This window comes from Delphinus delphis, chromosome 14, assembly GCF_949987515.2.
Source record: "Delphinus delphis chromosome 14, mDelDel1.2, whole genome shotgun sequence".
Taxonomy (NCBI): Eukaryota; Metazoa; Chordata; class Mammalia; order Artiodactyla; family Delphinidae; genus Delphinus; species Delphinus delphis.
In genome coordinates, this window is record NC_082696.1 from 58,296,877 (window position 1) to 58,441,055 (window position 144,179).

Here is a 144,179-nt window from a genome sequence, read left to right on the forward strand (position 1 = left end):
ATATTCCTTCCTCTCCTGCTGAGTCTATTCTCTTCAAGTGTCTCCTCTCTGACCCTTACTCTCCATTCTCCCTGCCCCTTCCCTAGACCCCTAATGTCACCCACCTGGCACGAGCCCTCCAGCCTCAGATAAGGCTCTCTTATCTGAGATCGTCGGGGCCAATGGCTTTCAATGTCGTTTTTCAGTCTGTTTAAGCAGGGAATTGTAAAAATAATGACACTCAGATACCTTGTGAACATATAAATATACACTCACTCACTCACCTTTTGATATAGCCATAACATTTTCCTGACTGTTGATCCATTTATTGCTATTCTTTTTTTTTGTTTTTGTGGTACGCGGGCCTCTCACTGTTGTGGCCTCTCCCGTTGCGGAGCACAGGCTCCGGACGCGCAGGCTCAGTGGCCATGGCTCACGCGCCCAGCCGCTCCGCGGCATGTGGGATCTTCCCGGACCGGGGCACGAACCCGTGTGCCCTGCATCGGCAGGCGGACTCTCAACCACTGCGCCACCAGGGAAGCCCCTCGTCCCATAATTTTGAGTTAGAAATGGTTGGAGAAACCCCTCTCTCTGAGGACTACTTGCTCAATGTTTTTATCCCCAACTCCTACTGCCCTTTACTACCGGGTTCCACTGGAGTATGAGGTGGAACTGGGGGCCTGGACTTGCAGTCTCAGCCAACAGCGCCTCAGCCCAGGGGCCTCCAGTGCCTCCCCCCGCCATCTTCCCTGTGCTCCGATTTTGTCAGATGGCTGCCAGCACGGTATCGCTGGATGATTCTTTTTTCCTTCTGCGAACTCCTTAAGCTCTTGCTTAAGGAGTATTAACGTTGACTTTGTCAGTTAATGCCAACCTCAGTTATCTCAGGCCATCAGAAGAAGTGAAATGATAGTGTATGTGCTCCCTAGAAAATCACTTCTGCTTTAGAATTTCTTCACATACCAATCTGTGTTCAATAACAATATTTTCACAACATTGATCAAAAGGGGGCAAAATGATCACAGTATGCTGTGGATAAAAAAAGGGTTGGCGATATTTCGCTACTCTTGGCAGCTCTCTCCTATCACTAGTCCCCAAAAACTCTTCCTGCCTCTTTTCCCCCTGCAGGCTCTTCTTCATGTCCTGGCCTTTGCCTGGAGATCCCCGGAATTTTACCTATCTTTTTTAGCTCAGTTCAACACGCCAACTCCTTTAAGTAGCCATGCTTGGTGGCATCTTATCCAACTTTATGCTCCTTCAGAATTTTGTTTATAATGCTTTTAAATCCTCTTCTTGTGATTAACGTATCTGTACATATGGATTATGTCTTTGGCTAGGTAGTGAGGTCTTTGTTAGTGTTTATGTCCTCTGCGCTTAGCAGAATACCTTTCACATAAGAGATCCACAACACAAATTTGTTGAGTTAAATTTCTGAGTTAAATTTCTGAATGACAAGGAATGGTGAAATATTATACTGAGGTTATAATAGTATAATAAGGTTTATATGATATGTATTTATTATATATGATTATAAGCTTCAGAAATTTAAATCTGATTAGAGTCTTTGAGTCTGGTGTGTATGTGTACGTGTGTATATAGATATATACGTAAGTATAAAATGTATATATATATTTACATGCAATGTAAATTAGTGTCTCATTTACTTCACATTTCTATAAATTATTGTTCCCACTATTTGGGCTTAACTTTGTATTTAATTTCAGAAAAGGCTTCAAGGGACTTACTTGGGAGAACCAAGGAATTTTAGTGATGGCAAGTTATCATACACACCTAGTGTTTAATCGGGATAGTTGGTAGAAGTGTACCCTAATTATTTGGTTCTGATTAAGAATTAATAAACCCTTACAGCAGCTGAATGTGAAAATTTGAACATGAAAAGTGATAAAAAATATGACAAGAAGGAGCAAGAAAAAAATGTTACTTTTTAAAAATATTAATTAATTTATTTTTGGCTGCGTTGGGTCTTCATTGCTGCACGCCGGCTTTCTCTAGTTGCGGTGAGCGGGGGCTACTCTTCGTTGTGGTGAGCGGACTTCTCACTGCGGTGGCTTCTCTTGTTGCAGAGCACGGGGTCTAGGCGCGCGAGCTTCAGTAGTTGTGGCTCGCGGGCTCTAGAGCGCAGGCTCAGTAGTCATGGTGCATGACTCAGGGATCGAACTCGTGTTCCCTGCATTGGCCGGTGGATTCTTAACCACTGCATCACCAAAGAAGCCCAATGTTAATGTTTTAACATAGCTTTTACTTTAAGTTAAAAAGTGTTATTAGCATATTTCTATTTCAAAATATTTGCTAGACTGAATAGCTTCTACTTTGGAAGTGAGATAAACTACATAAAATAATTGTTTAGAAAAAGTACACATGAATGAATTGTTCCTTATTAACAATATGATATACATCTTCCATTCAAAGATATTAATATCAATCCTTTCTTTATGCAAAACTTTTTCCAGCTACAGCATTTCAATTAACATACCCATCTATTTCCATATGAACAGGATCTGTGCTAATTTTACACTAATTCTTAAGATGAATAATTGAGATATTGGATGCAATGCCTCAAAAAACTGAATCTTGTTTGGTGCTTGAAGTAACAATTCCTGAGCCATGAGTTAATCAAGAAAACTATAGATAGGTCTTCATTAACATACCAAGAATCAGCCCACCAATAACGAAATCACTGAACATGCACATTTAATGGTGCCAAATTCAATCACATTTAACTCAGCCTGAAAATATCAGTATCTTAATAATTCCTTGTGTTTATGTAGACGAGAAACTTTCCTGTGGAGAGAGCAAAGTTCTTTTGCATATCTTGATTAACCATATTTAAGAGCAAGTGCCACTATCCGCACTTGACAAAATATCAAAAAGGTGAAGTAACTTAGCCAAGGTCACACTGACAGAGAGACATCTAAATCAGCTTAGACATCTTGGCTGCAATTAACACTCTCCTGAATCCAGAAATAAACAAGACAAAATATATTTCTATACTTGGATGCTTCCAACATATTATAAGGTGTCGAATGGTACTGTCACCCACCTGTGCCTCCCTCCCAGTGCTATATGCAATGAGAGAGGAAGTGTGGAAAGCAAAGGAGGCACCTGCCAGCAGTTTTGAAGCCTTGATTCTGGAAAAGGATGTAAATGGAAACCAGAGACACATCTATGTACCCAACTATTTTGAGCTGTGGCTTGGTCATAAACATTCTATAGTATGGTTCAAGGGTGCTGTAACGTGATTCTTTGTGACCATGGAATCAGGCACAAAGCACCCAGTCATAATATGGACCCCGTTAAAAATGCTAGAGGATGAAGCTTGCCATGTATGTGGTACTGGGGAGCCCCAAATGCTGGTCAATCATGGAATAAGGGGTAGAGGAAATCTGAAAGGGAGGTGAAATTGGCAGAGTTGTCCTAGGCTCTTGGTATGTCCCCAGTCCTTCCTCAGATGTAATTTTGCAGCCTGGTTGGTACTTGTGTTAAATAGTTTAAAAAAAAAAAAAAGAGAAGGAAAGAAAAGAAAAACTCAGATTAGAAGTTAAGGTTGATACTAGATCTGGATTGGAAAATAAAAGGTACATCTGTCCTCGTTCCTCTGTCCTGCGGCACTGGAAGTGAAACTCATTTGTCACCCTGGACTAGAAGCTCTTTAGAAATCCTTCTAGTTATATCATTTTCGTATCCTGCTTAAGTAAAGAGCTTTTGAAAATTACAGAACAAAAAAACTTTTTCCCAAATGCTCTAGTCTGTTAATTGCTCTCTCTGAATGCATGAAAGTGTGATTGTTTTCTTAAAGGTATAACTTAATGCGGATACAGCACTACAAGGTCATCTCAAGCGGAACAGGTAAAAGAGCAAGATGTCCTCTGTTTAGATACAGCAATATCTAAAAAAAGCTCACAGAGGGCTTCCCTGGTGGCGCAGTGGTTGAGTCCGCCTGTCGATGCAGGGGACACAGGTTTGTGCCCCGGTCCGGGAAGATCCCATATGCCGCGGAGCGGCTGCGCCCGTGTGCCGTGGCAGCTGAGCCTGCGAGTCCGGAGCCTGGGCTCCGCTACGGGGGAGGCCACAACAGTGAGAGGCCCGCGTACCGCAAAAAAAAAAAAAAAAAAAAAAAAAAAAAAAAAAAAAAGCTCACAGAGAATGTCAACTGACTGATTCAACACATTTCCAGAAGATGAAGGTATATTAGAATCCTGAAGAAAACAAGGCAGAGAAAACTTTGCTCATTAATCAGCAATTACTGGTAGCTAGTGAATATCACAGGTTTGATAAAGTGCTAGAGCCCACTAATGGTATGAGAGCATTAAGTCTTTGGTCACAAAGTCACAGCAAGACCTTGTTCAGATTTACTTTGCAGCTGTCTGGGCTTGGAGCTGTTGCTGTGAATAACAAATCTGATATTTTTCTTATGCCCCCGTTTCTGTGCTGCACTTGCACTTGGTGAAAACAAAAGCAGGCCAGAGCAGAATAGCAGCTAGAGATTGGCATTACTGGTTGAGAACTTTGACACAGAGAAAGCTAAACTCATCCAGCTCATGTAGTCTTGGCACATGCCAGAATTCGGTCTCCAAAACTCTGCTAATACTGGCTGCTGGCTTCCTCAATTACCTTGAAAGATGGGCCAGCTACAGTCTTCTGAGACTAAAGGGATACCCACTTGGGCTATCGCCTCATAGATTTTTCTCTTGAATTGGCCTTTTCAGTAAAATGAAAATAGAATCTAGATTACCTCCCCCTATTCCCAAGGAAATGTAAAACCATCTAAAGGAGCGGTACACATATCTAACAAGATTCTATCCACTTACTACCTTATTCAAGACTCCAGTTAAAGTTGAGATATTGCTCTGTAATATTGGTGTTTGGTCATGCTAACTAAATCTTCATAGGTCAGATACAATATTCGCAAGTGAAATGGCCTAAAGCTTTCTATTCAAAGTGTAGTTCAAGGCTTAGTAGCATCCACATAGCCTGGGAATTGTTATAAGTTCAGAACTCAAGCTCCACCCAAAATCAGAATCTGTATTTTAACGTGATTCCCGGGAGACCCAGATTCACATTAAAGTACTGGCATATATGACTTTTACTATTTTTACAACAAATGGTATTTGTCAGGCATTCCTTGTGAAAGAATGCCTACTTAGATTCCTACTTGCAGTCAGAAGCACAGACAGAACTGGAATAGAATAAACCACCAAACACAATTTGTATGTAAGGTCCAACTCTGTCTAAATGAACATAAATTCTTATTAATGGGAGAATAAATAGTGATATTGTCCTTACCAAAAACGGCCCCTCCCATCTTCAGAATATGACCTTCACAGAAAGTAGCTCAAAAACCCACTCTTCTGAATTTCAAATACTTGTGTTGTTTCCCTAAAGAGGTACTTTTCAGTGATTGCATTAAGCTTGCTTCCTAGCTGCACTAAAGGCTATGGAAAAATATTCATTATTAGGGAAATAGGACATACAAATATGAAATTAGCTCAGGACCTCTCATCCTATAAAATAGTCCAACATTATATGAATAGCAATCTACTTAGGAAATAGTAAATAAAGTGCTCGGTTCCATAACTGATTGATCCAAGCTGACCATTGTTAAATCTCGTCTGGCCCGTCTCCAAGACATTTATGTGGTCCTGGCAGCCGCAGGCGTTCTCAGGGGGCAGGAGACCAAGAAGCGAGCGGAAGGGGGAATGCTGCCAGCAACCCATCCTGGATTCTCACCCTCTTCTTTTAGTGACTTGCTTTGTGAGTCATTTGATTTGGAGGAAAGACCCCCTACTCTAAAGCAATCAGATCTGTCACCATTAAAGGCTGAAATGATAAGCAAGAAAAAAAATAGCAGAAGGATAGTGTATAATAGGAACTTTATCCTTGGTAACGTTTTGAGGAACCCATTAAAGGGGAAAGTCAATTTCTCCTCAAAACTTGGAAAACTTCTACCAATTTATAACCAGAAGAAAGAGAGAGAAAAAAAGAAAGCTACTTTTAAATTTATTTTCTATGTTTCTTTGACATAGAGGAATTTTTCCCAATAAGGCACTGAGGATTCTAACCAAGAAATCCCAAACAGTTATAGTACCACAAAGGATGATACTTACAGATACACTTTTAGGGTGCTTCTTGCCAGATGATCTTTGTCTGCTCACACACTATCCAGAAGAGATAATGCTGGATGAAGGAAATAGGTCGTCAATGGGTACTGGGTTTGGGGGAAGCTTTAAAATAAAGGTTCACCAATTAGTGTAAAGATTTCATTTTAAATTATGCATAATAAATTATTCTTGGTTCATTTGTATTTACTATATAGGTGATATTATTTTTATAAATAAATTTATTTTATTTATTTATTTTTGGCTGCATTGGGTCTTTGTTGCGGTGTGCGGGCTTCTCATTGTGGTGGCTTCTCTTGTTGCGGAGCACAGGCTCTAGGTGCACAGGCTTCAGTAGTTGTAGTGCGCAGGCTTCAGTAGTTTTGGCTCGCAGGCTCTAGAGTGCAGGCTCAGTAGTTGTGGTGCACGGGCTTAGTTGCTCTGCAGCATGTGGGATATTCCCGGACCAGGGCTTGGACCCGTGTCCCCTGCATTGGCAGGCAGATTCTTAACCACTGTGCCACCAGGGAAGTCCCTGTGATATTATTTATATTAACTTGATGGGGAAAATAGTTATGGCTCAATAACAAAAAGAGGATACACTTCTTTATGTTCCAATGGATATACGTAACCTAGAAAATCATATTTTCATAATTTTCTTTTAAATAATTGCATAGATTATATTACAGTGGAGACAGGCTATTCACACTTGTGCCAGAGCACAAATAAATGAACGAATACTGAGTGTTTATCTGGATAATCCAGTCCCCTCAAATCTTCCACTGAGGACAAAATAGTTGTAAGGGATTAAAGACTTTGAATTACATGGAACATTACTACTGAAACTCTCAGTCACATATCATTTTTGCTTTACCTGTATGGACAGAGAATCTTGGCTTTTCTTCTGTGAATAGACCATAGGGATCTGCCTAATGCAGACACACAGGAGCTCTTTTAAAAGCATCTCCACTTCAAAAAGGAAAAGTAGGAAGGAGAGGGATTGTAGCCTCAAATGGGTTTAGTGGAGGTCCTGACCACAAGCTTCATTTTCACAGCTGTGTGCTCTAGCCGTCATAGAACCACAGGTGTGAAGTTACTTCAGGAAGAGATCTATTCTGTCCACTGTCTCCAGGTGGTATTTCTCCTATGTTATTCTTGACCAGTGAGAATCATTTATCAATGCTAAAATTTTAAGTAAATGATTCAAGCTACAGAAGAAAGAACAGTACAACTCAAAAAGCATGCACAGTGTGAGTTAGATAAGTTATTTTAAAAATATATTTTTAAAATATTTAAAAAAATATTTCAAGATATCCCTTTGAGGCCTGTGTAGATTGTCTAAAGTTTTATCTGGTTATTTTAAACCATCTTACTGGTTTGTAATTAGTAGTCACTCTTCAAAGATATTAGAAGTTGTAAGTTAAGAGACCTATATTCAAGTCTTGGCTTTGCCAGCAACTTACCATAAGTCTTCGGGTAAATTACTCACATTTTCTGGGCTTTTCTCACCTCTGGTGACAATGGGAAGGATTAGACTAAAATGAACTTGAAGGTTCTGTTCTGACATTTTGTACTGGAAAGACTCAATTTCTGATCTTCAACACCTTGTAATAAATATTAATAATATTCATACACTGTATAGTACTTTATAGCTCACAGATTACTTTCAAATATATGATTTCTTTTAAATCTCTCCAGTGCCTGTGAGTTAGGCACATTTCATAGACCTGAGAACAAGCTCAGAGAAGTTGTAACTTATCCAAGATCACAGAGTTACTTACATAGCAGAGCTAGATAGACAGGTCTTCCTACTCCCAAGTTCAATTTTCTTTCTATTGTATTCAGCTCTTTCAAGGTTATGGTAATATAGAAGCATGATTAGTTTAGTTTTTGTTAAATAATAACATGAAAATGTGGTATCATTAACAAACAAAAAACAAGAACCCCAAAGCCTCTGGATTTAAAGTCAGAGAACTAACTTTCATGGACAGTTCTGACACTTTGATTTGGGGAAGTCACCTAACCTCTCTGAGCCCCAGTTTCCTCATCTGTAAAAAAAGGGGTTTGGGGCTTCCCTGGTGGCACAGTGGTTGAGGGTCTGCCTGCCAATGCAGAGGACGTGGGTTCGTGCTCCTGTCCGGGAAGATCCCACATGCCGCGGAGCGGCTGGGCCCGTGAGCCATGGCCGCTGGGCCTGCGCGTCCGGAGCCTGTGCTCCGCAACGGGAGAAGCCACAACAGTGAGAGGCCCGCGTACCGCAAAAAAAAATAATAATAATAATAAATAAATTTAAAAAAAAAAGAAGGTTTGGACTACATAACTTTTGGGCTTACTTCTGGCTTAAAATTCTTATTTTCTTCTTAACGGCTGTGACGATTTCTAGACTAATTTTGTGATAGATTAATATTAAAGTGAAACTCTTTTCTAGACTGTAAGAGGTTTAAAAAAGTACACAGATAGACCACTTTCACTATTATTCATGCTCTTTGGCCACCTGCAAATTAAACACCTTGGACTAATATTACTGACTGAATGCCATTTTCCAACAAACTAGTTAACTTAAGATTTCACAGAGGGGTAAATTATTTTGGCTGAGTTATGTAGGAAATGTATGGAGTTGCATTTTCTGAGAGGTCTTGACAGAAGAACTTATTTGGGAACCAATGGCAGAACACCTAAGGGAGCTCACTATGAAGACATTTTGGGTCCTCTTGGCAGCGTATTGAATGACATCTCTGCCTCTCTGGTGTAGTATCTTATTGCCATGCTTACTCATTGCACTGAAAGTTTATAACTGGTAGAAATTTCTTTTTAAGATGAAGAAAAGGGACTTCCCTGGTGGCGCAGTGGTTAAGAATCCACCTGCCAATGCAGGGGACATGGGTTTGAGCCCTGGTCCGGGAAGATCCCACATGCCGCGGAGCAACTAAGCCCGTGCGCCACAACTACTGAGCCTGCGCTCTAGACCCCGCGAGTCACAACTACTGAGCACGTGTGCTACAACTACTGAAGCCCGCGCGCCTAGAGCCTGAGCTCCACAACAAGAGAAGCCACCGCAATGAGAAGCCCGTGCACCACAACAAAAAGTAGCTCCTGCTCGCCACAACTAGAGAAAGCCTGCGCGCAGCAACTAAGACCCAATGCAGCCAAAAAGTAAAATAAGTAAATAAAAAGATGAAGAAAAATCACTTGAAAATAGCAGAGGGTATGACGGTGAGTGTTTCAAGAGTTAGAGACAAAGAAGAGTTTTGAACCTGCTGCTTCTTTGCCCGCCTCCCCTTCTGAGCAGAACATTGTAACTTTTGAAGCTAACATAGAATGGATCATAAGCAACTTGCTGAGCTGGTGACTTTATGCACAATTAAGCTTTGTTGGGACTTTCTTTATTTGTAATAGCGCTGTTACGGCGTGGGATGCTATTCAGCTCTAAACAACATTCCATTTAATAACAAGGCATTAGTTCACCCATTAAATCAGTGCCATCATGAACTGATAAGTATCACCCTTTTCCTTGGCCTCACTTAGCTCTTCTGCCCAGCAAACAAAGCACGGCAATGGCATGACCCTTGAGATGAGAAGGATGGAGGGAGGATAGATTGAACAACGATGATCGAAATTCCATCTACTCACAGAAACGGAACTTTGCCGTGGTCTTTTCCTTTCCTTAAATAGAACCTTATATACGTTCCAAGCAGCACTTCAAGTGCCTTTAAAAACAACAGCACCAACTACTACATCTCTTACACACACACACACACACACACACACACACACGCACACAATAGGAAATGTATGGAAGGGCATGCAAAGGATGTGCACTGACAAATATGAGTAAGAATGTTCATAGCAGCATCACTTGTAATAATCAAAACTAAAAGTCCATCAGGAGTAGAATAGATAAATAACTTTTGGTATATTTGTACCACAGAAACTCGAGAAACTACCACTACACTCAATAATATGAATAACTCTCACAAACCTAATTTTGAGAGAAAGAAACCAGATTCAAAAGAGTGTACACATAATGTATGAATCCATCTACATAAAGGCAAAAGTTAGCAAAATGAATCTCTGGTATTCGAAGTCAGGATAATGGTTACTTTTTTTTTTTTTTTTTTTTTTTGCGGTACGCGGGCCTCTCACCGCTGTGGCCTCTCCCGTTGCGGAGCACAGGCTCCGCGGCAATGGCTCACGGGCCCAGCCGCTCCGCGGCATGTGGGATCTCTCCGGACCGGGGAACGAACCCGCGTCCTCTACATCGGCAGGCGGACTCTCAACCACTGCGCCACCAGGGAAGCCCAGGATAATCGTTACCTTTGAAGAGGAGTAAAGGGTAGAGATTTAGAAGAGCAAAGAGAGGCTTCTGAGTACTAGTAATTATTTTTTTTTACCTGAGTGATGAATACATGTGTATGTTCACTTTTCATCAAACTCTGCATTGTATTTTGTCTTTTTCTAAAGACATTTTTTACTTCAATGAAAAGTTTATTTAGAAATTATATGAGAAATGAGAAACTGTTTTAGTAAGACTGAGTCTGAGTGCTCTATGGACATCAGCTCAATTAAGTCTAGCTGGCAACCATAAACAGTCAGTTTCATTTACTTACAATTAATTTATTATTTGTAATCCACTCTTTATTTTAGAATAAATAGAAATTTACAGAAAAGTCGCAAAGATGATACAGAGAGTTCCCTTACATCACTCATCCATTTTCCTTTTATTGTTAATACTTTATGTTATAATAATACGTTTGTTACAACTAAGAAACCAGCACTGGCACATCGCTACTAAATTCCATTCTTTATTCTAGTAGAACTAGATTTCCCACTAATGTTCTTTTCATGTTCCAGGATCCCATTCGAAATACCATGTTACATTTAGTGGTCCTGTCTCCTAAGGGAGAGGGCTCCGGTCTGTGACAATTTCTCAGTTTTTCTTTTTTTTTGTTTTGAGGAAGACTATCACAGAGATGAAGTACCGTTTTCTTCTCACCATATCAAGGCACATGCTATCAACTTGGCTTATCACTAACCGTGTTAACTTCCATCTGGCTAAGGAAGTGTTTCCCAGCTTTCTCCACAATGAAGCTACTTTCCCCTCCTTTCCATATTCTTTGCAAGCAAGTCACCAAGTGCTGGCCACACTCAAGGAGAGTTGAGGGTGGAATGGGGATTAAGCTTCAATTCTGTTAAAAATTTTCCATTTTTATATACAATTTATACTGCACATCATGTATTAGCTCAGTTCATGTATATAATTTATAAATAAATATCCTTATTATTTTGCCTCTTTAGGAGCAATTAGATAGCAAGTAATGTGTAGGTCAACCTTTCTTCATTATTAAACGTTTTCCATCCTAATGGAAACCTTGCAATATGCAAGATAAATATGCAAACTAAAAAAAGGGTAATATTGTATCTATTCAAAACACATTAAAATGATTAAGGGAGACCGTGAGAGCATCTTCTTCGACAGAGGTAATGATCACGGCCTTCGGAATGTTGGGAGGGAGATGAGCCTGCAGGAAGGACTTGTATCTGGGACAGAAGAGGTTTGCAAACTTGGTGAATTATGCCTTTAGGAGCGCCTATAACTTTTGTTCCACTTTTCCTCTGAGAACCTTAACATCAGTAATCCCTGTGCATCCCCTAACCCAACAATTCTAGACTGGAGAAGTCCTAGCAGGCTGATGAGAAGAAGAGATTATTTACGCAGTACATTTGCAACCGCTGCCTTCTGGGGAGTTAACAGGCAATTTGTAGGGTACGACTCCGGCAAGGAAAGCGGTAGGAAGCTCCTCCCCTCGGCCTAGGAGGGCCGGTCCAGACGCCGCCGTGGCCCCGCCCCGTCCCTGGCCACGCCCCTCCGCGAAGCCTGCGCCTCTTCCTTCCGGGTCGTATTCGGCCGGGCGCGCCGCTGAGCGGAGCCTGGGAGTTGCCCCCGCGCCCCGGCCTCCCTGCGCCGGCTGGCCGCTGGTGGAGCCTACGGCGCACGCCTCTACCGGACCCTGCAGGGTACGGCCCTTCCATTACTTCTCCCTCCTGCGGGTCTCCGTCTTCCTCTTTCGGCGCTGGGGCTGGGCCGGGCCCGGGCGGAGCCGCGCTTCGGGGAGCCCGGGCGTCCGGCAGAGGTCCCCTCCCCGGCCTTACCGGCCCCGCCGCCCGCCTGCGCTTGCGGGGCTTGCTGGTGACCCTGCAAACAGCTTACTTGCCTCGGGCGCTGCTTCTCTGCTCGACTGTCTGCCGGGCGTGAGGCGTCGCCCAGTGCGCGCGGCGCAGGGTTGTTTACACCGCGGGGTTGGCGGGTAGTGCTGACCCTGCAGCCCTGAGTCGGCCACCTGCCCGCCTGTGTACTTGCTGCCTCCTGCGCGTGCTTCCTTGATTTCTTTTTGGCACCCGATGGTTTTTACCTAACCAGGCCCATGTCTTAATTCAGGACTGCCACGAGATACCCGGCAGCAGCCCAGTTTCTGTGTTTTAGGGATATCCTTAGAATACAGTGTGATGATGAACATCCACTTGGCCTCCTTGTCAGCATGTTTGCAATGGGAGTGGTTTTGGATTTCCTTGATGGTTTCCCAAATGCTCGTTGCCACAGAGCCTCGCTTGCAGTCACTAATTAAAATATACAAATAACTAGAAAGTCAAGATGCTATAAACCTGTGGTCAGGTAGTTGCGTTGGCAAGGATGCTGTGTCTGGCTTTATGCCCCGGAGGACTCACGGCAGGTGTGGGATCTTGCTTGCTTTTATCTGTTAGAGGACACAAGCTGCCTTTACTGCTTCTTGGTATTCTTAAGTTCAGAATATAAGTACAGTTTTTTCCACTTAAATCTCACTTCATTGCTTCTGTTGTCCTATATTACATATTGTACCTGTTGGTTGAGTAGAGGGAGATTTTCCTGAGACATCAATGCTTCTCTAGCCCTTTATTAGATACTAAGTTCTTGGGGGAAAGGGACATGTACTTATTTTTCTAGTGACAGTATGCATCGCCCCGTAGTAGGTGCTCTACTCGTTCATTGAATTGGATCCTTCTTTCCACACTTCCTTTCTGAGTACCATATCTTTTCTTTTCTTTCTCTCTTTTTTCTTTTTACTACTGTCCCAAATTTTGGCTTCTCTGAGTCCTGCATTTTCATACTCTTCCCTTCTGTTATGGACTTGAAAATCAGAGAGGTCATCAGCTCAATGTAAGATGGTTAATTCCTTTTTACTAGCGCCGTGATCCAGTAATGCAATTATAGTCCTCTGTACAGTGACATCGTAAAATGTTGCTGTTATCTTTTACTTCTAAATATGGCCAGTTAACAAAAACCGCCCTTTCTTTCTTTACTGGGTTAGTCTCATTGCCTCATCCTCTTAAATTTTGCTGTGATCAACATAATCGGTTTTAACTTCATAGATCTAACTCTGGTATCCTCTGAAGAAAGACCTTTTGCCACGTGAATTGTATATAAGTGTCCTCCTCTCTTTTCTTCTAGTACTTTTAATGGTCTTATTCTTCATATTGAAATCTTTAACCTACCTCAATTATATTTTAGTATAAGGATGGAATTAAGGCCCTTTATTTCCTCTCTCGTAGTTGTTAGTCATTGTCCCCATCATCATTTGTTGAATTCTGTTTTTCCCTACTGATGGCAAGTACTGTATTTATCTGAGGCCCTAATTCTTGTATATTCTTGGGACTTTTTCTGAATTAATGTTTAGCAATCTCTGGCTTCCTGTACTGATACCATACTGGTCTTATTACTTTAGCTTTATAATGTGTTTTAGTGTCTAGTGATTCAAACAGTGCCTAAATATTTTTGGAATGGACACATTTAGTGAGGGTAAGTTGATTTCCTTTTTTATCCCTTCCTCCCTACTCCACCCCCTCCTTAAAGTTTCTTGCCTCTTGTTGAAATTATTTTTTAGCTTGCCTTTCTCATGGTCAGTTGAATCATTAAATAAATCCCTTCTCTTGCTAACTCACAACTTGCCATGTTAGAGTTGCTCCTTAGAGATGTACCTAGAAAAGCAGCTTGATTCAAAATCTGCATGTCTTTTGACTTTGCATTGTGTACTAGTAAGTGGAGTGTGTCTCTCCTCATCAGCTGTGACTCAGGATGTTCTGTACCTGGTTTCAGTAGCTCTAAGGGATAAATGCCTATAGAAGTGATCCCTGGGACTGCACCATGCCCATTTGTATTTTACTATCCCAGTTGAACATCTTAAATGTAATGATTTTCAAGTGTTGCTATAATAGATACTTACAAATATTATTAGATCATAAAATAAATGTATACGTTCTTTAAAAAAAAGTCAAGTAATACAGAAATAGCCAAAGGGGAAGGTAGAAGTGTGGTGTGCCCACCTATCTGGTAACCCCATTCCCCAGAGATCATCACTGTTTAATCACTTGTTCTCTTTCCTTCCAGACATTAAAAATACATGTGTATAAGCCTATGTGTGTTTAATAACTGGCAGTATACTACGTATAATTTTCAGTAACTGCCAGTTGGTAATAATTGATGAAAATCTTTCTGTGTCAGTGCATATAACATTATCTTTTTAAAGTATTTTGGTATTTCATTGTAGGAATAACCCAAAATTTATTTAACCAATCCTCTGGTGATATTTAGGCTATTCCAAATTTATTTCTGGTAGAAACAAAGCCTCAGGGATTACTTTTATGTGCACATATTTGCACATTTACTTAGTTCCTTAGTGTGAATGTTTAGACGTGGAATTGCTGGGTCAAAGGCTGTATACGTTTTGAAATTATGATAGATTGTTCCATATTTCTCTTCAAAAGGTTGCCATAAGAGTAAATTTATACAATTTCTGAGAATGCTGCCCGCTGTTGCTGTATCATTGCCAGGAATTGTCAAGGCTGAGTTTTACCCTACTTGCAAGCTCATAGTTTCATGGTTGCTGGTAGAAGACATGAGATCCTGGGTCAGAGACAAAGCACAGTAATTACAGTAGCCAGAGGATCATCATTGTCTTGTGCCATTTCCTTGAACCCTAATTTCCACAGGGTGATGTGATGAGGGTCAGATGATTCTAGCACATGCAGTAGATTGCATTACAAGAGAGGAACCCTGAGCTTAGGGAACCTGACCCATTCATAATAGGCTGCAAGTAAACCTGCCTAACCTTTGCCCTAGAGAGAGACATTATCTTTATTATGCTGGATAGTAAAAAAAAAAAAAAAAAACCTTCCCTCTACTCCAGAGGGAGACCTCTCTTTATCTGCCAACAACGTTTGCTGTATAAATACCCTTGAAAGGATAGTTTGGAACAGATTATCAGTGACTCTGCTTATAGGATATGCAGAAATGTGAGAGACATGTGAAGAATTTTCCTGAAAAAAAAATCACTGCTAAAATGATACCATTTTTTACATTTTAGTAATTTTATGGATGAAAAGTAGTATTTTTACTGTTTCAATTTTGCATTTGTCAGCTTATTGATGAAGTCGAATATCTGTAAATGTTTTGTTACTTACCTGTTCATATTCTTTGCTTAGTTTTCTGTTGAAGTGTTCCTCTTTTTCTTACTGATTTGTAATAGCTCTTTACATGCCATGCTATCAATGACCTGGTACACCATTTCTAGTATTTTTTCATAGTTTATTCTTTAAATGCTGTTTCTGGGATCTTTTGCCATGTAGAAATCTTTAATATGTATGTTGTCAGTTCTGTGTTCTCTTCCTTTATGGCCTCCTGAGTTTCCGTTCCAAGGTTTTTAAAATACTCTTTGTACATATTCTTTTATTGGATATTTTGTATTATATATTTAGATTTTTAAAACATGGTTGCTTTGGTGCTTCCCTGGTGGCTCAGTGGTTGAGAGTCCACCTGCCGATGCAGGGGACACGGGTTCGTGCCCCGGTCGGGGAAGCTCCCACATGCTGCGGAGCGGCTGGGCCCGTGAGCCATGGCCGCTGAGCCTGTGCATCCGGAGCCTGTGCTCCGCAAAGGGAGAGGCCGCGTACCGCAAAAAAAAAAAGGTTGCTTTGATAATATAGTTGACCAGTGAATAACGTGGGTTTGAATTGCATTTGCTGGTATGACGTGGATTTTTTTCAATAGTAAATGCTCAGTACTACACAGTCCACTGTTGGTTGAATCTGCAGATGCAAAACTGAGGATGAGGAGGAACTGTGTATATGCAGGGCCAACTATAAGTTATACATGGATTTTCAACTGCACAGAGGTCCCATGCACCTAACCCCTGCGTTGTTCAAGGATCAACTGTATTCTAAATTTACTTTTCTAAATGTATGGACATTTTCCCAAAGCATTTTTGATAAGCTGTCCTTTCCCTGTTTTTGGTTTGACACATTCATTGTACTATATCCTTATTTACTGTTTTCTCAAAACTGACAAATCAGTAAGCAAAATGTATTAGTCTCTTACTGTGACTGTGAATTTGGTTGGATTCATCCTTAAAGATGTTTGTTCTTAGTGGATTTTAATCTTATAAAATATAAATTTTTTTGTTCTGTTTAATGATTTCTGATATTACTGTTGCCATCTCTGTCAGTTTTGTGTATACTGGATAGATCTTTATTGCCCATATGTTTCTTTCAGTTATTCTGCATCATTTTGCTTTACTTGCCTCTCTTTAAATGTAAAACATCATCTAGCTAGACTTTCATTTTTCCTTAAAACCTTCCCCCCTCCTAACTTGAAAATTTGTCTTTATTTATTATTTATTTTGCAATGTTAGAAAACTTTTTAAAAAGATACAGATTCACAAGCACTTAAAAGAAATTATACAGGAAGATCTTGTGTATATACTTCACCCAGTTTCTTCCTGTGGTAACATTGTGCTATAGCACAATAGTACATGCAGGAAATTGACATTGACACAATCTGCACACTTTACTCAGATTTCATCAGTTTTATCACTACAGGCATTTGTGTGTGTATGTGTGTTCTCTGACATTTTATGTAGGTCTTGTCACCACCACCATAGTCAAAATACAGAATCACTCCATTACAAGGATCGCTTGCTAAAGGGCTTACTTCTTAATAGGAAAATTTAACCTATTCATGTTTACTTTTTTTCTCCCCTGCAAGTTTGGAAATTCTAAAACCATGTAGAATTGACTTTCTGTTGCCCTCACACCTCCATTTAATAAGGTGAGACCTTGACTCCTTGCCTTCCCCACATTCTTGATTCAATTGATTTGATTTCCTTTTTAAATCACTTATCTTCTGTTTTTTTTTCCCTAACCATCCTTTTCAACTTTACCACTACTGCATCTATAATGACTTAGACTTAACTATAAGGTCACTGGTTACTTGAATATTATGTCTTCCCTTTTTAAAAATTATTTACTTTAGTTCATTTGTTTTTTGACTGGAATACTTTCTTGAGTAATGTTTTTAAGAAGAGTTATGGGAAGTATACTTGCATGTCCAGAAACAGTTTTCTGTTTGTTGTTTGTTTATCTATGTGAATAAGAGTTTGAGTCAGTTCTTTTTCCTTAAGAATTTCTAAAATATTACAGTATCTTCTAGCATTTTTTTGAATTTTCATCAGCTTCAATCTCTTCTTGAATTCACTTTATATAGATATTAGGTTGCTTGCATCTGTGTTCCAGGTTACTTATTATTTTTTTCATTTAGATTTTCAATTTATTTTGAACACCATGACTTTAATTTCCACGAACTTAAAAAAATTTTTTTTCTAAATTCGCTTGTACTTATTTTATGGATCCTATGCCCTATTAATTCACACTAAAGATACTAGTTATTATTTTAAAACTCTTCTATTTTTTGCATTAACTTTTGTTGGAGACCACTTGCTCTAATTACCCAAGTTATTTCTATGTCTTTAAGATGGCTAATTCTACTCATATATATAAATTCAGATTTGTAGTGACTGATTTGTTCCTGGTCGGGAATCTCTCAGACGTCATGAAGGTCTCTTTTCTGGGCAGGTGGTCCCCAAAGGCCAGGTGAGTGGCTGGGGCTCTGAGATCAGGCTTTGCCCTGAGCATAATGAATGGGCAGGACATGCCAACTAGTAGATATCTTTCAGGGTGTGCTGGTCAAAAACAGACTAATAAGCTAGGATGCCCATAAACAAGCTGATTCTGGGATACCAAATCTCCAACTTGACTGTCTTGGTCCACAGCAAAGACTGAAAACAGGAGCATACAGAAAGGTTTCATTGCTGTAAAAATTCTTTTGCATGGCCCCTTTGTAGTCATTGGAAGCAACCCTGTCTTCTCCCCTAACTCCCTGGTGACCACTGATCTGCTTTCCTTCCCTATAATTTTGCCTTTTCCAGAGTATCATGTACATGAAATTAAACAATTAGGTAGCCTTTGTGTGTCTTCTTTCAGTCAAAAAATGCATTTTAAGAGTCATCTCTCCTATTGCCTGAATCCGTGACTCATTCCTTGCTATTACTGAGTAGTATTTCATTGGATAGGTGTACCACTGTTTATCCATTTGCCTGTTGAAGGACATCTTGGATATTTCCAGATTGGAATAATGATGAATATATCTGCTTTAAACATTTGTGTACAGGTTTTTGTTCAAATGTAGGTTTTAATACACTTGGGTAAATACCTAAGAGTGGGATTGCTGGATGGTTTGGTAAGAGTATGTAAACTTTATAATAAACTGTCAGACTTTCCCAAAGTGGCTGTACCATTTTGTATTCCCACTGGAAGTGTTTGTAGCATCCAGTTTGATATCTTAAAATTTGAATGATCTGTATTTAACTGTTCCCAGATTTAAGATATTAAACACTATCTGTCTTAGTGTTTGAAACTTGAAACTTGAAACTGCTCTTAAGTAAAGCATTTTCTAGGACACACAAAAATATGTCATAAAAGACAAATGATAAATTGCCCTTAAAAATTGAAAACTTTTCTCTTTAAAAGATATTATCAAATAGATGAAAAGGCAAGGGCTTCCCTGGTGGCACAGTGGTTAAGAATCCGCCTGCCAATGCAGGGGACACAGGTTCAAGCCCTGCTCTGGCAAGATCCCACATGCCGTGGAGCAGCTAAGCCCATGAGCCACAACTACTGAACACGTGTGCCACAACTACTGAAGCCCACGAGCCTAGAGCCCGTGCTCCGCAATAAGAGAAGCCACCACAATGAGAAGTCTGCACACTGCAATGAAGAGTAGCCCCTGCTCGCCACAACTAGAGAAAGCCCGCTCACAGCAACAAAGACCCAATGCAGTCAAAAATAAATAAATAAAATAAATTTATAGGAAAAAAAGAAAAAAAGGAAGCACAGACTGGGAGAAACTATTTGCAAAAGATATATCTGATAAAGATTGTATCTAGAATGTATAAAGAACTCTTACAACTCAATAAATAATAAGAAAACAAAAAAACAATGAAAATGGGCAAAATAGACATTTCACTGAGAAGATACGTATGGGAAATAAGAACATGAAAAGATGCTCCACATCATTACTAGTCCATTGAGAAATGCAGACTAAAACCGTAGGGTATCGCCACCCACCCACTGGAATGTCCAAAGACTGACAATATTAACTGTTGATGAAGATGTGGAGCAGCTAGAACTCTCACTTGTTGCTGGTGGGAATGTAAAATGTTACAGCCATTTTGGAAACATTTTGGTCCTAGAAACAACCCAAATGTCTATGAGCAGGTGAATGAATATGTCTGTATAATAGATATGATTTAGCAAGAAAGGAACAAACTGTTACATGTAACAACAGGGAAAAATCTCAGTTATGCTGAGCAAAATAAATTAGACACAAAAATACATACATATTTCACTTATATGTTAACTCTAGAATAAAGGACAATATGATTTATAGTGACAGCAAGAAGATCAGTTTTTTCCTGGCACAGGGAGTGGATGGGTGATTGGGAGAATAGAGATATTCTATATCTCGGTCCTGGTGGTGGTTGCACTGGTATATGTCTTTGTCAAAACTCGTTGAACTGTACACTTAAAATGGAGTACATGTTTTGGAATGTAAGTTATACCCCAAAGTTAATTTAACAGTATTACACCATTTTAACTAATGGCTCTTTTAGCTTGAATGGCTAGCAGTGATCTTGTACTTGGATTTTTGTTAGGAAGGCCAAATAAATTCAGTATATTTTTATTAGGTAAAATGCTCTTTATTTTAATGTACAAATGTATAGTTAGTATTTGGCTAAAATAAATTCACATTTACTTTGTGGTTTTAATAGCTAGAGAGAGATTTTTTCCTCTCTTTAGTGTGTCCATTAAAATTATCTGCCACCAGATATTCCTAATTTTTAATACTGTAGGTTTTAGTTAAATATACATTGTGTGTCAGCTAGAGGTTTAGGGTTATTATAGTTCTTCCCATTCAGATGGTTTATTCTTATTCATCATTAAACAATTAAGAAACATGTAAAATGGAGATAATATAGCATTAGTGACATTTGTAAGTAAGGTACTTTATAGTGTCATACCTGTGTAATTAGAAATATGTCCCTCTTTGTCACTTGTGAGATAGTATCTTGGGTAGGAAGAGGGTTTCCAGATCTATTGTATCAGAAAATCACCATTCATTTATCCTACAGTTGTGTGTGTGTGTGTTTTTAACATTGAGTCCTTAATTCCTTTTTCGTGCTACTAAAGATTGCTTATGAAATATTTCGTAAGTTTAGATATGCTTGTTAAAGTCTAGGAAAGAAAGAGGAGAAATAAAACATTCTGTAGAACTAACCATTGTCAATTCCTAGTTTAAATTGATTCTAAACCTCCTTTGTTTTCTGACAAGTGTATTCCTAGTTTCACTGGTTAGGCACTTCCTGCTTAGTCCTGGCCATTTGCTCATTAACTCAGCAGAAATTTTGAAGAGCCCACTGTGTTCCATACTTTTTGTATTTTCAAAGCTGACCTTGATTCCTGGAAGAGAAGTGGATACTGTTTACCTCTTTGGTTTTCAAGATTTTTCCCTGGCCTTTAGGTTTTTCTTCCTGGTTGGTTCCCTTGCCTTCTCCTTCTGCTTTATATGCCTGGATTTTCAAAAAGCCTTGAAGCTGGATAGGAGGCTCTCTTCTCTCTGTTCGTCCACATGGTTCAGTTAAGAACTCAACCTGTTTATTCTATATTGGGGCCTTGTTGATTACAAACTATAGTCATAATAAAAATGTTTCAACTGGAGGAGAATTTACTTAGAGGAAGAGAGAGAAACGTGAAGTTATAATATTCAACCCCCCATAGTCTCCTTCCTGACACTGTCATATTTTTTCAATATAGTACATTGTAAGTAATTAAGGGATGCTATTGTTAAGACTTTGCTCCTCCCTATAGCATATCTAATACCTGAACAATATGAACCTGTCTTTTTACCCTTACTCTTATATTATTGCCTCTCTTGGCCTGTCTCTTTTCTTTTGCTTGAGGTTATCCCTTTTTTGTTTAAGAACTTCTTTTTCATCCACAGTTTTTCCAGTTCTCCATAATCACCGTATGGTCTTAACATAGATTTGGAGTGTTAAAAAAAATCACCATATTTGAGAGAATAGCTTTCTTTTACCTCTCTAATCATCTCTTTCATGAATCTTTCTTTAATTTCAATCAGAGTTTCTTTGTGGCCAAGGTCAGGTCTTTTTACGTATTCAAGGCTGCTTTTGTACTAATAGAATTAGTACAAAAAGTTACCACTGTTTCACATTCTCATTGAACAGTAAAATTTCAATATATATACTATTCCTTATTGGAGTGTTTCAAGGAAAGTCATACATTTGATTCTTACCTATTGTGTTTCCGTTTTCCTTATCCACTTCCCCCCTCTTTTTCTCTATATCCAGATATGGAACTTTTTTTACGTCATTTTTTGGTCTACATGTGCCTTGTATTGAAGGGTTTTATTTCTGTGTCTATTTTAAACTTATTTAATTCTCTTCTGCCATCTACTCTGCCAGTCTCCAAAAAAGATGAATAAATGTTTATTGAGTATATATTGGCATGTGCTAAGCCCTAAAGATGTAGTTCTAATTAAGACACATTCTTAGAACTTGAGGGGTTCGTAGTCTATTAAGGTAGAAAAAATATCTCAGCATGTAAGAAATGGCACACGAAATGTAAGAGCAAGGAAAAAGCGGGTAGTGGATAAGGTCTGAACCTTAAAGATGAGTAAGAGGGTGCCAAGCAGAGGAGGAGCAAGGGAATTCCAGAGCCACGCAGCCTCAGTGGGAGACTTGAAGATGCTGAGGTGTGAAAGCACAAGTGCAGCTGAGGCCGTGGTAGAGGTTCTGGTGGGTCTGCAGGAAGGGTGGGGTGTGTGGAAGTGGAAGGGACAGGGAGAAGACTGGTCCAAGGTAGGTGGGAGGTTCTCATGTATCATGTTATCAAGAAGACAGCCTTCCTTTAATGGGACCTCTGTATATTTTAGAAGAATGAGGAGGGAGAAGGCCCAGAGAGGAGACTGAGAAGTTACCAGAGGGGTGGGAGGAGATAGGAGAGCATGTGGTGGCGTAGAAGCCTACAGGAGGCAGGCCAGGGAAGGGGGCTGGTTATGTCCGCTGCTGCACCAAGTTCAAGTGTAATTCCATTCTTTTCTTGATTGATATTTTCCTCCATTCCCTCGTGTCTTGATGTCTAGACTCAACCAGAAAAGTCCTTTCCTTAAAGCAGTGTCTCTTGATCAGTTTCATCAGGATTCAGAAATGACAGCATTTAAAGTTCAGCCATTTTTTCTTGATCTGTTACCACATTACGCCTTCTGTGACATTTTGTTAACATCCTGCAAGGCTGCCGAAACCCTCGTTTTTTTCTGTCACTTCATTGACACATCTTTGTGGGCTATTTTACAAGTAAGTATTGTGTTATTTTACAAGTAAGTATTGTGTTATGACTTGCCTTCAGTGTAGAGCTCTGCCTTTTTGCCTGGCCTTTTTATCTTTCCCATATCTTTTGACTTTAATATAAGTTGAGAATCCTCTTTGGAGTTTTAAACTTGTTTTCCAGGTTATTCCATCACACCATGAACCTAGGCTTTCGAGTTCATCCCAACTGCCTCCTTTCGTTGATTTCCTGAAAAGCCCTTTTCCTTCCTCCACTTTCCTCTGCCATCTTCTCTGCAGTTCCTGCCATCCTGCTTCTCTCCGCCTCATCGACTCCCCATCTCACTTCAAATCTCAGTAGTAAACATATGTTCTCCCTTGTCTATACCTCTTAATTTCTCTTTTCCACTGTTATTGGTTTCTCTGTAATTGTATTGTTTAACTTCGTTAAGCATTTTATAATATGAAAGATGTGGTTGAAAATAAACTTGTATTAAAACGATATCATGTCGTATAAAGCAAGTTGTTTCCCAAGGTGTATGAAAGTCTCCTGATGCAGGTTAAAACGGCTGTTGTTTTGCATTCCTTGATTGTGCTAGTATAAAATTTCAGTGAGTTGTGGGGAATTTCTTACTTTGTAATCATTGTTGACAATTGATTAGATAAAATAACTTGTAAAATAAAGATCACCCTATTTCTATTTCAGACTTTTTGTTAAACGGAAAATAATATTTTTATGTATTGTGAGAATCCTTAAAATTAATGTAGCTTTTTTTTTGTTTTGCTCAAATGTTTTATTATAGTCAAAATTATTTGAAAAGCGCATTTAATATATTACAGACATTTCACTGTAAAAATGATCCTTGTATAATGTAGCTTTTTGAATGAACTGGAAAAGAAATGTATATACCTCCCAAAAGGTATATCTTATAGTCACCCTCTTGGACAAATTTAGTGTACCAGACTAATATTTGTTTCTTTGCACCAGGTGGGAAAAATCATTTTGTCTTTGAATTCCATTCTCCTCCTAAAGGGGAGTTATTGTATCTTTTGCATTTGGTTCAGTGCCCATTGGGATATTCACTGGTTATCACAAATTGCCTCAATGCCTTGGCAAAAGTCCAGATAGTACATGGACAATTTAAACTTCTGCATTGGTCGTTGCTGCCCACATGAGTCCTGAAACTGCGGCTCTCTTCCCTTTTTCAGCTTCATTTCCCAGGGAAAAGTAGAGTGAGCTATCCTTTCTTCTCCATATGTTCGTCCCCAAGCCCCCAAATACTTTGATGTATCATCTTAGTTGACTGGAAAGGAGTTTAGAATCAAGAACGATGTTAACAATGGGTTTACACATTTCCCTTTTTTACTTCCATGCCGTGTTTGTTTTCAAAAACAGGTTTTAACTTCATTACATTTTTCCAAATAGTATGGCTGGAAAAAGAATAAATATATTTGCTTTTCCAGTGCTTTATTTCCAGTGCTTTTTTTTTTTACACTGCTTTTCCTTCTTTTAAAATTTTTTGTCATTTTAGCCTTATCTTACAAAAAATTAACTCTAAAGATTATTGTTATCCATAGTTGGAAAAAATCAAGCATCCATTTACATTTCTCGCTGAGAAGTTTGAACTTCTTCATATGTAAATGTGAAAATGTAAACTTCATGTGTAAATGTAAACTTCTTTATATGTTATAAAGTTATAACTCACTTGTACATATGTTACTTCAGTGCAGAATTTTACTTAACTTTAACAACAGCTTAAAAATGATATTGCCCACACGACAGTCTTGCTGTTTTTGATATTATCCCATAATCTATGATGGTAAAAGCTAGCTGGGAAACAGTTGTAAAGTTCATGGCTTGGTAGGTCAAATAGAATTTGTCTTTCACAATTTGTCTCAACCTTTTTGCCAGGAATGATTGTGAATGTTCACACGAATGATGATATCTTATTTTGCAGGTGTTTCTTTGGTTTTATAAAACTATTACTTTCTGATAAATGCAGTTTTATAAAGAAAGTAAAAGGAGCTCGGTTGCAGCAATTTATAGACTGTGGAGAGAGAGGTGATGTCCATAGATTATACAGTCAGACCCATCCATCCACCTTGGCAGATGGGTTTCTGTCCTTCCCTTGAAGATTTCCAGGAATAAAACATCCACAATCTTCCAAATTAGCTGAGCTCCACAGTCTTCCAAATTAGCTGAGCTGTCAATTGAGTTGGATACTTGTACACTATTCTTTATTTCATAAATTTCATTTTTGCAGTTTAAATTTGTTTCATTAATTTTCTTTTAAGAAAGAGATGGGCCAAGTAACTTCTTTAGAAAATTACACTTCTTAATTTACCTGGGGGCCTATTTTGAAATAAAGTGTATGTGGTAAAAGAAAGAGCTATTTCATTTCAGGTTTTGGTGTTAAAGATTTGATATTTGTGCATTTGTAAATTTTTTAATTTGACATATTTATACTTGTGGTAGGTGAAATGTTTGAATAAAGAGGTGATATTCTAGATAATTATTTTCCCCACATTTACAACCTGTCCTATACTTCAGCTCTTGGTGTTGTATGTCCTGAGGTGAATCTGATTTGTCAACTCATGATATGTCAGCATTAGAGCATGTGCTGCAGAAACTCCTTGTTTATTTTAATACATGCTTTGTTAGTCTTTTCAGGAAAAGTCTTGTTCAGAGTGTTCTATTATTTCTTGTTTTTAGGGTGCAAGTTCTTCCATTTAGTGTGTCTGCCTGCTGACTGTCCGTCCCTGTGGTTCATTTTCTTTTGCGGTCTGCAAGTTTGTACTGTGATGCATCTTTAGTAAGGGTTTAGTCAGTCTCGTGTTGTGGAAGCATCCCTGCAAAGAGGTTCACATCTGCTCCTACCAGTTCAGGACCACTCTTTCTTTTTAGATCTTTTGGCTTAGGGATGGTGTAGGGATTCTCAGCCATGAAGACAGTGTGAATTTAGGCCCACACTCTGCGTGGTACACGCCTAACAGGGTTCTGATTTCCCTCCTGTGACTTTCCGCCACTGCCTAGGTTGATGTCAAGTGTACTTTGGCTTCCTGGCCAGTGAGCTAAGTTTTCGCGTTCCTGGCTTTACAGATAGGGTGATTTTTCCTGAATTTGGCTTTATGAAGTTTCTTCCAAATGTGACCCGTGGCTTGAAATAACCTCTCTGCATGTGTGTTAGAAAGTCCCCTTATGACAACCACTAAGACCCATAATTGGTTCCCTGACTCATACTAGCTTCAGCTCCTGCTCTCCGCCCTTTGACTTTCCTCTCTGTTTCTCACAACCGTGGGTTTTCCTCATGTGTTTCTAACTCAGCTCTTCATTTACTGTTTTGCCGGTTATATTTTTGTCAGGCGTTTCAGTGTGGATCTGGCTGGGATTGAGAGGAAGAGGATGCTGTTATCTAATTTTAAATTATTTTAGATTTGTATAATTTTTTTGTTTGCTCATCATCTTTCTGTCAACACGTGACATATTTTGTGCCTTTGTGCTATGTACTGAGTACTTTGATAAATGAAATCTTTGGCTAGATTCCTTTCTTCAAGAAACTTGGTCCTAATGTAGGCCCTTGTGGAACAAGGGTATATGTCTGATACAAAGGTGGTACCAGATAATAAGCCTACTTATGGAATAAAGTGGCTGGAAAAGGAATGTCGAGGTAGAGTTAAAGTAAAATAGGAAGGGTGTTTAGAAAGTGAAAGAGTTTACTGCATTAGACAAAAAGAAATGGGTCTAGCTTGAGGAGAGCCTTGAAATGTCAAACCAAGGGATTTAGATTCTATCTTGTACGTAAGAACAAAAAGCTGTTAGAGGTTTTGGGTTGGAGAGGCGTTTAATGTATTATAACCTTAGTGTTAACGTTTTGCTCTACTAAAGAAAAGTTGTTTTATTTTTCTTCTTTTACTTAGGAGAAATTAAACTCAAGACTTTACAGGTAGAAAAATGAGTATGCTCGATTTCCCTGTTTGTGTAGACAAGAGATTACTAGTCAGTGCAGACAGGGGCCAGGCCTGTGTTGTAAACTAGTAGAGCTGGCTGGGAACAGGAGCGGCCACCAGGCCTCTTCTCAACAGGGTTTTCTGGATTGTTAAACTCATCCAAACTCATCCAAATTTTAAAAATCACCAAATATATTTGGTCCTAATATATCTGCTGGCATGGTTTGACCCATAAGCTATGGGTTTGCAACCTCTATATAAAAAGGGTTCATTAATAATATTTTTATTACATTCTGTCATAAAATTTTAAAAATATATTAATTATTCAAAATTGTCCACACAATTCGGAAAGATGTGTTCAATTTGAACGTTCTGTATCTAGTAAGTAGCTATTTATCTATGATAATAAACTTGTTGGGATATTTGACTTCCTAAGTCAGAAATAAAAATATTTTCTAAAACTCTTGTCTTACAGGTAAAAGAATGTCGTATTTCAACATTGGTACCTGAAATCAGAGTGTAATTGCCAGGCCACATGGATGAGTGCCAACCTTTGCATTTCTGGTGTGTATCCTGTGACCATTCTATCTGGGGTGAGTGATTTCTAAGAGTAGCTGGCAACAAACCAGATGCCAGCCAGCCATGGACTACCCTCACAAATGATGCTAGGGGTTATAAATTAAACACTGTCTGGTGATCTGTGACGTGTAAGGCAGTTAATATAGTTGGTCTGGATTAACTGTCAGCTCCAGAAATCTGTACTCCCATAATGTGAAATCTGTACTTAGCATGTTCGGAAGTGAGTCATAATTAACAATAGGGAATCATTTGTTTAAATGTGAAGTTATAAAATGCCTAAGGTCCTTTTGGATTTACAGCAGTATTTTAGTGGTTCCCCATATATTTTAAATAATTTTAATTTTAAAAGTTCAAGGACTTAGTATTTCTTGAAGGATAGTTATAATTTTGCATAAAATAGGTTTTTTTTGGGTCATACATCTGCCATTGCCTTATAATGTCAGTTTTGCTTCCCATATAGCATAAAATTGTATACATTTTCAGTATTCAGTTTTCTTAAAAGTACATTAGATAAATTATACCAGAGAGTCTCATTTACGTGAATGTTGTTTTTTTCAGTTTCATTCTGGGAAATTACATTGGGTAAAAAGCCGTTTATTACCTTATCCATGCATTTTTCTGTTTATTTAAACTATTTTACTTCAACAAGCCATTCATTTTTTTAGAACATCCTTCAAAGAGTTCGCGCGTCTTACCGAGGACACCTGACCTTTTGAAGCTTCATAATTCACACCTAGATGCCACCAGTCTTTCCCATGTTAACAGTTCTGACTATGTTTTATTATATGTGCCTTCGGCGCCGAGCCAGGACAGCTACAAGAGGAGAAATGATGAACAGCCATAGAACTATAGAAGCAAACAGCCGGACTTCCCCTCTCAATGCAGAGGTGGTCCAGTATGCCAAAGAAGTAGTGGATTTCAGCTCCCATTATGGGAGTGAGAATAGCATGTCCTATACCATGTGGAACTTAGCAGGTGTACCAAATGTATTCCCGAGTTCTGGTGACTTCACTCAGACAGCTGTGTTTCGAACTTACGGAACATGGTGGGATCAGTGTCCCAGTGCTCCTGTGCCATTTAAGAGGACGCCGCCTAATTTCCAGAGCCAAGACTATGTGGAACTTGCTTTTGAACAACAGGTGTATCCTACAGCCGTTCACGTTCTAGAAACCTATCATCCTGGAGCAGTCATTAGAATTCTAGCTTGTTCTGCAAATCCCTATTCCCCAAGTCCACCAGCTGAAGTCAGGTAAGACTCATTTTTTAATGACCATGTTCTATGGCTGAAAGGTTGTGGTAGTTTTAATACTGGAGGTCTTTTTTCACTGGAAGCATTCTCTTAAGTCATTTAAACAAATTCGATTTTTAAAATTTTCCTTAGTTTTCTGATAGGGAAAGAAAGATCAGACATATGAAATGCAATGCATTCTTTATACCTATAAAACCTCACACCATAATAATCATGGATTGTGAGATTTGTGTGTGAATTTACTATAAATGAAAAGCACGATTTGAACTAATTGGGACATGGACCAATCTGAGAAGTTAGTTGGAAATATGATTTCTAACAGATTTTCAAACAGACATCATATTACTGCTTTTAAATACTTTGAGTAACTCAAAGTCGACCTATCGAGTGACACTTTAGAGGAAGTCCGTAGGGGATTAGTTTTAATCTTAGGTGGATGTTTTCGTAACAAGTATATTCATTTAAAAATAAATGCTGGGGACTTCCCTGGTGGCGCAGTGGTTAAGAATCTGCCTGCCAATGCAGGGGACACGGGTTCAAGCCCTGGTCCAGGAAGATCTCACATGCCACGGAGCAACTAAGCCTGTGCGCCACAACTACTGAGCCTGCGCTCTAGAGCCCACAAGCCACACCTGTTGAAGCCCACGTGCTACAGTTACTGAGCCCGTGTGCCGAGAGCCTGTGCTCCGCAGCAAGAGAAGCCACTGCAATGAGAAGCCCGCGCACCGCAAGGAAGAGTAGCCCCTGCTCGCCGTAACTAGAGAAAGCCCGCGTGCAGCAATGGAGACCCAGTGCAGCCAAAAATAAATAAATTAATTAATTAAAATAAATACATGTTGCCTTAAGTATTCATGCATTCTCCCTAAAGGCGCTCTCTCTCTCTCTCTCTCTTTCTCTCTCTCTCGTTTCTGTAGTTCAGCCTCCTGATTTTTTAAAATATAATTATTTGACTAGGTAATATATTCACATGGTTCAAAAATCTAAAAATTACATAATGCAGTCTTGCATGTACCCTGTTCCCCATGTGCCTAGGATCCACCCCTCCCTCAAAGAAACCACTTTTATCCACTTCTTGGCATTGTTCCAGAGTTTCTTTATGCAAATATAAGCAAATACAAATGTATTTATTTTATTTTTCTTTATACACAAAAATAAGCACACTATTTGCATTGTTCTGTACCTCACTTGTTTCACTTACTGGTGTATACTGTATCTTTTCATGTAAGTGCAAAGAGAGCTTCATTATTCTTTTCTGCAGTTGCAAGTAATGCAGTGTATGTGTACCCCAACTTATTAACAACTCCCCTATTGATGGGTTCTTAGTTGTTTCGATACTTTTGCTATTATTAATATTAATGCAGTGAATAACCTTGCCATGAGTCACTTCGCATGTGTGCAAGTATATCTGTGGGATAAGTTGCCAGAAAGATTGCTGGGCCAAGGGTCTATGTATTTGTAATTTTAATACGTAGTGCCAAACTTCCCTCCCAAGAGGCTCTCCTATTTCTGTTCCCACCAGCAATGTATATGCATGCATGTTTTCCCGAAGCCTCACCTACAGAGTGTTTTAATAAATTTTAGCATTTTTGTCAATTTGTTAGGGGAAAAATGTTATCTCATGTTAACTTTCATTTGAAATGCTTTTATCATCTCTGAGGTTGAATATCTTCTCATGTTTCAGAGCCATTTATATTTCCTTCTCCTTGAACTGTCTGTCATGTTATTTGTCCATTTTTCGAGTACTTATTGATCTTATCAGTTTTTAACCTTTATATTGCTTGATTCATTCATTAAGTATTTGAGTGTCTACTGTGTGCTAAAGCATTGTTCTGGGTATTGAGGATACATTAGTGAACAATGAACGAAATAGACAAAAATCTCTGCCCTTATGAGCGTATTCTAGCCCAAGGGCAGTCTGTGACACCTGTTAAACTGTAGGAGCCCAGCTGCCTGTGGAGGAGGAGTGAGGGCGCAGATCACATTGCACATTGCATCTAACACACTGCTTCCTTGAAGTCCCTGTCCCCTCAACTCCCAGGGAGCACCTACCAGTCTACCAGGAGGCAAATGCAGAGTACAGCTCAACTCAAGCTGGAGACTGCTGGTATAATCTTTATGTGTTCTTATCAGAACAATTTTGATAATTCATTGTGAACAATATTGTTAATGGGTCAGTTTTTTTAAAAAACAGGAAACCAGCATCCTTTAATATACAGGCTTTTTTTCCTGAGAGGAAAAAAAAGTACTTTGAGTAGGATCCTTTCTTATGTGAGAATTGTTTCGTTGGACTCTGTCATTTTTTGCCTCTTTCCTACAAAGCTATCTAGTTTTTTTTCTAAAAAGATGAACCAATATGGGGATAAAATCTATGCAACATGTAATGTCTTTCCTCTGATCTAAAACTTAATGTCTGCATAACTGATTTTGAGTATGAATCATGCTCTTGGGTTCCTAGCTGAGAGCTGTAGTGCGTGATTGTGATCAAAGTGACAGCTTTATTTATAGATGTATCTCTACTTTGCCTAACTGATTTTTAGCCTTATTCCACAGAAAATACCATTAACTTTTAAGAGAAAAAGAAGCTAACCAATATATATTATTGCAGAATAAAAAAGGGCCTTTTAAATTTTACTGATTATGAAATCAGTTTCAGTGTTTAAAAAAACTTGTTAGGAAATACCAAAAAAGAAAATATATATTAAAAAACCCCACAGTTCTTCTGCCCAGATTCAGTAACTGTTAACGTTTTGGTGAATTTCTTTAGACAATCAGAAACATTGATTGAACACCTTCTCTGCTCACTCACTGCCAGGAACAAAACAGAGCCAGACAGATGTGGGTCTTGTTCTTTGAGTTTTACAGGCAAGCCTGGAAGAGGGCCGTGAGATTGCAGGTTGCATGTGCTGGCAGAGGGGAACACCTAACCTGTGGGGCTCCGAGAAGTCCTCCCAGAGGAAGTGACTTAACTGGGACCTGAGGTTTGAGTGAAGCTTTAGTTTGGGTAGGAATGGTGGAGAGAGAGTACTACGTGCAAAGGTGAAACCATGAGGTGAGATCTTGGTGTTCTAAGAAGTGAGAAAAGCCCCGGAGTGGAGAGAACAAGCTGTTGAAGGGCCACAAGCTTTGGGATTTCATAGAGCTCTTAGATTTCTCAGAAGCAGACCTTGAGAGGACTGTTCCTCTACCAAAGGTTTGTTAAGGAAGTGCTCCTGAAGAAACTGGTAAGGAGTGGGGAAGATAAGGGAGTGGGGAACGCACTGTAGGGAAGGGAAGAAATCAGGCAAGGATGCAAAGTCCTGTGAAATCCCAGTCAGCCTGGAGGCACAGTTGCCCGGGAGCTGGGCTCTGATGTTCCTACCTGTCTGTCTTGGGCTGTGGGCTGGGGGAGTAGGAAGGGGAGATGGAAGTCTTCCAGGCACATGCCACTCTCAGGATGAAGAGGAGGCTCTGGGAGCCTATGTAGTTCTCTGTAGAAGGCTGCAGGTGGGAGCCCTTAGGAGCAAGCCCGCACAACTGGGACATGGGCACCAGACTTACCAGGAGATCTAAGCAGAGCACAGGTAGAGAAAGTCAACTCCAATAAACTGGTAAACATAATGGTATAAACATAATGGTATTGATAATAAAAGAGAACTGATATAGGGTTCTCAGATTAGTTACTTTGCTACCAACATCATTTTTCATCACTATCATTTCATAAAAGAAACCCCAGTTTATACTGAGAAATTAGCATGCTCAGAATCTCGAATAAAGAGCGGTTGGCAACTTACGTGTATATGTGTGCATATCTTTATATGTACCAATGTATTCTTTATTTTTCACATTTAATCATGGAAAGCTCTATCACACACTGTGGTTTAGGAACCACTGGACTGTACTGCCTATTACTTTAATTAATTGCATACTGTTTTATTTCTCCCTTAGGAGTTAGCAAATAAGAGAGTGTGTTGGAGTAGCTCAGGAATTTATGGGAAATGAACTTGTCCCAGAACATTTAAAATTTAAAAGCAATCTTTCTCCATTTTGTCTGATTGCATTTCTTTGTTCAGTGAGTGAGGTAGGAAAGCTACAGGTAGTTCTGTAAGATCTCAAAGTCGTCTGATTTCGGGCCTAGTGCTCTACTAGGAGAAAAGAAAAACGGTAGTATAGAGTGTCATGGTTCTGAGTATAAGATCTTAACAGATGCTTGTGTAAGAGTCAGAAAAAAGGCTAGTGCAGGGTTACACATGGGAAAGAGAGACAGAAAAGAGGAGGAAGAGAATGACAAATTGAGGTCATATTAAGGAAGCTGACTGGAATGAAGCTATTTGGGGATAAAATTTAGTGGTATGGATATTTTTTTTTTTGAGTGTTGAAAGCATTTTCACTACAGAATATTGAAGTTAAGAAGGCAGGGAGGAAGAAAGTGGCCGTCACAGAAAGAATTTTTTGCCAAAGGAAGTTGCTTAAGCAATGATTTCACGAATTGGTCATAGTCTGGTCCCCTTGACTTTGTGAGTCAAGAAGCATGATTTTTTCATTTAAGTCAGAAATGATCAGACCCTTTATCGGTTAGTTCTTTTTAAAGCAGATGCCACTTTGTTAGTTACAATTAGAGACAGGCTGGGAAGCAGGGAGTGAGTAGGTATACCTATTAGAGTACTTAATTTTATTCTAGTTTGTTTTCCTATTCTATCCCTTCACTTTCAGCAGGTAAAATGGAACAGTGTTGGCAAGAGAACTTTCTTTTTGCTGGTTACTAGTTGTGCTTACTAACCAGGAGGAATTTTGGTTATAGGGAAGCTCTTTGCATCCATGTGCCTGGCTTCCAACCTGAATATGTTAGAAAACTTGCTTTTTCCGGTTTCTATCGATGAACATCTCTCTTCCTCTCTTGTCTACCTGCTGCTTCCTGGGAGCCCTAGAGAGATGTTCTCAGTGAGTAACAACAGGTCAACAGTTACAGAGACAGAGTGCTTTGTGTCCAAGCACTGGACATATAGTAGGCATTCAGTGCAATCAACAGAAGGAGAAATAAGTGGGCTGGTAAAGAGAATGCTGGTTACTAACCCAGAATTAAGGGCTCCAAGTGCAGACAAAGTGCAGCCTGATAGGGATTCCATGCCAAATTTTGCGCATGATACTGTAGATTTAAAATACTTACAAAGGACATTAGTGTTTGTCAGATTTGTCCAGTAGATGAATACGGTGTGTGGGCATATATAGTCAGCACATAAATGTGCAGACTACAAAGGCCATGACTTAAAGCAGTTTAATCTCATCAACACTGTTCTGGGTCTAGAGGATTAAGAGTCAGGGCTATCTCATGGAAAATTGTGTGTGTGTGTGTGTGTGTACACACATGCACGCACACGTGCATTTGCTTGTATTTGCTTATTTTCACTGACTAGCTTTTTAAATTCTGGCATTAATTTTCTAGAATAAAAAGAGATTGGCATAGGAAATATAGCCATTATTTTATAATAAACTTAAGTGGAATATGTAAAAATATTGAATCACTATGTCACACACCTGAAACTATTCTAATATTGTAAATCAACCATACTATAATTAAAAAAAAAGATTGACATATTCTGTTGTTGGGTAAAGTAGATATCTTTCTCTTTCTAACTTTAAAATAATATATTCTAGTTCTATTAGAATTTTAAACAAAAACACCTAAATACAGATACCCCCAAATCAATTTGTTTTGGTCTCAGAGTTAATTTAATTCAACTGGCCACAGATCTATAAAATAATTTTTCCATCTTTTTACCACTTTTCTTTATTACTTCTTAGGCTATCAAGAAAAATCAAAATAAAATATAAATAAACTAATGATACTTGAATTTTTTTATGTTTAGACATTTAAAACTATTTTTAATAACTGATAAGGTTTGATATTTTTCAACTTTAAGTATGCTATCATATTTAAACATATATGTATAACTAAATATATAAAGTTTATGCTATATAAAGTCAGAAGCAAAAATGATGCTAACATAGCATTAAACATTTAAACATGCTAGAAATGTTAAGGAAGTCGTTTTAAAGCATCATCTTAACCTTGTCCTTTCTGCAAGGTAGAGAGAGAGAGAGGACTTTAGTGGATTAATACATTATTACGGTAGAATATTTCTGCTCTAATCAGTGCTTGGCAAGGGACCTGGCAGAGGTGATTCCTATATTACATTTTCAGTGTTTCTGTTAAGGCTCATAAAAACTTCTAATTGAAGCTAAACAATAAGATAGGCTGGTTTAGTCCACATGTGTTGTGAACCAGTACAGGCAGTTATTTCACAGGGTCCTGAGTGGTCCTTGTTTCGTGGACATGAGACATTCCTCCAGCATCATTTCATGTCATTTTCCAGCAGCAACAAAAGGATGAGTAAAACCACAGTTTGAATTTTCTAATACCTTCCACCATTTACCCCAGCATTCTTGGAAATGTACTGTCCAAAACTAGGAATGCGTTTTCCCACGAACATTGTTTTAAATGTTTCGTACTTCTGTTCCTGTATGGCTATAGCTCTATTTAACTGTGGATTTTCAGTAGAGTGTTCAAATCAATTCCATTGTTAGAAACCCTAAAGATTTTTGCATTTAGGCTTTAGGGGCACTTCTTAGGTCTAGGCTGGCATTCCAAATTTGCTTTTCTGCCTTGTCACAGAAAGTGAGAAGATGCCCAGCTAGCTTTCCTTTCCTCCTCAAATCTGCCGCAACCTGCTCTGTTCCTTAGAACTCTTCCCCTGCCTCCCAAGATTGGATGTAGAGAGGGACCAGTCTCTCCATTCCTACTTTCAGGTTGTCTCTGAATACAAATACTCACAGGTTCTTTATATGTTTGATGGGTTTTATTCCTAGTTTTCAGGAGAGAAGTAGCAAATCTAACAAATATGGGGTGACTATAAGGGTTCTGTTAACTGCAAAAGTCCTACTGTTATGGTTAATGATGTTTACTGGAATCCCGTTGAGTTTCTGCCTTATGCTTTTATTCCTAAACGTAGAAATTAACCAAACTTCCCTTCTCCTGAGAGTGGTGCTATATGCCTTTCTTGCCCCCATCTTGGCCTAAAGACCATTATGGTACTTGTATGTCGATGACTTCTATAGTCTCAGCTCAGATTTCTCCCCTGAGTTTCATACTCTTTTGTCTATTTCAGTTCCCTAAATGCCTTGCTGTAATCAGTTTTTACCTGGATCTCAATAGGCCATTGGCTTATCAAGAAAAAGAGGGAGAGGACTCAAATCAATAAAATTAGAAATGAAAATGAAGAAGTTACAATGGACACTGCAGAAATAAAAAGCATCATAAGAGACTACTACAAGCAATTGTATGCCAATCAAATGGACAACCTGAAAGAAATGGACAAATTCTTAGAAAAGTATAACCTTCCAAGACTGAACCAGGAAGAAATAGAAAATATGAACAGACCAATCACAAGTAATGAAATTGAAACTGTGATTAAAAATATTACAACAAACAAAAGATCAGGAGCAGATGGCTTCACAGGCTAATTCTATCAAACATTTAGAGAAGAGCTAACACCCATCCTTCTCAAAGTCTTCCAAAAAACTGTGGAGGAAGGAACACTCCCAAACTCATTCTATGAGGCCACCATCACCCTGATACCAAAACCAGGCAAAGATGGTACAAAAAAACAAAATTACAGACCAATATCACTGATGAATATAGATGCAAAAATCCTCAACAAATACTAACAAAGAGAATCCAACAACACATTAAAAGGATAATACACCATGATCAAGTGGGATTTATCCCAGGGATGCAAGGATTCTTCAATATACGCAAATCAGTCAATGTGATACACAATATTAACAAATTGAAGAATAAAAACCATATGATCATCTCAATAGATGCAGAAAAAGCTTTTGACAAAATTCAATACCCATTTATGACAAAAACTCTCCAGAAAGTGGGCACAGAGGGAACCTACCTCAACATAATAAAGGCCATATACGACAAACCCCCAGCAAACATCATTCTCAATGGTGAAAAACTGAAAGCTTTCCTCTAAGATCAGGATCAAGTCAAGGATGTCCACTCTCACCACTGTTATTAAACATAGTTTGGGAAGTCCTAGCCACGGCAGTCAGAGAAGAAAAAGAAATAATAGGAATACAAATTGGAAAAGAAGAAGTAAAACTGTCACTGTTTGCAGATGACATGATAGTATACACAGATAATCCTAAAGATGCCACCAGAAAACTACTAGAGCTAATAAATGAATTTGGTAAAGTAGCAGGATACAAAATTAATGCACAGAAATCTCTTGCATTCCTATACACTAACAACGAAATATCAGAAAGAGAAATGAAGGAAACAATCCCATTCACCATTGCAATGAAAAGAATAAAATACCTAGGAATAAACCTACCTAAGGAGGGAGAAGACCTGTACTCAGAAAACTATAAGACACTGATGAAAGAAATCAAAGATGACACAAATGGAGAGATATACCTTGTTCTTGGATTGGAAGAATCAGTATTGTGAAAATGACTATAGTACCCAAAGCAATCTACAGATTCAGTGCAATCCCTATCAAATTACCAATGACATTTTTTACAGAACTAGAACAAAAAAATCTTAAAATTTGTATGGAGACACAGAAGACGCTGAATAGCGAAAGCAATCTTGAGGGAAAAAAATGGAGCTGGAGGAATCAGACTCCCTGACTTCAGATTATACTACAAAGCTACAGTAATCAAGACAATATGGTACTGGCACAAAAACAGAAATATAGATCAATGGAACAGGATAGAAAGCCCAGAGATAAACCCACACAGCTATGGTCAACTAATCTATGACAAAGGAGGCAGGGATATACAATGGAGAAAAGACAGCCTCTTCAGTAAGTGGTGCTGGGAAAACTGTGGACAGCTACATGTAAAAGAATGAAATTAGAACGCTCCCTAACACCATACACAAAAATAAACTCAAAATGGATTAAAGACCTGAATGTAAGACTGGACACTATAAAACTCTTAGAGGAAAACATAGGAAGAACACTCTTTGTCATAAATCACAGCAAGATCTTTTTTGATCCACCTCCTAGAGTAATGGAAATAAAAACAAAAATAAACAAATGGGACCTGATGAAACTTAAAACTTGTAAAGCAAAGGAAACTACAAACAAGACCAAAAGACAGCCCTCAGAATGGGAGAAAATATTTGCAAAGGAATCAACAGACAAAGGATTAATCTCCAAAATATCTAAACAGCTCATGCAGCTCAATATTAAAAAAACAAACAACCCAATCCAAAAATGGGCAGAAGACCTAAATAGACATTTCTCCAAAGAAGACATACAGATGGCCAAGAAGCATATGAAAAGCTACTCAACATCATTAATTATTGGAGAAATGCAAATCAAAACTACAATGAGGTTATCACCTCACACCGATTAGTATGGGCATCATCAGAAAATCTTCAAACAACAAATGCTGGAGAGGGTGTGGAGAAAAGGGAACCCTCTTACACTGTTGGTGGGAATGTAAATTGATACAGCCACTGTGGCGAACAGTATGGAGGTTCCTTAAGAAACTGAAAACAGAATTACCATATGACTCAGCAATCCCACTATTGGGCATATACCCAGAGAAAACCATAATTCAGAAAGACCCATGCACCCCAATGTTCATTGCAGCAGTGTTTACAATAGCCAGGTCCTGGAAGCAACCTAAATGCCCATCGACAGATGAACGGATAAAGAAGATGTGTTGCATATATACAACGGAATATTACTCAGCCATAAAAAGGAATGAAATTGGGTCATTTGTAGAGACGTGGATGGACCTAGAGACTGTCATACAGAGTGAAGTAAGTTAGAAAGAGAAAAACAAATGTATATTAACGCATATATGTGGAATCTAGGAAAATGGTACAGATGAACCGGTTTGCAAGGCAGAAATAGAGACACAGACATAGAGAACAAACATATGGACACCAAGGGGGAGAAGCGGGGAGGAGAGGGGGTGGTGGTGGTGGTATGAATTGGGCGATTGGGATTGACATATATACACTAATATGTATAAAGTAGATAACTAATAAGAACCTGCTGTATCAAAAAAATAAAATTCATAAAAAGTAAATAGGCCATTCGGGCAATGAAATGAACTGACAATATATTGGAGGGGAAAAAGGTTGATATGATTAATAAGCATATGAAAACATTTTAAGTGTTATTAGTAGTCAGTGAATTATAAATTATGTCACAGAGACCTGGGTCACTGTGAAATTAGAGATTATTTTTAAAAATAAAGAGTGCTTTCAGTGGTCATTCTTATATATTGTTGGCATAAGCTTCTTTGAAAGCAGTTTGTAGTATGTATTGGGAGACTTAAAAATGTTCTTAATCTCTGACATAAAATCTTTATGTAAAAGTTCTGCTAGCTAAAGTAAATAAATAGAAATAGAAGTATTTATTGAAGTATTTTTGTCTGTGTTTTTAATTTTCTCTGTTATATTAGAAAACAATATTAGAGAAATGGTTATTTATGCCATATATTGGAGAATATTATATATCTAATGATGCTATGTTACAAAGAATCTTTAAATAATTTTGGAAACTAATTTTTTAAGAAGACCTATATAAAGACATGGAATATGCGTTAGGCCTTGAAGAAAAGATGGGCAGATAATTGTAGGTTAGGCATTTCATTGGGAGGGGAAGACAACATGAGCAAACACCTTCGTGTGGAAATAAGTTTATTATCTGGAAAGTAATGATTAACCTGGCTGAAAAGTAGAAGTTCATTTTGAAGGAATAGGAGAAAATGTTATTCACCTGTTACGTGTTAGCTACTTGCTAGGTACTGAGGATACAAGGATGACTAAAAGATGACAATAATGGAAACTTAGGAGAAGGGCATATATGAGACAATTTCATGAAAACTCTGATAAAATTTAATGACTGGATAAAAGAAAATCAAAGAAAATGATAGTTTTGGGACTTCCCTGGTGGTCCAGTGGTTAAGACTCCGCACGCTTCCAGCGCAAGGGACACGGGTTTGATCCCTGGTGGGGGGATCTAAGATTCCACATGCCGTGTGCTGTGGCCAAAGAAAAATATAATGAAAGTTTTGAATTTGTATGGCACCAGTAACAGAAACAGAGAAGGAGACCTTCGTGAGGCAAGGTGAGAAGTTTAGTTTCCACAGTTGGTTTAGGGTATGCACACAGGAGTGCTTTCTACTGTGTGCGTTAATACTTCGTGTTTATTACTTTATCTGTAAAACTGAGTGTTGTTCATGTACCGCTGACTACCTATTCCAGTTTTGAACTTACCAAAGTGAAATCTGCCAAAAACGACTTTCTAGGGAGTTGTAAAAATAATTTAAGTAGTAAAAATATCTTAAGTAATAAGGTCTATGGCATTTAGGTTTAAAATTATTTTCATGTCCTGGAAACAATTCTTGGTTTGATCCTATCCACCTTGTTGAATGCTTTTGCTTCACACTGTAACGTATTGGGCTGGGCCCCTAACGTTAAGGTAACAGTAAATCTCATTCTAAACTGTATTATAGGGAAGTTTCTTTCTTTGGCAGATGGGAGATTCTTTGGTCAGAGAAACCTACGAAGGTGAATGCTTCCCAGGCTCGCCAGTTTAAACCTTGTATTAAGCAGATAAATTTTCCCACAAATCTTATACGGCTGGAAGTAAATAGTTCTCTTCTGGATTATTACACTGAATTAGATGCCGTTGTATTACATGGTACAAAGGACAAGCCAGTGCTTTCTCTCAAGACTTCACTTATTGATATGAATGATCTAGAAGATGACTATGAAGAAAAGAATGGATGTGGAATGGACAATCTGAACAAAAAGTTTAGCAGTATTGCCCTCAGGGAAGGGACAAGTAATGGATATTTTGATAAACTACCTTATGAGGTAAGCCAAAGATATTCAGTAGCAATATTGGACCTACTATCATTTTAAAATGTTTAGATGTTAATGTTTATTTTGCTAGATGTCAGAGAAATCGGAGCATTAGCAAGGTATACATAATCTGATGTATTGTGTATCTTGATTTTGGAAAGACTAGACAAAATTGTGTTCAGTAACTTCGCCACCTTTGTTTTGGATTTGACTTTAGTGATTCTGGATAAACTATTAAATATAGGTTATTTTATCACTGATTAACAATAACCAAAATACATAAAGCAATGATAAATTACACTCCACTTTAATTCATAATTACACAGTGTTAATATGGGCAATATGTGCTTAACTTGATACTGGTTATATTAAAGATGATTTGCTATGAAAAATAAGAGTATTAAGACTGTGAGAGAAATGCTTATTCTGTTTAATAGTGCGCAGTTTCTCCAAGTGTCATATACTCTTCTATACTAACTCTATTCTATATTCTAACTAGCTATGATTTTTGGTCTAGGCAGGTATAGAGTGCCTTTCACCTAAAGTCTTGTTTTCAGTGTGTCACTGCAGGGGTGTTTCCAGGGTATATTTAGCACTCCTGGCTCCCAGGCATCGAATGCCATTAGCACACCCCCTGGGGTGGGAGTAGGGCCAGGCATTCCTTCCCCTGCTGAGAAGAGCTGTGTGTGGTTAAAAATAATATAATCAGATCTTTTAAAGAAAAATTTTATAAATTTAAACTTTAACCAGTTCAACTATCCCCCTTCCACACTGGTGGGTATTTCAGGTTTCATTGTAATAATACAAGTAGCTTAACTTGCATGGAACAATAAGGTAGCCTCTTGAGTGCCTAACAGGAGCTATAATGCCTGTTCAACATTTCACAATTCTAATGCTATGGTACATCCTGTGAAGTAGCTAAAGTTGCCACATAAAGATAAATTTAAGGATCTAAGGTAATTCAGTCAGTAAGCCATGGAACCAGGATCCAGCCCAGGCCTTCTAGGTCAAGTCTTGTGTTATGGAAGGAAGCTTCATAGGTGGACAAGACACCCTGGCCCTTAGAGGGAGGAGGGAGGAAAGATGGAGGAGCAGCTGAGCTGGGAGAGAGGAGCGTGGGATGTTGACAATGTTGTTCCCTGGGGCTTCAAGGAGGGTCTGTCCTGGCAGCAATGGCAGCAGCTCATCTGGAGAAAGCTCACTTCCTTGATTCTTACCCGTTTCCTAAAACTACAGTATAGAGATTTAAATTCAGCAAATGTATTTTAAAGAGTTTGTTGAATTTTATCCAGACCTGGTAAAATGCTTAACATGTCACATTCAAATGAATAACGGGAACTTCAGGCAAAGGGAAGAGAGTGTCCAAAGGTGAGAAGAAGTGAAACTGTGTGACCTGTTTGGGAACTCCAGTATTTCACTGTGGCTGGAATAGGATTTGATAGCAGAAGCTGCAAGAGATGAACTTGGACACAGGCTCAGGGCTGCCTCGGTGCATCACTCCATAGGCCACCATCACACAGATGACAGTGATTGGGACATCCCAGCCCTGGCAGTGCACAGCCCACCCTGCCACGTTGTAGAGGGCTCTGTGGGTTTTACCGAGAGGTTTGCATTTTCTCTCTTCAGCCAGTGGTCTTCAGGCTGCTGTGTCTCTCCTGTACACCGCAGAATCATTTGAGGGGAGTCATAGAGACCTTAGATTTTATAAATCATTTACTTTTGGTAAAAAATTAGAACAAATCCAAGATAATACCTATAATAATTTCACACTCACTTTCTTGTGTTCTCTGAATTCTTCATATGCTTTTTTTAGTGGGAGAAAAAGATGTGGAATAATAGCATTCCAGAAATTATCCATAATATGCAGGCATTTTTGCACATGCTTTGTCCCACAGTGAGAATGATTGCCCAGGTGTTTGGCCTCATGTAAAGCTTGTTTTTCGTATGTGTCATGGTATGAAGAAGATTGTGAACCTTTTCTGTAGTCAGTAGGGAAACATTGAAAGTTTTATTTACTTTAAAAGAAGAATAACAAAATGAGATTTCTTTCTTAGATTATTCTGTTGGTAAATGAAGAATAGACCAAAAGGAGGTCAAGGTGGGAAGCAGGGATACCAGTCGAGGAGCTACTGCAGAAATGTAGGCAAGAAGTTATGAAGCTCTGGGTACTGGAAAGTTTGGAAAGGAGGTAAGCCGGAGAAGTATTCTAGAGATGCAGAAGGTAGAAATCAAAGTAACTATTGAATGTGGACATGAAGCAGAGCATCACAAGGACTTTTAGGCTTCTGGTTGAAATGACCTGGTGGATGGATATGCCATTAATCATAAACCAGTGGGTGAAGGTGGAAGGGTGCATTGACTTGGAGGTGCCTGTGATTCATCAAAGCCAACTTCTCTGATTGAGAAGTTGACAGTAGGCAGTTGCTCTTTGAGTTTGAAACGCAGGAGGAAGGTCTGAGTTTACATTTGTGTGAGTCATCTCAGAAGAGGAGAGGGCTACCATGGTAGATGAAACTGACCAGGAAAACTGAGGGTGTGAATAAAGGGCCAAGAATAGAATTCTGGGATTACTAACATCTAAGAGTCCAGGAGAGGAAGACAAGTCAGAAAAGGCACTTGGGACAAGAATGAGATTGTCTTAAAAACGATAGGAAGCTAAAGAGGTATAGAGAACAGAAAATGGGTGTGGTCGGCCATACCGCTGCAGAGAGCTCAGTGACAAGTGCCCACTGGTTTTGGTCATCGGGAGATCTCTGATAATCCTTTACCAGTATCAGTTCAATGGAACTATGACCATAGGGTGAGAGATGAGAAAAACCTTACCATATCTGGTTAAGGCATCAAGGAGCGGGGAAGAAGCAGAGACAAAAAGTGCTCTCTGAGCATAAGCAGAAAAATATTTCTATTAATATCCACCAATCATGGGCAAGACTGTCCACCAATAGTGAATAATACTTGGCATCCTAACACTCCACCCCTTCGTGTCACACTCAATAAGGCATATCAAAATGAGGAAGAGTATGAAATTATTATAGATATTATTTGCTCTAATTTATCTTTTAAAAGGAGAAAAGACGAGTGGCAGAAGATGTAGCAGGGTGGGAAGGTTTCTGTTTGTGATGCAAGCTGGGAGAGATTTCACTATGCTTTTATGCTGTAGGGAAGGAGCCAATAAAGAGTAAAGGCTTCCAGTACATGCAAGGGGTTTAATCAATACAACAAAATCACATAGACGAAACCGAGAGATAGAATCAGTCGTCCTGAAGGACATTAATTAGTCATGATGAAAGCAGTACAATGCATAAAGAGTTGATGCTGCAAAACACTGAATGATCTCACAGTGAGTAAAAAGAGAAACTCTTTTTTTAAAAGTTGCCTAAATTATATAATCCAAGTTATTTAAAGGAAAAAAAAACCCCACATTTAAATATGTCAAGTGACATAATGTTTCCTTAGTTGAAAATAATTGTATTATGAGTGGAGTGTGTTTTGAGGGCAGATCAGCTGTGTTTTGAGACATACAACATCCTACATACAACATGGTGTCAAATGGTACTTTAGGCTAGGATACCCCCATATAAAAACATCTTCTGACAGACACTAGATACTAGATGAGTAATAATTAATGGGTATTATCTTGTGGGCCTAAAACCTGTTATCTTTTGCTTAATCAGAATCCAAAAGTGCTTTTTCACATGCCAATGTCATGGTCTCAATAACTTCATTATTCTTCTTCTACTTGGATATTTGCTGAAAATATAATATTAAGGATCAGAAAATGTTTTCACACAATATACATCTTTTAATAATGGTGACTTTGGAATGATGCCAGCAATTGCTGGGAGTTATTTAAATTATAAATCATCTGGAAAAAAGTAAATTATTTATCCTCTGATACATGGATATATTTAACTTTTAATGTCTCTTTGCACTAGCTGCTTAAAAATTTTACTGAAATAGCTTTTAATATTGTAGTTAAAACAACAAATTTTTAATTCATTCTACACATATTTAAGGTCCTACAGTTGCCAAGCCCAGATTCATAGGTTCTTTCAGACATTTAAGAAGTGATCAAATCCTGTATTATTTAAACTCTTTCATAGCATAAAGAAAAGGGAAAGTTTTTAACTTCTTAGTGAAGCTGTTATAATACTCTAGCATATAAAAATAAAATTACAGACCAATTTTACTTCTGCAAACAAAATATAGTGAATAGAATTATTTAAAAATATAATACAGGGGCTTCCCTGGTGGCGCAGTGGTTGAGAGTCCGCCTGCTGATGCAGGGGACACGGGTTCGTGCCCCGGTCCGGGAGGATCCCACATGCCGTGGAGCGGCTGGGCCCGTGAGCCATGGCCGCTGAGCCAGAGCGTCCGGAGCCTGTGCTCCGCAATGGGAGAGGCCACAACAGTGAGAGGCCCGCGTACCGCAAAAAAAAAGAAAAGAAAAGAAAAGAAACTCAACCTTCTCTCTCATCTAAAGATTTTTTTACCATTTAGCAAATATTTGATTTTTTTTTCTTAGTATTTCTTGGTTCAGAATAGGCTATTTAGCAGTGATTCTTTGAAAATTAGTTTAGGAGCCCCCGACTGTTCACCATTAAGAAAAAACAAATCTTGAACTAGTTCAAAGAAACTATTTTAATTAGAGATAAAAATCTTTTTGATTCCTCCTCCTTAATACTTTTTTGTATCTGTTAGCTACTCCCTAGTCACTGCCAGTTGCCTTAAGCAGGCCCCTGATTCCTCTTTCTTGGAATCTACAGTAGCTGCCAGGCGGGTTTCCCTTCCTGCCTCCAGTAGTGCCCCCTGCAATGATCTTTCTAAACCATAAATATGACTCTGTCACTCTGCAGTTACATAAATCCCTTCAAGACTCCTCATTGCTTTCAGAATAAATCCAGGCTCCTCGGTGAGGCTCTCTGTGATCCAGTCCTTACCACTAACTAATCTTTCCTCTCCCCAGTTTTGCCTCTCACTCTTTAAAGCTGAGCCTTGCTGGTCCAAGTCCGCTTTCACTGAGGTTAGGCCTGTGTCTTGTGTCAGGCTCTAGTAGCAGTCTGTGCGTCTATCCAAGCTATTAAAACATATCATCGTACTTACCAGTCCCCACTGGACTCTGGAAACCCTGAAAGTGGGAGCTCTTCTCACCAGTGTTTGACGTGTAGTCGATGTTTAGTAAATGTTAAGTATGTGGAAAATTGTATTATTCAATAGATTACCAAAATATACCTTTGCACTGTAAAAAAAAAAAAAAATAGTCGACAGGAATTGAATATACTTTGAATGCTCTTGAAATGTAATATATATAGCCTTATGTATGTATGGTTACTACTGATTTGGATAATTCTGTTGAATTATTTAGTATGTGAAAGTATTGTTATAAAATGTATGATACTGTTATTCTTTATTAGATCATATCATATGCTTCAAAAAGTGATATTGTTTTTTCAGTCTGGGTGATCTTGGTTTCTCTGTTTTATGTAGCTCATTCAACTGATTCTGAATCATCTGACACTACCAGACCTGTGTAGATTAGCACAGACTTGCAAACTACTGAACCAGCATTGCTGTGATCCTCTGCAGTACATCCACCTCAATCTGCAACCATACTGGGCAAAACTAAATGACACCTCTCTGGAATTTCTGCAGCCTCGCTGTACTCTCGTCCAGTGGCTTAATTTATCTTGGACTGGCAATAGGGGCTTCATCTCTGTTTCAGGATTTAGCAGGTCAGTGCCAAGCCTTGTTGAGGTTATTTAAATCAGCAGGCTATACTTACTATGTAGTAGTTTCGATAATAAAAGTTTGAAATTATATATCATGTACTTTAGATCATGTTCAGAGTGCTTCTGCTGACAAAAGTGGATGAGTTAGTTTCACCACCCTCTTCAGCTAGACTTCACAAGATGGAGGGAAATTATGCCCTTTACCTCATATTTTTTAAATCCCAAGGAACTTTCAACAGAGCTCCTTTTTTTCTTTCTCATATTTTCAGCACAGATGATTAACACATTCTAAAAACTATTTCCAAATCAAAATCTACCTCCCTAATGTGATTTGTCAGAAATGGAAAACAATTTATTATAGAACATTTTTAATTAAATCTTAATTACATGTGCAATACATCACCCAAATTTAGAAGCTCATTTAAACTAATTATGTTGAAAATGCAATTGCATGTTAAATAGGCGACCACACTTGCAGACCTGCCCAGGTGTTTCTGCTCCTTTCTATTTAAGCATTTAGTTTCCTTACTATTAAACGTCACCTGTTAAACATTTGAAAGCTTGCACGAGTACATATTCATTTAGTAATGCCATAGTCATTTTTCTTGTGAAACAAACAAGTGTTTTTCTCCTAACCTTGATGGTTATTCTCATTGTATGTTACAGTATAATCCGTTTCATTAACGAAGAAGTAGACGCTTTGGGGAAATTACCTGTTTGTTTGTTTGTTTGCTTGTTTTTTGCGGTACGCGGGCCTCTCACTCTCGTGGCCTCTCCCGTTGCGGAGCACAGGCTCCGGACGCGCAGGCTCAGCGGCCATGGCTCACGGGCCTAGCCACTCTGTGGCATGTGGGATCTTCCTGGACCGGGGCACGAACCCATGTCCCCTGCATCGGCAGGTGGACTCTCAACCACTGCGTCACCAGGGAAGCCCTACCTGTTATTTTTGATTAACAAATAATCTCCTATCCTGTTTTTTAGAAGCTAAAATGAACTACAGCCCTCCCTGCACATATCCCCAGTGGATACATTCCTGAACAGTGGTTTATGAATTAGAAATCTGTATTTTGAGCTTTGTTCCCCTTGACTTAAAGTATAAAAATAAAGATGCAGTTCCAGAAATAAATATTTGATACCATTAGATTCAGATGAAGTCATGTTTGAAATAGCACCAATGTGTTCAAAATGCTAATATTGATAGTTTATGCATCAAAGTAAAAAATAAACACAAGCAGTAATGGCTTATAGCACATGTTGAAACCATGGATGCACTGAGTTTCTTTCTTTTCTGCCAGAAATAGAGCCAGGGGAAGGGGTTCTTAGATAAAACATGATGGGATTGTGGGTCAGAGTCTAAAGATTTTACAACAGGCTATGTATACAAAATTCTTTTTTTATTATGTAAATTTGCTTAAAAGGGGATATATATATATTATATATATATAGTAGAAAAATTAGGCATTTCTTTTTGGCAGTGTGATTTTGGTAAATTTTTACAGAATCCACATTTTGAAAATTGCTGGATCTTTGACAGCTCTCCAGTGGAACACAAGCTTAGTCCTTTCTACTTCCTTTTGCTGCAGACACACACACTTCATTGGCTAATTTTCCTCGCTATTAATGGGACCAAGAAGAACTGAAGCTAATGATGACTGTGGGTATTGAGAGCATACACTATAGATCATAAACCAAGACTAACTGACTCTGAGAGCAGATAGAACCATTGGTATCAGTAAGCATTATTTTACATTATAAGGACTTCTGGGTGTTTTAACCCCTCATAGCTCTTTTTTCAATGTTTCCCACCATTAGGAACTTACTGTTTGTTTTCACTCTTGGTGTGTAAGGCATTATGGTGAGTGTCGTGGACCATGTAAAGAGATAGATAATATAGTTCCTGCTACAGAAAAGATAAAGATATAAGAATAAACATTTAAACATATCCTTCCTATATTTTATAAATAAAATAACAGGGAGGCAACTAATGAGTTAAAGAAAATATTGGTAATGAATGACTGAAGTCCAGCTTCTTTGCCAAAACGTTGCATATAACCATGGTATAATGAATAAAATGTAGAGATAGTATTAAATCAGTTTTTAAAAACTTTATGTAGCTTCTTCGGGTGCATGAGCAGAAACATAAGTTGTGAGAAGAAAACTTCGCGATGCTATTGTTAGCATTTTAGACATGTGATGGATAAAGATCTTCTTTTATGAGGTTAAAGCTCCAATCTACTTTCTCACCAGCAATTTCTCTTCCATTTTCAGTTCAGCCATTTAGTTGCCATGGGGCTGTTTAAATAATCACAAAAGTACATACATGAATTTAAGTTTTCCATATTTCACAGGAGTATTTCAGCCAGTAAAACCATAAATAAATCTTGATAGCATTCCTTTAAGTATAGTCATTGTTCTCATTAAGAAAATAAAAAGGTTAAATAACAGGGAGAGGGAATCTTTTCTGGGTGGGAGATACTGGAGTTTTGCCTCCTGATTGCCGTTGGCCCCCTTGACCCGACTGTTGAATTGATAGTCATTATGGCTTATAGGCAGCATTCCCAGAATAAACGATAAATATTCATGGCTTGATTATTAATGAATAATCTATGAGTAAGTGTGGTCTATTTATGCTCATTACTGTGAAGAAGACTTACTTGTAATACTTTAAAGAAAAAAAGTACATTTTTAAAATAGAGACCAATGATGATGAGCTTGCTTTTTTTTTTTTAAAGAAGATGTTAGGGGTAGGGGTTTATTAATTAATTAATCTATTTTTGGCTGTGTTGGGTCTTCGTTTCTGTGCGAGGGCTTTCTCTAGTTGTGGCAAACGGGGGCCACTCTTCATCGCGGTGCGCAGGCCCCTCACTATGGCGGCCTCTCTTGTTGCGGAGCACAGGCTCCAGACGCGCAGGCTCAGTAGTTGAGGCTCACGGGCCTAGTTGTTCCGTGGCATATGGGATCCTCCCAGACCAGGGCTCGAACCCGTGTCTCCTGCATTGGCAGGCAGATTCTCAACCACTGCGCCACCAGGGAAGCCCGAGCTTGCTTTTTGAGTAAGTCTTTGGGAAAAGTTTGATATAGTTTATTTTTGTTACCTAAAAACCTTATCTTCACAAGCTGGAATTGTTTCACTGGATCTTAAAGAACTTAGGAATTTATTTTATTCAAAATAACAGGGAAATTGGAATAATAAGAACTTAAAACTTTTAATCAGTTATTAAAATCCTATTCTATCTACAGATTTGTGATTTGTAACTTCAAGTACTGCTCGTTTATATCATTACTCATTAAAATCACATCTACTGTAATTCCACTTTTCTCTTATAATACACTTCCCTAAAGTCTTGGATATGCCTTTGCCTCCCTGCCTGTTGGTGCTCTGAGGCTTAATTATATCATTCTGATGTTCAAAAGTCTTAGGTTCTATTTATTTTTCCTCTATCGTTTTTCTTTAGGTAGTTGCTCAAAATAATCATCTTGAACTCCACCTCAGTTATGTAGAGATTCCTATCCCTCACCCTTCTACTTGTTCCCTTCAGAAAACATTATTGGATGCTTTCTAGATTTAAGAACTTGATGTTTTGACACAGAGCTACAGTTTTATGGAATAGAGAGCTTTTTGCTTATTCATATATGTGTTTATTCAGTTGCCTGCCTGTGTTTTACACTGTTGTCTCTTTTAGATGGTCAATTCCTAGAGATTAAAGACAATTTAAGACTTTCTTTTCTACTTCCTTCTACCATTGCTAGATAGTACCGTACACAGTTAAGCAAGAAGTTTTGTTTTTAATGACTTTATTTTGGATCGGCTATAGTAAATAATGCTCCAGCTATTTGGGATTAAAATTATCTTAAATATACTGTCTTATAAAACTCAAGTGAGGGTCAGCTAACAAAACATGAGATTAGCAATCAGAAGCCGTGGGTATTTATACCTAATTCTCCCCTTTACCTTGATACTTCAGGCAGCTTGTAAGGATTAGTGCCTTTTATTTTGTGATGAATAAACTCAGATTAAATCATTCATTCATGTGATGTTAATTATTTTAGGGTGCAAGTTACCATTTAGTAAATTACTTTTTATGTACTTATATTAATCTGGACAAATGAATTCACCTCATAAAGATAAGCAATTTATTTCTCTCTCCAGAGACTCCATTTCTCGTAGCAAGAGACCTCGTTTGAGATTGTTTATCTGAACTTAGGTCTTCTCTTAATACCCTCAATATCAAGAAATACTTGATGAGAATTCATAACATGGTATGAACAGGCTGCAGGAAGTATACAAGCTATAATTCTCCTTTCAAGTGACCAGTATCACAATTGAAATGAATAAATAGATGACCAAGACAAAAACATGTATGTAATTATGCGTTAAAATAAAACTTTATGAGGAGCATTAAGGAAAGAAACCAGAGTTGTGTTCAGCTAATTAATTGATTCTGCTGCTAATTCTGCCTTCTTGGAATGGAAATATGAAAAAGTAGGTACTGTAGATCTTGTAAGTTTAGGAAGAGAGACTATGGGGATATTGACCAAATAATCTCAGTAAAAATATGCAATATATAAAAAAGAAGAGAGAGAGTCATAAAGGTAGATAAGCATGATCATTATCTTTATTGTGCTTCCAAATTTTTTCATTCATTCAATCAGTTTGGGATGTTTTCTAATCTATTAACAGTTGGCTTTCTGGTGATTTACTTTCTATCTTTAGAAGGGAAAAGTTCATTAATGAGAGCAAAGAGAAAAGAAATGTCAAAGTATTCCAAGTCCAATACCAAAAAGAATTGTAGAACAAAGTGCTTTGCCAAATAATGAAGACCTTCAGGAGATAAGATGCCTCAAGATTTTAAGTTTAAGAGTTAATATACTCAGTTAACTTTTGTAATCTGCAAATAATTTTAGAAGTATCAAATCAAAATAGGATACTCCAGATCTCTGACACCCTACATTCATTTCTAGATTGCTAGCTTATAAATAGTGAAGAACTAGTCATAACTATGATGTATACTCAGAGTAAGGTAAAAATGTTAATTTTGTCATATTTCTTAGGAGTTTGACCCTCTTAAGGGAAAAATTCTCTGAGTCCATAAAACTTAGTTTGTTCCAGAGTAGAGGAAATTGAAATTCTTCAAATGAATTTTCACCATTGGAAGATTTATTCAACAAAGTCATCCAGTGTTTTTTACGTGCCTGACATCATGCTAAGTACTGGGTACACCAAGAATCTGTTTCAATTGCCGAAGGATTTGAGGCACCTTATAAAACTCAATGTAAACGAATCAGTATGTAAGGAAACTGGTTAACAGAAAAATAAATTATGGTTGAGAAATAGGTGAGCCTGAGTTCAGTTCAGTATGAAGAAGGTATGTCATAATGTGGTACACGCTGCCTCCCTTTGAAATAGATCCTGAGTCTGAATATTGAGCACAACATTCAGTGCCACCACCGGATCCAGTGCACCATCCTCTCTTCCCTGAATGTGGTCGTGGTGTCCTGAGGGTCCCCCTGTTTTTACCCCTGTTCTCTTTCAGTCTGTTCTCCACACAGAAACCGGAGTGACTCTGTTAAAAGACAAGCAGGTTGTGCCACACCTCTGCTCAGCACCCTCTGATGAGTGAGGATCCCATCTCCCTCAAAATAAAAGCCAGTCCCTATAGGACACACACTCTGAACTGCCCCTTACCTCTCTGATCTGCTCCCCATGTCCCTCTCACTTTGAGCCTCCTGACACTTCCGTACCCTAGGCATCGTCTGAGCTGTCCTGCCTCAGAGCTGTTGCGCTTGCCCCTCCCTTCGCCTGGAGTGCTGCTTCTCCAGGGAACTGCTTTGCTCACCCCCTCACTTCCTTTGGGTCTTGATTCACCTTCTCAATGGGGCTTCCCTTACCACCCTGTCTACCTTTGACACTTCCTGTTGTCCTTCTCTGCTTTTATTTTCTCTTTGGCACTTTTCACTCTCTAATATACTATTAATTTTACTCATGTAATTGATTTGTTTATGATCTACCTCTCCTACCAAAATGTAAGTAAGCCCCATGAGAGCAGGAACTTTGCTTTGCCCACTGCCATCTTCCAAGTGCCTAGAGTAATGCCTGGGTAATAGTTGGAGCTCAATAAACATTTGTTGAGTGAATGAATTAAGGTGCTTGATGCAAACTGGCAATTTAGCTACTATAATACAAAGGACACAGCAGTGAGACAGGTCGGAGGAATTTAAGGAGGGAATAGCGAGAGTACTGTCTGAGAATTTGAAGGAAGGTGAGGGCGGTTGTGTGAAATGCCACAATAAATCAGGTAATACAAGGACTGGAAAGAAAGGCCGTTTAATTTGGCATTTAAAAGGAAAGGATGAATTTAGGGAGAGCAGAACATACGCTGCAATGGATTAAGAATAAAGGGATGTTCTTGGATGTTTGGGTGTAAATAAGATGTGTGGGCTACTGAGTTATTTGCAACATTTAAAATAAATTTGTAGCAATCACATTTTTTAATTGTTGTTTGAATGTGTGTTGGCCAAGATTTCACTTTTATTTTAATGTTCGTGGGGTACTTTGGTCTTTGCAAACTGCTTTCACATTATTGTGGGATGTTCAAAACCACAGTGTGGTGAATGCTGTTAACATATTTCTAGTCTGCCTTCTACATCTGAGGAAATGCTGAGACTTGGGTAAATGCCTTTTCCAAGGTCACATGCTAGGAAATGGTGGAACAGGGCAAAATATCCATCTTTTGACTTAGAAGTCCAGTGTTACTTCCTTTACTTTCATAAGTGATTGATCGTCAGTTTTATTTTGCATGTGCATTTGTAAGCTAATAATTAAATCATGTAGCAAAAAGATGCAGCATAAATAAAATAACAGGATGTGACTGATGTGACACTGAGATGGGCAAGAAGACGTCAAGAGACCTGGACGGGGATGAGTGGTGCGCTTGTTTAAGGGATAAACAGGCGCACCGCTTGTTGATAAAGTTTCAGGGATATGAATACTTGTAGGCTCACATTTTACTTTTATTATCAGATGATGATTATGGAAAGGCCTGTTTTCCCCCATCTGTAACGTAATGAAGATAAATATTGTTATTACTACTCTGATAAAGGGTTTTGTGTCCTCCACATGAAGTTATTTCTGTGTATTTTGTGTGAAGCTGCAATTGAATATCTTGTAATAATTTCAACATCAGTCTAGGCATTAAATAGTATCAGTTACAAGGAACATATCTCAACAGTAGAGTGAAGCCAACCCAGAAATTTTCTTAGTTGAGAGGAGGCTAGTCTGATTTGTTTTCAGGTCATTTAGAGATGACACTTTGTGTGCCACATTCCAAATAAATTATCCAGTCCTGAATGGGTACTGTTAAGGGAGACATAACTTCCAAGAGTTTAGAGTTTTGTTACGTTTTGTTTATTGGCTCTCCCAGCTCAGATGTGAATTACAGGTAAGTAGACGAAAAACACCCTCTGCTTTCTTAATTTCCCACTTAGCAGTTGCTGACTTTTTATGTGATGTGAATCCATTTTATCTTCTTAGGTTGATATATGTTAGCCTACCCGTGCCTGTTTTGGCATGCAGTAAATGAGAATTTAAGTGAAACAAGTTTTTAATTTTCCCTAATAGAAATCTATTCTTCTGAAGATGACTGCTTAGAGTCGATATAATTCCAAAGTACTTGCAAAAAATATCTTTTAGTTTTATGAAGTTCACATGGAACATTGTTTTTACAGGTTTCTGAAGGTCTGTGGATCTGAATTAGTGCGTCTTGAATTATCTTGCAGCCACTTCCTTAATGAAACTTGCATGGAGATTATTTCTGAGATGTGTCTAAATCTACAGGACCTCAATCTCTCATCCTGTGATAAACTGCCGCCTCAAGCTTTCAACCACATTGCCAAATTATGTGGCCTGAAACGACTCGTTCTCTATCGAACAAAAGTAGAGGTAAGATTTACACCTCTGCTAGTGTTAATAGCCAACCGAATATTTAGTTACCTGTAATTGCTCATAATAATGTGATTTCTGATTTTCAAATAGTTTAAGTATATGATGCAACCAGACTATTCTAAAATCACTAGAGCTGGCTGATTCAGTCATTTCAGAATTAGTCTGTTGTGTTGTGGGTTTTTCTCATTTTAAGAAAACGTTATCCTCTGTGCTCTTAGAATTTTTGTCATGCTGTTCATGTTTGTAGGTAAAGAAACAAGCAATGGGCTGAGGTGAGCCGAAATGCTGGCAGGGAATGTGGGAGGAAAGTATGTAGGAGAACATTTGCTTGGAGTGGGAGGAAGCAAAGTGGAGTTTATCCAGGACCAGACTTTGGAGTTAAAAATCCCTAATACATAGTTTAGGAGTCTCATTAAAGAAAAATATTTATTGATCTGCTTGCTTTTTTTCACATAGCTCTAGGACATCTTACCAGGTCATTACATATACTACCACCTGACTGTTTTCATTTTATTTTTTTATTGGAGTATAATTGCTTTACAATGTTGTGTTAGTTTCTACTGTAGAACAAAGTGGATCAGCTATATGTATACATATTACATTTTACCATAATCTACTCAACTGTTCCCCAAATGGTCAACATGTCAGTTTTTCCAGCTGTTTTTCTTTTACAAACCATCTAACAATAACATTATTTTGCACAGAGTTTTATATGTACCGGTTACTATTGCTATTGGATAGAGTTCTGTAAGTGGTATATCTGGTCACAGTATGTGCCTGAGCCCCTGTGATAAACATCCACTTACTGCCATATATTTGTTTCCTCTACTCCAGTAATGTTGGCCTTCTTTCTATTCCTTGAACATTCTGATCCAGTCCCAGCTCACAGCTTTTTCTCCTCTGCCTGTCTGGAATATCCTTCCAGCTCATTACATGGCTGCCCTCTTCTCAACTCAATGTCCAACTTAAATTTTTTTTTTTCAGAGATGGCTTCTTAGACATTGATAAAAGGTAACCCTCCCCCCTCCTTCTAGTTTGCTTCTGTCATATCACCCACAGTGTATTTTCTTTTTAGCAACTTTATCACTATGAGATTATCTTATTGGTTTTCATACTATCACCTGTCTCCTCACATTGGGATATAAGTTTCATGAAGGTAGGACCCTTGTCTGTCTCTTTCATTGCCGTGTTCCTGGTATCTAGTATCATACTTGGTAAAGATTGGCCATTCAGTAAAGATTTAAATAGCCAAATTACTTTTCCAAAATGGTGTACCCCACTCTAGTGACCCCTTGCCTGTCTTGAATGTTGCCTTGGCCAAGTATTCAATCTCTCTGTTTCCCCATATCTAAAGTGGAGATAATAAAAATACAGATCTCACAGGGTCATTGTGAGAATTAATTACCTGTGATGTACTTAGAGGGTGCTGAACACATAGTAACCTCTCAATAAATATTAGCTACTAATAACAGTAGTAAGAGTATGGCAGTTTTGTAGTATGTTTTACTATGTGTTAGGAAAGTCTCCTCTCTATTCTTTTTAAACTTAAAAAAAATATCCTTGTGTATTATTCTTTCAGATATATCTTTCAGCAAGGATTTTATTAGCAGTGCCTTTATTATATTTCATTTTGCTCTGTAATAAGGCTTCCTATCTGTCCATATAGGTCTTGTTTTACATCCAAGAACATGTTATAGTTTTCTTCACTTAGGTTTTATATCTTTCTGGTTAAATTTAACCCTTCTATTTTTTAGTCTCAGATACTATTTTATTTAATTTTAATTGGTTATTGTTAATATAAACATAATTGGGTTTTTAAACATAATTAATATAAAAATAATTGGGTTTTTGTATATTTATCTTGTATCTGCTCACCTTACTGAATGCTTATAATTGTTCTAATAACTTATATCTTTTGGGTTTTCTAATGGTACAGTTATATAATCTGGAAATTAATATACTTTTTCTCTCTGTTCCAGTATTTAAAGTGTTGCTACATTTAGTAGAACTTCATAAATAGTGTAGAATAATAGAGTCACAATAGGTATACCAGTTGTATTTCTAATATAGAGGGAATGTTTTTTTCTTTTTTTAATATTTATGTAACAAATATTTGCATGCCTGTTACGTGCCGGGCACTGCTGTAGGCACTGGAACTTCATTAGTGAACTAAATAGAAATTCCTCATGTAGCTTACTAATTTTATATATTGTTTGATGTTTCTTTCTGATAAGTAGTCTTTATCATTCTCATTTGATTAAGAATATTTTTATCAAAAATGTATATTGTATTTAAAAATTTTAAAGCCTCCATTACCACACTGATCTTTTTTCTTCTTTTATTTATTAATATAATGACATGTTGAACAATCCTTACATTCTTGCGGTAATTCCTACATTTTTTTTTTAACATCTTTATTGCAGTATAATTGTCCTACATGTTTTTTTTTTTTTTTTTTTGCGGTACGCAGGCCTCTCACTATTGTGGCCTCTCCCGTTGCGGAGCACAGCCTCCGGATGCACAGGCTCAGCGGCCATGGCCCACGGGCCCAGCCGCTCCGCGGCATGTGGGATCTTCCCGGACCGGGGCACAAACCCGTGTCCCCTGCAGCGGCAGGCGGACTCTCAACTACTGCGCCACCAGGGAAGCCCTGTCCTACATGTTTTAACTTAATACACAGCTGGGTTATTTTCCTAATGTTTTGGAGCCAAGCTTTATCACTTAGAATCCAATATTTTGGATTCTAGCTTTATCACTTACGAATTATGTTACCTTGAGAAAGTTTCTTGACCCCTTGTGCTTCAGTAAAGTGGAGATAATGATAGTATGCCTTTCAAAGAGTTGTTATGAGGATTAACTGATTTAATATATATAAAGTGTCTACAACAGTATCTGGTTCATTGTAAATATTCTTTAAGAGTTAAGACTTATCAATAGTTTTTACATCTGCTTTCTTCAATGAAATTGAGCTGTGTTTTTCCTTTTCATGCCATTTTGTCAGGTTTGGAGCTGGGATTATGACACCTTAGCAAAATGATTTGTGACATTGACATCATTTTCTTTGATCTGGAATAACTTTAACAAATGAGAATTATCTGTTAGATAGAATTTATCTATAAAACCATCTGGGTGTGTAGCATTTTTTATTGGTAGATCAGAGTAGATATCTTTAGCTTGACGTAGTTTTTAAACTAATCTGTGGAAGTCTGAATATAGTATTCCTGGTTTGGGGCAAAATTTTTACCTAAAGTTTAACTGGTGACCTGCTTTGTTGGAAAGAAGACTTTGATTCTAGTTCTGGCCCTACCAGTGACAAACTTAACTCACATAGTCTCTCAAATTCCAAGATTCTTTCTTTGTAAAATGAGAGGACTATTGTCCCTGAATGCCAATTTAAAGATAGTGTTAGCCCATGTTTTCACTGGTCTGTGGTGAAATGACTCGTCATTTATGTGGGTGTAAAATTGTCAGCTATCTTTTCTTGGGTAGACCTATCTATTCTGAAATTATGCCACACCTGCTTTTTACTGGTGTATTTACTGTTTTATATTGCTCTGTGTGTCTGATATCCTCTGAGCAAGATGATGCCTCATTTTAAAATATTCTGATTAAATTTAACTTTAAGAAGAAATGTAACATAGTTCATTAATAAGTGAACCTTCAGGAAGAAAAATCGGGTAAAAACCAAGAAATTATATCAACTTGCTAGGCATCTTACATCTGTGATGATTTGTAAAAATGTATTCCATGTGATGCTTTTGAAATGTCATAAATTAACATGATCTAAGTGTCAGGGAATCATTACATAGTCCACAGTTTTCTTCCATTTACCCCAAGAAACTGATAGAATATGACTACATATTTTTTTAAAAGTGTGATTTATAGGAATTGAGATTTCATTTCGAGTGGAGACCTATACATATGCATCCAAGTCTAAATAGCATCAGCTCAGCTTCCCTCAGTTACTTAAACATAGATGTGAAATCACTGTATGACTGCATTAAGTAAAATTTGGTTTGTACCATATGTTACTACCTGTTAAAGTTTGTTTTTATTAGTCTATCTGCTAAAATACCATAAAATCATTTATAAACTTACCCTACACAATTTTTCTGACATTTAGTACATAGAAAAAATTATAAAATTGATTTTCATTGATCTACAGTTGACTTACAATAAAATAAAAAATAGTGTCATCTTAGTGATATAAATGGCAAAATTCAAAATTAAGAAAAACCTACCCAGGCAGTGTTTACTTTTACAGCTTCCCAGGTCTCTCTGCCTATACTTTATTCACTTCTGTTATCTTGTCATTCTTGGGATCTGCATCAGACTCCCCCACAGGCACCAAGTAACTCAGAGGAATAAAGGGAAAAGACAACACAATCAGCTGGTCTCTTTTAAAACAAACAGAAGCCACAGCATAAGCACCTCCCTTGTCACTTAGGCAAAGCATTATGTCACCCCCTTTTCCCTTCCATATGTTCACTGCTTCAGTCCTGCACTCAATGATGTTGGTGGATGGGAGAAAACAGAGTGAGAAGACAAGATTTAGGGGATTGGCTTCTCTCTAAACCTTCCACGTAATCGCTGGCAGTACATTCAGGTGTTATAAACTGTCTTGGAAAGAAGGAATAGCAGTTGACTTCAGATGCCTGTGATGGCTCTAAGGAAATATATGAGGAGAAAAAGAAGATATGAATTTGAACTTCCTGGGAGAGGTTTTTTTTTTTAAAGGAATACATATTATCCAGTGCCACTTTTACCCTTGTTTTTCTAAACACTACATAATTATAAAATAAGAAAAAATTAGTATTTCAAAATATTGACTCTATTATAGTGTATAATCTTCGGAGAGGTCAGATTTATGATGTAGTAGAGTTATATTTATGTGCCTATATATAATTTACATTAATAAATGTAATGTATTTATGCCATTTTATAAGATTGAAGCAAATCTGTGTGCATAGTGAATATAGCTTTAGAGGATATTGGAGACCTGGGTTTTAGTCCCAAAGTTTGGGAAAACTTAACTGAATATGTTGTTTGCTGTCCTAGACATTCTGCATATTATTTAATCCTTTACACTAGTCTATTGAGTCTAAGAGTGTTACTCTTAAATCGTACAGATGATGAAATGAAGGTCCCAAAAGATTAATGTTTCCCAGTGGCACAGAGCAATAAGTTAAAGTCAGGATTTGAACCCAGATTTGGTGGCCTCAGAGTTACAGTGAAAATTGTAAGATACATAAGAGCATAGAATAGTAGTTATTCTAATAGCTTGGCTGTCTATCTAAAATAGAGCTTTTCTCTTTACTGCTTAATCCTTTTCTAATCCATAATTGGTAAGGAAATATAACATTGTAAATAAGATACACAACATTTTGATCCCGTGTAAAATGCAAACTATTAAGTTATAGTCTGTAAACATTTTCTAGTCTAAAATATCTACTATAGACAAATGGACTTTTGCCTTTTATTTTTATTATGAACAAACTTAGTTTGAAGTCTTAGTTCTGAATTTATAATAACAGTTAGTTATTCAAATTACATTTAGTATAATTTAAGTAATAGTTTGTAGAGTCCATACTTAATGAACTACCTCAAGCACATGGTATATACATATATATATATATAGGCCAACTCTCAATATTACACTATAGTGGGGAGCAGCATTGGAACATATAATTTCCCCAAATATTTTAGCATGTAAAGGAGTGCATTGTTGATGTCCAGGTAGTGTGTTCTTAAGTGGTTAGGTAGAGCCAGACCTATTGCAGGTCTGGTTACTCAATAAGAATGAGAATGCAGGAGAACAAAACTATAGTAGGGTCAGAATTGCCTCGTATGCAGGTAGGTGGATCCTGGTGTGCTGATGTAGCACCTCCCTGAGCCAATGGTGAAACAGGCAGTGGGCCCAGAGCACTGGTCTTCTCTGTACCTGACATTTTACCAACAAGGCCTGCTGCATTGACCACTGAGCCTCATGTGTAACCTTGTCAGACACTGGGGCTCTATCCCAGTGCATTTCATTTGTACTGCTTAATTGCTGCTTTGGTAGTCAACTGTGTGAGAGCAACCTTAAAACAAGCCCCAAGTGTCATTGTCACCAATTTTTGAGCACAGCCTTTTATGACCTGGCCTAGCTCATTAAGATTTTTCTCCCCAGCTCCACTGCTTTGGCTAATACCATAGCTAGTACCGTACAGTGAGAGGAAGCAGCAGTAGGATCTTGTTCAGACTTTAGGTATGGTTAAAACTGCTTAGCAGTAGGTCTGGGTGTTGATTCAGACATTATTTGATAATTTAAAAGCTGGGAAGATATTTGTTATTTCGTCTGTATCAGAGATCAGTGTCAAAAACCTCAGTCCTAGAGAGTTCCAAGGTGATGGAGGAGTAAGAGGGCGTGGAGTTCATCTCTGTCTACGGATGCATCAGGAGTACATCTACAGATGCAACAGTTCTCACAGAACACCAGCTACACACTAGCAGAAGACCTTGGACACTGGGAAAGACTGTAAAGATCCCCGTATAACTGGGTGTGATGAAAGAAAGAAGGGAGAAGGAGGAGGAGAGGAAGCGGGATGGGACCTGCACGCCGGGGGGTGGAGGGGTGGGAAGCTGAAGCAGGGGAGAGATTCCCACATCCAGGGAAGCCCCCTCACTGATGGGGAAATCGGTTGGGACAGAGGGAAGCATTTGAGGCTATCAGAGGAGGGTGAAGCGACCAATCTGTGGCAGATGGGACAGAATGAAAAAACTCAGTCCTTCTCTTGACTTTCCCACTTGAAAGATTTATGTGCTTGGGTAAGTCACTTATACTAAGCTAAAAGTTTATCTGTTAAAAAAAAACTTAGCCTATCACATAGGCTATTGAGAAGACCAAATTAGGTCGTACATGTTAACAACAACACACTTTATAAATTAGATGGACTTGTGTAAATGTGAAAATGATAGTGTAGGTTTACTCAGCATAGTCCTACACAATCATTCCCAACTTTGTGAAGTATTCTTTTAGGTCTTCCTAAATAGGAATATCTTTTCCATCATGTGCTAAGAGAGATTTAGGCCGAATTACTGCTTTCACACTTATGATCTGTTTCTGGTAAAAGGGATGTTCATTCCTAACTTATAAACTCCCTAATGGGAGGGACCATGTTTGACTGTTTACTTTTTACAACCAGTACGTAGAACAGTGTCTGGTATTCACTATAGTGAATATGTCTAGTAGATATTCAGTAAACTTGTGTTGAATGAATGAGTGATAACTCTCGCTTGTCAATTCATTTTTTCTTTATTTGCTAAGTTAGTAAGCGTAAGTTTGTCTTTCTACAGAATAACCACATCAACTAAGCAGAGGGGTGGGTGGATCTACAACTTGGAAAACTTGTAAGAAAATATTTGAACTGTATTTGTCCAGAATTTTTAGCTCTAAAAAATAGTGAAATATAGTTCTATTTGTTTGGTTAGTTTATTTCATGAGATCTTTTTCTTTCTTTAGGTATGTTTAGGATTGTGATGAAAAATCGCTTCATCAGAGAAATAGCAAATGTCTTCTTATAACATCAACCAAAAAAAGAAAATCATTAAATAACCTCTTTTCAGAGTTAGGGGTATACATTTGTTGGATTTCAGCAGTTGCGGAGCAGTAAATGTATGCCTGGTGAAAAACAAGATAGTACTAGGTGATGGAGAGACAGAAATGACCCTCAAGCTGAGATTTAGACCCTGTTTATTGCGTGATCCCAGCATAACTAGTGAAATGAGTGGTTAAATGCAGTAATTTTCTTTTTACTGAATTTGGTAGATCTTTTAGAATTGTGTAGGCAAGACTTTTAGGCAAAAGATGGGAACTTAGAACAAACAGGAAGGAGAACTTTAGTTGTACTTAGTTTCTTCTGCCATTCGTGACAAAGAAGTAATTATACTACAGTGAGGTATATAATGATTGGAAAGACTTTAAGTACCTTTAGTCCTTTTCATCTCTATTCACAAGATTCTTATTATTTATGATAAACATTAACTGCAAGTACTTCTTTAGCCATACATGATGATGTATGCTCATGAGAGGAGGGCTATAGAAATTTAACTCATTAAATAGACTTTTAAATACTTAAAAGGAAAAAGCTTTTATTTTGAAATAATTTTAGACTTACAAAAAGTGGCATAAAAAGTAGGTTTGCCTACTATATGCATATATTTTTCCTGAACCATTTGAAAATAAGGTAGAAGATATAATTCTCTTTTACCCCTGAAGGGACATATACCTGCAACCTATTTGTAAACACTTGTGCCATGGACTGAATTGTGTCTCCCCAAAATTCATATGTTGAATTCATAACCCCCAGTACCGCATAATGTGACTGTATTTGGAGATAGGGCCTTTAAAGAGGTAATTAAGTTAAATGAGGTCATTAGGATGGGGCCAAATCCAATATGAGCGGTGTCCTTATAAGAAGAGGAGATTAGGACAGAGACACACACAGAGGGAAGACCATATGAAAACACCGGAAGGAGATGGCCAGTTTCAAGCCAAGAGGAGAAGCCTTAGAAGAAACTAACCCTGCTGACACCTTGATCTCAGACTTCTAGCCTCCAGAATTGTAAAAATTAATTTCTGTTGTTTAAGCTACCCAGTCTATGGTACTTTGTCATGGCAGTTCTAGCAAACTAATACAACTTACAAAGGATAGCATAAGGATAACTTTTTAACATATTGCATAAAAAGTGACTTCAAGAGAAGTCCTTTGCATTGTCTAAAACAATCTGGATTAGTGTTAGGAATTTGAGCTTATTTACCTTTTCTTTGTTTGGGAAAAAATATCTGAAGTTGGGGGTGAGATGGGGCATGATAGGTAGCTCAGCAAGAATGTCATTCTGTTGCTTAGAAAAAACGTCTGAAGTTGGGGGTGAGATGGGGCATGATAGGTAGCTCAGTAAGAATGTCATTCTGTTGCTTAGCAGCAGACAAGAAAACCAAGAGTGTTTTTTTAAAATTTGGAGTTATAAATGGAACACCTGCATCCAATTTTGATTGCCTCACTTCAAGAATGATAGAGCATAAATTGAAAGGATCTGAAGTAGTGCAAAAACTGATTATAGGTATTGTAGGGGACTAGTATATGACAGTAATCCATAAATGTGGTTCAGCAACTGTTTACTTGACCTGCTAGGCAGGGATGACAGTTTCAAGGACCCCACTGCCTTCATCTTCAGGAGCTAGAAGACAAACAAAAGTAGCTGATCTCTACTTCTGTTGGATATCAACACTCTCCTCCTAGTTTCTTTTTTCTGTGCCAGTTTATCCAGCAGAGTGAATATATAAGTAAAAATGCATACCACCCTGTCTGTTAATGAAAGCACCTGAGCTTTCCCACAAAAGATACATAAACTGTCTTTTGCAAACAGCATGATTTGATTTAGTGCCACGAATTTGCTTTCCGACACATAGATAATGGTATTCTCCTGACTGCGTTCTTATTTGATTTAGAGAACACATTCCTGTATATTGGTAAGTAGAAGCAGGGATGGTCTTTCTTTTAGTAGAGCAAGTGCATTTAACAGACTTAAGGAAAGGAGTGGCCTCTCACCAGAGCCACTGCTTATTATTAACTAAGATGGAACAATTGAAGCAGGAAGATCCTACTTTGGTCACCTAAATTGACTAATGCAGGCTGTCATTAGCTGTCACCTGAAAGGCAGTCCATTTCAGACAGATTTGTTTAGCTAGACAACATATAAAACAAAAGATATTAATAATTACTTTGTTCTTAAACAGAATCAAGAATTAAGATTTTAATAACTTTTACTATATTATATTCTAAAACTAACAAACTTTTAAAAGTCTTTATGTCTCCAGGCAAGAATATGTCTCTACTTCTTTTCTATCCTGGATTGCTTTATAGAAGTGCCAGTGGGAAGTACCAGGCCTTTTGGTGGGATTGAGTGTGTGTGACCTGCATGATGGGCTATGATTCAGTCACAGTTGAGAAGCTTCTTGGGGGTCAGATTCATTATCATCCACATTCATGACAGTAACCAGTATACCGGGTATAAGAAATCTACCTGGTAAGGACACATTCATTAGAGATAGCTGATTATTAACACATTCTCTCACTGTTGGCATGTCACAGGGGAAACCAAATTACAGTTATAAGACCTGTCTGGTGAGTTCAGAATGAGAACAGTGAGCATTAGTTATGTGACTTAAATGCTTAAAGGCATCAACACAAAACAGATTGATACCATCCTCGTAACAGGAAGGAAAGACATGCTTTTGGAAGAAAATAGATAAAGTCTTTGGACCAGTGCACCCTCTTCAGCTGAGCATCGTTTAGATGAACAGTGTCAATCAACCAAAGTGTGCTTCAGATTCCTATGCTCCCTTGGTGGTCCAACCCTTACCCCTCTGATCAAAATATTCTTTCTTTTATATAGGCAGTAAGGTTACAGTCAAGTCCAGCCGGTGTGCAAACTGCCATGACTTTTTGACTGCACATCTCTGCCATCATCCATCATGGGTTGATATGGAAATTGATCAGTTTAGTCATCTGTGAGCAAAGATGTCTTCAACTGTATTATTATAGGAGAGATCCACTACAGTGGTAAAAATAGGCTCTGAAAGGCGACTACAGGGCAAGGCAAATGTGTGTGATTTAGTCTTAGGTTTTGTTCTTTCACACATACGGCTTTTTGGAATTTAACACATTATTTGAACCTTATACTAAAATTTCTGAGACTGTGGTTTAGGGTAGGTCTACAGTTAGGTTTAGAGAACTTCCCTTTTTTTTTCCTCAAAGGCATGTGTAAGAGTTTATTAATTTATGTCATTTATGATCTTGAACATTCTCTTTTTAGAGAACAATCAGAAGTCTTACTTTTCTACCACAATGCTGATCTTCAGGTTTAACCTATAAAAGACAATATTATTTTCAAGTTGTGATTATGTATCAGTATATAAACTATACTGTATTATATATTTAAACTGTATAAAAGGACAATTTGGTTTATAGCAAATATCTATAAGGTAATTGAATTGAAATATTCTAAATATAGTTAGTTTCAACTACTTTAAATAGGTCTTAAAATACTTCAACTTTTACTCTATATTTCCCTTCCCCAAATTTAGAGATTGGAACACGGGGGCAAAAAAAAATTAAATTAGAGAAAGAGAAATTCATACATATATGTAGCTGGATCTTCAATTACAATAATTGAGTGATTGTGTTCTTAGGATTTCTTTGGTGGTATTTCTTCTGTAAATTTATAAATTTTCATTTAATCAGCATACTTTTATAAAATCCTATCTCATTACTTGTAGTTATTGCTGTGATATGTTTGAAATATATCATCAGTGAAAGTATACTTGTGATCAGGTGATGTCACTAGTCTCTCTGTTTTAGCTGGTGCATGTCTGTGATATATAAACATCTGTTTCTTTAAGATGCTTTCTAGGAATCATGGTTTGTTTATTTGTTTGTTTTTTGCCGTGCCATGCAACATACGGGATCCTAGTCCCCGACCAGGGATGGAACCTGTGCCCCCTGCATTGGGAGCACGGAGTCTTTTTTAATAAATTTATTTATTTATTTATTTATTTATTTTTGGCTGTGTTGGGTCTTCGTTGCTGCGTGCGGGCTTTCTCTAGTTGCGGGGAGAGGGGGCTACTCTTTGTTGCCGTGTGCGGGCTTATTGCAGTGGCTTCTTTCGTTGTGGAGCACGGGCTCTAGGGGTGAGGGCTTCAGTATTTGTGGCGCATGGGCGTAGTTGCTCCGCCCCATGTGGGATCTTCCCAGACCAGGGCTCGAACCAGTGTCCCCTGCATTGGCAAGCGGATTCTTAACCACTCAGCCACCAGGGACACGGAGTCTTAACCACTGGACTGCCAGGGAAGTCCTTAGGAATCAGGACTTAGAGAAATACAGACTTGGGATCCTATCTTCCTATACTGAGTGTTACAAGTAAGGGTTGTATTCTTTATTAAAGATAAGCAACAGTTAATTTTTAACTGCAAAAATTTTTAATTGCAAAAATTATTAATTAGTTATAATAATTATAAACCTGCATTAATATAAAATATGAACACAGCATTGCATATGTGGTTTATGTAAGGTCTCATTATAAAATGTTTATGGTATGCATAATTATAACTCTACTAAGTTACAAATCTGGAATATCTAAACCATTTATGTGAGTATAATAAGTATCAGTTATCACTTTATTAAGTATTTTTGCTTAGCACTTTAGTAGTGTAGAGCATAGGAGATTTTGAACTTTATGGGTAGCATCTCTTAAAAAGCTGTCAATGAAAATTTGAATTCCTGCCTTCTTTTACCTCTTAATAAATTTCCTTGTAACAAGTAGAGGCAATAATAATTCTCTATAACTTAATAGTTATCCATTGGATTTTGAGGCTGCTGAACAGAGTTAGTAGGTAAATTTTAGGTTGAATATAAAAGGGTTCTTTATTTCTTTTTTTAAAAAATATTTATTTATATTTTGGCTGTGTCAGGTCTTAGTTACAGCACACAGGCTCTTCATTTTGATGCGCAGGCTTCTCTCTAGTTGTGGTGTGCGGGCTCAGTAGTTGTGGCACGCAGGCTCTCTAGTTGTGGCTCACAGGCTCAGTTGCCCGGCAGCATGTGGGACCTTAGTTCCCCAACCAGGGATCAAACCAGCATCCCCTGTATTGCAAGACAGATTTTTAATCACTGGACCACCAGGGAAGTCCCCAAAGGATTCTTTCTTTATGAACATAAATCCTACTACCAGGTGCCAGCTTCACCTAGAGTATGTTTTGAAAATTTTGTAAAAGAAATTAACATGGAGCCAGTCACTTCTTAGTGACTCCGGTTCCACAGTGATTTAAATAAGGTTGGCCTTTGTTTAAAAATTGCAAACTCATTTGAAAATGAATCTGCTGCATTGCATTATTAAAGCTGCTAACTATTTAAATTGTGTTTTAATTTTATAGAGCTACTCTTGTGCTTATATTGAATTTTACAGGTCTAACCAGCAGAATTTGTCAATTTGGGAAGCTAAAAGATATCTTAAGTCTTAAGTAAAAGGTTCATAAAATTGTTCAGTTTTTATTTCTGAATACCTTTTTTTGTAGTATGCTTAATATAGGTTTAATCCATCTATTTGTGTGTTCTAAAAGGGTAAAAGTGATGCAAGTACTCGTTAAGGTAGAATTGTTTTCTTAAATTGGGGGTGGGCGAATTCTTTCTGCAAAGGGCTGGATAGCAAATATTTTGGGCCTTGCAGGCCATATGGTCTCTGTCATAACTATTCAGCCCTGCTGTTGTAGTGTGAAAACAGCTATAAACAATACATAAATGAATGGGTGTGCCATGTTCCAATAAAACTTTATTTACAAAAACAACCAATGGGCTGAATTTGGCCCATGAGCAGTATTTTCTCAACTGCTCTAAATCACTGAGACTGTGGTCTCTCTAAAATCAGGTCATTTTATGTCTGGAAGTGAAGAGGTAGTTTCTCCTTTTTGCTTTAGCATCAATAGTAGTACTTTAATTCTGAATAGTAATAGCATAGAGAAAGAAGATACTAAAGATATTCTAGGAGGAAATCGGTTAGCTGGATTTGGAGAGATTGCAAGCTGATCTATAGATGTGTGCTCTATACCTGGGTACTCCCACCGTCTCTGGCTTATCTTGAGCTCTGCTGGAGAAAGTCAGGAAACTGTTAACTTGTGCTTTCTCACCTCATTGCTACCAGTCAACCCTTTTATTTATCTCTATTTGACTCCTTGTTACATTCCTCACAGCATCCCTTCCAAGGTCATCCTTATCCCCTTATAGCTTGGTCTCAGCATTTGATCTCACATCTCTTATTTAGCAAAGATGTGTGATATTCAATATGAATCTCTTACGTTCTATGTTAATTCCTTTTTTAAGGTAGGAATGAAAAATGATAATTCTACTACTAAATGAATTTTTTTTTTATAAATTTGTTTATTTTTTAAATTTTATTTTTGGCTGCATGCGGTATTTGTTTTTCTCTTTTTGGCTGCGTTTGGTCTTCGTTGCCGCGCTCGGGCCTTCCTTAGTTTCAGTGAGCGGGGGCTACTCTTCGTTGCAGTGCATGGGCTTCTCATTGCGGTGGCCTCTCCTGCTGCGGAGCATGGGCTCCAGGCATGCAGGCTCAGCAGTTGTGGCATGCAGTCTCAGCAGTTGTGGCGTGCAGGCTCAGTAGTTGTGGTGCACGGGCCCTGCCGCTCCGTGGCATGTGGGATCCTCCCGGACCAGGGCTCGAACCCGTGTCTCCTGCATTGGCGGGCGGACTCCCAACCACTGCACCACCGGTGAAGCCCTAAATGTATTTTTAATTCTCAATTTAATATGCAGACTGTATAAGTTATTGTAAAATATTTGCCTGAATAAGTATAATAGGCCATTAATTCCTCTTCTACGACTTGAAATGCATCTACCCTTACATAGGTGTTTTTTAGATACATAATTATGAGAATATTAATTCAAAAGTGATCATAATGTATAGTAAAGTTATGTAATTTTCAAGCATGTTTTTAAACCCTGAGTCATGATAAAGGTCACTTCTGAGAAAGTATGTGAATGGATGGAGGGATACACAAATAGAGTAGATAAGCAAAGAAGGCAAAATGTTAAGATTTGATAAATCTGAGTTGTGACTACATGGGTGTTTGTTGTCTTGGACTTTTGTACTTGTCACATATTTGAGGTTCTTCATTGTAAGGAATTTAAATATAAATGACCAAACAATTTCCATGAATCATGAATGAGGTATATGTATATGTATTTTTTTAATTTAAAATTTCTTATCCACAAGAGTATGTGGAATCCTCTCTAAAAATTCTCTACTATGTTCTGGATCTTGCTCTGGGAAAATCTTATAAAACAACTTTGTGATAAGATCTGGTACTTTAATAAAAACAAACCTAATGTCATTTTCCCATCAGTATGTTAAAATAGCTAAGTATTATGGAGAATCTGAAACTTATCTTCATATACCTCTTCTGATGTCAACATTCTGAGAGCTACATGGCATTGTCTTATAAATGTTATAAGTTGTGTTGAAACTTAAGCATAAAATCAATATAAACTTTTTTTTTTTGCTTAAATTTTAAAAAATGCACAACAGTGAAACAATTAGTCTTAAGTTTGGTACCAATCTAGGGCCTATTATAACTACTATTATTTTATTTTTGCCCTAAGTTTATTTTAAATGAAGTACTTTGTTACTTTATTTTCTCAATAAGAATCTGAATAAATGTTTTGTGTTGTCATTGGCACATTCTTCAATCCCTCCCCAACTGATAATTTTTTCACTTCTGAACACTGGGAATAGATTAAACAGAGGCTGTATAATATCATCTTAATTTTGTTAGATATGATTTATTTAGTTCAGATGTTTAGAAAGTTTGCCACATGTTTGTGTAGTATTTTTTTTTAATTTATAAAAGGAAAAACTAAAAATCTGAATGCTTTGCATTGCTTGTTTTTAAATTTTTCATGGCAGGCATGTCATCAAGTGAAATTTTGACTGTTCAGAGATATTTCAGGAACCATGATTATGTAGCAGTCTCGGACACCTTTGGGTTTCTTTAGTGGTGAGACCGTTTCCATTGCACAGGATGGATGGGCTGAAATGGCAGGAACACGACTAGAAAGTGCACGTTTCAGTTAGCATGGTGCTAGTGGCAGGTGCTCGATGGCTGTTGGGATCCTTGTCAACAAAGAGAATTCTTTGACATTAAAGTCACGGGCTCAGTCCTGATTTGGGGTGGCTATTGGCAGTTCCATCAGCCTGCAGCTGATCAGTGAATGTCAGAGCTGCCGCTGTTCTACAGTTGTCACCAACCCTTGGTGCTTTTTTTTTTTTTTGGAGCGAGGGAGGGTTGGTTTAGCTTGTCTTGTTCAGTCTTCACCAGGCTTTCAAATTGCTTACGTTTGGAAAATGCACTGAGAGGTCATAGGGAATATAGGTGTCTTTAGGGCATGCAAAATCATATACAGAGTGAGGACTTACTACGTGGAGACAAGTAATGATTACCTTGACTCCAAGCCAATCAATGGTGTGAACACCTGGGGACTCATTAAATGGCATTTGTGGTGTTTGTAACCAAGGTTTTGAGCTCTATTTCAGGAAAAGCAGTGACAGCCTTTAATGTCTAATTGACCTCTTCTCTTTGTTTCACTTTCTTGTCCTTTCCTTATTTGCCTCTGATGTGGTTCCTGATGGCAGCAAACAGCCCTGCTCAGCGTTTTGAACTTCTGTTCAGAGCTTCAGCACCTCAGTTTGGGTAGTTGTGTCATGGTAAGTATTGGAAAATTCTTTATTCTCAATTGCTGCTTCTCTTTTTCTTCCCATGGGTGACTTTTATCCTGACCCTCCCCACACCCACCCACAGCTTTTCAGATTTATGGATAACTATGTGCAACTCGCTTTAAAACATTTTTCTTAAATGGGAGAATTTGTCTTTGACAGTATTTATCTGTGAGAACAAGGAAAGGAGTATAGTGTGGTGCAAAGAGTGTGGTTCTGCCTCAAGCCAGATGTTATCTCAGACAAGCTATTTAGCTCTCTGGGCTTCTTTACAAAATAATATATCAATCATACCCAAATGCCAGTAGTCTGGTAAGTTTTTCACAAAGCTAATTTTAGTTTTTGAGTTCAGAGATTATTTTCTGGAAATGCTGATGATAGTAGATAGGTTTATTTTGTTTGTTTCACTGTCCTTACTGAGTAAGATGAAAAGATGGACACCAACCTATGTTGGAACTAATTTCTTTAAAACGTTACTGGTCTGTGAAATCCAAAAACGTAGGGACTGTTGGAATAAATAATCTTGAAACTCCTTTCAGATATAAAATTATAATTTATATGTCATTGGAAGAGTTCATGGGATGAATTAAATGTTTTTCAACTAAATTACATGGTTAATAAATAAGACTGGCACTCAAGGGACAGGAGAACTCTGTGTGTGCGCGTGTGTGCATACGTGTGAGCCTGTGTGCGTGTGTGCATGCATGCACACTCACAGGAAATGCATCTCCCAATATAACTGACTGTGGAGCGATCCATTCCTCTTTATTTTCTTACCTACCCCCCCATACCCAAAGCAGATTCAGGAGATCCTAAACCATTCCAGTTTTGCATCCACTTATTAGGAAGACCTGAATAAGCAGGATGGTTGCAATATCAGAGAAGTTTTTAGGCCTTATTAAACCCCATGTATGGGCTCAGGCCCATCCCGGTCTCTGGAAACAATCTGAGAGCCCACTAACTCAGCATTAGGTTTCCCTTCTGGTCAACTTTTTACGTTAGTAAGGCATTTCATGGGCTTCTGTTGGGTCCTTCTAGTGGCTCTTCTAGATGGGCTCAGTGACACTCCATGGCACTTTCTGTGACAACATACGAACCAGTTACTGTCACTTGGACTTTGCTTATTGTTAGCCTGCCTTCTTTAGATTGGTAAGGACCCTGCTTTGACTTTGGCCAGAGGTATCTTATTCTGCCTGTTAATTACCTCCGCATAACCTAGAGCAGCATTCTCTAGAAAAGCAGGCCTCTAATCACAGACACTTTCGAGTTGGAATTATGTATGTTTATAGTTGGAGTTAGGTGTAGTTGAAGTCAGCATTTTCCTAAGTTGACCTATGGAACATTAGTCCTAAAAGATATTCAAGTTAAAAAGTTGTGTATTGTAGGGGGAAAGAAGGGGGAATAGGAATTCTGGGTCTAAATTAGGAAACGATGCTCCTGTATCCTCCCCCTGGAGTTTTCAATGGTATGTCCTACAATAAAGAAACAGTTTGCCTTTGCTTAAACCAATGTTTTCCAACTTTACCTGACCAATGAGCCCATTTTTTCATGTTACATCTATTATTATGTAATATGGTATGGGAAATGCTACTTCAGATAAATAGGCCATTTTTAAATTAAAGTATGTAGTTACCAGTATTGTTACAATTGATATTTATTTGCCAGGAAATGAAGTTTTAAGGACTTGACATTCGAAGTTCAGAAATACTGCTAATATTGCTGATACTGCTACTAACGTGATGATTGAAACATTTCATACTGTCACAGAGGTACTGTTCTTCACAGCAGGTCTGGGTTCACCAGGACAGTAACACAGACAGCTCTTGGTTGATACTTTAATACCATGTTTATTTCAGTTTCTTTCCTGTCAGCTGACCAAAAGGCAGGATGATTCATTTGATATTTTATTTTTGACTATCAAAATAATAGCAATCAGAATCATGGGTTTTGGAAAGTTTTTAATTTGCTTCTTCCTAAAGAAGCTAATTGGCTGCACTAATGATCAAAGCTACAGTTTTGTGTTGTTTGGGTGCACTCACTTAAGAAGATAGTTGTATTTACCCAAATCGATTTCTCGTGGTCTTCTGCATGATTGTTCCTGCAGAACCTTAGAAATCATCACCACTGTATCTAATCTATCAGCTCTTTGGTTCTGACTCAAAATATAGCCCCCAACCTGTCCACTTCTCCAATGCCACTGCTTCACCTTGATCCAAGACCCAGCATCTCTCCTCTGCGCTAGTGCAGGCCTCTTCACTGGGCTTCCTCCTCCATTCATACCCACCGTAGACCATCCTCCAGAGTCCGGAGGGGTTTTTGTTTTAATGTGAATCATATTTGTTTCAAACCCTCCATTGATCTCCTTATAGTTAAAATAAAAATTCAAAGTCCTTCACGGCCTGATGGCCTGGCCCCTGCGTAGCTCTCTGGCTTCACAGCCTGCCCTCTCTCTCACTCCCCTTGGGCCGTGTACCCATCATATTTCTGTTCCTTGAATGAGCCACGCTCATTCCCGGAGATCCTGGCAGCCACCACTCCCTCCCTCAACCTCTGCCACTCTGATCACTCTCATGTCACCTGTTTTATTGTTTTACTTATCACTCTCTGAATTTATTTTGCTCATTTATGTGTCTGTATGTCTTTCCAAGAAATGTGAACACAGTCTTTTTTTTTTTGATTCACTGTTGCTCCCAGCACATCGGAGATGAAAATACGAATAAACAAATGGACAAAAGGAAGTAATCATTGGAAATGTTTGCTGTTTCGTTTCCTTTTGACTTCTGATGATAATGCTGATACCTGATTATAACAAAATCAAATGAAACTCCTAAAAGAATCTGTTTAAAGAAACATTATTAAAACATTCAAAGCCCATGAACTGAAATGTTTAATTCTTGAATAGTAGAAGCTTATCCCACGATCATGAGGTAAATCATTGGACACCTCCAATAACTGACAGCAGCTAACTTATCACAATCTAAATTATTTTTCAGGTTGCATTTTCAGTCCCCAAATGCCTCCTTTAACCCAAAACGAGTATCCTTATTAGTACCATCAGCATATTCACTTACTATTTTAGAGCCTAGCTAAGTGCATACCTTTATCAGGGAGATCTTACATATCAACGTAGCAACAGCTACCGTCAAAATGGGAGGCATACAAGGACAATACATAATCCTCAAATTCTTTAAGAGGGACTGAGGATTTCAGACTGCTTTGGGATTTCATTCATTAACGTCCTCTGTCTGGAATTCTGTTAAATGGATTTTTAAGTAAGTGATTACTCTCGCTGTTTTACGAAACGGTGGCAGGTCTGTGAGATGAGTGGGCACATCTGTGTTAATGACAGTGTGGGTATGTTTGCACAGAAGCAAACAACAGGAGATGATTAAGAATGCTTTAACGTGCTCAAAACAGTTTGTGTTTCTGAGCATAATATGGGAAAGATTGAAATTATTTGATTTCCAGATTGAAGACTATGACGTGATAGCTAGCATGATAGGAGCCAAGTGTAAAAAACTCCGGACTCTGGATCTGTGGAGATGTAAGAACATTACTGAGAACGGGATAGCAGAGCTGGCTTCTGGGTGTCCACTTCTGGAGGAACTTGACCTCGGATGGTGCCCTACTCTGCAGAGCAGCACCGGCTGCTTTGCCAAACTGGCACGCCAGCTTCCAAACTTGCAGAAACTCTTTCTAACAGCTAACAGGTCTGTGTGTGACACAGACATTGAAGAACTAGCATGTAATTGTACCAGATTACGCCAACTGGACATATTAGGTAAGGATACTATCTATAAATTTCTTTTAAAGCCTTGACATAAAAACTAACCTCAGACTTTTTATAGGGAGAAAAGAAGTTCTTGGATACAATAAAAATGTTGTCCTGATAATTATAACTGTACTTAAGTAAAAGAGTGAGGGCAGTAACAGAATTTTATAGTTGAACCTATGAGAAAGCTCTAAATAACCATAATTCTTGGTCTAGTAAGAAGAGTGAGAATTTGTGTGAGCTGTGTTCTCTATTATTATTATTGACAGATAAGAAGTTAATCCGTTTGTTTAATGAATTCAGGACACACACACACACACATATGGCTTCTTGATGTTAAATTCTTGATTAAGGAATCTTGTGAAATTTCCATCCCTGATGATTCTAGTTTTTAGGAATAGTTCTGCCCTAAGGCAGAGCTATTGAAAATCCTTCCCAGTGCTGGGATTCCTTGTGTCTTTTTTGCAATTTACAGCCAGAAACCCTGTGATATTTTGTTACTTCTGACACTGGCCGGAAGTGCTAGCAACGCCAGGGTTATAATTGCCCACACGGTGACGAACCCGAATAGCACTCGCGCTGTGTTGCTAGTGATCTATTAATACTAGCAGATTAGTCCTTGAAGTGCTAATTATATCCTTTACTGTTTATTCAACATTCAACCAAAGGGAAACCTGAAGATTTTCAACACTTATGTTTGTAGTTTCAGTTAAAATCTCTCCACAGTCCAGGCTTATGGTACATTTGTAGATGTTGCTTATATAGTTGCATGTTACTTATTCAAGTTCCTTGTAGGCAGAAATTCTTGCTTAAAAATTTAGGAAGGGGAAACTAGGCATATGGGATTAACAGATACAAACTACTGTATATAAAATAGATAAGCAACAAGGATATATACACTGGAATTATATCAAGTGTCTTATAATAACCTATAATGGAATATAATCTGCAAAAATTACTGAATCACTGTGCTGTACACCTGAAACTAACACAATATTGTAAGTCAACTGTACTTCAATAAAAACAAATAACATTTTAAAAATCAATAAAAACAGTTGACTGAAAAAACTTAGGGAGAAATTCTTGCCTATTATATGTACACTTTAGGCTAGATACTTCATCTGTGTTATATTCTCCTTAATCTTCATCGCTCAGGAAGCTGGGTATCATTGTCTTTTCATAGATGAGGATACTGGAGCCAGCAATTAATATGTGGCGGAGCAAGGGTTCACATACAAGGGTTTTGTCTCCACAGTCAGTACTGTCTTTTCAAAACACCACACCACTTACCTTGCTTGTTTCTTTGCCTGCCTATCTACCTTCCCGCTTGAATTAGCCTAGACTTTTTTTTAATAAGGTAATTATTTTGAAACATTCAAGAAAAAGTCATGAATTCACAGGGACAATGAGGAAAGGCAGTCAAGGGCCTTTTAAAATGATCACTAATTGCATCAGGCTTCACTTCAGAGGATGGTGCCATTGTTGTTTAAAACCTAGTTTACAATTCTCCCTCCAAAAACCCTCAAATAAACCCAAAAACATACACTTGAGATGGAGAGTAGCCAGTATCTGAAAGAGATGCTACCAGAGAAGTCGGTAACACTGATCCCAAAACAAAAGCGCAGTTGTGATGAGCAGTGGGTTCCGTTGTCAGGTGGCCTAAGTTTGGTCTATAAATGTATGAATTACTTGACAGAGACAGACATAAAAGAAAAGCAGGTACGAAGTATAAAGACTTCTTTTTGAAGACATTTGTGACTTTCATGAGCATAAGAGCAAGGCAGTATCATTATTTATTATGTCAAATCTAATTACCGATGCAAGATGACTGTCATGCGAATATATTGGAACATCTTATTTCAAATATAAAGAGCACAATAAAAAGTAATATCACTAGTAGTCAATAATTAATATTGTTAACAACAACATGACTGTGTGCTTTATACTGTTCTGAGCATATATTAACTGATTTAATCATCACAACAACCTTATGAGGTAGATATTATTATTAGCCACAGAGGAGGAAACGGGTGGAAATAGGTTAAGGGATTTGCCCAGGGCTCATAACTAGTAAGGAATCTGGACTTGAACCAGAGTCTATGCTTCTAACCACTGTGCTATATTTTCTTTACTTTTATTGTTGTTTTTGGTCTCCTTTCATCGTTTAGTGTTAGAATCCTTATTTTTTTTTTAAAAAAAGGATTCTTAGTTAAACCATGCTGATATTCATTATTTTATTTGTCATTTTGTGATTAGCACATATGAATGTTAAGTGGCAAATCTTCGTCATACTAAACGTACTTATCGATCAGTACAAAGCCGAATAAGACACAGTCCCTGTCTTCAGGAGTTGAAAACCTAGCAAGAAGGAATAAAACAAGCATATAAATAACTGTAATGCAAGCCAGAAGCAAGTCCACTTTGATGGGGCTCAAAGAAAAGAGAGTATATATATGATCAGAGAAATAAGGAAAAGCCTAATTTAAAAGGCTAATTAATAGATATTTGAAAGGTATCCTTAAAAAGTGAGCAGGAAATTGGGGGAGAAGGGCATTTTAGGCAGCATGAATAGCATGAAACGAAAGCAAAGGTGTTAAAAGTACAGAATATCTTGAGAGAATAGGCAGTCTAATTTGATCTAGAATGTTGGTATAATGGAGGGTATCCTGGAGAGTTTTGAGCACCAGGATGAGAAGTATGCACAAAATTAAACAAGGAAGAGGTTTTACTGGGTTTTAATTAGGGATATGAGTGATATTATTTAGAGCTGTGTTTTAGGAATACTTATCTGGAAATGAGTAGTAGGTGAATTGGAGAAGGAAGAAATCAAAATCAAAGAGATTAGCTTCAATAATCCATCTCACGAGGGTCTATACCAGGGTGATGGCATCGGACAGTTAACCACCATTCCTTCATTTTTTCATTCATTACACACTTATTGAGCATATACTATGTTTGGCATTATTTTAAACACTGGAGATATTCAGTGCCCTGAAGGAGCAAGCTGACTGAAAACAAAATTGTGTCCTAAGTGGATAACAAAACAACAGCACAAAGTACCCTGGAAACGTAGGACAGGTGACCCTAGCCCAGTTAAATGTTCAATCTCTGACTTCCTTCCCTGGCATTCTCTTAGGCTTTAGGAACTCCTAATTTATCAGGAAACTCAGATTCTAATGACCAAGACTGGCAAATAGAAAAAAGTCACAGCCCTAGGTGAAAATCTCCACAGAGCCAAATGGCTTAGGTGAGGTTCTCTGATCTTATATAACAGAAACCCCCTCAAGATAACTTAAGCATACGAAAAAGGCGATTATTATGAAGATACAGGTGTCCATCTCAGATCCCATGGTAGAAACTGGGTATGGTCAGACCTCAGGAGAGACTGGAAAACCATCAAAAGGCGAGGAAGCTTTTTTCTCTTTTTCGTTCCTTCTCCTATCCTGCATACTCAGGCCCCTGTCCCTAAGCCACACCCTCTGCCGCTGTACACTTACAGAGACGTTTGTGTCTGCTTCTCCCTTTGGTTTTGCTTTGTTCTTTTCTTGTCATGCTGGCCATCTCTGTTCCTCTGGGTACACATGGCTAAATATAGCAGCCCTGACCCAGTTTTCCATGTCTTTAGTTCAAGAGATCAAATGGGCACTGGAGGCTTTACTGAATCCCAATTCTAAATTCCCAGGAGAATCTGCATTGGTTTATCATGGGGCCAATCGCAGCCAGGGTAGCAGTATAGTTACAGCTTCTGGTAGAAGTATAGTTACTTCTCCCTTCTCATGGCGGGAGGGGCGAAGAAAGGATTTCTCAGAGAAAAAGGCATAGACTAGTGTTTCAGAACATTTAATCCCCATCCCAGGTATATATGTGTAATACGATTGTGATGATTTTTTTTTCTCCTTAGAAAAGCTATAGTTACAACAGATGACATCTTAGAGCCTAGTGATATTTGGTACTTATTGAGTGCCTGCCGTGCATCAGGTGCTTTACATAATTTATATGATTTATAACCCATCCGAATATCTCATAATCACTTCAGATTTAACATGGGCTAAATAGTACTCATCTTCCATCATTTGTCTTCCAGTAATGACATTTTATACCTACCACTTACTGTAGAACTTATCAAATTGTGTTGTAGTTATTTGCTTTCAACTCTAGTCAATGAGTTCCTTAAGGCAGACACGTGTCTTACTCATCTTTGTATCTCCAGTGCCTGAAACAAGTTTCTACAGGGTAGTTGCTCAGTAATTGCACTGCATGGAATTAGAGGTTGAATCATTAAGTACTGCTGTCTGATTTGACCCATGGGTTCAGGAAAATGAGATGTGCGAACAGTTTTGAACTGGGGTGAACAGAAATAGGAAAGTCTGGAGGAGCTGATTGGAAAGGGTAGGAGGTAGGAATGAAGATAAGAATGGGTAGAGATTGACAAAATTCAGGTCCTAGATACCAATTTGGCTGGGAAATTTATTTATTTTTTTAACAGGACTATTTCAATATGAAGTCTTGTTTTAAGAAATGTTTTTAATTTGTAAAAGTCTATTTTAAGTGTATTTTAAATAATAAAAAGGGACTTTTATCAGGATATTATATGTGTTATATAATATTTTGTTTGTTTTTTTTTAAACAGGAACAAGAATGGTAAGTCCAGCATCTTTAAGAAAACTCCTGGAATCTTGTAAAGATCTTTCCTTACTTGATGTGTCCTTCTGTTCACAGATTGATAATAGAGCTGTGCTAGAACTCAATGTGAGCTTTCCAAAAGTGTTTATAAAAAAGAGCTTTACTCAGTGACTTCATATATGTCTTATAATAAAATTAATGTGCTTTTGTAGGGTTTTGTTTTGGGGTTGGTTTTGTTTAGTTTTTATAATGGTGGGAATATCTTAAGACATTTGTGGATTTTAAAGAAAAATATGGAAATGTCCATTAAATCATTAAATCAGTGATGTAAACAAATGTTTTCACAAAATATTGTAAGCACTTTCCTTCAAGAATATGTGAGTGGCTCATATTATTTTTGTCTTACGTTAATCAGTGATATTGTGCTTTAGTCAATAACTAGATGTTTAATAAAAGAGTAATATGGAAATATTTTAACTTATTTTGAAAGGAGCACTTTGAACAATAAAATATCATGATATTTATGCAAGAATAAAGTTAATTTTTCACACTTCCATGTAAAGATGCCTTATTAATTATAAGCCTTATGACCTGGCCAGTATTTCTTTTGGTATGTACAAAATTGTCAGAGTTGGTTGGAGAAAGAATCTTACTTTTTATCTGTTAAGATTATATTTTACGTTGATACACTAATTCTTCAACTTGAAAGTTTTCAGTTTTTCCAGTTTTCTTCTGATATATTTATCTATTTTACTACTGGATAATAACAGTAGTAAAATATGGGCATAATCAAGAACACGAGGTAAACTATTAAATGAAATAGTTTTCCAGCTGTTCAGCAGATGCCTTAAAAATTTGCCAGAGGGAAAGGTTTAAGACTTCTGAATTATATGTGGATTTTATTTTATTTTATTTTCTCTGCCCCAGCACCTTAAATAATTAGAAATCAGGGACAGTGGAGAAAACAAAGCAAACAAACATTGTTTTGTCAAATAGTAAATTGATTTAGTTCTGCTGCTAAGAAAGTAGACAGAAAATATTTTCTGGAATGAAAAGGCAGGGCTGTTTTGAATAGCAAACTAATACTAAATATATAGTGTAACAAAATTTATTTTCCCACACAGGGCAAAATGTTAATTTCCAATATCCACACATCCTAGAGTGATCCCGTAGAACTCTGCTGTCCAATACAGCAGCCACTAGCCACATGTGGCTATTTTATTTAATTTTAGTTAAATTTAATTAAAAATTCCATCCCTCAGTTGTACTAGCCACATTTCAAGTACTCGGTAGTTACCTGAAGCTAGTGGTTATCATATTGGACAGCACTAGTCTAGAATTTCTTGCTATAAGGTGTAGTCATTTAAGAAAAAGCATATTTAGTTTAAAAATTAGCACAGTTAATATATATCTCTAGGAAATTTTTGAGGATACTCTCAATAGTACATATCTGAAAGCATTTTACCCCCAAAGTAAAGCTAGTGGATTTATACATATGGAAAATAGTAGGCATTCAGTAAATAATGAATAAGAATATATTATTGAATTAAGCCATATGTCAAATTTTAAAATTATAAGTGTTATAAATTACTAGTAGTACTGTGTTTATTCTTTTATAGAATATAAAGAATGTAATACGTGACATTTAAAATATTAAAATAGTAATCCAGTCTCCTCCACGTAAGAAACCATTGTATGAGAGCTGCTGTCTTGTTGGTATGCCCCACGATGTCTTCTATTTGATGGCAGAAGCAAAGGGCAGTTGGAAAAGGGCTTGGTTATCCTCTATTATTAGCTTCATGCATTTGGATTTTCTTTTCACCCAGGAATGAATATTTTATTCAGTGGACGTTTTAGGAGGATGAGATTTATAATTGGACTACCAGCTGGGTGAAGCAGTGCTTTTGTCTTAAGCTAACAGCTGCCATTGAGTTAATACTTACTTTGTGCCGGGCACTCTTTCCTGTGTTTTGCATTTACTAACTCAGTCCTCTTAACAACCCTGTAAAATAGATACCATTGCGTACTCCGATTTACAGGTGAGGCAGAGAAAGATTGAAGAACTTACTCATGATTCCATAGCTGCTAATGGCAGAGCCAGCAGCATACAGACTCAAGCCATCCAGCTGTAGAGACAGTTCATTCAGTCCATGCTTCTAAAAGTGTCCAGGTAGTATCTGGCTCTAGAGCAGAGGTCAGCAAAAAATTTTCTGTAAAGGACCAGATAGTAAATATTTTAGGCTTTGTGGGCTAAGAGGCAAAATGGAAATTACTATGTAAGTACTTATGTAACTAAAGAGAAAATGAATTTCCACAACATTTTTATTGACAGAATTCAAAACATAAGAATAATTGAGAACAGTTTTTTGTATTACAGTTCTACTAAGAAGAAGAAAGAAATACTTTGGGGGAGGACATTTCACTTAATTGGGATTCAATGTTAATATTTCTTGTCATCAAAATTGATTGTACATATTCATCTGTTAATGTTGATCTATAGTAAGATTTTACATATTTTGTTTTTGAAAATATCTTTTCATACAGATAAGTATTGCCAGATACTTACATTAATCCACGAGAAGATGATTTTCATGGAGCATAATTATCACTTGGAAGGCATTGAAAGAATTCCATTAGGTTCTTTCTTCTCTTGATATTTTTCTTTTAGAATGTTATTACATTGCAGATTACTCACTTCCCGACTCACTTCCTGGTTGAAGGTTAGGTGGAAGCTCCTCAATTGCATAATTGAATGGATTTTGACAAATGGGTATTTCCTTTACACTTGCATTGAGGTCCCGGACATATCCTTTGAGCTCAGAAAGTATATCTGCTGCCAGTTCATGTGAGAATAGAGCTCCTGCCGCTTATCTTACCTTTGATAGCACAGGAAGTATATAAAGCAGCTTGACATGACTTCATGATTCAAACACTGTTAGTTGTTGTCAAAATTACTTTACGGTAGTCCGTTTCACATCTAAGCACTGTTTTGCTGGCTTCACCTCCAGAGCTTCTGATTCAGTAGAATTTGCGTTTCTAATGATAGTCAGGTGATGCTCATGCTGCTGGTCTGAGGGCCACCCTTTGAGAAGCACCACTCTACAGTTCTCCTTGAGTTGGAAGCTTTTCTCTGAATCCCAGTGAATCCCACCTACAGTGCGAGTAGCTATTCTCACTGTTGCGCACTGTTTCCGTTTTTGGTTGCATTCATTACAAAACATTATCAAGGCTGCAACAGAAGCTAAATTACAAAGCCGTTCAGTATTCTGTAATATTGGTTGAGTGCATTTCTTCTGGTTCCAAAAAATCTCAGTTATCAGCTCTGATCTCAAAAACTCAACAATGAAACTACCACTGCTCAGCCAACAGACTGTTGTGTGGGAGGATATTCAGCTTCTACATCTGATGAAAAATAACAGCTGATGACGGTAAGATGAAGTTCACCATTGACACTGCTAGTTCAGTAACATAAGATCGAGTCATACATATTCCACAGAGTACCTGCAGATGAATAATACAGTACATAACCGTAGGTTTTAAACATTGCATTTTCACAAACTTTGTAAATTTGACCAACTAAGCCCTGTTTACCCCACACATATTTTTACCACCACAAATTGTAACACATCTTAGCAGATTCTACTTCAGGTTATACTGAGCTCATGTTTTCTTAACTTCTTAGAAAATATTCTTGTCCATAATTGTCCTATGCAGACGACTCATAGAAACCAACTCTTCAGTCCCTTCAACCTTGGCATTGACTCATCAAATAAATCATAATGACTAAGCAGTATCAGTAACACCTTTTGACACATCAAGAGCCAAGGAGAACAACTCAGAATCATTTGCCTTGGTTTTTTATTGACTAATGATGTTGTTCTCAATGTTCTCAATTCTGTGAGCAACTGTTCTTGCCAAAAGGCTAATTTAATAGTCTTAAGCAAGTTTACTTTGGACACATTTCTTTAGCTGATGAATCAAAAACAATTTAATTAACTCACCATTGGTAAGTGGCTTTCCTTGCTTGGCTAACAAATGAGCCACTCAGAAACTTACCTTGGCTGTAGCTTTATTTTCATTTTTTAATTTTTGTAAAGAAATTCTGCTGTGATGAGATACCTTGTTTTAAATTTTCTAACTTTTCTGGCCACTACATTCCTATGAATTGAAAATATTGTGGTGAGTGCTTAGTGTGGTAATTCCACCGCGTATAATATTCTTTCAGAGCAGCTACAGGGTCTTTGCATTTTAGACACCATGCTTTGCCATCTAATTCGATAACAAAATAATCCATACTCCTCCGTGCCTTAAACACATGACACTTGAAGTCTACTTTTTTGTTGTTCCGACATTATCGGTATGCACTGGTAATAAAAAAATTTGAAATACTGTGGAATGACAGTATGTGTGGCATTCAAAATGTTGGTAGTAATAACTATCACTACAGTTTGTAACGCGCTGAGCAGTAGTGCAAAATTATGAGAGCACTGCATAGGTCTCTGCTGCTACAGCTCAACTCTGCCATTGTAATGTGGAAGGCACCATAGACAAATAAGTGAATACGTGTAGCCACGTTCCCATAAAACTCTTATTTCTGGACACTGAAAGTTGCATTTCATGTAATTTTCATGTGTCACAAAATATTCTTTTGAGTTGTTTATTATTAGCCATTAGAAAATGTAAAAACCATTTTTAAGTTGCAGTCTGGATTTGGCTTGTGGACCGAATGTGCGACCTCTGAGGAGATTCTCAAATCAGTTAGTTAACCCAGGTTTGCCCATTCCTAATTTTATAAACCACATTCAAACCTGTCCTCAGCTTATAATCTTTCTCATTTTACCATTTGGATTTTAAAATTAAGGACAGTATTTTACTGACTCAGAGAAAACAAAACTTTTTTACCATAACAAGAATTTCGGAATTTTTTTCTTTTTTATTGAGGTATATTTGACAATTTAGAATTGTATATATTTAAGGTATACAGTTATTCAATTGATAATTCGATATACGTTGTGAAAAAAAAATCACATCCAAGCTAATTAACCTGTCTATTTAGATAGTTAACACATTTTTTTGGTGGTGACATTAAGATCTACCCTCTTAGCACATTTCAAGTAAAAAGTATTGTTAACTCTAGTCACATTGTTGTACAATAGATCACCAGAACTTATTCATCAGCATAACTGAAACTTGGTACCTTTTGACCAGTCTCTCCCCATTTCTCCCTCCCAAGTCCCTGGTAACCACCATTATACTCTCTGCTTCTATGAATTTGACAATTTTAGATTCCACATATAAGTGAAATCATGTAGTATTTTTTTTTAATCTGAAAAAACATGTATTGATGTATCTCTGGAAATGAATCAAGTGGATGTACAGCAGCAAGAAACACAGCATTGAAAATCAGCTATACACCATTATAAAGTAAATTATAAAAAAGAAATACAAAGACAGTGAGACAGTGAAAATACTTACAAATTACGTTCAGGGGCTGTAATGCAATGTGGACTGACCGCACTAGACCCACAGCTGCATGAGACCTAAGACTGGACACCCGTGGGGCTGAGAGAATTGGTGAGGATGGGTCAGCAAATGCAGCCCCTTTAGAGTAATACTTCCTGGCCCCCAGTTCCATGGATCCCAAAACTCCAGGTGCAGGGGAACCTTCCTACAGCTGAAACATGCATGGGACACAAAGAGGATGGTACATCGTCTGATCGGGAAGAGTTTGGAAAAGGCCCTTCATCCCCTCATCTCCTGGAGCTCGGGTTCTCCCCACCGGCCTCTTTCCTAACAATCTCCTCACTTGGGGAATCCGCACCTTCAACATCCTGTTTCGAACAGTTTGCAATTTGTCTGGAGGATGAAGGGGAAGGGGGGGAACCAATCAGAGACAAGCCCTAGGTGTTTGGACAGGCATCATGTAGTATTTTTCTTTCTGTCTGGTTTATTTCACTTAGCACAATGTCCTCCAGGTTCATCCATGTTGTCTGCAAATTGCAGGATTTCCTTTTTTTTTTTTTTAAGGATGAACAATATTCCATTTTATACATATCCCCCCCCACCAACACACAAACACCATATTTCCTTCATCCATTCATCTATTGACAGACATCTAGGTTGTTTCCATCTTGGCTATTGTGAATCTGTGAATAATGCTGAAATGAATGTAGGGGTGCACCCTACAGATCCTGGTTTCACTTCCTTTGGATGTATACCCAGAAATGGGACTGCTGCATCGTATGGTAAGTTCTATGTTTAATTTTTTGAGGAACTTCCATACTGCTTTTCATAAAGGCCATACTAATTTATATTTCTACCAACAGTGTACAAGGGTTCCCTTAATAAGAGAGACTATATAGACTATCCATTAAAATTTGAAGCCAGATGACCCATTGTTACTAGCATTGTCAACTGACTTTTAAATTTTTTATAATTATCTTAGAATTTTGGTAAGACAAATTATCTTCCCAGTGGCTCATAATAGATAAAAGGTATGTTCCTGACTCTGGGAGCATAATTAAAGGATCCTCTCAATTTAAATGGCTCTGAAATAAGACCCTAAAAATAGACAACATGTAGCAAAACGTTTAGACAGTTAATATTCTTCCTCTCCTTCGGAGTGATTAATTTTGAACCAACATGTAGCAAAGAAAAACACTTCTTTTCAGAAATATTTCTATTTTTTGGTGTTTCCTAGGAATTAGAGACTGAAAACTCATATTTGCTAGTGTAATAATACTAACCAAGGAGAGTGAATAAAAAATACATTTGGTTACCATATATATTATTAATGAATGTTTGGCTTTTCATTTTTTACTTTAAGGTATAAAAGGATGTCTATTACTAACAGAGTAATTTTCATTTTCAAAGCCATTTATCACACGTTTATTAGTGTTGCATGTTAGTTTCCCCCCATTTAGCACATTTAATATTGCTACTTCAGAACTTTTTTTAGCCACTCCAAAAATTTTGTCAATGACACTTAACAAAATGTTAGCTATTGCCAAAACACTACTTCTTGCAGCTATGGTTTTATACTTGCAGCCTAGTTCTCTAGCAGTACATTAATGTCAATAAGCAAATGAGGTGATGATTGGCAGCTATAGCTACAAGTCAAAAGGGAAGAGAGAAATTAATCAGAGATGATTTAGTATATATATTTTATATGTTGCTTTATAAATGTGGATAGAGGCCAAGATTTTTCCTTTGGCAGAGCAGAGTGTATTTAATGTTTTTGCCTATGAGTCTGAATTTTTGGCTTAAATTTTTGTGCATATGAATACCATTTAATTGTCTATTCGATTTTGAAAGGAAAAAGGCTGTTACGTCAAAATCGACATTTTTCAGAGGAAGGAAGATTTTTTATCAATGTATTTGGTAAAGTAAATTAGTGCAGTCTTAGCTGTAAAATTTTTAAGGAAAAATTTTAAAGCAAAGCAGTCATATGATCAGATAAATTGAGTAAATTATGCCAAAGATAAAACAGCTCCGTTACAAATGAGAATCTGTGCAGACAACTGACTGAGATGTTTTTAAATTTTATTTGTATAAAAATGCTGTTCATGGGGCTTCCCTGGCGGGGCAGTGGTTGAGAGTCCACCTGCCGATGCAGGGGACACGGGTTCGTGCCCCGGTCCGGGAAGATCCCACATGCCGCGGAGTGGCTGGGCCCATGAGCCATGGCCGCTGAGCCTGCGCGTCCGGAGCCTGTGCTCCGCAAAGGGAGAGGCCACAACAGTAAGAGGGCCGCGTACCGCAAAAAAAAAAAAAAAAAAAAAAAAATGCTGTTCAGTGTCTAATGATTTTTATTGTTCATATTATCCTGTACTTTAGAGTAATAAGATAAGCTTGAGTTCACTTTCAAAACTGATTAGTTCACTAATTAGTTCACATTAGTTCACTTTCAAAACTGATCATTTCAGGACACTGCTGAATATAATGGAAGGTTTGGGTAAATAGGTTTGTGTCACAGCCTCTATGAAATTAGATGAAAATAAGCCTGGAAGATAAGCTATCATCTATGTGTTGAACGCTAACAATCCATCCTCATGCTATGAAATGACATCCGCTCGGGTCCGTTGTAAACTCTAAAATTGCTTGCATCTGCAATTAAACTGTAAACTGCATTCTGTTATTTACTTTTCCTTTATACTTTCTCAGTAGTTACCCCAAATAAGATTTATTTACTTAAAGTTTGTTTAGTTTGTTATTTAAAACAAACCACGGAATTCCCTGGAGGTCCAGTGGTTAGGACTCCACACTTTCACCGCTGAGGGCCCGGGTCAGGGAACTAAGGTCCCACCTGCCATGCAGTACGGCCAAAATAGTAATAATAATAAAATAAAACAAAACGAAGTTTGGTACAGTATTTTCCTACTTTTACTTATAAAGTGTCATGTACCTTATTTGTTTTTTGTAGAAGCCAATTCCTTCATTACCAATAAACTCCTAAGTTGTTCCACAGTTCTTGGTCACACCCAAACTACTTTTAGTGAGCTAGAATGGAATAAATGACACAAGATAAAACACATTCATCTATTCATTTAGTCAGCAGTATATACTGACAACAAAAATGTACTGACATCTGTGTGCTAGGCAAAGGTGCGGCGGGTGGTTACAGAATGTATATAAACAACCAGGGAGCAATTTTCAAAAATGGTTTGTGCAAAGCAAATTTTATGGTGAATAAGCATAGGATACGATGGATTCAACAAAGTTAGGTTTCTTCACTACTGAACTTCAGAACCTTTAATATCTAATGGACACTGTGAAGGTGGGGATAGAGTGAAGATTTGTAGTGTTTGCTAATTTGCTGCAGAATACCTGTAAACATTTCCTGGAAACTTTAGTTTCTCAGAGCACAGTTTGGAAAATGCTGCTAAGCAGCATTATATGGTGTATTATCAAAAGTATTCACTACAATAATTTTTAATATATTTGCTTAAGATGATACATTATAATTTGTTTCTAATAAAAATATTTTTAATTTTTAAGAAGATTAGGAAGTTGACTAAATACTTTGATAATATGAATTTTAAAATAATATTTCTGAGCATGATTACCTTATATTTTGGCCCAAAATTTCTCACTCAATTTTTATTCATATATTAGGTTTTTAGAATGTGTTTACTATTGGTTTCCTAAAATCCTGTGAAATATGAATCATGATCTAGTCACTGGAAATGCCTAAAGGAACTGCTGTACCATCTGATTATTTTTAATATTTTTTATATTTAATTCAGTATTAATAACACTGAATGGCAGTAGAATTTCACTGTCAAGTTGCTTTATTTAATATTTGTGCTAGCCCATATACTATTCTAATCATCAATTGTGTAGTAATAGAAAAAAGTAGAAATGTTAGATTAACTTCTGATCAGTGACTATTTTAAAAATATTTAATATGTAATATATTTTTTAAAGGTATAGTAATAACAATTCACTACTATCATCTGTTGCTAAAGTCTTTTAATAAAGGAATGTGGTAATTTATTATGAGAATTGTTTCTTCCCTAATAGATACTTTTATATGAACTCTATTAGATGTTAGTTACATATATATACATGCGTTTATTTGTCTCACAAAAAACAATATGTGTTTATTTTGTTAAACTTTTTTTTAAGTGGGAAGTTATATTTCAGCAATGTGTTCTATAGAATATTTATGAATTGCTGCTAAGATTACAACAACACAAGCTAGAGAACTGTTAATACTAACACACATTCTGGCATACCATTCTTCTTACTTGAGATGTTTTTGCTGACAGACACCCCAAATAAAGAACTGATAGTGTTGAAGCCCTGCTAACTTGTTTAAAAGTCTTAAAAATAATTGCACCCAGTAAAACCTAAAATAAATATTTATACATTTTTATAATCAGAAGTATTTGTAAAGTTGAAAGACCTTTAAATGTGTGTTTTTAGCATACTTCATCCTTACGGTTTGTCAGCAGCGTCTGACCATGTGTATCTACCCAGAAAAGAGAAACACTATTAGACTATTAGATGACTGTTCAGCTTCTGTCTTTTAAAATATCTTCTGATTTCCCATCGATGGGCACTCCTTGCCAAAATCAAGGGTCTCATTTCTTAAGCTGGGTGCATCAGTTTTACCAGTCTCGAGTCTGAGTGGCACAGGGCTCCTGGCGCATCATCTAGTCTCATGCCTCAGTGCCTTCTGTCCTTCTGAAACCTCTGTAACAAGCCACTAGCTTCCATTGTAACTGTAGCCTTACATCCTCCCTCATAAATCAAATTAGGCCATCTATTTTTTAATATTTTGAACGTTAAAATACCAAATGTTAAAGAAGGTGAATTTTTAAGCCCAGTGGTACACTGATAAGTGTTTAAAAACCAACTCTCTGGCAGAGGGGGAAAATTTGTAGTGCCCTGATTTGTAGTGCTTTCCAATTTTTGTCTTATAAATTCTCCCACTGTGACTGATTTCAAGCTATCAATGTGAAGTCCCTCAAGCCTGAGTTGGGATGAGATGCACAGTTTGCTCTTTTGTGTTGTTATGAACTGGCTGTAGTTCACCACTGCCGGATGACGTTATTAAACGTTGATCTCATAATTTCTGAGAAATAGGCGTAATAAGCTATTGCTAGTTTTCCCCCAGAGGTGTAATCAGGTGGTCCTTCAAAATCTATGAAATTCTTCCTTGCCATTGAATACGTTGAAAGAAGAAAATTCAAAAGCATTTTTTTCTAAATTAATATTCAGTAATCAGTAGGAGAATTAAGAATACTAAGAAGAAAAATTTTGAAAAAACTCACAAGGAGAAGCAAGTTGTTTTCGCTAATGTAAAACCGACACTGGTCATGTACGCTGATAGAGAGCATTGTGTGTTTGTGGGATTATAATTTTAAAAACCATTTCCCTATATTTCCATGGACTGAACATTATATCCCCAGATAAATTGTGACACTTCCTTTCCGCATGTTGGTGCAATCTTACATTATGAAATTGTCATGTAGATTCATTACACCTATTTTCCAGACACAAATGACTATAACTCAAATATGCACCTATCGTATATCAACCTCTAAACTACATAAAAAACATCACTAACATATATGCAGGCGCATTGATAAGATATTTACACGGTTTTGTTATAACAAAGACTCTTGGCTTGGGACCCTCAACATTTTCACTTTTGATATTTTTCTGCCTCAGGTACCAGATTTTTGTCATGGATATGGGAGCATTTGTGTGCTAGCTTTATCAGGTTGCAATGAATAACAACCTCAAAAATGTCAGTGGCTTTCAATAACGTTTATTTCTCAGTCATGTGGTAAGTTGGCCTCTGTGGGCTGTTGGCTGTGGCTGTCCTTCAAGATGTGGTTCAGGTTCAGGTCTGCCCCACCAGGACCCAGGCTGACAGAGAAGGCCTTACATGGGGTACGCCCTGTGGTGGCAGAGGGCGCGGATGCGGGAGAACTGGCAGCAACGGGAAATGCATCTAAAAGTGTCTTAAGTGCTCTACAGTAGGTCCCTGTTGGTTACAGGGAACCCTGCTCAGTGTGATGTGGCAGCCTGGATGGGACGGGAGTCTGGGGGAGAATGGATACACGTATATGTATGGCTGAGTGCCTTTGCTGTGCACCTGAAACTATCACAACATTGTTAATTGGCTATACCCCAACATAAAATAAAAAGTTAAAAATAAAAATAAAAAATGAAAGCGTCTCAGTGGATATACTGTTCATCAAGTCTGTTCATATTCTGTTGGACAGAGCAAGTCATGTGACCAAGCCCAGTCACTAGACAACAAGGCTACTCATCCTGTTGGAGCTATGGTTAAGTCATAGCCCACAGTGTGGGGAACAGATGATTCTGAACAGTGATACCACAATGTACCACATATATTTGTACTCACTATGAGTAGCCAGAGGACGTCAAAATAATATGAAAGGAAATAACATCTTAATGTTTAAAAAAAATCTATTACTGATTACATTGGCTTAGGTTCAGGATTTTTAGAAGGATCCTCACTCTTTGTATTTCATGTTTTGGAAAATAAAATAAATTTTCCCCAAATATCACTGTCACTTAATTTTGTAGGAAATTAAAAATATGATAAACTCGGGGCTTCCCTGGTGGCACAGTGGTTGAGAGTCCGCCTGCTGATGCAGGGGACACGGGTTCGTGCCCCGGTCCGGGAGGATCCCACATGCTGCGGAGCGGCTAGGCCCATGAGCCGGGGCCGCTGAGCCTGCGCTCCGCAATGGGAGAGGCCATAGCAGTGAGAGGCCCGCGTTCCACAAGCAAAAAAAAAAAAAAAAAAAAAAAAAAAAAGATAAACTCACAGAAATATTCCTAGATAAGTGATGGTGTAGTCATGGAAATAACAGAGGGGAAACGAGAGTCATGAGACCACAGTCTGTACTGTGCTTCTTTTTGGCTGTTAATTCAACTTTTCTGAGTCTCAATTTTCTCATCTGTGAAATAAGAAAGTTGTTCCACAAGTTTCCTAAGGTCATTCTTACTGTAAAGCTCTCATTCTAATGCTTTCTTATCATCATCTAATTAACAAAGCATATCCTTCTGCAATTTTTATTATAGTTTAACTCACTGTTTTTTTTTAAATTATGGCAGAGCGATAGAATTTTAATTTTCTTTTATTCATATTGTGCCCGATTAAAAAATAGATTTGAGACCAGGTAATAGAACGCAATCCTACTTGTTTTTATCTTAATATTTAAACTACTATTCTTCCATTACTCTGAGATTTACTGGTTTAAACATCATTATATATAAGAATCATCTGGAAGCTTGTTTAAAATGTAAATTTCCTGTCCCCAAACCCATGGAGATTCTGAGACTAGATAGAACCCAGAAAACTACATTTTTAACAAGCACCCCAGTTGTCCAAACTAGTCTAAGCAGTACAAATCCTATAAATTATTTTGGTAATAATAATTTTTTTAAAAACCCACATACTGGGATACTATACACTTAGCATAATAATTTAAAATTAGTTATTAATACCGTGCTTCTCAGCTATACATTTGTTATTTGGTGTTTGTATTTTGTCTTTGTGAATTTAGTTCTTTCATCACCACATTTAGTGCATGGGACCTCTGTAAGTGATGGAATTATTTCATATATAAATTTTAGAAATGTGGAAACTAAAATATCTTAATATTCCTTTGAAGTAAAAGTGCTTTGATTAGTGTTAGCCTTCTCCAAATGCATACAGGGCAAATCCATCTCAGAATGAAATGAAAATGAAATACTACAAACTTACAACTACTGTTGGATTATTACATCCAGTCTCCTGCTTCTTCCCTTGTTTCCTTTCAATCTAATTTCCATATCCATATACTCCTTTTAACATGTACTCACATCATGTCATTTCTCTGCTTAAAATCATCCAGAATAAAACCCAGAGGGGCTTGCCGATGCAGGGGACACGGGTTTGTGCCCCGGTCCAGGAAGATCCTACATGCTGTGGAGCGGCTGGGCCCGTGAGCCATGGCCGCTGAGCCTGCGCGTCCAGAGCCTGTGCTCCGCAACGAGAGAGGCCACAGCAGTGAGAGACCCGCGTACCGCAAAAAACAAAAAAACAAACAAACAAAAACCAGAGCCCTTATCCTATGAGATCTTAGTTCCTCAACAGTCCCCTCACCCTCAGCATCTCGCTCCCTAATGAAATGCTCTGCCCCATGTATCTTCACCACGCCAGCTCTCACTTTCCTTAGATCTCTGCTCAGATATTGTCTACACAGAGAGGCCCTTATTGACCATCCAAAATAAAGTAGCATAGTCTCTTCTCTGGGCTCCATACATTGCTATATTTTTGTTCATAAAAGGACTTTTATGACTATGGTACTTATGACTATTCGACAAACTATGGATGGATTTATATCCACCCCTCTTTCATTTTTAGCTCTATAAGCACAAAGACTGCTTTGTTCATTGCTAAGTCTCCAGGGCTTAGAATAGTACCTGATACATAGTAGGTACTCAATAAATATTTATTGAAAAACATTTTGGAGATTATCCACAGCTTGGCCTTGTCTCTAGTATAAGGCAAGACTATTAAGATCCAAGTTTTATAAAATAGGCAATATTTTAAAAGGCAGTTTTACTTTTTCTTAATTTCCCATCTATTTTGAAAGTCATTTTAATTTATTACTTTCAGATTTATCATCTCTTTTGCAAACTCTCTTCTTTCCATCTTTTTCTTGTCTATTTTTTAATTATGTGTGATACTTTATTTTAAATGGTGGCAATTTAAAGTGGATATTTCATTTCAACAAGTTTTAATTACTTAATTGAATATGAAACTCCAACTATGAATTCAGTGTTGGTGAAAGGCACGAGATTTACATTCCCATAAAATGAGCACTTATCTTCATGTGAAGCACATACAGGATAGTATATGAACGGGTAATAGCATTCAGGATTTCCTCTGAAAACTAGAAACCTTCTTGATTAAAAAACAAACTAAGAGGATAATTTATTCCTCAGCATCCTCTGATACATGCCCACTAAAACCAACACATATACTGGTAGAGGCTTTTCTGCCATAAAAATAAGCCGCCTGGAACAGAACTGAGGTTATTCAGACAACAGGTCCAAAGCACTAGGAAAACTGAAGGAAACAAGTAGCTGTTGAAAAGTTTACAACATTTTTAGTAAAATAAGATTAAAACACATTAAAACAGTCCACTTATTTGGACATTTTCCCCACCCAAGACTAGACTTCCCTACTTGTCACTTACTGCCTGGCCTGGTGCCTCAGTATTCCCTATATGACAGTACACTGTCAGGTATGAAGGTTTGGGTCACCTCACCAGGTAAAGAACCAGGACCAGCAGAGGTGCTCGCTAAAGGCAAAGGGAATACGGAATGGATAGTGGAAGGAAGTAGTCAGGAACACCAGCCAGGACCATGTGACCAGTTATAGAAATTGTCATATTTCTTCCTTATTTTACTATGAATATGTTTGTGTGTGTGTTTGTATAGCAAATATCTTTGTTTCTTCCTTCTCCTATCTCCTTATCAGGTAATATGAGGTACTCTCTTTATATCATAATATTTAAAAGTATTGTTAACTTTCCATTGTAGTATTTAAGTTAAGGATATCAAGAAGAGTAAATGTCATCTAAGGACTTTGCATCCTCTCCTCAGGAAAGGGTTAGTGCAGTTTTGGTTGTATGCAGAATAATTGTGTCATGTTAGGTGGAATTGTGACCTTCTTATTGTCTTTATTTGGAGATAAGTATGGTTTCAGGAGATATGTATGGATGCCAAGTTGACAAGGAGTGCATTTGGAATGGTTAATTGTACATGTCAACTTGACACTATGGAGTGCCCAGCTTTTGGGTCAAACATTATTCCGGGTGTATTCTTTGTGTTTGGGTGAGATTAACATTTAAATTGATGGACTTCGAGTAAAGCATAATGCCCTCCCTAAGGTAGGTGGGCCTTACCCAATCAGTCGAATGTCTAAATTGAACAAAAAGCTTGGCTTCTCCCAAGCAAGAGAGAATTTCTCCAGCATACTGCCTTCAGATTTCTTTTGCAACACTGGCTCTTCCTCTTCCTACTGCAGACTACCTTTGGGCTTCAACACTGGTCCTCCTGGGTCTCCAGCCTGTCAGCCCACCCTACAGGTTTTGGACTTCCCAGCCTCCATAATCCCATGAGCCAATTCATACATACATATATATCCTTTCTCTGGAGAACACTGCCTAATCCAAAAAAGCTTATGACCTACATATTATATACAAGAAAATAAAAACATTTTATTAACTAGATTCAGAATATTGTGTAGGTAATAATGACATCATACAATCACTCAAGGCTAGCAGAAGTTTACATTACATATACTCTTCTATCGCCATGCTCTTGCCTACCTTACAAACATCTACTTTACTTTTTAATAAACATCATTTTTGTTGGACATTTGCTTTTTTATGAACTTGAGACCCAGAATATTCAAGTTACTTTATCACTACAGACATTTTTTGTCAATTCTATAAGTTAACATAACACTGATGCACAATGAAACCCATTTTCAACTTTGCGTATTACCAATAATGGTAACAATTTATTTCTTACAAAATAGTAGAAAATGTTTCTGTTGTATATAGTGCTAATATCTGTAGGCTGAATACAAGCTAGGAAGGAAAATAAAAATCATATTTAAATATGTTGGTGACTACAGACATTAAATCAATTACATATGAAATTGGACCACAGAAAAAAGTACAAAATTATGGGATATATTTTCAGAATCATTTCAGAAACTTCTGTGAGTTATCGGGGCTCTGTAGAACAGTTTACAAAACAACATACAAGAAATTAGAGTATAACATTTGTAAGCTTCCTACAAGAAAAAAATCAATTTTTGAAGTTCCTTCAAGGACAAAAGATAATGGATGTTTTTATAGTTTGCATCTGGACTAACTCTATTAGCATCATTAGTGGTAATGTATTCCAGAAGCCATTTAATGTAATTATGCAGATAATATTTTTTCGTTAAGAATGTTGTGGAATTTCAAATAAGTACATTTTTTAGATGAAATCTTTTAATCTTCTAAGGGTAGTTTCCTAGAAAGGTCTATTACCTCTATAGTAAGAAATAAGGAAACAGTAGGGTAAGAGACAAATAACCTTCTCTTTTGTAACTCAAATATTGATACAACCTATTTCTTTAAGTTGCTAAGTCAAGATAGAAGAGAGAAAGAGCTCTCCAAGTATCCTTACTTTAAGTCATAGCCAACAGATGATTAAAATACAAGTATTACTGTGTTAAAAGTACATTGATTATAGTAGACACTTTATTTTATTCCATTTATTTTGTCTATTCAAGCCACGTATTACCGCTTCCTGACCCACCACCCTGATTTTCTTTAGGAACACTCAACTCTCAGACTCTCAGGACATATGGTTTGGATGCAGCTGATTCCTTGGTTTTAGAAGTTGGCATGTGAACTCAGGACTGACTAGAGCATTGCAACCCTCCTGTACACACACACACACACACACACACTTACTGTTTAAAATGATGGGCATTTTAAACAGTAAGTGTGTGTGATGGGCACTAGTGATGGGCACTAGTTCTGGGCCTCAGGTGGAACTCTTCAAGCTAGGGCTCCTCACTGTACAGAATACAGACTTACACATTCAAGCCAGCAGTTCCAGTCACCAGAGTGCATTCAGCCGCCAGGAGATGAAGTGAGCCAGACTCAGTCCTGCTGATGCTTTTTGTCCCCCGGGATTGAGTCATTTCAGAAGGGTTATGCTGTCTGATCCAATAAATTCCCATTTTTGCTTACTTTTGGGTTTTGTTTGATTTTGAGGGTTTAGAAGCCTGTTTGATTGAATTTCAGTAGCTGCAAATGGGAGCACCCTAATAGTCAGATCCTACTATTTTGAAGAAATAAGCAACTCCTCCTCCCAGCCATTTCCTATAAACGGCAAGTCCTCTTTGTCTTTTCCATTCATCCCCTCAGTAGAGTACAATCTCACTTCCTGCCAGATCCCGTCTTCTCACTTTTTTTTTTTTTTTTTTTTTTGCGGTACGCGGGCCTCTCAATGTTGTGGCCTCTCCCGTTGCGGAGCACAGGCTCCGGACGCGCAGGCTCAGCGGCCATGGCTCACGGGCCCAGCCGCTCCGCGGCATGTGGGATCTTCCCGGATCGGGGCACGAACCCGTGTCCCCTGCATCGGCAGGCGGACTCTCTACCACTGCAGCACCAGGGAAGGCCCCTGTTTCCTCATTTTATTAAACACTGCTAAATCATTTTCTTACCCTACTCTTCCCAGCTTTGAATTCTCCTCCAACTAAGGATTCTAATTGAGTCAGCTGACACATAATACCTATCTGTTTCTGTTGTTCTGGAAATTGGTATGTGTTTGTGTACTTGGATTATAAACTCCTCACGGCAAATATAAATAATACTGATATCAGAGGAGTTCAGGGCTCCCCACACGCTTAGGGAGTCACTTGGACTGGTTGCGTCATTTGGACTGGTTGTGTGAAAAATTTCATCTAGTGTAAAGTCTCTGTTCATATTAGACATACCTTGGAGGACTGTGAGTTGGGCAGGAATGGCACCCCAAGAACTTAAAAAATATTTGGTTTTACTATGATGCAGAACTGGTAAGACTTCCCTCTGTGGACATTTTCCTACGACTTCACCTTACCGCGCAAATGTGCCTGAGCTGTAACACAAGCCCATTCTCATATTACCTTGTTTCAGTTAGTTATTCCTGCGTTGTAACCACGTCACAATGTCTGGCTTAAAACAGTGATGACTTATTATTCCTCTTGATTCTGTGGATGGTCTGGGCAGTTCTGATCTTGTGTGAGCGCCGGTGTGGCTGCATTCGGCTAGCTGGCCGGGCTTGGGCTCAGCCAGGTTGTTGGCTGAGACATCTCATCTCTCCTCTCCCCTCAGAGGTTCCAAGTGCAAAAATAGAAGTGACAAGGTCTTTTAAAACTTACCTTGTAAGCCATGTAGAGTCATGTCTATGGCCGCGTTTTCTTGGTAACAGCAGGGACCAACCCAGCTTAGGTAGGAATGGTGGTGGGGGAATAACTCTACCACCTGATGGGAGGAATGGCAAAATCACATTGCGGAAAGGGTGTCGGAAGGGAGCTACTGTGTGACGAGCTTTGGGAACAATCTACCTCCCTCTTGTTTTTATTTATAATGGAGAAAGAAACGAGTACACTTTTAATTTCCAAATTGTCTTGATATATATAGTAGCATCCTTCCTGAACCATGTAATACTTATAAAAGTACTCCAAATGAAAAATAATGCTTTCTATTTGAAAGTACATATTTCTGAAGGGCCAAGTATTAGTATATACAGTTATTTATAAGTACACATACATTCCAGTCTATTTTCTTTGTCTTATATACACAACCAAGCTGGTAATTCGTAAAATATAGAGATTTTGCTCCTATTGAAAAATGCAAAAACACATTGTAATTACTAATTCTGCCTTTTACTCTGCTCTGCAGAGCTTCAATTTTTGAAAACATAACTGGTTTGGAAGAGCCATACAGGCCTTTGAACCAATATGTTGCATTATGTAAGTCTGAAAAGTATAGCAGTGTACCCAAGATGCCTTTTGCATCTGAGATATTTAATATTGTTTCTATGAAGTGTGGTTTATTCAAAAGTTTTATATCATTTATATGAAGTTTTAAAACATAAAAAAATAGAAATGCATGTGTAAAAAATATGTAGAAAAATATTTTAAAATTCATGGATGGCAAAACTGTATTCAGGATAGCAGTCACCTCTGGTGGGGAAGAGAGGAGAAGGCCATCACGGAGCCATAACTGAGGGGTGAATAACATTGGCAATGTTTTATTTCTTAAATGGTGTGGTAGGTGTGCAGGTATTTGTTATATTTTTCTTTTGATCTTTCTGTATGAAATACTGCAAAATTATAAAGAGAATGGTATCCATTAGAGTTATCATCTGATTAAGATAGCATTCAAATCTGTGCTACCTGAAATTCTTTCAGAAATATCTTTTAAATTGGTTTCTAAAATGTTGCCTCACTATACAGATTATTCTGATGGTGCAGCCCCCATGCACTATCATTTCACAATACCCTTTTCTCTTCTTTCCAAATTAATTATGGTAATGACAAGAAGAGAGGCTCCACTGTACACATACATCTTCCAACTCAGAGCCAAAAGCCTGTCCCATCCACTTATTTGCACCTGAGAGGTTTTTTTATATGGCGTATTTGTAAAACATTGCAGGGGGTGGGGTGGTCTTGGAGTAGTATGTCTACATCTAAAAAAAGTGCTTGTGAAAGTACTCCAGAAAACCTTCTCTTAACATATTAGGACTACATCTTATTCTGACAAATATTGCAGAAAATAGTTTCTCATTTTTCTCCCAAGAGCCCCCAAATATTAATTTCTAACAAATTTTTCAGGTGAAAAGTTCTTTTCTGAATACTACTTAGGAAGCTTCTAAGAAAAAAAAAAATCAAGATCCTCTGCTTAGCTTGGTTTTAAATGGGAAATAGCAAATAGAACCACCAGGGAATTCCCTGGTGGTCCAGTGGTCGTGACCCCAGGTTCAATCCCTGGTCAGGGCCAAAAAAAAAAAAAAAAAGAACCACTGTAAGGTTGACTATCAGTGGCACACAAAAGAGGAAAAGATATGATGTGGAACAGTTTGTGCTCTGTCGTTTAAGTCAGGCAGTCTCAGTTCCTTTATACTATATTCAAGAGAATATTGACATATTTGTATTCCATTGGCCTCTATTCAAATTGCCTGCCTTTCCTCCTAACAAAAAGTAATCCAGTATACCATTCCTATCTTTTGAAGGCTAGGAAATCTTAGAAAGGGGTTTCTGCACTTTAACTGGGAAGTAGTATTAAATGTGAACAAATATCCCCAAATCTAACCCCTCCCAGTTTTAGATGACTTGACGCGTTAAGGAAGGAAATTTAACGGATGTCTAAATTTCTTAAAAATAGGCTCCTTTCTTTAACTTCCTTGGAAGCAAAGATTTGGATGAAAATATATGGTAGAAGATACATGAAAAAAAGAAGTGATATGGCTCAAGCAGGCCTCCTTCTGGGAAGTCACAGGAAGCCTGGCTGTGGTCCTTCTGTAAAGGTTTCGCAGCCCGTGGATCCCGCCTACTATGAAAAATGTGTGGCCTCTGATTTATGTTCATTTTCTCTTCCTTCCTGTTCTCTGCAGCTCAGTTACAGAAACACCATTTAAGAAAGAGCCTCACATATGGTAGGTAGGTGCTTAATAAAAATTTCTTGAATTGAAATTAAGTTGATTTTACTAAGGTCTGCCTTAGAGGTAGGTTCAATAAACAGACAAATCTTGCTGAGAAAGCTGCTATCCTGATGGCTTCGTGAGACTCGTGTGTGTGTGTGTGTGTGTGTGTGTGTGTGTGTGTATGAGAGAGAGACAGAGAGAGACAGAGAGAGAGAGAGAGAGAGAGAGAGAGACAGAGAGACAGAGAGACAGAGAGACAGAGAGAGAGACAGAGAGACAGAGAGACAGAGAGAGGCGGGGGTGGGGGGGAGTTCTCCTTGCTTCCCATTCTCTATCCTGGGCCAACTGATTCCCCCCAGGTGTAATCATGGCCTCACCATTCTCTTCCTCCTTTCCATCAGCCGCTGTCTCTTTCAGACTTCTCCAACCACTGTGGAGTCCAGGCCCTCCCGCAGGTCCCCAGCTAACCTTCTTGCCTTCTGGCCTCCCAGACCTACCCAATGCACTGCGCCGACTGTCTTCCTTCCTGAAGCCTGATATTCATCGGATCACTCCTCTACAATGGCTCTTAATTGCCTTTCGAATCTAATTAAAACTTCTTCAACACCCTCTACTAATTAACTCCATAGGAGGCTCCCTTAGCAGCCTTCTCAAGCCAGGTGCCGGCTCCATTGCTCTGGCCCAGGGACCAAACCAGATCACCTGTTTTTCCTGCTTCCCCGCCTCCCCTTGGGCCAGTCGCCTCCTACTAGAGGGCCCACTCCAGTTTCTTTTTTCTGCCAAAACACTCTCTCTCTTTTTAACAAAAAGAGTGCTAAATTACCTTTCCCTTCCAAATTTGATTATTCCACCTAAGGATCCTAATCAATGGAACTTGGGTGTGTCCTTTGGGAAACGCGTGTGGGTTCACGTCCAGGCATTAGCAACGGCCTTGTTGCGGGAAGCAGCGCCCACACATCTTGGTTCAGGACTCCATGCACTTGGTAGAAGTCCTGCGGTCCTGGGGCTAGTGTTTTGGCTTTTCCTGCAAACAGGTGACAGTGCATCTAGTGTGCAGTCCTTGGCTCCCGCCCAGAGGCCGTCCGGGTGCCCTCTCGCTTCCCTTCCCCGCGCACAAGGCGCGCTGCCCTCGGGGCCTTCGGCAGCCTCCGCAGCCCCTCTGCCCCCATCGTGGCTCGGCGGGACCAGGGAAGCTTCAGGGGCCTCCAGGCGTTCAGAAGGAAAACAGCTAGGGGAGAGCCTTTGGATCGCGGCTGGGGCCGCCGGGGAGCGGATCGCGGGACCTCAGGTCATCTCCCGGCCGGGCCACCTCCTCGTCTGCGCGGGGCGGCTTCTCCGGGTCCCGGGGATGCGGGATGCTGGGGCCCCCGATACTCCGCTCGGCGTGGCGGCTCCGAGCCCCGACCGATCGCCTCTCGCCTCCCCACTTGAACTCCTGGGGAGACAGTGTTTGTAAAACTTGGCCCTGGCCCAGCCCCGGCCGCCCCACGTTACCAACAGGAAGAGGGAGTGCAGCTCTGAGCGGCCCTGGGCGAGCCTCGCTCCGCCTGCACATTGGGCGCCCCGGGCCTGCCCGCACCTTCGGGGCTCCCGCGGGACTAGAGCGCAGACTCCGCCTCGCCCGCACCCGACGCGCACGTGGGACCCCAGCTCCGGCGCGGCCCCTCCCGGCTGTGCGCCCCAAGGGGGGCCTCCCGGGGCCAGCGAAAGGAGGCACTGGCCGGGCCACTCCTTAGGGTGGTGGAAGGGAACTTACGGTGGTGGAAGGACTCTCTGAGTGGGATGGGGCCCTTGAGCGGCGAAGGGTAACCCGGAGTGGGGGACCGACTTCCGCCACAGCGCCTCTCCGGGCGACTCCAGAGTGTCGCAGAGCGCCTGTTGGATCCAAACTGCCTTTATTTGCAAGCCCAGTGGCTGGACGTGGCCCTGGAGCGCTGGAGCTTTCCACAGGTGGGAGGCCTGTTTCTATTCACGATGAGCTGCCGGTGGTTAGTGCTCTTGTTGCTGCTGCTAATTTACGTGCGTGTGTGATTGGTTTTTAAGTGTATGATCCCAGTATTCCCTTCCTGGCTAAGGCGGGCAGCTATAAATGACTCCCGGAGAAGGATGCAATAAACGTCAAGAGGTTGTAAGATGTCAAAGACATGGAGTGGTTTGCAGGAGTCCTGGGATGTGGCGCTGGAGGCCCTCATGACGGTTTTAGCTACAAGCCAGGGCCTGAACATCCTAAATACAAAAAAATCTCATGCAGCGGCAGCCCGGTTTTAAAGCTAATCAGAATTGGTGATGCCTTTCCTGGATAATGCAATTGAGATGGCCGTCCCTGCATTTCTCTTTCCCCACTCTGGTAGACATAAGACTGCACCACTGTTTTTAAGTTAAAAACCTTTCTTGCTGGACAGTCACAGCAGAAGCCTCCACTGGAGTTGGCAACAAGAGCCCTTTCCATTAGACTCACATTTTATATGCATTCCTGGACATTATTTCATTTGAGCCTTACTTAAATCCTGTTGGAAAGAAAGAAGTGGTATTAACCACATTCTGCACAGCAAGAAACTGAGATTCAGAGATCAACTGACTCCCTCAGGTTGCTCACAGAGAAGTGCAGAGCTGGTGCACAAATGCAGGTGTTCTGACTGCAGGCCCAGTTCCAGTACCTCCAGACCCTTGTTCTCCTCTTCTCCCTCCTTGTCATTGTTACTTGGGAGAAGGCAGAGGGGAAAATCGCCATCCATGGTGAAAATGGCCTATAGAGTGAAAGAGGGACTAATTCACTGGGCTCTGAAGAAAGCAAAGCTCAGCTCTGCATGCTGAATTGACACCCCTGGTAGGTGTTGAGGGAGTGGGGGAGATGTTTTCCCTATTTTGGAAAGTTCTTTCATGCATGGGTCTCTATTCAAGTTACAGATGGAAACTCTCTTTTGAACCCTAAAACTGAACAAACCTACTAGATAGGAAAAAATCACAGGTGAAACCTAGGTTGAGTTAAAATAGCGTTTACTGGACACCCTTTTTCCTGATATTAACCATTGCTTCTAGCCTGGTATTCTGGTCTTGATGGCCCTGAAAAGCTGGGGCTTCTCTGAGAGACTGAAGACTTGCCCACCACAGTCCAAACATACAGGAATCAAGGACTGGGGGGGGGGGGGGCGCGCTTTCCTCTTAACTTTGTTTGGGAACTTTTCTGGTGTTGCAGGTATGGTCTTCGCAGACGCAGTTTTGGGAACCGAAGGGTTTAGAAACTACTTAGTTTCTAGAACTGGATGTTTAGAAACCTTTGTATGAGTCAGATGCATAGAGTCACCTTCACAAGCGTTTGGTTAGTAGTTGAGGGAAAGAACGCAGAGTGAGGAGGCAGAGGAGGAGGATAGGGAAGGAGAACTGGATCTTCAACAAAACATTTGAACAGATTAGGAGGCTGTAAAACCCAGAGTAATTCTGAGCCGATGCCACTGTGGGGCGCCAAAGTTCTACTCGGCTAAGGCCTGCGGCCGTCTTGGGTGCGAGGACAGAAAGTCCTGGAGAACAGATGCACCGGGGGAAGAGAGGGGGGAGGAAGGAGGGAAGGGGAAGGAAAGAGGGGTGGGGCTGGGGTGTCCTTTATTCTCGTTAAACCCGCCTGGGAGACTGTTACATAACAAGTCTGTGAGTGCGGGAAGAGGACTTTGTTAGAAGGAAAGAAGGAGGGTGTGAGTGGGGGGAAGCTCTTAGAAAAGAAGAAACTCTCGGACCACTGAGCTGACCAAGGAGCACAGACGCTCCTCTTCGCTTCAGAAATTCTTGGGTTTCTTCTCAAACTGGGGCCACGACCTCTTTTAAAGAGGGCGAGCGAGGAGGGGAGAGAGATTTGGAGAGGCTCCGATCCCCACCATCACACCAGCTACCCCGCCCAACCTCCCCGCCTCCCACCCGCCATTTGGGGGCTGCCGCATCCGGGAAGCCGAGCGCTTTCTCCTCCGGGACGCCGCGGGGTTGCCCCAGTCCATCTGCAGCCCGGGAGGACTCCTCGGCCGGGATAAAGGGCGGCCTCCCCCAGCCTGCGAGCGCCCAGGATGCTCAGCCGTCAGCTGCCGGGAGGCGCTGATTTCATTCCCGCGCGGCTTTCGCTGAGGGCGGCGGGGGGCGGAGGGCGGGGGCCGGGGGGGCGGGGGGGGCCGACGGGGCGGGGGTGGGGGCGGGAGGCGGGAGGCGGCGGCAGAGACCGGGCTAGACTGAACGCCCCGGCCCCGCCAGGGTTTATTACATCCCCGCCACCGGCAAAGGTTAGGAACGCGCATTTAGAGATGGGATAATCCGAGTTTAAATATTAACAGTAAAAGCAGAACCGGTGGAATATTTACCTAGAAACTGAGCACATCTCCTTCTGCCAGGGGAGAGGATCACCGAGGAGGCCCCGCTCCCAGGCCTGCGGCTCTGACCCGGCGCTTCCCCGTGGCTTCGCCGAAGCCGCCCAAGACCCACCTCGGGAGCTTCCTCGGATTGTGGTTAAGCGGGGAGGGCCGCAGACCCCCTGGCTTTGCCAAGTGGATCGCAGTGTGTGGGGCTCGCTCCAAATCTTCTGCTTTGTCATATTCTCCTTTCTAAGGGCCTCCCCGACCAACAAAAGGTGGCGAAAGTACGTTGGATCAATAGCAAAGATTGTTATTTAGATAACGAATTAATCTCCCTGTTATAATACTTTTTATAGTGAACTTTGCACCCCTTCCATAAGAAAAAAGGAATTTAAAGGAAAAAAAGTCTCAAACAGGATTAAGGTTTTAATTACAATTCCCTACCGAAATAGTATGTTTGATGAGCTGATCTTATCAATTAATAGTAACATTAAAGCTCAAGAAACAGATTCACGGGAAATATGCTTAAGGGCGTCTCTTAAAAGTAATCGCAACCGGGGAACTAGCGGGGCAGCGGGCCAGGGACGCGGGTCCGTCGGCCAGTGCGGGGCGCGCATCTGGGACGCAGGATGGGGCGGGGGCGGCGGGCCCAGCTCTGGGAGACGCGGCCGCGCGGGTGGGAGGGAAATAATAAATAACAGACGCCTCTTCCAAGCCGAGGCCCACATCAAAGTTGGGGCCCCGCAAGGGCCGTGCAGTTCACTGCGTTTGGGTCAGCGTTATATTCCAGGGGCAAATAAAGTAATTTGAACATGCACCAACAGTTTTCCATAAAATACGAGTTAAAAGAAGTAATAGAACTAATCACTGTCTCCTCAAATCAAGTAGAAAACATTTCAATGCACTAATTAGAGTAATTAGAATAATAAGCCTCTGCCTATATGTGGTAAGACAATGTGTACAAACAACTTTATTTAATGTATACTGGTAATCAGCGATGCGTGCCTGCTTGAATGCTCAGCGCAATAAAACTACCCTCCGTCCGCCCAAACAATCAAATACAAATTAGTTTAATGATTGTGCCTGCTGAATGTCTTAGAAATCCACAGGCAGAGGCGAGTAAATAGAAGCATCCTTGTTTGCGTGCGTCCCCGCCCGGGCTGGCTCTGGGGCCCGGTGAGTGGCCGCGGGCGGGCGCGGCGGGAGAGAGCAGGAGGCCCGGCGCGCGGGGCGGAGGCCGGGCCGGGCGCCAGCCCAGACCTGCGCCGCGCCGGAATCCCTGCTTCTGCCCTGGCCGCCTTCCCACCCCTCCTCGGCCAGCTTCCCACCTCAGTGGCCCCGCCGCGCACCCCAGGCCGTAAGAGCCCCAGTGCCCCGCTGGGCCTGCCCTCCTCCGGAGGCGGAAGGCCTTGCTAGAACTCCCAGCGCCCGTCGACAAGGGTTTTAAGAATTGAGTGATTTCCTCCCACCAAGCGACCCTTCCCAGGGGCCTTGGGGGGACCAAGGCGGGCATCCGCCTGGGCTTCGGGTACCCAGACCCCAGAGGAGAACCCCAGGCCTCGCGTGGTGCGGCGCGGCCCCTCCCTGCTCGCTGTCCTCAGCTCTGACTTGGGACGATGGGGTGCCCAGAGGGGCTCCCAGGTTCCCTTCGCTGGGGAACTGACTTTCCTCCTGTGTAGACGTAAGAGCGACTTTAGGCCCAGCAGGGAGAGATCGGTGTCCGAGGGTTTAGAGGTTCGTTTTCCTCCCAGTTTCAGCGCTGGGAGACTCGGTTCCGCTCCACTGGAGGCAGGCAGCTGAGGTCGGGGGCAGCCACAAGTCTGATGGGTGTGGGCTGAAGCGAACACGCTCAGAACTTCGCTCACCAGCTCTCGGCTCCCTTGCTCCATTCCTTGACCCTCCCCATCTCCCCACCCCCTCTCCCCCCAAAATAGACAAACGGGACAAGGCCAAATTATCTACTTCGCAGGCAGCGTTTTTCCTCCCCAGTTTTCCTGCAGTCGCCTCCTCGGCCCTCTTCTCTTGTGGCTCCTTCTCCCACAATTGCCTCTCTCAAGCACAAAGCCATGTCCTGGGCCCAACTTTGCAGAGTCAAGCGGAAAAGCCGCGCAGGCAGAAAGCTAGGAGAGTCACTCGCCCCTGGACCCTCGACACTTAGTTGCCTCTGTGCCCCATTGCATCTCTGCCCCGGCCACGCGCGCCCCCAGAGAGGCACCGCCAACTCACCGCGACTAGGAACAACTTCCCCGGGGGCGGTGGCCGCACCCAGGGCATCTGCCCTCCTTCTTCTGACCACCAGCTCTACCCTCAGCCTGGGGTGGGCGAACCCACCAATCGCCGACCCCCCTCCGCCTCCCAGGGTCTGCCTGGAAAGGGAGAGTTCTGGAACAGCCCAGGAGGTCCGGGCTGTCCACCCTCCCCCTAGGGGTCGGGGCGCCCGTGCAGCGGGAGCCGCAGAGAATCTCCATCTCTGGCCCACACTCAGGGGCAGTTCAGCGTCCCGGAGCGAAGGCCGGGGCTGGAGTCAGGGAAGAGCCGGGCTCGTCTTCCTTCGGTCCCCCCCCCCCGCCACCGTGCCGGCTGGCCGAGGTGCCTGGGCCTTTCTCTCGGCGGCCGGGCTCCCCGAGGTGGGGGGCGCGCAGCGGGGCTGGGGCGTCTCCCGTGCGCCGTGTGCCGGGCCGACGCCCGCGCGCAGCACACTAGCCTGCCTGGCCCAGGCGCTGTCACAACTTGGAAGGAATATTGTTAGGGTAGCAAACAAACGACCCAAAGTTGTTAAAGTCAAATCATTCTCTTCAGAATTCTGTGCTGTGGAACATAAAAATCCTCGGACGGGATGAGATTTCTTAATAGGAGGAGGGAAAGAACTCCCAACACTTTCCACGAGGATTTTTTGCCGGAACCGTAAAGCCCAGTGATTCACAATGGCTAATTTGTGTTACAAACCCGCAAGAAACTTTTTCTTTTTCCCACTCTGCTGCCAAACTTTGGCCATATTTAGTTGTGTGTGGCTTTCTTCTTTCCTTCTTTTTAAACAACAAACCCAGAGGAAACACTGGTGGGAGGAAAAATATATGCTCCAAATCAAAATGGACGCAGATTCAAATTTACTCCACAGCGAGGTTTCCTATCGCCGTCGTTCTGCACACCGAGAGTTAATCGTATACAATTTATAACAATCAAAATCCCCTCCATATTGCTCAGATGGGGTCCAAGTGCTCCCCTGTCTTTCTAAAATCAGTGACAAGTGAGTCTTTGTGGGGCATTTATTTTCTTCTTTTTTCTAGATGACAGCTCCCCATTCTGAGAGCAGAGAGCTGTTTGCCGCCAGCCACAGGCCACTCCAGAGCCCAGGCTCTTCATCTGCGATCCGCGTAAGGAAGTCCCCCCGACCCCCCGCCTCCAAATCCCAGACAAAGAGCTATAAAAACTCAGAAAGACGTGGAAGAAATGAACTTTAAGATATAGATGCACTTTTACTGGTGTATTAAATAACATTTCAGACATTAAAAAAAAAAGAAATACATCTTAATGTTATCAACAACCAGAATTCTAGGAACAATAAGAGAGGCCAGGGTTGTTTTGATGGGATATGATATTGCGTCTAAAACCTCTAATAGCTAGGCCAAGCAGAGTTGTTGGTATGGTAAAGGGAAAGTACTACATGATAAAGTTAATTAACTTTTTTTCTTAAAAAAAAAAGGAGGAAACAAATTTCCTAGCTTCCCACCAAACACAAGAACAATGTGAAAATATTCTGATTTTTCTTTATCTCCACAACCAAGCAAAGCCTTAAAGAAAACTAAAAAGCCATTTTCTGGCCCTTCTGTACCCACATCTACATAAGGGTCATTGAAATAACTCTGGCCCAAGTTCTACAAAGGTGAGCAAGTTTATTCCATGATTTGCTAGCTGAGTGGCAAGCCCCTGCCACTTTTGCATTATTTCCCATCCTGAATCAAGTAGGGGCAATATGTACCAGGAGCCCTGGTTCTCTCCTAACACCATCTGCCCCCTGTTAAGAGACTATGCACCACTGAAAAAGTAAACTTTCCTGAACAGGGAAAACGTTTGTATAAATTTAGCTGTACATCCCATTTAGTCATATTGTCAAGATTCATTCATAGTAACTTCAAAGATGCATCTTTTTCTTTCATTTTAAATAAACACTGTCCCTTTTGCCTCACTGAAATACACAAACAGACCCGAAGAAACACTTTTACCTTTGACCCTCACTTCACCATCCTTCTTCCTTTTTCTGTACAAGCTCCGTTCTTTACCTCATTCTTTAACTTGTCTAGGAATTCAATAGAATCTAGAACAGAGTTCTATAAACTGATTGAAAAATCAACAAAGACAAATCACAGAGACCAGTGATAAAAAGATCATTTCTCTCACCCTGCAACCCAGCACTATGCAAGCTGCTTCCACAGTAAGGCAAATGAAAGGCAAATGAATGCAGCATATAGACACACAAGGGCAGGTACCAATGTGCTCACATGACATTTTTTCCCCATTGTTGCTGTTGCATCTCTTTATTAGTTGCTTTTGAAGACATAAGAAGATAGAAAGATTAACGCCTTTATTTCACCAGAAAATTTTGCCCACCAGTGTGTGGTTCCCACTGGCAGAAGCGGGAGGGGAAGGAGAAGAGTGCTTTTGTTGTTGAATCTGAAATATAAGGGAGGTAACTTCATGGGAACTGAGAATGTTTAGAAGTGCCAAGCGTAATATTATTTATGGTCACTCCCTCCATCTGACCTTCGCATAACTCTCCCACACGATCATTTCTTCCCCATCTTACCCATAAAATTTAAAAGTGACCTGTCTTGAGGAAACACAGGAGCTCTTTCAGGATGGCCGTGTTCTGCATTATTGTCTTTAGGGAAACGGAAGGGTTTGTCGTTGTGGCTAGTCAACATTTTAGGGAAGACTGCCCCACAAATTTCTCCCACTGGCAGCCATGGAGTTTTTCACCTTGGCATGCCATACACTCCCCAAACGGGCATCAAAACTGCCCAAGTAGCTCTAGAGTCTGAACGGCAAGCATGGGTCAAAACCGTGGCGTGTCCGTTTAACACGTGATGGTTTCCAGTCAGTAGCCCCTGTGGCTAAGAACAAAAAAAGCCTTCTCAAGGTCCACTCAAATGCCCTGCAGAGGGCATATGCTGCTTGTTTTCTGCTTACAACGGAGGGGGATATTGACGCAGAACTCAAATCTATAGCCAGCTTAAACATTTTACCCATCAGCATGACTGCAGTCACAAAACACTTCTTCTTTCTGTCACTTCTTGTTCAGACTATTGATAAGATCATTTGGCTGAATCTGTTTGGGACCTGTGTAATATTGACTAGGAGTTAGAAAAGATGATCAGATGTAATAAGCCCAGAAACTACCTTTCAGAATGGGCATATATATACTTAAACCACTGTTCCAGGCAGGACTTTAAATAGATCAGCAAACTTGTAAACTAATGCAACACTGCTTGGATGTCTCACTAACCTTGAACCTTGTGATGTTCCACCTAAGACTATCTGAAACAATTTGTTATTAGCATCCTGGTCTTGAGTCTTTCCCCTATGTTATTTTCTTTTTTTCACTTCTTGTTTCAGATCCTGTTTGCTTGCCTGATGAGAAATAGACACTCTGGTATAAACCATTGCAAATTCCATCTTTTTCTGTAAGCCTAACAGGAACAATATAGAGGACCTACCTCTAATCACTTTGTAAACACACATAGTGCGTATTGTCAGAATCATTCTTTGTTGAAAGATATTTGTTAATTATGAAAAGGAATAATCCTCTTTACTGAGCCTTGCTCTTCTGTAGGTCCCAAATTATGTGAGGACATGTGGGTGAAGATCAAAGTCCACCTAGTTCCAGGGATGCTCTCCAAAAAAGCACAATCAGATAAGGTAAAGCTAACCTGGAAAGATGATGCAGGGGCACTGCAGATATTTCAGGGGACAAACACCTCTTTGTCAGACCATGAAATGGCAAACAAACTGAAGTTCAAACCCAATGACCATTTCAATGGAATACTACAGGCTTAGTGACTGCAAGGTTTGGGACTGATAGTTTTTGCAAAGAAAAGTGAATCAGAAGAGTATTCTCTCTTAAAAAAAAAAAAAAAGTTCCTGAAAGTTATAAACATGAAACCTGGCAGTATATGTAAAAAATTTATTCCAAAACTTTACGAAGTATAAAGGAAGGGAAGTGTTTTACACACAAATCAACTCAGTCAGTATAAGGTCTAGGGTTTTCCCCCCTTAAAACTTGGCACTATTTTTAAAATAAAATAAAGATATTTCAATAATTAGAACAAACTATGAAGGTATTGTGCATTTCTGTTTTATGTAGATAATAAAATATTACTTTAACATAAATATATAAGGATCTCTGCGTTTTTATTTTCCCCACAAGCACAACCAAATGTACCAAAACAAAGTATTTTTAAAGAGACTGAACAAAAAAAATTACATCCCATATAGATTTTGCTCACCTACTCATTTAAAGCTACAGAAAAACAGTTTCCAGAACCTTTTTGCTTTAAAAGAAATAAATATACATTGAGGCAGGCCACTTAAAAATGATATGAAAATATTTCCCTGGGTAGCATTAAAAAAAAAGAAAATAGACAAAGAAACGTTTAAACTATTTCTGCATTTCAAAAGACAGATATTAAACATATATACATAGTGGTAAGGTTCAGTGGTAACTTTCATCTTAGTAAACCTATGAGAGTTAGAGGAGCTATAGACACGTCCCCTGAACTCCAGCTTCTGACCTTATCCACTTGGTAATAAGAATGTGAAAATTCATTTCCTCGCTTTACCATTGGCTCTATGCCCTGCTCTGGATTGCTTCACTAAAGGCCAGTTCCCACACCTTAGGAACAGGCGGCAGGATGCACTCCCCGAAGCAGCTCCATGCCCATCTCCTTGCGACAGTCATTGGGGGAAATGAAATACAGGCAAATAAATATGCCCATTATAAGCCATCATTTATCTTGCAAAAACATTGAAAATGAAACAATCACAGGTGTTTGAAAAGACAATATAAAGCATAGTTCCTAAAACATTAACTACTGATTGCAGTGCTAATCTGATGCCAAACAATAATTTTCTGGTAGTGAGAATTTAATTTCTTAAAATAAAAATGTGTCTAATAACTAACCAGAAAAAAAAGCCCCAAACTTTTAAGATGAATAAAAAGTGTTTTCCCTTTTAGCGCCCTTTTGTGCTGATTATTATTTAATATTTTAACTGATCACAGTTTAATGGTATTTATTTTCAATAAAGTTACAAGTTTTTTTTTCCCACCTTCTCTTCCCGGTAGAGTCTTTTGTTATGAGAGTTAATCGTTTTCCATCAAGATAAGGTCAAAAAACGCACTTAAAACTGTTAACAAAGGGAGAAAAGGAAGGATTGAAAATAACATTTTTTTCTACTTCATGTGGCTTTAGTAAAAGAGGTGGGAAAACTCTCCAAGTCAAACTGGTATTTTTCTGTCATAAATTACAGAAGAAGAGGGTGTGGGACCTTATATATGATTTGATAAACAAATGAGCTAGTGAAGACAAAGTCAGCCTAGAGTGGAGATATTCTCTGTATGCATATGGGTATCTGTGTGCTAAGAATCACAGTCTATGGATACACCATTAAGTTCCCAGATTATTTTCTTTATGTTAAAAAACAAAAGCTATTAGAGGAACAAAGTTTAACTGCTGCTGTCAGCACAAATAATTCCTCATAATTAAGTTATTAAAACCGAAGGCAGAGAACTGTACAGGGGTGTCTGACGATATATATTTCCCTAGTTCTCTTCGAAGTGCCACTGTCCTTCTGTTGGACAACTCTGGAAATATATTTAACCTCCACATCTCCTCTGAGCTCTTTCACAATGGGCCCGCCTGATAAAATGAAGCAATCAGTCACTCACTATCGATTTTTCTTTTTCTTCCCTCCTCAACCTGCCCCAGAAACACTGCCTGAAAATGAAGTTTACTTTGTGGCTGGTAAAAAAAACCAATGCTTCACTTTCATTTTTGTATTCCAAACAGAATTCTTGCCTTGGATAAAGCGGGTAGACCATGCACATTTCCTGAAAGCAGAGAATTATTTATTTTGTATGAAGTCAATCGGTTTGCTTTGGTAAAAGGAGCAAATAAACGTTATACCAATGTAAGGAGGAGGGAATCTGAAGGTAATCAAAGTTCACAAACAGTAAGAATAACGAGAGGGGCAACACAAGAACATTAGAGATGGAGCGTGGCCAAAAGCTGGCTTCAACTCTCTCCGAGGAATAAAAACCAAACCAAACCAAACCAAACCAAACAACCAAACCAAAACCGGCAACTTCAAAATTAACGCTGGGAGAAAGAAAAACATGTTTGTGAATTTGTTCATGTAAACTTCAATTTTCTTGCAGTGCAAATTTATGTGGTTAAGTTTTGCCTACATCAAAGGACGTGTGTATTTTTCCCTCTTTCCTGATGGGGATCCACATTAAATAAACACTGCAGCATGTGCCAACTCCAAGCGTCAGGAGCTGTGTTTTGTGTTTATCACGGTTTGGTAGATTTTTTTGTCTTTTTGGTAATTTATTTAGTTTTGCCAGGTATTTAACTCAGTGCTAGCCATCTCTCTCTCTCTCTCTCTCTCTCTCTCTCTCTCTCTCTCTCTCTCTCACACACACACACACACACACACACACACACACACACACATTCTCTTCTCACTCTCTCTATGAGACACTCCACTCCATTGACTGGGTACTAGCCTGTAAAGGTCAAAACATATCATTACACCTGCTACCGTTTAAAGGATAGTCCAGTGCCTTAGTTGTTTTCCTTATTTTTTTTTTTTAAGGTACGGGGAAATAATAATTAAAAAGAAAAGAACAATCAGAAGTTAGAGAGGGAACAAGGGGGCCGGGAAAGGGTCGCGGACCGAAGGGGAGGAGAGCCCCGCGCTCTGCCCCTCCCCCCCGCTCGAGTTCACTGGACGGGTGTTTGTACCCCGTGGTGTGGTGGCGTGTCCCTACTCCCCCCGTACACATCCTCGGCGCCCGGCAGAGTCCCTCCGGGAGGGGTCATCCTTTTCTCTTTCTGTCTCCTGTTACAAAACCAAACTCTCACCACCTCCTTCTCCAGCTGTAAGCTGTCCGCGAGGGAGGTGATCTCCTGGGCCGAGGGCTTGGGGCATTTGAGGAAATGGCTCTCCAGAGCCCCCTTGACGCTCACCTCGATGGAGGTCCGCTTTTTCCTCTTGCGCCCCTGCGCTGCGATCTTGTCTATGCTCGTGGGGCTGCCCGAGGACGAGTCCGCCTCCTCCAACCACTTGTTCAACAAAGGCTTCAGCTTGCACATGTTCTTGAAGCTCAGCTGCAGGGCCTCAAACCTGCAGATGGTGGTCTGCGAGAACACGTTGCCGTACAGGGTGCCCAGCGCCAGCCCCACGTCCGCTTGGGTAAATCCCAGTTTGATCCGCCGCTGCTTGAACTGCTTGGCGAACTGCTCCAGGTCGTCCGAGGTCGGCGTGTCCTCATCCGAGTGCGGGTCATGGTGCGCGCCGGGGTGGCCCGGAGGGCCCTGCGGGGGCGGCGGGGGCGGCGGCTGCTGGTGCGGATGCGAGTGCGGGTGCGGGTGGTGATCAGCGTGGTGCGGCTCGTCGTGCGCGTCCCGCAGGCCGTGGTGGTGCAGCCCGGCCGGCTGCCCGCCGGCGCCCAGCATACCGTTCACCGTGAAGCTGGGCTGCGAGTAGAGCAAGCCGCCGTTGGACGCTCCCATGGAGGGCGGGAGGTGCGCCGCAGCCGCCGCGCTCCGCCATGCCCCGGGCCCCGGGTGGTGGTTGGCAGCGTGGTGCACCAGATGCGGCGGCCGCTGCTGCTGCTGCTGCTGTTGCTGCTGCTGCTGCTGCTGCTGCTGCTGTTGCTGCTGCTGCAGGGCGCCCGGCCCGTGCAGCTCGTCGCCGCGGCCGCCCTGCTGTACCACCACCGAGGGCTTGATGTCCGGCTGGCCCAAGGGGCTGGTGGACCACGGGGAGCCGTCGCCGCCGCCCCCGCCGCCACCCCCGCCCCCGCCGCCGCCGCCACCGCCCCCGCCGCCGCCGCCGTGGGACAGCGCGGTGATCCACTGGTGAGCGTGGCTGAGCGGGTGCCCGTTGCTCTGCAGCGCGCCGTAGTCGCCCTGCACCAGGCTCTGCGCCTCGCGGTAGCCCCCCGCGCCCTGCTGCATGCCGCCCGGCGGCTCGGCGTGCACGATGGAGGCGCTGGAGGTGAGCAGGCTGTAGTGGTTAGACGCTGCGGTCGCCATGACTCTCAGAGCCGGACTGAGCGCTCTGGTTAAAGGAGCCGCGCATTTGACAGTTACTTTTTCGCCTCGGGCTCCTCTCCTCGCTAGCTCTCTGTCTCTCTCCTCTCTCCCCAGCGGGCAGCTCCGACGCCCGCTCCGACGCCTTCTGTTGCTGCTCCTGCTATTACTGCTGCCGCCGCCGCCGCCGCCGCCGCCGCCGCCTCCCGCCCGCCCTCGCTCTCTTTCTCCTCCTCTCCCTCCTTGCTCTCTCTCACTCTCTGACTAGCTCCGCGCTCCCCCCCTCTCCCTGCTCTCTCCAGCTCTCTCCCGCTCTCTTGGCAGCGCCAGCTCGCAGCGGCACGCGCCTGGGCCCCGCCCCCTCCGCCCCCTCCCATTGGCTCCGCGCCCTTTGATTTACGTGGATACCGCTAGCAACCTCCCAGGCCGGCGCCACTGATTGGCGCAGAGCTGTCCCCTCCTCCTCCCCCTCGGGCGCGGAGTCCTCTTAGCCCTCCTCTGGTCCCCCCTCTCCACCCAATTCAGAATCTCAGAGTTCTCACCTCCCCTTCTCCCCCACCCCCGGCCTCCTCCGCCCCTCGGATGGGCCCGCCCCCCATCTGTCTCCCAAGCAGACGCGCCGGGCGGTCCCGGTGGAGGAGGGGGGCGCCCCAGCCATCTATCGACCACAGACACTTGCAAGACTTGGGTGGCGAAGGGGAGGGGGGGTGTCTGTCCACCTTCTCCTCCCAATAGGGCGGGAGAGGGGGGTGAAGAAGGAGGAAGAGAAAGGCTGAGTCCCAACAAGCCATGGGGAGTCCGATTTTTTTTCACCTTGGGACACACACACACACACACACACACACACACACACACATGCCAACGTCTCATATCTAGAGCCAGAAGTCAGACTAGACCCACTGTTGAAGTCTCCTTTCCCCCACAGTTAGAATTTCAGTGCCCATGAGCTTCTTGCTCCAGGGTGTGCGGACACTTTTGCCCCAATAAAGGTCCTCTTCTTCCCCTCCACCCCGCCGCTAGCGTAAGATGTCTTCCTTTTAGGTTCCAGGCCCAAATGTCTTCCAGCCCCTCGGGATGAGTACCTCACGAGAGGCAGGCTCAGCCCGTGCCTCGGCTTGTAAGAGACTCCTGTCCAGGAGAGGAGTTGCCTGCTCTGACAGCGCAGCGGTCTGGACTGAAAACAAAACTCTGAAAGTCTCTGACACATTCAAACACTGGGGCGCGCGCACAGTTTTTGGTTTAGGAAACTAGGACCCTGAGCCGGTAGACCTTCGCCCTGTGCCAGGCTACAGGAGTGCCTGGCAAGGGGGTGTTCGGCCTCCGGGTGCGGGGGAGGCACCAAGGGCGGCTCCAGGAAGCGGAACCGCGGGGACTGCGTGAGCGCTTCCTCGTGCTCCTGGAGCTTTTGGATGCAACTTTTCCGTTAGCTGCTTCGAAAGGGAGGAAGAGCGTGTGAAGAAAAATGGGCAGTACTAGGGGAAACTTCCTGATCCTAAACTTCGGCGGACGCCAGCTGGTGGGTTGGTCTAACTCAGCTCCCAGGCGCTCACTGGCGAAGCTCCGTGCTTAGCCTTCAGCCGTGAACTCCAGAGCGAGATTGCGGGACCCTGCCCTGGCTGCCCAGCTCTTCCCAGCGCGAGCGCGTCGCGCCGTCAGTGCCGTAGCCGCCGGGAGCAGGTGCCTGCCGCGGGTTTCGGAGCCTGCTAGCCGGGTAGCAGAGACCCGGGCGCGGACCCATGCTGGAGCAGCGGAACCACCACGCAGGCCCGAGTGTACCGGACGGATACTGCAAAACGAATCAGAAGTTGCTGCCGGGAAGGGAAACAAACAAAAAACCACAGGGAAAGTGAGTTGCGTCCCCACCTCTCACCCTCGGCCTCGCGCGTTGTAGCCCTAGCGCTGGCGCTGCCGGTGGTCGTGAGTTTGTGAGGGAAGCCAAATCAACGCTCAAGGGGAGCAGTTTGGGGCCTCCGAGCATCTTAATCTAGACAGCAAAGTGGAACGGGCCAGAGAATTCATCATGACTAACGAGGAGCGGAGGTCTTTGGGGAGTGGCTGAGCTGTTTATAAATCACCACGTTGAGCACCCGCCCGGGCAAGGCGCTTTGGCTGAGAATTTCCACGTGCCCTCTGTTTACGAGCGTGTGTGTGGAAGAGAGAGAAATCGTTAGGGGAGGGGCGAGCCCACAGGCGGCCAACGGAACGGACCTGCATCCCCCCACGCGCGCACCCGCGCGGCGAGGCGAGGACACACACCTTGTGGCGCTGGGTTCCCGCGCAAGCGCGGAGCCACTCCGGCCGCTCGCCTGGGGGCTGCTAGGAATCCCGTAACTTTGCAGGGCTACGAAAAAATGAAAAAGTCCAAGCCTCGGAGCGCGCAGACTCGGCGGCTGGCGCCCGCGGCTTTCCGGCTGAGAGTGAAGGGGATGGGCGGAGGGCAGGACCGCCTCCCTCCGCAGCAGTTCCGAGTCCCCAGCGCTGGGCGCTTGGCTCTCCCGGGGCTTTGGGAGCGCACAGGCCGCTCGCCAGCCGCGTCCCGCCCGGCCCGCCGCGCCTCTTCTCACCCCCTGCCCCCGGCGGCCCTCCTTCCCCGCCTCCCGGCTGGGAGAACTCAGAGCTCCCACAGATGGAAGGATCCAGCCGCCGGGAAGGGCCGCGTCCGGGCGCTGAACAGCTCGCCACCCTCCCCCTTCCGGGGCAGGTGTCTGCTTTTCTCTGGATTTGATTTCTCATTTCTCAAGGGACAAGGCCCTTTGCAGCCGGTGGGGTGAAACACTCGAGGGAAGAAAAAGGTTTCCAATCTCCGAGGGAACCGAGGCGGCCTGACTCAGAGACAGTTTAAAAGTCCCCCTCCCTCCTCTCCTTCTGCCTCCCTTTCCCCAGTCTCGGGCTTTGGGCGCTGGGGTGTTGGGTAGGGGAGCAAGAATAGGCTGCACGTGTACATCCCAACTTCCTGTCTGCAATGGGACTTCACTGGCGATTACTGCTCGGAGATCCATGCCACGCTGACGTCCCGGGTCTCCACTCCACCCCCACCCCCGCCTCATTTCGCTGGCAGGCGACGGAGCCGAAACGTTCCCAACAGGGTAAGCCGGGTGGTTCTACCGGATTAATACACCCAGTAAATCCCGGGGAGTACACAAAGCAATGCCCTACTCCTGGGCCTCAGCCTCTGCATCTCACCCCCACCCCCGGAGCCGGGCCAATCGCCGGGCCGGCTGGGCTGGGCTGGGCGCTCACAGTAGCTCTGGGTACCCAGCCCCCCCCGCGCCACTCCCGCCTCCCCGGCTGTCGCCGGAGGCCCGGTTGGCGCGAACGCCGGGTCCAGAGTAGCCTCGGCTTCCAGTCTGCCTTCCGGCGGTGCTCCTCCCCGGGGCTCCGAGAACCTGGGCTCTCTGAGGTTTCAGCCCCAGATGGGGGCTTCTCGGTCCTCCCTTACCTTTCTCCCCCCATCGTGGGCGCCTTTCTTTGCAGCTGACCCCGCTGGAGCAGAGTCCGCACGTCTGCCTGCCTTTCTCCACCCTCATAAAAGCATGTTGAAGGTGTCTCGGGGAGACACCTCCAGGTTTCGATTCAGCTCATTCCCTTTCACTGTTCAAAGCAACTGTTCAAATACAGAGGCTGCTTACGTTGACGAGCAGAGGATTTCAAACAACCCTAAAAATGCTTTGAACTGACAAGGTGTCTTGATATCTACCTCACTCCAGTACAGCTCCCCGAGATCATTGGCTAGGACAAAGGCTGAGCAGGCGGTTCACGCGGGCCTCGCAGCCTCCGGGGCCGACTGCGGGGTCCCCTGGGCCCCCTCCTCGAGAACAAGCTCCAGGCGCCCTGAGAGGAGATCCTGGCAAGTGCGCCAGCCCATCCCCTTGCCCTATGTCCCAGCAAGTGCTCTACTGAGTCGGTACCCTGACCTGGACGAGTCTAAGGAATTGGTGCGGACTCCCTCCTGCACTGCCTGGAGAGAAACGACTCAGCGAATCCGAGCTAAACCCCAAAGACCGATATTTATCCCCACATTGTCACACCTCTCGAAAGAGTGAGCCGGGCCTGGGTCTTGGTAGTGCCCAGCACCTTGACCTGAGGCCCCCAAAGTCTTCACCTGAGTAACAGTAATGGTATCAACCTATGCACCGTAACCTGAACTCTATTAACTTGGTTCATCTGGTAAACACTCACACCGTATGTAAAATATCATTTATTGTGTTTCTCTATACCAGGACTTGGCAGAAAAACCACCGTAATCACTCCCATACATGGAGCTGAAAGGACACAGTTATTAAAATAGAGGTGAGATGGTATTCGTTTGATCTTAGTTTATTTCTTATTGATGTAGTTTTATGACAACAGAAATCAGGAAACGAAGGACATTTTCTTAGGAAGTGGCAGCTGGTTTAAACTTGGGTAAAATTGCCTACTGGGACTTCCTTTTTAACGTATCCACCTTGGAGGAGGATTCTGTGAATCCATTCTCTTTCTCTTCCTTTTCCTCTCCTCTTCTTCCTCCCTTGTCTCAGTCATTCATTCCTGTGCTTTCTGCTCTTCTGCTAGTCCCCAGGAGCTGTTTGAGCTTCGCACGTAATGGAACTTCTTTGCTAAGGGCCTACAGAATGTCAAAACTGAGGTTCCCACGTCAGAGCTGCAGCTTTATACAATTCACACAAAGAGGCAGCTAGCTCCTTTAATGAAAACCTCCTTAAAGCTCGAAGAATTGCAGGCTTGGGGATGCATTTATAAGGAGCGAGGAAAACGCATTTCCAAGGTGCCAGTTCTCGTGAGAGAAGCAGTAAACATTTACCTTAAAAAAAGGACAGAAATTAATATCTTTAATTATGTAGGAGCACAATGTCTCCTCAATTAAAAAAATCTCACATAGATTTATATGTTACTATCTATACATACATTTTACAAGTTTCTAAATGTGCATCTGTCTCCATGTCATAAACGGTCTTGAAGAAGGAAAAGTTTTCTGAAAGTTGAAACTCCCATTCTTCATATTCTTGGCAACTCCGTGTTTGTCCATGCCTCACATACGGATGATTCTATTTTATCTTCACTACTGTGTAAACCAGTGAGATGTAATGTTCTAAGTTCAGTGTTTTGAAATGAAATTACTTGAATTCATGGATATTAACCTCTTTCTCCTTTTCTTCCAGTTCTGAATCTCATCATTAAAAATGATACCCCCTCTGTAGTCCACAAGTGAATATTTTATAGACAGGCATGGCTTAAAGACTTCTAAAACCACATTACCCTGGCAGTCTAGCTGTTTCAGGGGTTACTTTGGGTAATTTACCAAAGGAAGCCTGCTAAATTCTGAGTGGTGAATTTGAGGCCTTACGGGGGAGAAAGCATAAAGGACACATTCCTTCAGTGTGCAAGACAAATTCTATTTGGAGTTAATGCAGCTTGTTTATGTTGAAATATCAGGAACAGAACACGAGGGGATTGGTGGCTCCTAGTTCCCTTTCGGAAATTTCGTTTTCAAAGGACTGTCAGTTAAATGACTTCCTAACAGTGGAGCCCGAAGGTGTTTCCCACCCCCATCCCTTGCCCTAAAGCAGGTGGATGGCCACCAGGAGGAAATGACAACTCTTTGATAAATAAAAGTGATTTCAGCAGAAACCTCCTCAGCTCTAAAGCTTTTGGAGATGTACCGAGATGAAGTTCTTGCCACCATCCCTTCCCTTTCTTATCCTCTGGGACAATCTGAGAATCGGAAGGCAAGGGGCAAGAGGACTCACACACAACTTGCGCACAGGCGCGGGGTTGGTGGGGGAGGGCGTATTTCCCGAGTACTCTGTCCAAGGTCTAGGGCTGGGTTTCCATCACTGGGGGAAACAAAGATGCATTTAGTTGAGGTCGGACTTCATTTTTCTTATTCTGGTTCAACAGAGCACGAATGCAAATCCCTAATAAGTGTTAAGAGTGCACTTAATAGTCTCTTGCTAGTGTCCGGGTGCACGGAGCGAAGTTTTTCTTGTGTACAGTTGACCACAGCGGTAATAGCTGTGGGCCGGGACCTTCTTCTAGGTCTCTGAGATTCAGAGCTGTCATTCTAGGCGCTTTTGGACTTAATGAAGTTAGAGAGGGCTATTTTTTAAAAGACAGGTTTCCACAATGTGGGTCCTGGGAGAGTAGAGGCTGGCACTGTCTGGAAGAAGACTCAGAAAAAGGGAGCCTTAGTCAGGTTGGCGCAGCGAGACCAGCTAACCCCTCTAAATCTTTCCTGCGAGGTTTCGATGGTAATCTAGGGCAGCCGGGTCCCAGCATTAAAAGCAAAAATAGGAAAACAGGACACGGCAGTCACAGGCCTGATCATATTAACGCCCTAGGTCAGAGGGAGAGAATAATGAATAGGCGCGGAAGGGAACGTAATGAACCTTGTGAGAGTGAAAGAAAGTCAGAGACCAAGCCTCGGACCGTGGTTTAGGAGGCTTACTTACATTTATGTGAATGTGCAGGGGATGGGGGAGTAGTCTCCTTCGTGCATTATACTAACCTTTTTTTTTCCTTTTTTTTTTTTTTAACCCTGAAAAAAGCTGGAGTTTGTGCTACTCAGGGCCCGCCAACCACCCACACAATCCCTCGGAGAAGTCCGCGGTGGGAGCCCGCGTGCTCCGCCGGGAGGCTGCGTTTCCCGGCCCGGGCCTGCGTGGGGCATCAGCCCGGGTGGGGAGAACGGGCGGCGGCGTCCGGGCGCCCCGGCCTGACCTCCAGGGGGGACTGCTAGGGAACGCGGCGGGCTGGGAGGGGGCGTTCCCTGCCACCGAGCCACTGAGCTCCTAGGCAGGTTCTGGCTGCGATCCGGGGGAGGAAGGAGAGGGCGAGAAGCGGGAGGCCGGGCCATTGTCCAGGGAGGGCGCATTTTTGTCCGGATGCTGCTGGTTGCTATAGCGAGAAGGGAAATCCAAACAGAAGGGCTCAGTTCGCCTCCCTCGGGCCTGGGAGCAGCGTTCCCTCCTCTTAGCCAAAATAAAAGTGCCGCCCGGGGCCTGGCACCCCTTCCCCGGAGAGCTAACTGCGGGCTCCCGAAGAGGGGCCCAGAGGATTCGGGCACCGAAAGAGGGGAGGGGGCATCCAGCCCAGCAGGGAACAGCCACGCAGGTTACTACTGGAGCGGGCGGAATGCACCAGTCTCTCTCTCTCTCTCTTCTCTTCTCTCTCTCTCCCCCCCTTCCCCCCTCGCTCCCTCTCTCCCTCTCTCCTCTTTCCCTGCCATATTTTACCTAGGAAAAATCTCACAACCTTCTCAAACTAGGGAGATATTCCGATGGGTAGACCCCCCTCTTTGCCGGGACTGATGGCAGCATCTCCGCGCTGGAAGCGCCGTCGGAGGAGAGAGACCAGCGCGCGGCGCCGACGCTGTACCCTGTACCGGGAGGGAGTGATGACACCAGAGGCAGAATGACCTGTTTGTTATGAGTTTAAAAATCATTCAAAGGGAAATTTGACTAGAAAGGAGTATAGATGCAAATTTCTCACATTTAAAAGACTCTTATTTTGCAGTAGTGTTTTCTTTCTTTCTTTCTTTCTTTCTTTCTTTCTTTCTTTCTTTCTTTCTTTCTTTCTAATATCTTGCTATTCAACTTTGAAAACAGTGTGTGAAGGGGTTACAAAAAGGCTCTTTACGGCTTATAATTTCTCCAACCACATAGCTCAGAAGAGCTAGGGGAAAACAGCACTATTTAGTTAATTGTGAGCTGTTAGCTTTAGAAAATTTGGAGTTGGTATTTTTTTAAATGGGGAATATTCGTTTACTCTAGGACAGGTAAAAAGTTAAGATCTTATTTGTGGGGACAAGTTACCTACACCAGAAGGGAATCAGATAGTAAAAACTTTAAAAAATTAATTCTCTTACTCTCTTGTGACTTTTAAATTCCCCCCCCTACTTTCTCCCCCTTTCTCTCTCTCTCTGTGTCTCTCTTCTCTGTGTCAGTCTCTTGCCTAGAAGCTGCCTGAAAAACTAGAGAGAAAACTTTTATTTGGCTGGAGGAAGCCATTTGAAAAGCATAGCAAGAGAGTTTCTCTCCCTCCTCCATTTAAACTATATCCTTTCCTTCCAAGTGATGTCTTTTAAAAAAAAAAAAAGTTGACACAACTTTGTAAGAAGTTCCTTAATTCATAATAATATTCACATTTTAAAAAATGCTTGAAAGAAATCACGTTAATGAAGAGAACATTTGTAGTAATTTGGTGATAATTATCAGAATCGCCACATATTCGCAGAGGCTTGAACAATTCGTGTTCAGAGAAAAGCAAAACACATTATTTTAATAGTCTGATATGCAAACTATGGACCGTTCAATTACGTGGCTTAATAATGCATACATGATGTGATCTTGTTATTAGGATGGGAAGGTCTGTGGTGAGTCACTCCTAAGACCAAGTGTGCTCTCACATCCAGTAAAATCCATTGCCGTGGATCAGGGGCACCTGCCAAACTGCATTTAAGAGAATAAAAATTAATGACTGAGAATTTGAGTGTTAAATTAACATTAATTATATGACCTCCACGCTGGAAAGATTAAATTTCTTATGCCCTAATTAGGTAACGTCTCCTCATACATCAAACAATTTCCATTTTCATTTCCAGGTTTCAGGGATACAATGCAAGGTGGGGAGAGGCAGTGGTGGAAGGTTTTCCTTCTCTGAGGTCAACCTTTGGGGTGTCCAGCCACCAGCTACACTGCTTTCCTTTCCTTCTTCCGTTGGCTTCATCAGGAAGAGCCATCGGGTTGGAGGTCATACCGTAGAGAATGAAGTCGTTCTCCACCTGGTACAGACAGTGGTAGATGGAGAGCAGGGAGCTTGGTGGGCGGTCCCCAAGTAGACCTGGAGCACCAGAGGGACCCGTTGCAACTGTCCGGGAGAAGGCTGGGCCACCAGTCAGTATCTCAGGCAGGGAAAACTAGGCGGGAAGATCCCTGCAGGGACGCGGAAGGAAGGAATGTCCTGTCAAAACGTACCACGAACGCTTTTGAGAAAAATCGTCTAAGCTAGAATTTTGCAGGGATGCAAGTGGTCCTCGATGTTGTGGTTGCAAAAGAAAAAAGGTTTTCTTAGGTGGGGAACAACCAAAGGCCAAGACAAGGGCACTCATTTCCTTCGTGAAGAGGTCTGATAAGAGGTTTGTCTGCCCTCTCCCCAGCAGTGCCCCGACGTTTGAAATCTCAGACCTTGTTGGCCACAGGCGTCCACACCTTCAAGGCCAGTCTAGCCTCAGTCTGACCCTGTCTGGGGCAACACAGGGCGGGGCGACGGCCACAGGGCGAGGAGAAGGACCGGGTGTGTGTGTGTGCGTGTGTGTGTGTGTGTGTGTGTGTGTGTCCGTACTTGGAAACCTGCTGCTGATGAAGGGTGGCAGGATTAGGGCGAGCAGTACCCGCACCGCCCCTCAACCCCAGGACAGATGGTCAGTGGTGGCGCGCGCGTCCGTTCTCCCGGTTCCTAAGACGTGATTTGGGGATCCCAGGACTCCGAAGAAAGCTGCCATGTGCATTTGGCTTGGAAACTATGCACGGGACTTAAGTTCCTGGGATTAGGGTTTGGAGTGTCCTCTTGGATATTCCGAGTGGCCCCAGACCTCTCACGTTTCCTCCTCCCCCCATCCTTCTCCCCTCACCTTCCCCGGGGACAGTAAAGAACGCCAGGACCTTGCGGACAGCTGCCCCGAGCGCCAGGCGGGACGAGCCGAGCAAGATTAAAACCTCAAGGCGGCGGATGCTAAGTCACTCAGAATAGAGTTTTCACGTGTCAGTGTTTCCATTCAGCCACTTTCAGGCTTCTGGGGAAAGGGCAGGCGTGCGGGAGTGCGAGTCTACACGGTCGTCAATGGTGTGTTACGTGGCAGGGGAAAGAGGTGTCGCGGCAGTTAGCAGATGCGGGCGGCGGGGGGCTCTGCCTGCGGGGTCCCCTTCCCGCGGGGCCGTCGGGACCGGCGGGAGGGTGGCCACGGAGGGGGTGGGGAGGAGGCCGCGGAGAGGAGCTAGTTCCCGGGCCGGGCGGGGCGGGACGCTTCCCGAGGCTGCAGGAGGGGCCGCTCCCTCCCTCCCGCCGCCCGGCCGGCCGGCCGGCCCCCAGCGCGCGGCCCCAAGCTCGCTCAGACTCAGCAGTTACTTCACGAACCCCGAGCCCCCGGTGCAATCCAATCTCAGGGTTGTAATGGACCTGAAAGTTAGGCCACCGTTCCTCTGGGCCCCGGGGACTGTAGGGCGGGGAAGCCGGGAGGGGCGCCTGCACGGAGTCCGGCGAAAGCCGGGGGCTTCTGGAAAGTTTGGTCGAGTTTGAAATCCAGTGCGCGCGCGCACCCCGTCCCCGGTCTCTCCCTCTCTGCTGTGCAAGGATGAGGTTCGGAGAGGAGGGCGTAAGGATCGGGGTGATCAACGCGAGGCGGCAGTGAAAACGGATGGAAGACGGTTCGTCCCGCCTCCCTGAGAAATACAGAAATCTCTCTCTTTTGGCAAAGAAACAGCTCTCCCGGCAGGTCCACAGAATTAGAGCGTCGCAGCTGTTGTGGCCAGAACTTCGCAGCCTCGATACTTGGGCAGAGAGGAGCCGCCGCTCGCTCACCGCAGCTCCCTCTTCCCCACTCCTCAGCGCTTTCAGTTTGCAGCGTGTTTCCCCTTTACACAGAGCACCACTCCCCGCCACCTCCCGCCCCCAGCGTGCTTTTGCTGGAAACGGTTACTCCTTTTAGAAATTGGAAAATCGATACCAGTTTAGCCTCTTCCGTGAGATGATGCACTGTCTAACCTTACAGGGAGGGAAACGGCCTAAGGCATGACTCCAGCCCCTGGAGAATTTTACGCAGAAATTTACGATGAACTGTACTCAAGAGCGCTGCTGAAACACACTTTGGTTTACTAGCACTGCTATAAACCCAAGACACATCTCTCACATACTCTCTGTTTGGTTGTGGTTGCGGTTTGGTTAAGCGATTGATCAGAAGCTTGCACGGTGGGTGTTTATTCTTCCAGTTTTCTTGAACCAAATCTTGGATGGCTTCCTGATAGTTTTCAGATGCCATTTGCGGCACAGACAGATTTCATATGCCTACTGCAGATTGTCTGCAAAGTTCTAGTTTAAAGAGCATTATGTAAGCCTCTTTCTATTTACATAAGAGCTTTAACTCAAACCTCTCAGAAAACCAGTTATTACCAACTGAAACCCATCCAGGGGAGCAGTATAACCGACCTGTATCTTTATGACGCTCTCAAGAACAGCAGTAGTTCATTCTCCTTGAAAAAAGGAAAAAGTAGATGTAACAAAGAATTGGAGTATTTCGCATTTTTATTCAGCTTGGCTTTATATAATTTGAGCATCATTCTTAAGTTTAATTCAGACAGTGGGGACCATTTATAGGATACACTTTTTCTCCACGTGGTCAGCATTTATCTAGGCCACAGAGCTGGCCGGGCCTCCGTCAAGTTTAATCCCAAATGTGAGAAGAAGTTCTAGTTCGTAGAATCAATTAAGTGCAAATTTAACTAAATTCTAAATTATTAAAAGGATTCATGAATACACCATCATGGTAAACAAAAGTCAAGCAATAATAAAATATATAGAATAAAATGTAAATTTTCTTTTCCACTACCTTCACCTTCATCACATTTCCCTTCCCTTAGGTTAACCACTGCTGATAGTTTGAGTTCCTTCCTTTCTCTCTCTGTCTCTTTTTCCACCTACTTACTAAATTTTGGGGAAGATTTTTATCGTTATAATTCCCTTTAGGAAGATGGGGCCTGGTGAGATGAGAAACTTAGTAATGAAGAGTTCAAATTTGGGACACTCTAGAGAAGGAAAATACCTTGTCCCAAATGACGTGGGAAGCTAGCCTTGGGGTATTGCTCTCTCACTGTTGCTGCATTAGCTGGAAACAAAACAAAACAAAACAAAACGTCATTTAGGAACTAGCACTTCCATGTCAATAGAAAAGATCAACAAACGTTCTGGGAACATCTTTGTTTAACTATTAGAAGCTAGAAATATTTCAAGAAGGTTCTTAGCGTCTGAGGTTCTTTCTGGTGAGCATTTTCTATTTAAACAATCTCCCCTCTCCCTGCAGACCCAGGACAGATGCTGTTCTACAGCCATGTCTCCAACATGGAACTTGTCTTGTTAGGGGAAGGGACTAGATTCCCAAACATCCTCTCAGAGGATACCCTTTCTAACACACAATTAAGTGTGTTGTGGGTAACGTTGTTACCAAGAGAAATTGTGAATCAGATAGGCTGTGTCTCGAATGTCCTGTCACCTGCCACCCTTTTCACTTTGCCCCATCGCCCTGATCACACAGTTCCAGGTCTGCCCTTTGTGATATTTTAGCCTGTTTAGACTCTTTCCTCGGAGGGACTCCTCACTTGTTGCCTTCCCTGTCATCATCCATCTGCCAAGGTATCAACGTCAAGGTGTTAAAAGCTGATACATGCTAAGAGGTATTTACATGTTTTTCCAAAGCAGCTTGGAGGGTCCATGTTATAGGCCCCAAACAATGAATCTCAGTTGTGGAATAGGAATTTAAGACTGGTTGGCAGATGGGGAAGATATTTTAGGCAAGAGGAATTTGCAGCATTCCTAAAATATAGCCACATGGTCATGAGTCACCTTCTTTGTCCTCTCTTTAAAGACCAGCTCTACCTCTGTGATCTACCCAGATATGAAATTTCTACTGGAAAACAGTGCCATTGTAGAATTCTTTATTAGTAATTGGGCAGTGTTGGAACTGTTTTAATGGGATTGGTGTTGTAGTGAAGAATTTGCTTTTAGTAACAGGTTCCATGGGACCGACCCCATGATCTGGGGAGAATGACCTATGTTTGGCCAGTGAAAGTATTTGCACCCTATAGTGATTGGTTCAGGAAAGGCACATGACCGGAGCAGGCCAATTAGGGCCAATGAATATCAGCCTCATAATTTTGGCTAAAATGGTGAGGAAGAAGAGAAAAGTTAAATCTCTGGTTACCCTATATGCTAAGGTATAAGTATTCGTCCTCTAGGAGCTCTGTTGTGAAGAGGAGATACTTGAAAGAAACCAATACAGAGAAAAGCAAACGACAGAGTAACGTAAGATGATATAATCAAGCCCTTGGATTCAGCTGTGCCCTTGGATTCTTTTGTTATATAAGCCAAGAAATCACGTTTTTTTCGCCTGAAGTTAGTTTGAGTTTCTGTCGCTTGAAATTGAAACAGCCATGACTCTTCCATGATTGTCATGCTCTTAAGGGCAGAGGGTTAAGTTAATCATACATCTCAGTTCATGGCACGGCAACATCGTTGGGTCATGCAGAGCCCTTCTCCTATCTATCTTCCTCCCTCCCTCCCTCCTTTCTTCCCTTCCTTCCTTCCTTCCCTCCTCCTTCCCTTCTCCTTTATCCCCATACCTCACTCAGATTCCTGTCTTTCTCATAGGTCACCATTCTAATATGTTTGTATGTATTTTTCTTTTTTCTTTTTCTTTTTAAATCTCAGACTCCTAATTTATCCCTTTCCCACCCTTTCTCTCCCAATTTGTTACCATAAGTTTGTTTTCAATGTCTGTGAGTCTGTTTCTGATTTATAAATAAGTTCATTTGTATCATATTTTGCAGTCCACATATAAGTGATATCATATGATACTTGTCTTCCTCTTTCTGACTTCCTTCACTTAGTATGATAATCTCTAGGTCCATCCATGTTGCTGCAAATGGCATTATTTCTAACTTTCTTTTTATGGCTGGCTAATATTCCATTGTATATATGTCCATTGGACATTTAGGTTGCTTCCATATCTTGGCTGTTATAAATAGTGCTGCAATGAACATTGGGGTGCACGTATCTTTTCAAATTATAGTTTTATCTGGATATATGCTCAGGAATGGGATTGCTGGATCTTATGGTAGTTCTATTTTTAGCTTTTTAAAGAACTTCATACTGTTTTCCATAGTGGCTGCACCAGTTTACATTCCCACCAAGAATTCCACGTATTCTTGAGAATACATGTTGCTTTTCTGAAGGAATTATTTTCAATTCATGTAAATGACATTGTGTTGAAAATCTCCTTCTGTTTCTTGCATTTTCACTCAGTACTGTATATTTAATATTAATTTATGTTGCTGTGTATACCTCTAATCTGTTGCTTATAATTGCTTCATAGTTCTCTCTCGTGTGTGTATCTGTCGAGCTCCAGTAGGTAAAGAAGAAACCACACTAGGTATTTCAACAAAGAATTTAATTTATGGGTTTGATTACACAGGTGTTGGAGAGCTGAAAGTGCAAAAAGCAAAAACTAATGAATAATAGAGGTAATAATTGCAGCAAAAAGTAGGGCTGGGGGAGTAAATATGAAAGATTGAGGCTACTAAAACTTTAGAGTTTGGAGGAGGGGCCCCAGGGAGAGGGGATTCAGACCTCTGTAGAGAGAATGCTGCTCAGCTAGTCTTAATACCTTGAGGTAAGAGGAATAGTCTTGAAGAGTTGAGACTCAAAGCTCAGGAGGCAGCTGCTTCAGAATTGCCAAAAAAAAGTTGGAGGTTGAGACAAACTGCTGTGGCCAGGGTGAAGTAGCTTTGCTTGGACGATATCGACAGGAAGAACAAGCAGATAAAAAGGACCAAATCTCTCTGCGCTCGCCCTGTCTTCTGGTCTCTCTCTAGGATCTCTTTTGACAGAATTTAATACGGATCCAACTGACAAAGTAATCTAAAGAATCTCAGCCCTAGTTTTACAAAGTAAGATCTACGAGGGGGAAAATTAGAGTTCAAGGACAATGGTGTAATACTGTGTTTCTACACATATCAGAACTTTTATACAAGAACTTTATGCTTCTGCCTAGTAAGTTGCAACTATTCTTCACAAGATGCTCTAACCCTCTCATCACCGCCCCTCAACCTGCCCCCCGACAAAGGAGACCTAATTTTCCAACAGGTATTGTTTCCATGTATAGGCCACTAATTACTCTTGTATTTCAGTTACAAAAACACTAAATTACAAATTTAACTAACACCAACGTTCCTTATATAAAGTAATAGGAAAATAGAAATAAAAATATATATAAGCAAGGAAGATAAAAACATATAGCTGCTACGACTGTCCATGTTTCTACAACTGGTCACAAGGCTATAGTTGATATTTCTAACTTTCTTTTTCCGGTACCCATTCCATGTTTCTTTGGCTTTCAGCTGGTACTTCGGCTAGTTCTGTACCTGGCCAAGGGACCCCTACTTTCATTTATGAAAGATTTTAATCCTCAGTGGTTCTGTCTTTTTTTTTTTTTTTAATTACTTTGGTTTTCCATTAACTTTCATTCTTGGAAATGTAAGTTCTAAGAGGCATTCCAGTGAGTCTCCTATTTTCACTACCTGCATTTTGTGGCAGTAGGATCAGTCAGGATCAGTCAGCCTAGTCATTAGAGCAATCCCCTTTTTCACCTATTGGCTCAATGGCGTAAGGAACTAAGAAATGGACAAGTTGACAGTGTCAACTTTCAGTTCAATGGAATAATTGTTATGTCTATTTGTATAAACATTCTTCCTGTGGGAACTAAGACCTCTAAACCAGCAGAGCACAAAGTTGTGAGTATGGAAAGCAAAACTTCTGCAGCCTTACTTGCAATGGAGGCCATTTGGTGAGCAGATGTCTTCACACTCTGTGCTCATTCTGTAGGTCTAGGCACAAACCTCTTCCCTAGTCGTTCTTGGCATCGATAGTCCTACCTTGTCCTTAACTGTCAAACCAAACTATTAGTCACTGCGTATAAGTCAGATGCATATCTCTGGCCGTATCCAGTCCTGACAAAGGCGGCAAATACACTGCTCCAATTTCTGCCCATTAGGGGGACTTCTCTTCACCATGATCTTTCAGGGACAGTCCTGATTGGGGCTATAACGTGAAAGGTGTCTGCTTCTGACAACTGAGTGGTGCCCACTCATTTAATCAGAAAGATTCATTTAATCTTTCTGATTAAATCAAAATAACTGATTAGGAGCCCTAATTACATCAGCAAAACCCCTTTCCCTTGGCCACACAAAATAATGTAATCGTGGAACTGCCATCCCACCATATTCGCTGGTCCCACCCATAGACAAGGGGAAGGAATTGTACAATAATATGGGTCAGTGGGAGTCATCCTACATACTACATACATGCTATTAAAAAAAAGTTTTCACTCAGCATTGTCTTAAGTATCCATCTGTGCTCTTATGTTTACATCTTTCGTGTTGCTTCTAATTGCTGTATGGCTCCTCCTGTGTCCTCAGGTTTTACTTTTCTACTCTCCCAGTTATGGATACTCAGATAGCTTCTAACTCGTTGCCACTACAAATAATGCTACACTGATCAGCTTATTATTGATACATGTTTCCTCATGGAGTTTTGTGAGAGTTTCATATATATATATATATATATATACACACACACACACACACACACACACACACACACACACACACACATACATATTGTTTTTCATAATCCAAACATCCAGGGGGAAATTTCTGCATCACAAGTTATTTAAATACTTAATGTGACTGAATACTGTGTCAGATTGTTTTCCCAAATGGCTACACCAGTCTACATTACACCAGCAGTCTATGATGATTCCTCTATCCCAGGGAGATCATGTGATATATTGTCCAAATGGAGACACTTTTGACAATGAAAGCAGATATTAATAATTATGATGGACAATAAGTGTAAACTAGGACTGTTTCAGACAAATTGCTCTATCCCAACCTCCAGGCCAACTCGATGCTATCCAGCTTTCCTATTTCTGCCAATCTATATGTATGAAGGTGTATCTCCCTTTTATTTTATTTTGTTTTTCTCTGATTATGTTTAAGCATATTTTTCATGCTTGGGTTTTCTTTTCTGTAAATTACCCATTTATATCCATTGTCCATCTTTCTTTGGTTGGGATTGCTACAGGAATTCCTTGTACATTCTAGATATAGTAATTATTAGTTATAGACATTGTTGACATCTTCACCCTTTGTGCTTCCTGCCTATTAACTTGATCCAAAGTGTTCTTCATCAAACAAAAATCTTTAATTTTAATGTAATCATATGCATCAGCAAGGTGGCTACAGAGATATGCCATTCAACTCCCTTTCAAGGAGAGAAATTTTACCCCAGCTGCTGGGGGTGCTATTAGTGGACACAGTTTAGTTCTAAGCCACTAATGGCCTCAAATGGATTCTCAATTCTATTCCATTGGCATTTTGTCTATCCCTATGTCAGTACCACACTGTTTTGATTACTGTAGTTTTGTAGTAAGTTTTGAAATTGAGACGTGTGATCGCTGCAATTTTGTTCTTCTTTTGCGAGATTGTTTTGGGTATTCTGTGTTCCTTGCAATTCCAAGTGCATTTTAGAATCAACTTCACCATTTCTGAAAAAAAAGCAGTTGAAATTTTAACAGGGATTGCATTGATTTGCAGATCAGTTTGGAGAATGTTGCCATTTTAACAATATTAAGTCTTCTAAATCATAAATATGGTGTATCTTTTCATTTATTTAGATCTTCTGTAAGTTTTTTTAACAATGCTTTGTAGTTTTAGTGAACACATCTTGTACTTTGGTTAAATGTATTTCTAAGTATTTTATTCTTTTTAATGCTATTGTAAGTGAAATATTTTTCTTAATTTCATTTTTACATTATCATTGCTGGTGTACAGGAATGCAATTGATTTTTATATATTGATCTTGTGTCCTGCAACTTTTTGAATTCATTTATTAGTTCCAATAATTCTTTTCTTACTATTTTCTACATATAATATCATATCACCTATGAAAAGAGATAATTTTACTTCCTCCTTTTCAATATGGATGACTTTTATTTATTTTTCTTGCCTAATTCCCTTGGGTAGAACTTCTAATACAATGTAAGTAGAAGTGGTGAGAGCATACATCCTTGTCTTGTTTCTGATTTTGAGGGAAAGCTTTCAGTCTTTCAGCATTAAGTATGATGTTAGGTGTGGGTTTTTTACAGATGCCCTTTGTCAAATTGAGAAAGGTCCTTGTTTGTTCAGTGGTTTTATCATGAAAGGGTGATGGATTTTGTCAAATAACTTTTCTATGTCTATTGAGACAATCATGGTTTTTTCCTACCTTTAATCTATTAATATGGTGCATTGAGTGATTTTAATATGTTGAACCAACCTTGCACTCCTGGAATAAATCCCACTTAGTCATGGTGTACACTCATTTAATATGCTCCTGGATTGAGTTAACTAGTATCTGTTGAGGATTTTTACACCTATTTTAATAAAGGATATAGGTCTGTAGTTTGCTGTGATGCCTTTTTCTATCTTCGGTATCAGGGTAATACTAGCTTCATAGAATGAGTTAGGAAGTATTGCGTCCTATTCTATTTTTTGGAAGAGTTTGAGAAGGCTTGATGGTAATTCTTCAAATGTTTCGTAGAATTCATCAGTGCAATTTTTCATTGATTATTAAGATCACTTTGCATGGTATCAACTTGAATGGTTATTTTTACATTCCTGCACTACTATGCAAAGTGAGGACTGCCCGTGTGTGTGTGTGTGTGTGTGTGTGTGTGTGTGTGTGTATTTTGTGGTACACTGAGCAGACTCTACACAGGGCATATATCAGTTCTCAGTTTATAATTATGAGAAGAACCTCAGATCCATTCTAATAGCTGACCCAGTAAGATCTGCTCTTCAATAACTTTGCTAAGTTAAGTTCAGCTGGGCCATCAGTCTTACTATGCTAGGCATTTGTACAATAACATAATTGCATAATAGGATGTCAAAATTCCAGTAGGTGGAACTAGTGGCTCTCTAAGGAAAATAAATCAATTTATTGTATAGATGTAGTTACCATGAAATCATCATTATTCAAACACTTGGCAGATTTTATGTTTTGGTTTTTATTTTATATATGCATTTAATTTTAACTTTGCTTTCATAACAATTTGTACTTACATACACAACTTCCTGTGAGAATTTCCTTTTAAATGTCATGATAATTCTATCAAAATATTTAAAGGATATGAATTTACCAAGATGTATAAATAAAATAATGAGAAAATAAATAAATATACACATGTGCTTTTAAGCTATTTTATGTGCTGAAGAAAGAATTTTTCAGGATAGATTCAGTAAATATTTCACCCTCAAAAATGAGAGTCTCTCTGGCTTTGTCTCACAGAATTCAGGAACATTCTAGCCGTATTTAGCCCAGGAGAGCAAGTAAATCTCCTCTAATTCGCACTGTGGATGGGGGGAACATAAGAGCAAGCAGTCACTGAAACTGGAAGCAGGCATCACTGGCTACTCAGGACAGTTTATAATAAATGGCCATCCAGTGAAGGATGCATTGTTTGTCTTTTGGTTGTTTTTTTTTGCGGGCCTCTCACTGTTGCGGCCTCTCCCGTTGCGGAGTACAGGCTCCAGACGCGCAGGCTCAGCGTCCATGGCTCACGGGCCCAGCTGCTGCACGGCACATGGGATCTTCCCGGACCGGGGCACGAACCCGTGTCCCCTGCATCGGCAGGCGGACTCTCAACCACTGCGCCACCAGGGAAGCCCCGGATGCATTGTTTACATTAGTGTTCACGAGCTGTGAGCCTGGCCTCCTTGGATGATGTGCTCGGCTCTTCCAGGAGAGCCTAAGGAGGTCTAGTTAAAAGCCAAAAATGATGTATTTTCCCACTTGCTTCATGATTTTCTCAGAGTAATCAGTCAAGGCCAAATTGTCTGTCGTACACTGACTATTAAGTACGGGTAGCTCTATATTTATGGAGTTAGCACACAATACATATGGAAATGGAACTCTTTGTTCGCTTCTTTCATTGGAAACACATGAGCAAAATCTAATCTTCTCTTAACTATCTTCTTCTACTTAAAAAATTTTTAAAAAATTTAATTGACCAAGAAAACTCTTTTCTTCTATTTCATGTTACATTATTTCAAACAAACATTGAGCTCTCATATATGCCAAGGGATGTAAAGGTGAATGAGACACTGTGTTAGGAGATGGGGATAGAAAACAGATACAACTCTGTGGTTCTCTCGGTGAGCTCACAGACTGCTGGGGGAGGATGGATAGGGAAATATTACAGTGTGGTCTGTGAAATCTTCACTCATTTACTGACTAAATTTACCTACTCATTCTATGTAACATGCCCACACACCAGTGCTAAGCCTCTAAAGCAGTGGTTGTCAACCTTGGTTCACATTAGGAGACTCCCTTGGGAAACTTAAGAAAAATGTCTTGGTTCATCCTCAGAAATAATGGTTTAAGTTGTTGAAACACAGCTTGGGTGCTGGGACTGGGAACGATGTCCCAGGAGATTATAATTGCCTTCAACGCTGAGAACCACTGCTCTAAAAGAGAAAGATATTCTTCCTTTCTTCAGGGAACTCACAATCTCAAAAGAGAAACAGACAAGTAACCAATTACAATACAGTGTGAAAAGCCTTATGATAGACGTGAGTGTGGGGAGCTATGGTCCTTCTTCTCATTTTACAAATGAAGAATCTGAGGGTTTCACATGTTAGTGGTTTTGACCAACATCATGGATTGAGCAGGTAGGTGATAGAGTCAGGACAGAAACCTAGATCAGTCAGATCAGATCACTACACTCCCAGTAAAAGGAAACTCTACTTCCCGATAGAAGGAAAAGATAAAAACCAGGATTTATTTTCATTATTTTACAAGGGAGTTTACAGTGTTCTAACATGGATAAAGTGCTCACATGAATTTCTAAAGGTTTGCAGGTGAAAACTATAACAATGATAAAAATACTGTCATGATTCCAAGTTCTCAAAATATTTACCAAATTAGATACGTGTAATGTTAGAAAACCGTGCAAAGGCAACATTTCTGCATCATGATTCCTATGTCTCTCAGAATATCCACCTCACACAGTTGGGCAATGTTTATTTACTTAACGTTCTCATGAAAATATGGTAATAGTGAATACAATTCTGGACTTTAGGGTGGAGGCCTCTCTGATAATCTGACCCATAATGATTAAATCTTGAACTATACAACACCATGTACTTTGGACATCTCCCAGGCCTTCTTAAAAGTGCCGTTCTAGGTAGGCTTTCTTGCTTTCCCAGAGACTTCACAGCATCCTCTTATTTTTATGCAGGAAACTGTAAAAATCTGAATGCAAAGTTTCTGTTTATTCTATTTTAGGCTTTTTTTTTTTTATAGTTTTTCTTTAGGAAAACTTTTGCCTGTGGAAAAACATCTCAGCTCATCATAAAAAGGGTATATGCAGGCAAAAAGCAAAAGAACTTTTCTACATTTTGTACTGATGTTTTATACATCAGTGAGGTTGTGCATGGTATGTCTAAATTGAAGAGAAAAAAACCTGAAGCAGCATCTCTGCAATGATCATCTGGAGGTTTCCTGAGTAAGGATTATTAGCTAAACTCTAGAAGAAACCCCTAGCCCTTGCCCAAACAAGGCTGGAGGTGGAGCTGACAAAAAAAAAAAAAAAAAAAAGAAAGAAAGCAGAATTTTCTATCCCGATTGCAGCAGCAACCCAATCTAAGTAGAGATTCAATTTCTAAAAGTGAGTTTAAAAAGAAAAATACCCACTGATGCAAATATTTTATGAGAATAAACACTTGAGTGTCATTGAGATATTTAATAGTTATATTAGAATGCTTTTGATTTGGAGATTTCAGAATGTCTGAAACTTAAATATATCACAATGATTCAAATTATGCATGTCAGTAGGGTTTCTTTTAAATGTCATATAGCTATTCTGTTTTTATCTGCGAGACTCTGTTGAAGTTCTATGGAGCTGATGGTATGAAAATATCCTACAAAGTTCAAGATAAATTTTCTTCCCTAGATATCATAATAATAATAAGCAAAGGTTACTGCTTTTGGTAATTATATGTAATAAAGCTTTAGTTATTTCCATCTATTGGTTTATATATATAAACCAGCTTCTTTTGGAGCCACACCCAGGAAGCAGATGTCTGGGTTTGCTGTTGCTGTTATCTCAAAGAGAGTGGGGCCCGCATGAAATTTAATGTAGGTAACTCAGCATGAGACGCTCCTCGATGGGCGTTTGATTCTGAGGAAGCATTTTACGGAGCATGAAAGAGCTCTTCTAGGATATAAGGGTATACGTGGGATACAGAGCTTGCCTTATCTGCAAATTATGTGTGTAACTGTGCCGTTGTGTAGCAATGTTCCTAGTGAGCACAGCCCTCTGTATCAGCAAGGATGTACGTAGTGACTCTCAACCCCAACTGTCTTAACAATAAGAAACTTCTGTTACCCTATGTACCAAGAAATCCTGAGCCAGTTTAGCTCAAGTGCTGTTAATTCATTGGTTCATTGATTCATTAAGAACCCACGTTCTTGCCATCTTTTTTTCTCAGCTACCTCTAGTTTTGTCCCCAGCTAGCTTCCCTCGGGGTTACAAAATGGTTGAGGCGGTTCCGGGCATAACATAAGATATCACAATGTCCAATAGTAGAGGAAGGATGTTTCATCCCATATGTCTCTTTATTGAGAGGAAATGAAATTTTCCTGAAGTCCTCAGCAGACTACATCCATAGACTGGCACTCAGTGATGTGCACATTCCTGAACTAGGTACTAGCAAAGGAAACAGGATTATCCTAATTGGATTCCTAATCAAGATTTATCCTGAGTCATATGGGGAGGATGGCCACTTGAACTGGTTTGGGGCCACCCCTGATAAGGGTGAAAGTGAATGAATGTTAGCTGGGCAAAAACGGGTGACTCTCTGGGGATTATAAAGAAAGTGGTGGAGGAGAATGAGAGGGAAAAAAAAAAACAGTTCAAGGAAATAAGACTCAGAGATGATTCTTTATAGGAACAGATGGACTTACAGCTATAGGAAGCAGGTGGCAACGGAGTAGAAGGACTCTATTTTTAGCCACCCTAAGTGGGCCTCTATGCATACCAGGTCAGGAATGTGGGTAAAACAGAAAGGGAATTTGGAAACTGCCTGTACTGGTCACTGAATTGATGTCCATTTTGGTTTTTGGATAATTAAGCCAATTAAGATGATTTTACAATAAATCAAGAGGAGGGTGCAGTGTTTAAGTGACTCGCTCAGGTTTACATGATACATTCGATTATTCCCTCCAGTCTGGTAACAGACATGGGAATGGTCTCTCGTGAATGCTTAATTCTCCATCATCATTTGTTCATTCATTTCTTCACAAGTACTTATTGAGCACATATGTGCCAGGTGCCATTTTAGTCTCTGGAGTTAATATTAAACTCTGGATAGAAAGTCTATGTCCACATGAATCTTACATTCTAGACGGAGAAATAAACAAGTAATCAAATAAATATATAAAGAATAGATCGTGGTAAGTTCTATGGAGAAAAATAAAGCAATGTAAGGTAGACTGAGGCAAGTTCGGTATTTTTATATGGTATATTCAGTAAAGACCTTATTAAAAGAGTATTTGATCAGAGACTACAAGGAGGGAGTGGTCATGAGGATATCTAGGGGAGGAATGTTCCAGGCAGAGGAAATGGAAGATACAAAGATTCTGAAGTAGGAGCTGACTTGAAGGCCAAGAAGGCCAGTGTGGCTGAAGCACAGAAAAGAAGGTGGGGAGAGTAATGAGGGGTGAGTTGGAAGCAGCCACAGATCATACAGGGCATTGTCGGCCAGTGGTTCTCAAAGTGTGGTCCCTAGACCAGCAGTATCAGCACCTCCCAGGACTTGTTAGACATATAAATTACAGTCCCGCACCTCAGTTTTCTGAATCAAGAAGCTCTGGGATCGGGGCCCAGTGATCTGTGTTTTAACAAGAGTCCAGGTGTTCCTGATTCTGTTGCAGCTCAAGTTCGAGACCCAGGGTTGGAAGCTATGGTAAGGACTTTGGATTTTATTCTGAGAGTAATGGGGAGCCGTTGAAGGGTTTTAAGCACAAGACATAACCAGATTTCCATTTACAAATGATCACTCTGGCTGCTTTGTAAAAAACAAACTATAGTGAGGCAAAGGAAAGAAGCAAAGAAATCAGTCAGAGATACAGTCATTGTTTGAGCAAGAAGTGATGGCTTGGACTGGAATTGTGGCAGAGGTGGTGAGAAGTGGTTGGATTCTGCATATATTTTGAAGACAGAGCCAACAAAAATTGCTGATGGAATATATGTGATGTGAGAGACTTAGAGAATAGATAAGAATGACTGTAAGGTTTTTGGACTGAGCAATTGGAAGGATGGAATAGCTTTTCATGGAGATGCAAAAAACAAAACAAAACAAAAGTGTGGGTGGTTTAAGGGTTAAAATGAGGAGTGTGGTTTGGGGATAAAACTTGAGAGTTATCAGGGCATATGTGCTATTTCAAGCAATGGGCCCGGATGAGATCATTTAGGGGATGAGTATAGATGGAGAAGAAGTCTTAGAGCTGAGCCCTGAATATTTAGAGGCTGGAGATGAGGAGAAGCCAGCAAAGGAGACTGAGGAAGAGTAACCAGTGAGACTGGAGGAGAAAGAAAAAGATGGTGCCCTTGAAGCCAAATTCAGAAAATGATTGAAGAAAAAGGGAGCTGGAGCAGGGCTGAGATAGGGTGGGGAGAGCCAGGCGCTAGCCTCGGGTGCAAAATTTAAAGGAGGTACCAAGAAACTCAGAAATCAAAATAATTAATATCTCAATGAAATATTTAAAAAATAAAATTCTTAAAAAAAATTCCATGATAAACAACCCATCACAATTTAAATAAAGACAAGATCTGACCCTACACTCACACCACTTAACTTATGCCTCTCATCTTGGTCCTGGCCTGGCCAGATCCTGTCTTTATCTAAAATTTTGATATTTGCTTCATCAGGATTTTTTTTGTGCATTTACATTGAACTATTGTTTTGGGCACCTCCTTAAAATTTGCACCTATAATGAGTGCCTCACTTCTCTCAGGGTAAGATAGAGACAGAGGATGTATTGGGTTCAGGAATCCAGAGTCAGTGGTGATTCTGATGAAAGCTAGCTCAGTGGTGCTGTGAGGAAATGTATAACTGGGGAGGGTTCGAGGGGGAACGGGAGGAGAAGAATTGAAGATAGCGAACCCAGGCTTTTCTTTTAAGGAGTTTTGCTATGAAAGAGGAACAGAGAAATGGACATTAGTCACAGGGCATGTGGGTTCTAGTGCAGGTTCTATTTCACATAGAGACTATTACAGCATGTTTGTATGCAGAGAGAATGACAGAAAAGTTGGAGGGTTGATCATCTAGAAGAAGGGATGTGTACCATAAACAGGACCAGATGCTGGACACCTGTGTACGCGAATGTGCTGATGAGGGCCCATGGCTTGGAGTGAGGAAAGATATGTCTTTTCAGTTTTACTAGAAGCAAATCAAGTCAGCTTACCAAAGGACAAATATAAGAAAATATGAATTCTTAAAGGAGGAAAGGAGGTTTAAGAAGGGAAAAATAACACTAAAGTACAGTGGTTGTGATTGTGAGCATAGCCGTAGTGTAAGTTTTCTGGCAGCAAAGGCAATAGGGAGATGATATAGATTACTTAGCTCATTATGGAGCGGAGGAAATACAACTGTCCCTCGGTGCAGGTGATGTTCCTATAACTGACCCCTGTAACTATTGTATATGCGACATGAGTAACAGAAGGGGCAAATATCCTTAGCAACTTTCGTTTTTTTAAATTTTTTTGTTTTGCGGTACGCGGGCCTCTCACTGTTGTGGCCTCTCCCGTTGCGGAGCACAGGCTCCGGACGCGCAGGCCCAGCGGCCATAGCTCATGGGCCCAGCCGCTCCGCGGCATGTGGGATCTTCCCGGACCGGGGCACGAACCCGTGTACCCTGCATCGGCAGGCGGACTCTCAACCACTGCGCCACCAGGGAAGCCCGTGGAGGAGCATTCTTAAATGTACTTTCTGTCTATTGGGTTTTTGATTGAATCTCACTGTCAAACACAGCAAGGTGATTCTATCAAGCTTGACGAACATCAGCTCTGCTCCACTGTGGATTAAGGATAGAACTCACCTCTATGGGAACCAAGTGGTGTTACCCACACATTTATGAAAGAAGGAGGCTGCTTTGTGTCCTTGCCCTCATGTGAGGTCTCTGCACTTTCACTTGGAGGGTCATCAGCAGACCTGTGGGCAAAGCCAGGGTTTTCCTCGGAAAGGCATTTGAAATAGTGTTTCATTAAGCCCACCCAAGGAGTATGGCAGAGGTGACTCTAGCTTTAGTGTTTTTCAGAGAGGGTGTTGCCAGATATCCACAGCCATATCAAAATGTTAGGTTTTCCAGTGTACACTCAGCATCTCGGAATCCTGACCGGCCTCCCAGGGTTACAGAACACACCCCTTAGACGATAGAATGAATGGGACTCATGTACGGAATTATTTGTTATTGATCTCTTAAAGGTTGGAGGATATCAGCGCAGAATTGTACTTTTCATTTAACAAATTTTTGTAGTTTAATTATTCCTGAAAGTAAGTGGCTACTAGGATCATTTGGTATTGAAGAAAGTAGCCATTTGGTGTTTCGTTCAGTCAAGTAAGCAAACACTACAATTAAAATATAGTCAGTCAAATTAAATGTTGTGTTTTGTATAAACCAAATAAATACACACTGACTAAATGGTTGAAATTTCAGCTTGTGGGGTTAGTGACAAGTAAATCCAACCAGAGCATGTGTCTCCAGTGCCCTTTTCCCTTCCTTTTTCTGCCATCAGTGCAGAAACTCTGCTAGGCGAATGGGCGGAGGAAATACAGCCAGAGTAACTGACAGCCAGCCTGTCCAGGGGAGCCCGGACCGATCAAAGAAGGTAGAGGGAAGGAGTGAAGTCTCAGGGCTGTGCTGGGTGACGAGAGGGGATACAGAGTGCCCAGGAGCCCAGAGAAGTGTCACAGGGTTAAACTAGTACAGACACTAACGTTCTACTCGGGAGGGATCACACACTGCTATCCTGGGCTTAACGTGCCAGGATCTTTATGAAATCATGAAGAAGTCCTGTCTTAAAAGGGGAAACTATTCAAATCTCTGGTCTCTTAGAGATGATGATTCATCTCTAAGTCATTTTATACTTTTGAAATTTGTCAGTGATATAATGGGAGCAAAGTTTTTCCCGTAAAGAAGACATAGGCTGTTTGTTCCTTGCAAAGGAAGTGAAAAATGAGGAAACCATCTGGCATTTGCTCAAAATATCTAGATAATTGAGGCCAAAGTATCTTTTAGCTTAATTTTATATCAATGAACATCCTTCATACCCCCTTCCACATTTGCTGGGTAGAAAGTGTCTTAAGGAAAGAGCCTGAAATTGTCTAAGAAAGATTTTGAAATACAATGTCTATTAATACTATTGGATTGTGTTCTCTATCCCTAGCAATTCTGCTATTGTTGAATTTAATATATATGTGTATATATATTAATTAAAGAGATATTCTTTAAGAATCATTATAGATCGAAAACTCCTACCTTTATTGAAAATTTCATTGCATTGATCAGATAGTTTTCACAGGCGATGTGATCTCTCTGTTATCTCTTGAAATTTGCATTTCAAAGCTGATAGACTAAATGAGATGAAGTTGATGTCCTTTCTGTACAATAGAGATGTAGAATGAATCTCTGCTGGAGAAAGACTATTATTTACTGCTAAGTTTATTTAATAAATTTAGTTTTGCCTTTCTAATTCGGAATCCTATGTTTTGTATCACATATTAAAAGCTTCACAGTTCTTAGGGAAAAAGAATCATATTTAAAAGACAATTAATAGCTGTTTTATCCCCTCTACATAAGTGTATAAAGTATCATTTTATTATTCATTAAAAATACTTTGTGATATCTTCTCGTGTTAAAAGATGAGTACCATATTTAATTCCTAGTGTTAATCTGGCATTTTCATTCCTAGTTTTCATCTTCTACAAAGTGTATGCTACTTTTTGTCTCACTGGGAATAAATTGAAAAGATTTAGGAAACATCATAACTCCCTAGTTAAAGAAAAATATTTATTTCATGGGAAAAAATAATATTAACACCAATCAAACTTGAAACCATTATGTCACACAGGTGCCAGTATAGTTAGCCAGGTTCCTTAAATCTAACTGGTCAGTATCTGAAAACTGCTGTCAATTTTGCATCTCCCCTAAAGTCTACCACCCTAAATTATATGAAAAGATTATGTATCGTGTTCTTCAAAGTTTAGAAATTGGATGATCCAATTAGGTCTTAGATTTGAAGGAAGCTAAATTTCTGAAAATATAGAATGTTATGGTTTTCCTGGGAAATACATAACAAGAAGTATATGACATGAATTTAGTGTTGGTCTTAGTATTCTATATATTCTTTTTTTTTTTTTTTTTTTGGTGGTACGCGGGCCTCTCACTGCCGTGGCCTCTCCCGTTGTGGAGCACAGGCTCCGGACGCGCAGGCTCAGCGGCTATGGCTCATGGGCGCAGCCGCTCCGCGGCATGTGGGATCTTCCCAGACCGGGGCACGAACCCGTGTACCCTGCATCGGCAGGCAGACTCCCAACCACTGTGCCACCAGGGAAGCCCTCTATATATTCTTAAAATATTCCCCCACCCTTCAAGTTTCTTCTTCTTCGTCTCTTCCCACCCCTCCTAACCCTCCTCCTCCTCCTCTTTGGCTTTTGGTTCAACTTGATTTTCGATAGAAATGACAAGCACCCACTGAAGACCTCAGTTGCTAATTACCCAAACAGGAGATGAGCAGTGGCTTTCCTTAGTTGGCGAATCAACATGATTCCTAATTTATATTTCTCTCCTTTTCCCTAGGCTGCTTCTTAACTAGTCATCAATTGAAAATAACTCTGGTTATTTTGGATGGAGTTTGCCTATTTTTTTTCTGCATCTTAAAAAACCTGGTTGGGGCTTCCCTGTTGGCGCAGTGGTTGAGAGTACGCCTGCCGATGCAGGGGACACGGGTTCGTGCCCTGGTCCGGGAAGATCCCACATGCCGCGGAGCTGCTGGTCCCGTGAGCTATGGCCGCTGAGCCTGCGCGGCCGGAGCCTGTGCTCCGCAGCGGGAGAGGCCACAACAGTGAGAGGCCCGTGTAACGCAGAAAAAACAAAACAAAACAAAACAAAACAAAACCTGGTTTAGGGGCTTCCCTGGTGGCGCAGTGGTTGAGAATCTGCCTGCTAATGCAGGGAACACGGCTTCGTGCCCTGGTCTGGGAGGATCTGACATGCCGCGGAGCAACTAGGCCGTTGAGCCACAACTGCTGAGCCTGCGCGTCTTGAGCCTGTGCTCCGCAACAAGAGAGGCTGCGATAGTGAGAGGCCCGTGCCCCACGATGAAGAGTGGTCCCTGCTCGCTGCAACTAGAGAAAGCCCTCGCACAGAAACGAAGACCCAACACAGCAAAAACAAATAAATAAATTAATAAACTCCTACCCCCAACATCTAAAAAAAAGACCTGGCTTAGAAGGACCAGGTTTACCCTCTCACCTTAAGCAACTACAAAAACAAAAACAAAAAACATATGAAATAACAGTTTGCAAGACATTGGGATCACAGTGAAGGACAGTGATTCCTAAGAGATGGGAAACTAAAGAGGCGAGCCCCCTGATTGCCCCAGCCTACGTGCGGGAGAGAGTTTTGAGGCCACAGCACAGGGGGTGAGAATCCAAGTGGATGTTGGCAGTTTATCTGAATTTTGTAACCAGTAAAAATATTTTTTAAAAGCAATGGTGAAATAAGGGCTTTTTCAGACATAGGCTAGAAGAATTCATCACTAGCAGAATTGTACTGTAAGAAATGTTCATGGCAGTCCTTCAGGCAGAATGAAAATGGTACCTGATGGAAATCTGGATCTACAGAAAGAAATGAAAACACTGGATTAGTAACTATGTGGATAAATATAAGGTATTCAAATCTCTTTAAAAGATAATTGACTGTTTAAAGCAAAAATAATAATGTATTTTGGGGTTTATGATATAAGTAGATATAAAATGT

At 40.5% G+C, this 144,179-nt stretch overlaps 2 protein-coding genes across 3 annotated transcripts; one reads left to right on the top strand and one right to left on the bottom strand.

Annotated features, from left to right (window-relative positions):
- Nucleotides 1–12,096: 12,096 nt before the first annotated feature.
- Nucleotides 12,097–79,452, top strand: FBXL4 (F-box and leucine rich repeat protein 4). The gene is made up of 9 exons (XM_060030210.1): nt 12,097–12,110; nt 27,282–27,399; nt 28,051–28,634; nt 40,182–40,524; nt 46,000–46,244; nt 53,967–54,180; nt 70,426–70,497; nt 73,975–74,287; nt 78,909–79,452. The coding sequence occupies exons 3-9, from the start codon at nt 28,123–28,125 to the stop codon at nt 79,070–79,072; spliced, it is 1,863 nt and encodes a 620-aa protein (XP_059886193.1). The 5' UTR covers nt 12,097–12,110; nt 27,282–27,399; nt 28,051–28,122; the 3' UTR covers nt 79,073–79,452.
- A 2,831-nt stretch (nt 79,453–82,283) lies between these two features.
- Nucleotides 82,284–114,403, bottom strand: POU3F2 (POU class 3 homeobox 2). 2 transcript variants are annotated; one of them, XM_060030596.1, is made up of 2 exons: nt 113,211–114,403; nt 82,284–82,402 (listed from the first exon to the last, which is right to left on the bottom strand). In XM_060030596.1, the coding sequence occupies exons 1-2, from the start codon at nt 114,279–114,281 to the stop codon at nt 82,298–82,300; spliced, it is 1,176 nt and encodes a 391-aa protein (XP_059886579.1). In that variant the 5' UTR covers nt 114,282–114,403; the 3' UTR covers nt 82,284–82,297. The 2 variants fall into 2 exon arrangements, with proteins under 2 accessions (XP_059886579.1, XP_059886578.1); XM_060030595.1 differs by lacking the exon at nt 82,284–82,402 and having other exon boundaries at nt 112,795–114,403.
- Between the last annotated feature and the right edge of the window lie 29,776 nt (nt 114,404–144,179).

Coding starts and splice junctions, on each gene's coding strand:
- POU3F2 (XM_060030595.1), bottom strand. CDS start 114,281: ATGGCGACCGCAGCGTCTAACCACTACAGCCTGCTCACCTCCAGCGCC.
- FBXL4 (XM_060030210.1), top strand. CDS start 28,123: ATGCCACCAGTCTTTCCCATGTTAACAGTTCTGACTATGTTTTATTAT. Junction 28,635..40,181: donor AGTCCACCAGCTGAAGTCAG/GTAAGACTCATT, acceptor TTTCTTTGGCAG/ATGGGAGATTCTTTGGTCAG. Junction 46,245..53,966: donor TCTGTTTCAGGATTTAGCAG/GTCAGTGCCAAG, acceptor TTGTTTTTACAG/GTTTCTGAAGGTCTGTGGAT.